A 144,179-nucleotide genomic window follows, 5' to 3' on the forward strand; every position below is an offset into this window, starting at 1 on the left:
GCACTTTCATAATGAGAATTATGTTCACTGGCTAGATTCCTTGATAACTAAAGACCTCTAGATACTCAGCTGCCTGTACTGCCTTGAGACCATACTTTAAATAAATCACAGTATAAGGGAGATAATTTAGAAAGCTGAACTGTATTATATAAACATGCCATATTTTTTCCACCACTGATGGTCAAAACACTAGTTAAGGAGGCCTATGGTTAAGCACCATGCCATATTTTTTCCACCACTGATGGTCAAAACACTAGTTAAGGAGGCCTATGGTTAAGCACCAAATTACTCTTCCCCCACTGCTGTCCTTCCTCAGAGACACCAAGATGTGTATCCATGTCCCTAGAAATCTGAAATGAGTCCACCCAAATGACAGATTTTACTCATGTGGTCCCACTCTCAAATTATAGAAAGCAGTTCCAGTATCCAAATTGTAGGAAGCAGTTAATGGTACTTCGAGAAAAACACAGTATTACAAATAATAATATGCATCTAAGAAACTTTTCCATTAATCTGTCCACTGTTTTCACAAGATTGATGTTAAAAAAAACACACCAAATACACATATGACCCTTAAACCCCAAACACACAAAAAATTGGTCTTTGTTCATTCTCTGATGACCAAATGCTCCAAGAGTGCCAAAGGTGGGAGCCAATGCCCCCATAGCCTTTTCTTCAACCATTCTTCAACTATCTTCCTTTTCGAAAACAGTAAGGCTGAAATCAGTCAGAAAGGCTTTCTGAGAACACTGGCTTGGATTTCTGGGTCTGTTCCAGTCGATTCAAGATGAATTGGCTTGTATCAATGAAGCGCTCAACGCAGTTCACAAAACAGGCCTCAGCCCGACTGTCCAACTTTGGCCCAGGCTTGTCCATGCATTTTTCCTGGTCAGGACAAGATTAAGAATCACAAAAGGGAATTTTGAAAAAAAAAAGGAAAGAGTAACTTGTTTAAAAGAAAAACTTCACCTAAAAACAGTATCTGATGCATTAATCATAGTTCACATTGGGTGGCATTAGGTGGCAGATTATTTTGTGGCAAGAAATTTTCCACAATCTTACATCAAATTCTCATAACCCTACAGAATAGGTAATGTTATTAATCTTCATTTTACAAAGGGAAACTGTGACATAGAGATACTTTGCTTAATGTCATAGGGACCAGAAAATTGTAGAGTTGACATATTATAAAACAAGGAAAATGACAAATTAACAAGTGAATTAACCCTTTGCTGAATTTGGTTACAATTCCACAATGCCAACTGTATGAAATGCATTTAAATTAACTACAGAATTAAAAGGGTGAAAGGATAAATCGTTGCAGCAAGACACCCAAAAATGTACCAAAGAAAAAAAGAAAATCTATGACCTGAGATTCTGTAACCTTATCTACTTAAGCCAGAGGTTATTGATTCCATCTTAAATAAGGTGAATGGGAAATTGTATAAATTTTCCTAAAGCTTACCAATTCTCAGAGGAGTCCTTAACCACATTCAATACTGGGCTGAATGTAATGAATCACAGATATTCTTTTTTAAAGAATGAAAGCTCTGTGGTCCAAGGCAGACAGGAGTTAAGTAACCATTTGTTAAAGGTCACAGTCCAGCAATACCATACATTTGTGGAAAAAAAAAACCTTCAGAAACTGATGACTGTATCTAGTTCAAGTTAAGCAATTCAAATGAATTTTGGTCATTATTCTCTGCTGTGTACATAAGCCTCAGACCCTCCTGTGCCAACGAAAATTACCCTTGGCCTCTGAACTCTGTGCATTTTGTATGACAGTGCAGAGCAGTTATGCTGTCGTTGGCAGCCAGAGAACACTTTGATTCCAAGGTCCAAATGCCTTCCACCCTTTTGCCAAAGTCCCCTCAGGGGGCATACTCAATTCCTTAACCTTCAGACCCAAAACAGCTTGATATTACAAAACAATCCATCAAAAAGGCAAGGAAGTGTGTACGTTGGGACAGATTATACCACTTTTATAGTTAGTAGGCTAGAGGCACTCATTTGTCACAGGTGACGTTAGAGAAACTGGGTAGTCAAAGCAAACCCCAAAGAGCCTGGGAACAGGAGTTTCGCTGACTTCCTGGGACTCGGAGTTCCAAAAATTATATTCCAGTATTGGGGACTCTTTCACCAGTCTTGCTGATCAGCACTAGGCAGCTTCAACCTCAGTCGCCTAAAGTGCTGGCTGGGATAGCAGCATAAGTCTTCTATGATCCTCAGTCCTCTGTACCAACACAGTCTAGGTCTGGAATGACAATCCCCTGAGAAACGGAGTCACCTTTTCTCCCACCCGGTTCTGCCTGAGAAATCTACTAAAACCAAGGGGTTCTGTTGGGCGCTCCCTCCTCCCCGAGTCCCGCGGGGAAAGGACAAGGGGAAAGTAGGTACGGTGGCCATGTCTCGGCCCCAGGCTCCTCACCCAACAAAGTTCGGTCATCTGGTGCACCAGCTGCTGGAAGCGCTGCTTCTGAGTCTCCACCTCAATGAAATGCTGCAATTGCGGGTCCACTGAGCCCAAACCCGCGGCGGAAGATGACGAAGAGGAATCCATCCCAGCAGAGCCACGCGTGCTGAAATGAACTCCGTAGCAACTCACCGACCTTCACGTGTCTCCGAGAGACGGAACCGGAACCAGAATCCGGTGCCTTGGGGACCGCCCCCCCCCCCTCCCCAGCACATTGCGCCTGCGGGAGACTTCGCGTGGGCCCCACTTGCTTCACAACGCTCCTCCCAGCAGCCCTAGCGTTCCACCCTGGTCAGAACCTCCTGGACCTACCTTCTGCCCCTAGCTGGCGCACTCCACTCAGGTCCGCTATGCTCGCTCCTGCTTGTGCTCCCAACACAGCTCTCTGCCCTCCACTGTTGCTGGGCGCTCCTAATAGCTGTCTGTGGCCCCTCCTCCCTCCCCTCCCCGACTAAGAGCTGTTCTTGGCCACCTGTGTGCCCTTCTCCTGTGGGCATCCCCACCTTGCCTGCGCACTGAGGTTTCAGGACTTGTATCCCAGAGGCCCATCGTTGTACGGACCTTATTCGGAAAAGAGTTTTTTTGTTTTTTTTTTAAAATCAAGTAAAAAAGGAAGTTACTGCAGACCACATGGGCGATTCCTGGCCAGCTCAACAGTTCCACCCTTGTCTACTGCTTTGCCAGGTTCTCCACTCCATGCTTTGCCAGGTGCCTTGTTCCTGGCCCGACTGATCTGTCCTTCTCTTAGCAGTCCCGGGTTTTCCCCTCCTGACTTTGGGAAAGAGGCTCCAGCTGAACTCATCTGAGAGCAGAAAATTCAGAGGCAGAATTTTCTCAGAGCCAGAGGGGATAAATGCCGAGGATCCTGTTGATTTCTCAAGACAAGAATATGCCAAACTAATACCACAAAACAATTTTATAGAACACTGAGATGGGGCATTTCAGGGAGGCTGCATAAATAAACGAGATGGCAAGAAACCTTTATGATTTCCAGTAATTTTATTTTATCAAAACACCCTCCCCTCCCATTTCTGTGACACCGTTTTATTTTTGCCAAATTCGATCTCCCTTCCCATAAGCTCTAATGCCTATCCAAAAGAGCTGTTGGACCCCTTGTGAGGCTATTTACATCGCCCCCCTCCCGCCAAAATGTTTCATCCCAAATTTAGTCTCTTGATACTCAGGAAATTTATTCTCTGGGGCACAATACCAGGCACAATAATTCCATGGCCTTTGCTCACAAGGTATTATCCCAGGGAAGCAAAAAAGAAAGGCATCCCTAGATATAGGGAGGGGTCTTTTTGTATTCAGTGAGAGTACAAAGGCTTCAGGGCCTGTAGACTGGGTTTGTTCCAGAGAAAGTGAAACTGGGTTTTGTGGAGGAGAGTAGAACCAGAAAGCTTATTGGTGAGTTTAGGATTCTTCATCCATGACATCGAGGATGTTACTCAGAAGAACTCTGAAAGTGGGACGTTCATCTGCTTTCTAAAACCAAAGAAAAAGCACAATGTTATAGTGGGCAAAAATCTAGAATTCAAAGGAAATACAATGAGAGAGCAGCAAAAGTTTATTAAGTATATACTATCTGCCCAGTAACATACCCTGTTGATTACAAAAAAAGGAAAGAAATAGTAGCACTCTGTAAAATACTTGTGCACTTTTCATCTTTAGTAACTCAGATTATTAACATGATTAGGACAATTTGCAAATTAAACTGATGATCATTAATTAAAATAGGGTAAGTTCATTATGTAATTGTACACCAGTGCCTTCTTATTTTGTACCTTCAACTGAAAAATGGCTACCAAGCAAGAGGTTGACAGAACTGAAATCCTATAAGCTTTGATAATTTTTAGCTTGGTTTCAAACACTGTTTCTATCATCCCGTCATCAAAATTAACAAAGGAATGAACATCTCAAGACCATAGGCTGCATGCATCATTGGGCAGGGATCCTGAACACCTGGAACATACTGTATGGTTTGCAGACAAAGGCCTTTTGTGACAGCCATGGTCCATAAGCTTCTGAGGTATTTAGTGATTCAAGGTATAGTCATGCCAGAAAGATCTCAATTTATCAGAACCAAAAAGCCATCAATTTTTGTTCCTTTGAATCAGTGGCTCTCAAACCTAGATGAGTATCTGAATTTCTGGGCCCTTGGCCAGGTAGCTCAGTTGGTAGGAGTGTTGTCCGGATAACACCAAGGTTACAGGTTCAATCTCCAGTCAGGGAACAGACAAGAATCAACCAATGAATGCATGAATAAATGGAACAACAAGTCTCTCTCTCTCTCTCTCTCTCTCTCTCTCTCTCTCCATCCCTTTATCTTTCTCTCTCTGAAATCAATAAATTAAAAAGATATTTCTGGGTTCTACTCCAAACATACCTCATCAGAATCTCTGAGATAGGGCCCAGTCATCTATAGTTTTAGGCACCCCAAGGATTCTGATGTACATCCACTTTGGAGATTACCACTTTAAACAGGCTGTGAGGAAAGTGCCTCTCTGAAACAGTTAACTAACAGAACAAGGATATCCTAATTGGGAGGGAGCATAGCCATTCAACCTTAATCCTGAATGGCACAGGAGAGAGAAGAGAAATGGCTCCAAGGGGTTCTCCATACTATCCTCGTGACCCCAGTCATTTTTTGAAGGAAAAGATGCCATGCTCTTATCCAGATCCCCATTTTTTTTTACCCCACCAAAAGGGCTCCAGATTCACATATGCGCTTGTTGGACATTGTCTTCCTGTTTCTAGTGGAGCAGAAGTAAAAGCTGAGCCTTTATTTTACTAAATATTGAAGTTGCCAAATTAGGGTTGCCAAGGATCTACTGAAGAGTGGAGAAGACAACTCTGGAAGAACCAAAGGTGATAGCAGCAAAGCATTTCAGTAATAGTAGGACGGGTTCTTTGTTTTCAAAATACAACATTCCCCCTAATGTGCCATTTTTTTAAAAGAGCACTACCTATTTTCATTCCCTGTCAGGTCATAGCACCTTTATTTTTAAAATCTCACCTAGAGGCACAGCCAGGAAAGGTTGGCAATAAAGTAGAAGAAAGGACCAATGACTCTCAAAAGAATGAACACACATTTTAATGACTTTTCATTTTTAATGCCATACATTTGTCTGAGTGCTTTTGGCGGCCTGTGTATAATAGGTGACATGGCTTCACATCACTACCTCTCCCTAAAGCTGAATTGTTATTGGAGTCTGATAATAATACTTTAGTGAGAATTGGAGTGGGCCCCCAAAAGTTTATGGCCATAGAAGGATTAGGGTGCAGGCTAGGGTCTTAAAATGTTTGCAGTTCCATGCAGTCAGGGAGAGTGGGGACTGGGTGCCTGGCTGGCTAAATGAGAAACTAGGTACAAGAAAATAATTTAACAGGTCCCAATAAAACACTTACCTCATGCCAGCAGCTGTACATGATGGTATATACCCGCTCAGAAGCTAGATGAGGCCTGTAGAGACGCAGGCCTTGGGCAATGTGTTCAGCGGTTTCACTGTTAGTAAATCTCTCATATGGCATCTTCCCCAGAGAGTAAATTTCCCACATCAAAACCCCTAGGAAATGAAAAAAATGTAGTAAGTCAGTTTTCAGTCTTTTCAGGTATCAGGGTTCCCAGTCTTTCTAAAACAACCTCGAAAAGTAGATTCAGCCGAACTGCCCCTCTGTGATTTTTGCATTTTGTCCAAACTTCCACTATAGTACTGACCACACTGGAGGCTAATCAGGGTTGCACTGGACCATTAGCTCCTCCAAGAGAGAGGTAGCATCATATTTGTCTCTGTGGTTATAAGGTCTGGCAGAGTGCTGGTACATAATCAGTATTCAGAAGCCATCAAATACCTAATAAATTGTTTGTTGCCCTCATTGTAATATATTATAAATTCTAAGAAGGCAGGGATTGTGTACAATTTACTGGTTTTATTCACAGAAATCCTGGGGTGCCTGACATAGTAAGCACTCCCTAAGGATTAGAGGAATGAAAGCAAGAACAAATTACCTCTCTGTGCAGGATGCAAAGTATCAATTTTCCTATTGCATTCCTCTGCCTTCGAGTCTTTCCCCTACTGCATAATCTTATCCACTCACCAAAAGCCCAAATGTCAGATTTACTGCTGAACTTGCTGTACATAAGCACTTCTGGTGGAGACCACCGGACTGGAAATTTGGAGCCCACTGAGCTTGTGTATTCATCATCCAGAACATACCTGCAAAGGATTCAGGACTCCTTACTGTTGGGATTTGGGGAGCTTGATATGTGTCTAGGTTTTCTTGGCACAGTCACAAGAATTGCACAAATACATGCCTACAGGCCAGCCAGTGTGTTTTAAAAATGTTATTTTTAAACATATTCCTGTTCTTATATCTGATTTAGCTTCCCTGATGGACAATTGGTTACAGTGAAGGTGAAGTGAAATAAGACCTAATAGGTACTCCCTTCCTCCTCTCTATCCTTTTCTGTTCTCTATCCTACTCCTTCCCTCCCTTCTATTCTGTAGTGGCCAGTGAGACAAACTGATTAGGAAATAAGAAGGAATCAAATAAAGGCAACAGGATTAAGAGATCAAGATAGGCACTGGGAAAATTCACTTAAAAAGGGAAGGAGAAAGGAGGAGGAGGGAATATAACAATAAAACAAAAGGGTGAAAGATGCAACAAATCATTCAGAGAAGGAAGTTGAAAAAGACTAGAATGAGAAAAAAAGGGGGAAAGGATTGAACATTGTAATGTCTCCTTAAGTTTGTACTGTGCTATTTTTACTTTTGGAGTGAAAGAAGAAAAAGACACACTTACCTGGACAGGCCGAAGTCAGATACTTTTACAACTCCTTGATCATTTACCAAACAATTTCGAGCTGCCTGTAGTACAACAGATAGCAGTGAGACTCCAACCCTGGCACACAGGTTAAAGGCACAAAACTTCTGCCCACCAGGGGAGTGAAGCCAGGGTAGTCTCATCTCTTTCAACTAGAGACACCTTTCCACCTTATAGGAGTCAGCTGACACTGAGAAATGTTGATGTATTTCCACCACACGTAAAGCAACCTGATATGTGTAGTAATAACTGAGGACATGCAGAATCATTTCATTCACATTGGCAATTCCACAACACCCCATCCTGCACTGAGAGAATTTTGGGAGAACAGAAGGCAAGAGAGCTTAGATTTCTGCTTGTCTGCCAGTGGGACTAGGGCCCTCTGATCCTTGTCCAGGTTAAAATAAGCAGGGGCACAAAGTCATGCCTCTAGAGGCCAGGCAGGTAAAGTGAGAGAGTAAAGTGGGGTGGCTGGAAATTACAGAGAATTTGGCTTGTCTAAAGTAGGAGCTGCTACTCAACTCCAGCCCACTGTTAGCATGGCCTGTGAGACTGTGGATCTGGTGTTACAAGATTGTACAGACTTTCAAGAGAAGCCAGAAATTCATCTTTAAAAAAATGAAATGTTTCTTTTTAAGTGTTTGATAATATATAATATTAAAAAATAACATATACCCACAGGCTCCAGTTTGTGACTCATGTAACCAAATGATGGCCTTTGGCCAGGAGCAGCCCCTTTGGGAAGCAGCATTGGCCTTCTGCCCCTGAAAGACCCCACTATTTCTTTAGTGTAGTATGGGGCTAGAAGTGAGTGAGTGCTCTAGTTTCCACCATGGCAGGACTTGTGATGTTGAGGCTGGAGATCCTTGACTGACTGACCACTGGGCAGAGGCTCACCTATCTCTCAGTGTTTTGTAGATAAAACTGAAATGATAGGTTCAGCAACCCTCCTCATTCATGTATGATATGTTTTCCTCTGCTACTTCCACCCCCTCAGCCCTTGATTCCAGGCCAATACTTCTGAGATCCCACCAGGTCTCTGTGGAGGAACTGCTTTGACTCCAGGTATTCCATGGCTTCACAGACATCCTTGCACATCTCCAGCAGCTGCTGACTCTGGAAGTGGTGGCGCATCTCCCTCAGGTAGTTCAGTAGGCAGCCATTGGCCATGTACTCAGTGATGATGAAGATGGGGCGCTGTTTAGTGCAGACACCGTACAACTGTACCAGCTTCTCATGGGAAAGATTCCTACAGGAGAGGTAATGAATCAGTCCTGCCCTTCTGGCTCTGCATACCAGTCAGAAAAGGGCTGGGGTAGAAAGGGGTTGGTCTGGGATTAGAGTGTCAGATAAGGGACCACAATAGCAAGTTGATTGTCCTCCTTCCCACCCTAAGTTCCAACGGTGCCTAATATGTGACAGTGAGCATCAATAGAACAGGAAACAAATCAAGGGGTAAATGAGAATCAGTCTTCCTTTGGAAAGTCTCATTTTCCACAACCACTCTGAAATGCTACTGAGATGGTAAGCACCCATGATCAACACTCATCTCAACCAATGTCTAAGGCAGATAAATGATTACCTTAGAAATAAGGACTCCCACCAACAAAAGGTTGGCCTCAGGCTCTGGTTCCAAATCTCCTTCACTAAAAGTCATGTTAAACCAGAGTGGGTTGTCCTGGTAATACCTAGACTCCAGTAACTGGATTGAGAGTTTACTTTGGGCTATAACTCACATCATGACTTTTGCTTCTTCAATGAATTCATCTTCAGACATGGAGCCTTCTTTGATCATCTTGATGGCCACATCATACTGGCCTCTCCATTTTCCATACTTCACTACCCCAAATTGTCCAGTCCCCAGCTCCTTCAAGAAGGTCAGGTCCTTTGGATCAATTTCCCATGATCCTACAACAACAAAGCCTTAGTGTGAATCTTTGAGAGTCCTATATGTATAATTCCTACAATAGATAAGAATCTCTAGTGAAGGTAGAAATAGGCAAACAGTAAAAAGGAAATTCTCAGGAGTACTAATACATCTTTGCTCAGGTAAATCTCAGGGACAAGGGATTACTGGTTAGAGAAATCTGGGAATTTTAGGTGCAAGTCATCCATAAAGTCAACATCTTAAAATGCTTTATGATTATGTTTTTTTAAAAACCATAATTTAAAAAGTAATCCCTTTAAGAGTTTATGTTTTTGCAGTCCCAGTAGGAGCCACCAGAGGGATAAAATAATAATTAAATAACTTTTGTTTGGCTCTGTCTTAACTTTCCTTGAGACAGCTGGTGCAGAACAATGTGTTGCAAGGACACTTGCCAGGCAAGGTCTAATTGGGTGAAAGCCAGTCTTTGTACCCGGACAGTCCACCCTACCCTAGAGAAATAAGCAGTTACCGTAGCCCAGGCCTGCAGTAGAAGGTGCATTCTTGTTTTGTTGAGACACTGGATATTTGAGCCTAGATATGAGTCCTGAAACATACAGAGGGGGTCATGTTCCTCATGCAGCATAGGGGGTGGGATACCGCATACACCCTCGTTTAAAACCCCACACTTCTGATGTTCACTTTTCTAGTACATTTTGAATCCCAGAAGATGCTCACAAACCTAAATTTTTCTGGAAGTTTTTCCTTTCATAAAAGAATTTCCGGAAACAAAAAAGAAAATATTCATTGAAATACACTCCCCAACTAAACATATCCCCACCTCCCAGTCTAGGCTTAACTCACGTTACTACCTTCTCTATGAAGCTTTTTCTTTTACCAGTCTCTCAGTCTTTAGAATATTTACACTACAGCAGGTCCTTGAATAGTGTCATTTTTTTATAATGTTGGTGTGCTGCCATAGAAACTTAACACTTCTTTATATCAATTAGTCTATGGTAAGTTGGTTTTGTTACACATTGTTTTGCTTAAAGTTTCAGAATCTATCAGTGGCATTAAATGAGGACTTACTATACTTACAAGCTGTTTTATAACCCCATTTAATTTGAGGGCAAGGACCTTGATTAATAATTTTCCTGCATTCTTCTCTAGTACTGAGGAAATTGCTGAGTACACAGTAGTAACTCAATGAATACTTGCTGATTCATTAATCACCACTCTCATCTATGTCCTTCCTTAGCACTGAGCATGAATCTTCAAATGAGAAATCAGTCCCTATGGGTACAAGTTCTTTTATTGACCTCCACCAAGCATCATAGGGACTGGCTTTGACAGCTAATTTGTATTGACTGCCTTGTTAGGCTTATTCTTCCCTTCATCACCTTGTTCTGAATTGCTTCTTCTGGCACTTGTCACACCCTTCTTCTGTGGCCCCGATACTCACCTGCAGAGTTATGCTGATGGTAGTTAATGAGCTCAGGGATGGTGCTGAAAAGGTGCTTCTCAGCCAGGTAATACTGGCTCTGAGGTGTGGAACACACAACATAATGGCGTATCACCCCTTGAGGGTCCCTGAAGAAGTGGATTCTAAGTCAGCAACTTGGGGTCAAGGGTTACCCAAGGCACAAGAAGTTAAGTGAAATGAGTTTTGAGTTTCCGGGACAGAGGAAGTACGAGGGGCACACCATTAAAGAGCAGTTGTGAGTGCTCCCCTGTGTTTTGTCCCTGTGGCCTTGGAACAGTAGCACTCACCCTGTAGATTTAGCATACACAGACACAGTATATTTTCCAGCTTTGCTGGAGTCTCTGACAATGAAACCTCCTTCCTTTCCCTGAAACAACAAAAAAGAAGCTGACTGTAAGGAGGAAGTGGTGCTCACATCTGCACCCCACCAGCCCAAACCTGGAATAAAATAGAACAACTCCTGATTTCACTGCCAACTTCCATGATTCAGCTGCAAATGCATTGCTTTTGATACTGAAAAGTTTAATTGGGACCTCATAAAATGATGACCCTGACATTTCCTTGCCTGGAAGTGGTGGGCAGCAGCAAGTCCTCAATTCAGTGTCCTCATTTTTTTGTTCAAGAGAATGCCATTTGCTTGTGGTGGCTCACTTACCTCTTGCTTTAGCAGTTCTTCAGCTTGACTCCGAGTCATGTGTTTGGAATACCACCTGTAAAGGGAGAGTACTTGAGTAGCTCCTAGGTCATGGTGTAATTGATTACGGGATTAGAGTGCCCTCCAAGTCTTGTTCATCCTAGTGATTCAGTCAATTCACTCAACCCCTATTTATTGAGTGCTTACCATGTGTAAAGCACAACTGCATCCCTTTCTCAAAGCCCAGCTGGTACTGAAATTTCATGGAAGTAGAGGGCAAAAACAGGTGGCAAAGGGTTTCAGGGAATGGACCAGGAATAGGGCACTTAAGGAAAACCCACTTCTATGATTAAGAAAAAAAGACAATGGCAGAAGTTTGACATTTTCACCCATTCAAAATGTTTCCTAGAAGGCTGTCCAACTCTATCTTTGAGTGTAGTCCTTCTGGATTTCAAGGGTGTGGTGATGTCTTTAGGTCTCATAAGCAAAGGGTGTTTATGTTAAGACATGGGTCCTAACTTGGGGTGGTGGCATCATTGACTTAGTTGGCAATGATTTTAATAAGTACTTGAAATAAAAATTTTTTATAAGAAAATTTATTTTATTTAAAGATTTTATTTTTTTTTACTTTCAGAGAGTGGAAAGAAGGTAGAAAGAGAGGGAGAGAAACATCAGTGTGCAAGAGTTGGTTGCCTCTCACATGCCCCCAACTGGGGACCTGGCCCACAATCCAGGCATGTAACCTGACAAGGAATTGAACCAGCAACCTTTTGGTTCACAGGTTGGTGCTCCATCCACTGAGCCACACCAGCTAGGGCCAAAATTTTGTTGAAACTGCAAAAAAAAGTGTATACTATATTTTATTTCTCTCGGAAGATTGTACACTGGAAACATAAGCATACTCACTCATACATTTCTATGGAGTCTTCTGCTTCAGTGACATAGTTACTAGGGATGTAGCCTTCCTCCCTGTAGAGAAGACATTGTGGTAGGTCATCCAGCACTCCCCATCTTGGGGGACAGACTGATTCATATGCCCATATCCCCGAGCTTAGAACAAATCTCAAATGGAGGTACACAAACGATGTCCTTCCCTAAAGAGGACCGTGTTGCAGATGCATGGCTAGTGAAATGTGTAGCTTCTGCACATGTGGCATTGGTGATTTGTGCATGACAATATGTGGGCCAGACTCTACAGTCTCAGAGAGATGGCCACATGTAGAGCTACACTCTGGGAAGCACTTGGAGGGACAGTCTATTCATCCTGGTGTGGAAAGAACAATTTCTGATTGGAATACCAAGCAGGGCAATTACGCTGCAGGACTTTACATGTCTGTGGTTGGACAGCCTAAACAAGGCTCAGGATTGGCTGTCATAGGCTCACCCATTTTTATCTCGTGCTCGCCACCAGGGTAAGTTGCTCTCCTCCAGGATAAAATATTCATCACCTTTCCGCAGCTGTAGATCATTTGCATTCATTGGCATGTAATCATAAAGGGCTACAACCTTTTTAAGTTCACTTGTGGAGACTGGTGCTGCAGTTGGTTCAGGAGGCAGTGGCTTTTTCAAGATCTGTGTAAATATGAGAACAAAAAAAGTAGGATGGTTTGGCTAGACATCAAATACTCTCTTCTCTGCCAATTCTCTGTCTTACTAGACACACCATTATAACCCAAATCAGGCATAATAAAACATTTATTCAGCATCCATTTTTAAGCACTTACGCAGGGGTTCTCAGTCTGTGGTGCGCATCAGAATCATGTAGGGAACATTTGTTTAACAATCCTGATACCCAAGCAGTTTCCCAGACCAATTACATCTAAATCTCTGAAGATGGAACCCAGACATCAGTATTTTGTTTTTTCCTCACCCTAGCACACTTTTCCATTGCTTTTAGAAAGAGAGGAAGGGAGAGAGAGAAAAACACTGATGTGAGAGGGAAGTATTGATTGGTTGCCCCCTGTGTGCTCCTGGACCAGGGATTGTATGCACCTGGATCAGGGACCAAATCCACACACTACATATGTGCCTTGACTGGGAATCAAACCCACAACCTTTCGGTTATGGGATGGCACTCCAACCAACTGAGCCACACCAGACAGAGCCAGACATCAGTATTTTTAAAGCTTCCAGAGAAAAACACAGTCAGAAAAACTACTTGGCACTAAACTGGCTCATGGGTCTACTAAGTGGCTTTGAATCTCAGTTTCATTGTTTGTAAAATGAGCATAATGATTTCTGCTTTCCTTTATTGTGCTTCACAGATGTTCTTTTTTTTTTTTTTTTTACAAATTGAAGGCAAGACCCTCCACTAGCAAAATATTATGACTCGTTTTATTTTGGTGGTCTGGAACCAGACTCAAAATAGCTCCAAGGTCTGCCTATATATGAGGAAGGGCTTTCTAGACTTCAAAATGTAAACAAGAAAAGCAAGTTTGAGGTAATATCTTAGTGGTAGGATGAAGGTATTATGTATATGGGTGCTCCCTATTAAATTATTTCAACTTAATGTTTGAAAATATCTTTCATTTTAAAAAATAGAGATTCATTTTGTTTCAAACAGGTGATTGGATTAAATGGTTGTCAAGAGCTTTCAAATAGCCCTCTATCTTTCCAATGAAAGTGGAAGTCCTAATTAGGACAAATTCCACATTTGAGAAAGACTATCAATTAATAGTACTGAGTCTCAGGGAAATTCTAAGACTTCAGTGTGTTTACCGAGGTGACCGTAATTTTCTATCTGAGCTGTAAGCAGCACCCAATTCCCCTGTGTACCTGGTCCTCCTCAGGTGTTGGGGGAAGAGGCTTTTTTGTCTTCCGGTGAGAACTCCCAGGTTTCAAACCTACAAAATAAGATACCAGAGATGATACAGAATGCATATTAGGAAAAGGCCTGGAGGCAGGTTTGTCTGAGGCTTTGCAAGATAGGAAAAGTCTGTGTGGGTACAGCCCTGTGGCAGGTTATACAGATTGAAGAACAGAACACCAGCTGAATTTCAGCCCCTCCTCTGGCCCCTTTTTGCCATGGGCAAAATGTACAAACCTGGGTTTGATAGACCTTTGAGAGAGAGAGGGTGATAGAGTAAAAGGAGGGAGAAATAATACTGATCAGATCTCTTACTTCCATTCCTGTTCTCCAAAATTTGGCAGCCCATAGCATTTTTGGCTGTCTGAGAGCAGCAGAGATACTGCCCATCAATCCAGAAGCAAGGGTGGTATTTCTGTACCAGATCACTGTTATACCGAATTACTGAAACAGAAGAGAAGAGAAAAGAGAGATCAAACAACTGCCCCTTCATCAGCCACCTGAAGGGAAGCAGACAACAGGGTCAGTTGGCTTCCATGCCTGGCCCTAGAGATTTTCCGTGCAGTTATTTTCAGTGGTCAATCAGGATGACTATCTCTTGGCCCATATGATAAGAGTATCTGAAGTCTCCAGAGCCCCAAACCAAAAATATATTATCTACATTTTCCCATGTAGCCATTACAGTCTTCTTGCAAGGAAGCTATTGATTATGATATACTTTTCCAGAAAGGGACGCAATTCAGCGAAGCCAAACTCTTACTCCAGCTTTCAATATACCAATGTCTCAGCTCCCTAAGTGATCTTTTAGAGATATTTGACTTAGTAAGAACTTCTGCATCATGCTTTCTGTGTTCATAGACTAGTCAATGGAGTGAGCTCAGGGGCAAATGAAGGTTACTTTCCCTCTCGATTCTGTCTAGAATAAACATGGTTTCAATCTACCTAGGGCCACCAAGGTGGGTTTAACTCATTGTGGGAGATAAACTCAGTAGCTCCATTTCTGTTCCAGATTTGTGAGACTCAGAAGATCTCCCAGAAGCCAAAATACTTTGTAAAGAATAAAGTGGTCTGTAGATAGGAGGAATTGGTATTACGGTTTGGCCATTACTCATACCTTGATTATAGTATAATACTGTCGCATCTCAAGGACCTTAACATGAAGTTAATTAGGCAAGTCATCCTGGGATCATGTTAGATAACAGAGAAGCAAAGACAACTGAAATAATTGACAATAGCTAGCATTGGGGCAAAGACCTAGGCTAGTCTAAGAATATACGCATTTGAGGACGTACACGTTTCGGCCTTTACTGATAAGAAGAATCCCTATATAACTTTTTAAAAAAGATAACAAAACAAAACCTTTCTCACTAAAGACCAAATCCAGTCCTTAAGAGCTTGTGAGTCATATTCTACCCACTTAAGGCTTTCAAGGAGGCCTAGAAGCTTCTGGTGGCCAGGTGTAAAGGATTAAATGTGCTGTCTTAAAAGGAAAGTGGTGCCCTGGCTAGGTAGCTCATTTGGTTAGTGTCATCTTGATATGCCAAGGTTTCGGGTTCAATTATCCCCCACAAGGGCATATACAAGAATCAACTGATAAATGCATAAATAAGTGGAAAAACAAATTGATGTTTTTCTTTCTCTTTCTCTCTCTCTCAAATCAATAAATAAAATAAAACTAAGTGCTATCTTGATGTTTTTGTAAATATGAATTTGAAAATTTCTAATCACTCTACTTTGCCCACCCTGCCTCCTCACTTTTTCAGCACTCCCCTTCACTACTGCATGGTAGTGAGAGCTATTCAGATGGGGTGCAAGCTATAAGGGACTGCATCGTCCATAGAGAGTTTTTAAAATAATAGTAAAACCAACCAAACATCTATCTGACTTTTATTATTACCAGGTACCGGCAATTCTAAACAACATTCCATATACTCATCTCATCAAGAACTAATTGATTCAATCACCTCTCCCTTCTCCCCTCATGCCACTACCTTTCACCCAGGGGTTTGAATGCCCTTGGGTGCAGGTCTGGACACCGGTAGATATGCCAAGAATTCTTAACAACTAGTTACTCTGATAAACTAAGCTATGGTAATATGCTAATGAGGGAACATAAGGCTTCTTGCCCCTGCCTCCAGCACACACATTAAGAACCCACCCTGCATTACCAAATAATGTCTGCCTTTTAAGAGGTCATTCTAAGATGATGCCACTTTTTTGTTGGCTAATCCAGAGCTGGTATTTCCAGCAACTTAGGAGAGAATTGCAAAAGCAGAGTATCTGTTGTGGACTGAATGTTTGAGTCCTCCAAACTTCATATTATGAAGCCTCCCAGTGGAATGGTATTGGGAGAGGAGGCCTTTGAGGGGGAATTAGGTCATGAGAGTGGAATCCTCATGATGGGATTAATGCCATTGTAAGAAGCAACTCAAGAGAGAGATTCTCTGTCTCTGTGCCATGTGAGAATGTAGTGAGAAACTGGCCAGTCAGCAGGCCAGGCCAGCATATTCACCAGGAACCAAATCATAGGCACCTTGACTTTGAACACCCCAGCTTCCAAAACTGTGAGAAATAAATTTTTGTTGTTTGAACCACTTGGTCTATGTAATTTTGTTACGACAGCTAAGACAGTGTTCAAGTAGGAAGGCTAGGAGAGACAGTTTACTTCACCAATGCGTAATGAAGCACTAATGGTTGGTGCACATTCTTTAAGTACTAGATGAATTGGTGTTTCATGTCCATGTTTATCAGGACAATATCTAAAATTCTGTTCCAGGAATGAATGAATTTTTCCCCTATACTAGTTGTTGGAGTTTTGCCAAGGCCACTCTTATTCATTTTGGCAAGGTAATATAATTTGCTTATTTTTAAAATTGCAATTAGGATAGGCTCTATTGAGATTGAATAAACAAAGATTCTAGAGCGAATATAGCCAAATATGTGTGGTGCTGTAACATAGAAGTGTCCACTGCCATGTTCAAAGAAGTGGAAGAAGAGAGCTTAAGGCTGAGTCCTCAAGCATACAATCTTTGCATGGAAGGTACCACTGAAGAAGATGGCAGCTGGATATGAGGTACCTGAGGCTCTACTTTTTTAAACTGAGATGTAACTTACATATCCTAAAGTACACAAATCTAAGGTATACAGCTAACCACATTTGTCTACCACTTGTTTACCATTTGTTTAACCACCACTCAGATCTAGCACCTCAGAAGGGTCCCTCATGCCTCTTCACAGAGAGACAGCCAAGGTTCTGATGAAGTCGCATTCTCATGTTAATGATTTTTAATTGGTGCATTTTACCCTAAAGTGGGATAATATCATTAGAGTGGGATTTTATGGCTCCTAGACTATCACCCTATTGGCATTACTAGCACCTAGGTCTGCCCTGGGGTTGTTAGAACTTGCATCTAAATCTCTCAGCAACTATGGTTTTGGTTGTAAGGCACCTACTTTTTGGCTCAGGTTGTCAGCCCAAGTAGGTTCAGCAAGACATACACCCGGGTTTAGAACAAATGGAAAAAAATGCCTTCAGTAAAACATAAGAAGGGAAGGGAAGGTAGAATTGTACCTACCCATAGAAATGATCAAACTGAAGTGGTTATGTTTTCTGTTTGTTTGTTTGTTTTGGCTTTATTTTTACAGTAATTTTACTTACTTAATGACCTTTAATAGAAGTGCATAATCAACATAGTAAGGGTAACATCTGTGTCAATAAGACAAATTTACAATTGGTTATTCTTATTCTTGGCCATTACTTGCACCTTGAATATAGTAGGCACTCAATTAATTTTTGTTGGGCTAACCTACAATTGATTTTGAAATTAGTATTTGAAGTGTAAAGGAGTTAGTAACTTGCATATGCTCATTTTTCTCTTTTGTTTCTCCTTCAGCTAATATATCCACCCTCCGCTATTCCCAAACTAAATCTTAGCTTTCCATCAATGTGGAGCACTTTTTAGTGGTGGTTGTGTACTCCTACAGAAAAATCAATTAACACAACTATTCGTTGGTCTCTTTCTTTGTACAAGGCACTATGTGAGGCACTGTGGAGAGAAACAAATAAATATAAATATATATACCCTCTGGAGCTCTTATCTAAGCCCCTGTAAATATTTCCCTGGCTTGGAAATAGCCTGTTCATTCAGAGCATGGAGTTCAAAGCCTGACCCTGACACTTATTAACTGAGTGCCTTTGTGCAAATTATTTAATCTCTCTATACTTCAGTTTTCTCATTTATAAATGAGGATGATAAAGATAACTGCCTCATGTGGTTAATATGAAGAAGAAATGAATTAATACTGGTAAAGAACTTAGAGGCTCCTGGATCATACTAAGCACTACTGAAGCATTTGATTGTTTTGCACTTCCAGAGCTAAAGCAAGCCTCTTATCTCAAAACATACCAAGAACTAAACTGTGTGATACAAGATATCACCTGCTTGTAATACTCAGCATAGCCTCACTCTAGAATACAATCATGTACTGCCTAATGACAGGGATAGGTTCTGAGAAATGTGTCATCAGGCAATTCCATCATTGTGTGAATATGATGGAGTGTACTTATACAAACCTAAATGATATAGCCTACTACACACCTAGGCTTATGTTATAGCCTATTACTCATAGACTACAAGCCTATATAGCATGCTACTTGTACAAAACTACACAAGATTAAATCAATCACAAGAGAAAATTATGTAATACAGAGATGTGGTAAACACTAGATGTATGAAGCTGCTGCTAATGTAAAAATGGCATACTGTTTTACAGCAAACATTTTTTATAAGTAGAAAAAGTATACTCTAAAATAACCATAAAAGTGTAATACAGTAAATACACAAACCAGTACTGTTGTTGTTTATTATTATTATCGAGTGTTATGTAATATACATAATTGTATTTCTGCACTTTTGCATGAGTAGTAGTAGCTCAGTAGGCGTGTGTATACCAGCATCACCACAAGTACGTGAGTAATGGGTTGCACTGTGATGTTACTGATCATAAGAATTCTTCAGCTCCATTATAATCTTATGCAACCACTGTCATATATGTAGTCTGTTATGAAATAGTCTGTTGTTGACCAAAATGTCCTGAGACAGTACATGACTGTATCTTGCACCCAACTGCAGGTGCAGTTTCTGGGCTAGAGAACCAAGCAGCACAAAACTGTATTATGAGCTTAGTCTGTGGAGTCATATAGACCTAGGGATGTGGTAACAATCCAGGTTTCCCCACTCACTAGCTGTGTGCTGTTGAGCAAATTACTTAACCTCTTTGAGTGTCAGTCCCTTCTCTGTAAATAGGTGAATAATACACGTCATGAGTTTGTTTTGAGGGTTTGATGAGCTAGTACATTAGAACTACTTGGCCCATAGTAAGTGCTCATTAAGAATTAGTTATTATTGTTGTTTTGCCCAAGGTTGCTATAAAAATTAAATGAGAAAATAAATATAAATTATTTAGCTTGGTGTCTGGCACATAGCAACAATCCAATAAATGACCTTTCTCTTCTTTACTCCTCTTTTAGCTTGAAATTTTTGATAATTTTTATTTTGAACAATTGACTTGCATTCAAGGGAGTGGACAGAGCTGGTATAACCAGCTACTGAGTATCAGAATCTAAATGTTATTAAGACAAAGGGCTGTCATGCAATAACTCAACCATGCCGTTATCAGTCTGCCATCCTTCCTGTTTCTCTAGGCAGGCTTTCCTGATGCCAAGTCAACCAGTTAATCTCTCAGTCACTTGACATGTAGCTATATATACACGCAAATATGTGTGCATGCATCCTGTGCTACAGCATTTATGGTCAAGTTTATCTGAGCACACTGTATGGCTTATATGAAATGCTGAAACTATGTTCAAGTTTAGATCCTCATAAAGCTAGGAATATGAAATAATTCCTTGGAAACTATTTATCTGCAATAAAGATATGTACCCTGCTTTACAGTTTTTCATGTGCTTTCACATATATCTCATCATTTGACCCTTAAGACAAACTTGGAGGTAGATATAGCAGGCATTATTATTATTCCTAATTCAGAAAAAGAAAGCAAGCCTCAAAGAAACTTGTTGGCCTACTTGCCAGAGATACTTTGCTTATTAGTGGTAGAAGAGGGCAGGGAACCAGGTTTTGTACTCTGACTACAAGCACTCTCATAATCATCTTTTTTTTGAACTGAGTATTACATACTTAGTTTTCAAAAAATTGCAATAACCATGGAATGCCACACCATACTACCCTTATAATCAGTGTAAAGAATGGGACATTTTGCCCTGGCTGGTGTGACTCAGTGGATTGAGAGCTGGCCTGCAAATTGAAAGGTCACTGGTACGATTCCTAGCCAGGGCACATGCCAGGGTTGGGGGCCAGGTCTCCAGCTGGGTATATGCAAGAGGCAACCATGTATCTCTCACGCATTGATATTTCTCTCTCTCTCTTTCTCCCTCCCTTCCCCTCTCTTTAAAAAAGTAAACAAAAGTTTTTTTAAATGGGACTTTTTATAAATAGAGAAATGGAAATAACTACAATTACAACATTGCCCTACAGAGAGAAAGTGGTAGAATTGGGTTAGCCTAGTGTGTGGTACCCTTCTCTCCCTCTCCCCCTACCCCATCTCTCCTTTCTTTCCTCCATCTTTCCTTCTTTCTTTCTTTGGAAAGATGTTTATTTTCCAAGTAATTCTCACCATTTTTGAGTTGGTGAATCCAACGTTTCCTCAGTTCTTCTGTTGGGGAGAAGACATAGAGCGGCCCTTCATCATATACAACCTGGAACAATGAACGCACAGATTTTAGCAGTTAGGATTCAGAATAAAAGAAGAAAGACCTTGAAATAACTAATTTTAAGCTACAACTTTGCATATTTATAGTGGAAAACAAAGAAAGGTAGGATCTTCAGTCAGTGGCTGGGCCGGGATCATGTGAACTATCTGTACGATTCCTAAGCAATTCATATTCCGGGATATAGGATTCAAGAGATCTTAACTTTTAGCCCATTGAATACTAGGTTCTCCTGACTTATGTTTCAATTCATGTCTAAACTTAGTTCATAATATTTTCCTCAGTCTGTGGTGGAGATAGGATTTTTGTTTATCTGACGAAGGCTGTTTTATGATCCTACTAAACTTTGAGTTTGTGTAGAGGAGGATTGAAGTAATGATTTATATAACTTAAGTCTTGGTTAGTATATATGGATTATTCACTTGGATAATATGGAACCAAATTTTAACTCATGACTAATTTTCCCCTCACTTACTAGTGGCCTCTCCTTGCCAATATTAACCACTGTAAACCAAACATGGAACTACAAATCTACTTCAAAAAGAATAAAGTGTATATAAGCACTCTCATAAAATTGAAGAGTCAATATTTTTGAATACTTCACAAGTACAAAGCACTGTAATAGGTTTTGTAGAGGTGTATAAAATGTATTAGATGTTTCACAGACTTAATAGACTTCACATAGTGGATTCTAAAGTCAAATGTAAATTAATTTTGAATTATCTGCTGCTTAACTTTTTCCACTAGCCCAGCCAAACAACATAATCTTGTTAAAACATGATGGTAGCAAAACTATGTTTAAAAAACCCCTCCTTCGCAGGTTTTGTAAACTTTGATACAGTTAAGGACATTAACAAGATCCTTTTACATTTTTCTTTTCACTTGTTAGTCTTGCTCTGCTCACAAATCCATGACAGAAAGCCCCCTCCCCTGAGACTTTCCACTTCCTTTTCTGGCTTTCACTGTTGCAGAGGCTGCTATATTTGTGACAAGTAGCCTAGAGAGTTCTCGAGACTTAAGCAAGCCAAATTGAAGATTGAATCTCTTGTTCTCCTTTATGGCTTACAATGCATCTACCAAACATATGTTTATGAGGCCAGAATATAATTTAGGTTTATATGTAAGTCTAATAATCCTTCCCCATATCAAACTTTGTAATACTCCTCCCCTCCCCTTTTCTGACTTTTCAACCCACATGACCACCATTAGACAGATAGGCAGAACCAGAAGGAAGTGAAATGCTCACTCAACAGAGCATCTTTCTCAATGCAGTTATCATATATCAGATACACTATAACAGAATTAAAGCCATTACGCAGTCTGTTTGAAGTGCAAAGACTAAAAGAAACTATGTTAGATGTGGAAACTAAAAAAGCAAATGTTCTTAGATCATTCCAGTCTCACTTCTCAATCCAGTATCCTTGCCCACCTCAACTTTTGTTTCCCTTCTCTTTGCTCCTCATCCTACCCCTAATGATTACATTACAGGTCCCTTTGAGAGCTGGTAGGAGAACATACTTCACCTGGAAGGGATAAGGAAACCTTTCAATGATTGAGATCTGCTCCATTTCACCAGACTCTTCACCCCTTCTCTGTAATGAAAAAGGAACCATGATTATTGGTTCATCCATTGTTCTTTCCTGGATTTTCTTTGGTGCCATGAGTTCTTTGAAGTAACTCCAGAAAGCTCTTTCACAGACAATGCAGATTCTCGGTGACTGCTTCCTATAACCCAGTAAAGACATATATTCAAAGGATCCAGAATACACCGATTAAAAAAACCTCAGACATTTTAAATCATTGTGGGAAGGGAGTTTACTCAGTAAATGGTACTGGGACATTTAACCACTAATATTAGTGCTAGGGGGAGGAGTTAAGTAGATAGTTTATACCATACACTAAAGTAAATTCTCAGTGTATTCAAGAGCTTAACATAAAAAAAAAACCTGACTGAGGAAAAAACAACTGACTATATAATCTTGTGGGGCAAAGCCTTTCTAATATAATGGTAAAAGTTAGAATGATGAACTAAAATGTGAACTAATTTGATGATATAGATTTTAAAACCCAGTATTGTAAAAATACCATAAACAAAATATACAGATAAATGAAAATCAGGAAAAATAATTTCAACATATATTACAGTTAAGTGATTAATATGCTTAATATATCAAGATCTCTAAGAAAGTACTAGGAATAAGGTATATATTTTCATAGAAAATGGGCAAAAATTAATAGGCAATTCACAAATGGAAAATACAAGTTAGCTGTAGATGTATAATTCTTTAACCTTATTAGTAAAAAAAAATGTAAAATAAGGCAGCAATGAAGTACCATTTTTCTTGGTTGCCAAATTAGCAAACATTTAAAATATCTGGTATTGAAACAAATGTGGGCAAATAGATATTCTCGTACATAGTTTGTAGGAGTATATGAAATTCAAATTTCACTTCTAGAAAACAAAAATAGAATAAAAATATTTAAAAACTCAAAGTGCGCAGATTTCATAAAAAGAAGACAAAATTTTACGTCTAGGAATTTATTATAAGGAAAACATATAAGGATGTTCCTCCAACATGGTTTAAATATCAAGTAATTGGAAGCAACTTAAATGTGGGGCTTGGTTAAACAAATTATAATATAGTACATCCATGATAAAGAATACTAGGCAATTATGAAACTCATGACATTAAACAGTATTTATTGTCATGAGAAAAGTTTTCATATATTATTAAATTTAAAATGTAGGTTGCAAAACAAGATATATAGTATAATTTTGCGTTTTAAATATATCACATATTTTAGTGCGGAAGTATGTGTTGCTAGTGGAGAAAAACATGCACCAATATGTAGTTGTTTTCACTGGTTGATGGAATTATGTATGATTTTATCTTCTTTTTTGTGCCTTTTAAAAGTTCCATAATAAATATTCACTACTCTTGTAATCCAGAGAAAGATAAATAATGTTTGAAAATTAATTCAGTAGGTGGTATGTCCAAGAGAGGCTGTGGGAAGTGAGAGGAGAATAAATGAGCTATTTTTTAAATCTCACATGTTTCAGGACCTCAGGATCTAGCTTTCAGACTAACTCAAGCTTGTAAATCTGATCCTGGTAACTGAGGGAGTAAAACCAACCATCTCTGATCAGTTTGAAAACTTTGTTTGATGCCATCTTGAAATCTGTGTTACAAATATTCCAGGATAAGTGAGTTGTTCTACATCAGAAGGAAAGATGTTGAGACTCCATATAATCAGTACATGGCAGAGTGAATAATTTTATAAAGAAGCTTTTTTGTGTGTGTTCCAGATTGCACAGCATCACCAGCATATTTACAGAGAACTGAAGCGTTCCAAGTGTCTTAACCACTCCTCTACCAACACCCTGCTTTGTCAATGTCTCTTCTTACCAGAATCTGTCTTTCAGGGGGAGGATTTTTTTCAGGAACCACTGTTTCAACGCAGGTGATCTTCTCAACATCTATTGAACCCTTCTTACTGCCTCTTCTCTGAGAAAGAGAATGAGGAAGAAAATGGAGAAAGATTAAGAGTGATTAGGCAATCAGATGATTAGATTTTGTTATCTAATCATTCAACATAGTGAGGTGACACCCACACTCTATTATCAGGACCTACCATTTTGAAAAAAAAATTTCAGATCTATTAATCTTACTCTTTTTTGACTACCAGATGGAGGGCAAATACTATGAAAAAGTTCATGACTGTGTGTTTTCATCATAAAAAAATAAAGCAATTTTCAAGTCTTGGATTTCATTTTCAAAAATCATTTAATTATTCCTCACCAATGGCCAGATCCCATGGTAAGTTTTCCCCCACAGCTACGTAGTAACTTTGAATTTTTCCTCCCACATAGCTGTAGCTAATTCTAGGCTAGAAAACATTTTGCCAAATTTGAAATACACTGAAGTCCCTTCCACCATTCTCCAACCAAAAGGCCTCTGCTTCCTTCCCAAGGAATATCTAAGGCCAAATCCTTGATACTCAAGTTTCAATGCAGAGAAACTTACTCCACGTTCAAAATCATACTCATAGTAGGAAAGTTTGTGCATGGTCAGGAGAAAGAGACGCTTCTTGAAGTTTAAAGGTGATGTTTTCTTTTTCTGCTGGGATCGCTTCAGGAAGATGCTCTCCAGTATCACTGTAGCCATAGCTTCGTCTTTGTGGAGCTCACTTGTGTGCTGTTGATAATGAAAGTTCTTGACATTAAACCTCATCCCTCCTGGTTCCCTTCAGCCTAGGCACATGGCTTCAAAATGAAACAGAAATGTGCAAAGCTAACAAAGGACCTTCTTCCTACTTTGCGGTCCTCCTTCCACATTCCCCATCTTTGTCTGTTTTCAGGTATAACGGATGTGCATTGGATTGAGAAAATTGGTTCAACATTGTAAGCTCACATAAACTGAGTTTTCATATAAGGCAATGGAATGCTCTAGATTTCAAATGAGATATACCTGTGTGCTTGGTAATATTTAGAGACAAATTTATACTAACCACCCTTTTATGATAAGTGCGGAATCTGTCGACAGCAAAAGTCTCTGTGTAGCCGTTGACTCTGATATCCCCAAAAGAGATAATGTAGGTGCCAGAACTGCACTGAAGCAGATTATTGGATTTTCAGTTCCTAGTTTCCTAGATGGTGAATGTAATTTTTCAAACATTGTCCTACTAAGGTCTGTAACTAAGGAGTTTAATAAGGATAAGGAGGTAGCACCTGCAGTTATGGATGAATACTAATGGCCACCCAACTGATTTTGCCAATCACCCACTAGGTCAGCTACAAATAATAGAAGCCGTGTTCTAAAATTTAAAAAAACAACAATTTGGGGGGAGGGAGTTGTTTTTGTTTTTTGACTTTTTCCCACCTTTTTGCTTTGATTAGTTCTTAAGCAGCATCATGAAAATGATGCAATAATCTTACTCTCAGGAATGCCATCTCTGGTCTTTATAAAAAGTAACTTGTTTAGCCTCTCCAAACTTATAGTACCCCAGAAAGATTTAGTTTAGGTAACTGAAATACAGAAAAGCAAAGGAAGTTATAAAAAGTCACCATTGTTTTCTTTTTATTCACACAAAACAACCGACACTTTATATCAAGATCTTATATTACTAATTTCAAACCTTCATTAGAAAGGTAAAATGAAAATATAAATACTGTCACAAATACAGAGCACTAAATAAATACTGAAAAAATCACCATTCCCCCACACATTTTGTTTGTGGTGAGCTTTTTTTCCTGGGGTGGAATTAGTTTTTAAACTAAACTCCTTACACTTTTGGTGGCACCAAGGAAGCAGAATAAATAAAATCAGCAAGGTTTTTTTTTTTTCTACTTATGAAGCATAGACTATTGGTCACACCAGGAAAGTTAAGGGAGTGGTTTTTATTGAAGCCCGAGGCTATCTGTGCCCTTATATTGCTCTTATCTTTGGTGTAGAAGGGCTTATTTTCATTCTGGGGAGACAAAAATGGGTTAATGGAAAACCAGAGATGTTCAGAATGATCCACAATATGGATGCCATTGTCTTCTGTGGGGGGTGAATTAGTTCATGGTTTGTAAGTGATCTTTCAGGAAAAAAATGGTCAAAGGAGCAAACCTTTCCCTGCACCCTGCCACACAGCTCTCTTCCCTGACTCCCTGGTTTAAATGGTCTCTTACAGAAATTACAAACTTATAAGGGTTTACAAGCAATGAGAATTCTTTTTAACATTCACATTCAACTCAAACTCCAAAGAGTTTTCTTTTGACGTTAAAAATATTCATTTACAGAGGAGTAGTGGTAACCAACTGATAATACTCTATTCTCTGGAACTGCCAACTCATCGAGACCTCTGTAATAATATCACATTTATTCCCATGGTGAATTCCAATTAAGTACCTCTTTAAAAGCAAAGGTTGAAATTACAGAAGACAAAATAAAATCCTAAAGAAACTGAGTAGCATAACCAGTAAATTGGCTCTGAAGCTTCCCAACAAAACATGTCCGGGTATGCTTTTATTTATTTTTATTTATTTATTTGTTTAGCTGAGTAAAGCACACCCAGCATTTTGCCTTCAGTTTTGTTGAAAACTCGTGGTGGATACACTCCCTCCTCAGGCTTAACGTCTGCTTCAGTCTTGATCTCTGTTCTTATTTCCTATAAGACAGGTTCTTCTAGAAGCTGCCTCTGCTCTTTTTCATTTTTAGAACAGATCAAGTTTGCACAAAAGGAAGGCTTCCTCTCTTTCAAGTGTCTTTGTTGGGGTAGGATTTAGTGTTGTTGGTCTAAGTATGAGGAAGTAAGCCTCTCATTAACCATCGCCCTTGTAAGCAAGGGATGAAATGGCCTCTACCCTCACTGATCTGAAGGATTACTAGGATTTCCGTGGCCTAGTCACCACTCCTTTGACAACTCTTTTCCTATTTCATTGTGATGCAGTCTGGAAACACCGCCTGAAATTGTAATGGTTTGTCCTTACTCACCACTGGTCCATTCAGCAACAATGTGAAAGGAGAGGTATCCATCTCTAATTCTTCCTGAAGAATGGTATGTAATAGACTCTGTGTGTTAGAGAGCACTTGCAGCTTCTTTGGGTATGCATTTTTGCAGGTATATTTTTTCTAACAAATTTAGAAGCCTACAACGTTGATTTGACCACAAAAGATGCACCATGAGGGCTGACCTTGCACCTCACTCAGGGGGTGGAACGGAAGTGGCATGAATGTCTCTCTCCCTCTCTCTCTCTCTCTCTCTCTCACACACACACACAGACACACACATAGAGTTGTTCTTACAGAGAAAAAAGAGGAGGAGGAAAAATAATAGAAAGAGAGAACTCTTCTTTTAGAATACAGAAATCCAGCATTATAACATTCTTTTTATTAAAGTACAAATGCAAGGATTTTCATGCAGCCACCTTTTTTCATTCTTCCAGCTCCACCCAGAGCAGCAGAATTCAGAAAGAGGATGCCATCTTATAGACTGCACTATGCCAAGCAATATATATGCACTATATATATTCGTACACACACACACACATATTCCTCGGCATATATATCAGTACAGAATCAGTAATATATCACTGCAGAATCAGAATATATATATGTGTGTATATATATATATATATGACATTCATGTCACTTCCATTATATAGATAGATAGATAGATATAGGTATAGATATAGGTACAGATATAGATATGGATATCAATATAGATATATAGATATATAGATATATCACCATGGAATCAATAAACTAAACCACCCTTGGCTTCCATTTTTACTCATACCAAGATAAAACACTATTAGGGACAACACCAGAGCAAAATTCAGAAAATGTCATAGCCTGCCTATTATTAGGAAGAGTCCAGGGGATGCTAGTTAGAAATAACCAGTTAATCATAGTTCAAATGACTACTTAGCCAGAATATCCAAGGAGCAGTGCTTTTCTTTATTTCTTCTTTAAAGCATTATTTAACTGTTCAGCAAAATTCTGGTTATTTCATTTTCTCCTCAGGGAAATGGAAGGAAACACCCGTTTCTCCCAGTGTAGTCTACCTGTCGGGCATTTTACACACATTATTTTATTTCTTTCTTACAACAAACAGACAAGGGAAATGAGGCTCATGGAGATTATATGATTGCCCAGTATCATTCATCGTGACTACAACCCTTGCTGTTTCTGTGGTACCTCATTGCTTCCCAGAGGGATTTCCCCCCACTTCATTCAGGTATGATGCCATCTATCTCAGCATCTCGTTATTGCCCATGGCTATCATCAAACAGTAGTTTGGACCAACCCCTCTTCATCTTCTAGAAACTTAACAATGGTAATTAAGGTTTTTTTGTTGCTATGGTTATGATATTTTAAAGAAAAGTTCTCTTCTGGTTCTAGGGCCAGAATGTTCTCAATCAAAATCTCAATCACAACCTGAGAGGTGCTTCTTGTGACTGAGAAGAGATTTTTTTGTAAGCCAAATTTAGTCCATTGATTATAGTCTAAATATGGTTGATAGATGATTATATCAGATTTCACAGTAAAACATTAGGAAGATAGGAATTAGGAGGGAACAAAGAGTAACACAAAGTGTGCGGTCCAACAAATAAGCCAGACTTGGGTTTGTCACTTTATCTGAATAAATGTGAATTTATTTTGAGAAAGGAAAACTATATCACATGTACAAGAATATTCATGGCACCACTATTTATAATTGAAAACAAATAATTTCCATACCTATTAAATAGGAAAGTGGGTAAACAAAGTGTGATGCAGTCATCCTATGTGTTTCAAAATGCAAAATACACATACTTCTGACTTGGTAAATGATGCTTATATAGAGATCCTAATATCATGGGAAAATAACCAGAAGTAATGTTAAACAAGGAGTTGAGATATTTTGGGGAAAAGGTATGTTGGATGGATGAATGGATGGATGGATATAATGTCAAGAAAAACAAGCAAACTACAAATAGTACGTGCAATATAATCTCAAATATAAGAATAATGCATGGAAAAAATGGAAGGTAATATGTCCAAATAATAATGTTTCTGGATAATGAGCTTATAATTAATGTTTTGTTTTTAATATTCCTATAGTTGAATCACTTTCTATAATGAATATATGTTATTTTGATATCAAAGAAAAAAAGAAATAAAAATGTTTAAAGCAGGGAAAACAAAAACTGGAAAAAAAAACCCAAAGGAGCACACAAGTTCAGAATGAAAGATGGGCACACCAGCAGTCACCCTCAATCTGATGCTGAATGTAAATTTGCAGATTGGCTCTCTTTTCGTCATTACTTGGCCGGAATCTACTCTCTAGTGCAGGGCAGAAGAGATTATGAATCCCAGAGATCCAGACATTTACAAAACCACAGAAGAAAATGTGAAATGTTGACATGAAATTCTGAAGAAGAACCAGAGCACCAGGACCTTTTGGAATGACTACAGCAGATGAGAATTTCTCTTGTTAGCAATTGGCCAGAAAACTGATTCTGGCTGGTAGTCCTCACCATATATTTGGTTGTCTGTAGCACTGACCCTGAAGCTTATCATCAGGTTTCACTAGGGCTTGAAAAGAGCTTTTTGGGGATCTTAACAAGAGTAATTAAGTGTCTTTGTTGCTTTCTTTCTTTGTTATGGTTATGATATTTAAATTTATTTTTATTTTTTTAAAAGACTTTATTTATTTTTAGAGAGGGATGGGAAAGAGAAAGAGGGAGAGAAACATCAGTGTGTGGTTGCCTTTTGCACATCCCCCACTGGGGACCTGGTCCAAAACCCAGGCATGTTCCCTGCCTGGGAATTGAACTGGCGACCCTTTTATTGGCAGGCCAGCACTCAATCCACTGAGTCACACCAGCCAGGTTATGATATTTTAAAGAAGAGTTCTCTTCTGGCTCTAGGGCCAAGAAATTCTCAATCAAAATCTCAGTCAGAACCTGAGAGATGCTTCTTACAACTGAGAAGAGATTTTCTTGTAGGCTACTAAGATAAATAAATCTTAAGACATTACAGTAAGAAAGCAAGTTGTTGAAGAATATGTACAATTTATATAGAACTGTAGAACATGCAAACTAATACTAAATATTTTATGCATACTTACATATATAGTAATAATATAAAACACACCTAGGAATGACAGATACTGAAGTCAAGATACTGCTAACTTTTAAGGATGAAGAGGACCTAATTATTTGATTGTGAAGGAATACACAAGAAGGTTTTTACTCTGTGGACAGTATATTATTTCTAAAAAACACCAGAATTATGGCACAATGTTAGGACTCTGTAGACCTAAGTGGAGAGTACATGAGTGTAATGATATTTTGTACTTTTGTCTATTTGCAATATTTCATAATATAAAAGAAAGTTCACTCAAAGTTTTACATCCACTGTAAGCAATAACAACCTAAGGGACAAAAAGTGGGCATTCCATCTACCCCCTGAGAGTTTGTCCTATCAATAATGAAAAATCCTAAAAAGGAAACAGTGAGTGACTATAGGAATCCACCAGTTAGGATCTCCTTGAGGTAGATTTAAAGAAAAATATGAGAAAACCTGGCAGAATTGACAAGAATCCTCATGTGGGAAAAAGTACAGTTAACCAGTAGTAAGGACAAATCATCTTTTCTAACATGGAGGAGTATAGCAGAGAAAAATGTTCCACAGTCCTCTGAACTTACCACCATTTCCTCTTTTGCCAAATGTTCCACTTTTTTTCTGTGCATTATTCTTACATTTGAGATTGTATTGCACATACTATTTGCAGTCTGCTTATTTTTCTTAACATTACCTATCTGTCCATTCACTCATCCATCCAATGAACTTTTCCCCCCCAAATCTCAAATTCTTGTTTAACATTACTCCTGATTGTTTTCCCATGATATTAGGATCTTTATATAAGCATCATTTACCAAGTCAAACTATGCATATTCGGCACTTTGAGACATATTGACAAAATAGTTTGCAGAAACAGTATGCCAATTTCCATTCTTTTTAGCAGTTTTTGAGAGCCTGATTTCCCTCTACTTTTACTTCTTTTGTGTTCCATTTCTAATCATTTTCTACTGTTTTTATTGCAGATTAGTCTGTTTTCTCACTGAACCAATGATCTTGAACATTATATTCTAAGCTTCAACTTGTCTAAAATTTAACTTCTTTTGACTCATGAGAATTTTCTTCTGGGGATGAACTAATATACTATAGTTCTTTTTTTTTTCAAGGAGGCAAGACAGTGAGATGAGCTAATCCTTGAGTTTCAGATAACGAACATTAACCATAAGGGCATTTGGTGATGGCTCTCAGAGGGTGAGATTGGAAGGCTGACATTAAGGCTTATGTTTCCAGTGCTCTCTGAGTACTTTTTCAGTCAGTGAGCATGAACCTTTATAGAAACTGAAAGTCACACGTGGCCCATTTGTTTCAGGGTTCTCTATCTCCCTCCCCTGATGGCTTCATTTGCATAAACCAAACAGCTTTGGAGTGAATTAGGTCAAGGTCTGTCTCTAGCTTCTTTTGGGGCACTGCCTCACTGAGAATTTTAGCTCTCCCTTATTCCCTGGAGGGTGAAAAGCAGCAGATATCTATGGACTCCGAAGAGAACACTGAAACTGGTTTTCAGAAGCCATATTTTCTCCTTATACCTAAGTCACTTCCTGGTATAGATCTAGTCCACTGAAAAGAAACTCTCTGTAGGAAATTTGCTCTAATGGAAATAGTAAATCATATTGATGATAATTTAAGATGGCGCCGAGACCCCAGAAGTGAATGGAAAGTTGTACTAGTTCTCACCAAAAGGAGTTTACAAAGGATTCTAAACAAACACATCACTACTCATAAGCAACAGGAATTTGGATTTTAACACAAGCAGATTACTTAAATCATCTGAATATAAAAGGGGTCAGAATAGAGCAGATAGGGCTAGCCCTGAGGGATACTGTTTTTGTAGAATGCTTTAAGTTCCATGAATATTTGCATTTTGTGGCTTATATGGAGGGTGACATTGTTTTATCAAATAACTGAGACTCTAAGAAGGCTGTAGCACCCTTGGTTCAGAGGTTTTGCATGCAAAATGAGGGAAGGAGCAGAACTAGCACAAAACTAACAGCATGGAAGATAGCCCCTGGGATAGTAGACCCCTGCCTCTGGAAATGCACAGCATATAATAAAGATTTAGAGCTTGGAGAGCTGGGTGGCATAGAAACTGGATCAGAATTCCTTTTGGAGGTCCAGGAACACATCCAAGGATGTCTTGGTCAGGGCTAGCCATCCCTTTTGTTGTAAATGCCACACCATTTGCTCTGGGCAGGCCCTCGGGGGACACTGGCAGATTTCAGGCACAATGAAAATAATAACCAACACTTAGCAATTACTGTTAGCACTTACTGTTGCCAAGCCCTGTCTTTAACTTCTTTACACATTCTAACACACTTACTGATCCCAACAATCTTATGAGGAAGATATTAGGAAAGTAAGGGAAAAGAGCAGGGAAAGGAAGGGGCAAGAAAAGCAATTTAACAATTATTAAGTGCTAACTCTGTTCCAGGAGATATGGTAATGAACAAAATAAAGAAGAGAATGAAGAAGAGGGGGTACATGTAGAGAAAGAAGGAGCAGAGGAGAAGGGGGATGGAGAGGAGAAGGGGAGAGGAAAGGAGAACAGAAATGATGAAGACAAGAGAAAAGAAAGCCATGCACATGGCAGGCAATGTTAACAGGGAAAACCTCAGGGGTTGGCCACACAGTCTGGGCTGAGACTGTAGTTGAAGCTAATGCTGAGGCTGCTTTCTTTTGGCCCAGTCCCTTAACCACTAATACCACGAGGCTGGTGCACACAGTCCTTCCAAAAGCCAGTTCTGGTCCTGGTAACATTGACCCAGTGCAACCTTAAGGCAAGTAGCCTAAACCCTGGTTTAGCTGGTGCCTTTCTCTAGCTTATAAAGGTCAACAGTCTATTGTGGCGTGTGAGCTTTTACTACTTTTCAGACAATCCGCATCTCAAAATTTTTTCTTCTAAGGGCCTCAGTGACAGAAGTACATATTTTGGGTCTCCAAACAATATTTGACCAAAGGGCTTATTTTTTTCCTACTGCCACCTACAGTGTTACTTTTCAGACAAGTTTTGCACAGGTGCCCCTTTATAACATTTGCTACCTGTTCAGATGGTTACCTCATGTCACTTTTTTCTCTTCCTGTTCCCCCCTAGACCTACTCAGAAAGGACTGTTACAACCTATTCCGATCATTAGAAGGCATCGTCAGGGCCTTGTGGTGATGACACTCCCACCCTCGGTCAGCCTGCTGCACCAGCCGACTATATGGCAGCAGCCATGCTTTCTCTCTGGCTTTCAGGGGTCCTACAAAAGGTACTTGCTGCTGCCACCCAGCCCCTGCCATGCCCCAAACCCACCTCAGTCCTGACTTAATGCAGGTAGCTTCCCAGATGCATTGAGTTGCCAGGACTTTGAAGGTGGGACTCGATCTCAGAAGACACTGGTCCTGGAGACATATTCTTACAGTCCAGAGAGGAAGGACAGTCTGAGCAAACCCCACCCTTTCGTAGCCACTCAGTTCCCTTTTTTTGTTTCCTGACTTAAACCAATGCCTTTTTTTTCTTCTTCTCAGCAACATGGTATCTGGTTCCCTGCCGCTGTCCCTATTCTACCCACCCCCCCACCTCAGCTGTCTCCACCCTTCATTTGCTTGGGACCTCTGACACTTCTCTCTCCAGTCCCCTATGAAAGAATCCTTCTCAATATTACTGGGGTTACTGAGACTCCAGATGGGGCTGGGTTGAGCAAACACGTTGTCAGGCCCACATCCTCAAGGTAAAGGGACAACATACCTAAAGAACTGTGGGGATGATCAGCAGAGGGAATGGACTTACAGGAAAGAGGAAAAATGCAGATCCACAGAGACAAAGCAAAGGGACTAAAGGGGAAGAGTGCCTTTAGTCTTATATCATCCAAGGCAGAGGAGACTTGGGTTACACTGTAAACTTCATAGTGAAGGATGGAGAGTACTCATGAAGGGACCCCAAAGTACAGAGCTTGACAGAAGGAGAGACAAGACTTCCCCTGCTGAGTCATTTTCTAAGAAAGCATTTTTCTACAGATAAAAATGTCTAAATGTAAGCCCACACGAAGATTTGTGACCTTCCCCATTTTCTGTGGATGTTAATTTTCCCCTTTAAAGAGTAAGTCTCAGGGATTAACTCCTAATTTACACTTTTCTCATTAATTCTATAAAGTGAGAAACTGAATTAGGTGTGTTACTTAAAGCCTGAATGTATCTTCAGTCACCTGCAGCAGCAGTTTTCTCCCAGGGGATGCTCCTAGGCAATTCAGCCAGTACTGGCTGCAGACTGGGATGGTGGTAGAGCCCTTGATGATTGATCTGCTTGCCTATCTTGACATATCTGGCAGTGCTGTGTTTACACGACCCAGATGCTATATAATAATGTAAAAACACATCATAGATCCCACTAGAGGTTTGTCAGAATTTTTAAGACAACAGGACTTCTTTTTAAAAAGCATTTGTAGGGCAGTGCAGTGGTTTATCCTCACATCTGGATAACATAGATGGGCGACAAGTGTTGTATAAGCTTCCTATTTAAAAAAATTTTTGAAGATTTTATTTATTTTTAGAGAGAGGGGAAGGGGGGAGAAAGAGAGGGAGAGAAGCATCAATCTATGGTTGCCTCTTGAGTGCCCCCAACTGGGGACCTGGCCGGCAACCAAGGTATATGCTCTGATTGGGGATTGAACCAGCGACCCTTTGCTTCACAGTCCAGCACTCAGTCCACTAAGCCACACCAGCCAGAGATGATCTTCCTATTTAATTGACAATTTTTATCCTTTCAACTAGTCACCCCTGAATGGCTGCTGCAGTTGCCTGCCTGAGAGTTGCTCAGAGACATTTGCTTTCCTCCCCCTTTCTTCAGTCACATTCTACTTGTTGTCACATGCCCTGTCCTTTCTCAAGGTGCATCTTGGGATGATGAATGGGGTTTGATAAGCATACAATGGGGGTGTGGGCAAGGAAGAGCAGGACAAGGGAAAGGGGAAAATAAACCTAGGTACTTCTTTGCCTTCTGCCCATTAACATTCCTCTAACACACTTGGCTAGAAGATTCACAATGTAAGATAAGGTTCTGTACTTGGTGCTATCATATTCAACATTTTTATTAATGAACTTTGTGGAATCTATAAAAAGAAGCCTAGTTAATCAGTGAATGGTGTAAGGCTTTTGTGAGCTAGATGGAATGACAAAACCAGAGCAGTTTTCCAAAACACCTTAATCACCTGATGTAATAAGGTGATTCAACAAAATGTATTTTACCAGGGCTAAGGGTTACATTCCATAATTGGGCACACACGTTGAACTTCAGATGACCCAGGTGAAATTTGGGCAGCGCTAAAACTTGTGGAAATGTTTCAGAGGTTTTCACTGATAGTAATAGACGGAAATGTCATGTCAGTAACATGGCTGCCAAAAATTACAAGGAGACAGTAGGCTTCCTTGCAGAAGTAACATATCTAGATAGAGGAACATAAAAAAGCCACTTGCTATGCACGGCCAGGCCATATCTAAAGTTCTGTGTCCAGTTTTAAGTGCCTTACCTTAGGGAAAATTAATAAGCAGGAGTATGTCCAGAATAGACACCAGGATTGGTGAAGATAATGGAAACCAAAAGCCACATCATACGAGATATAATAGAAAGAACTAACAGAAACCATGTTCCCTGTCTTCGCATTTTCATGTTATTATTATCTAAAACCTCTAGAAACTCCTCAAAGTCCAGTGAGACTGCCTAAGAGCCTAAAGAAAAGAAAATGTTGTGAGACTACAAGCTGGCTGTTTAGCAAAGAAACTTGTAAGAAATGTAGCAAGTAGTGGTAACATTTTTATTTTCTTATTCCCAGAGACCATCCAACAAAATGGGGATGGGATGATCAGAGAATCAGCTCAGGACCCATGGATGTTCCTCAAAGGTAATGCAAACAGAAGACCTTAGGTTCTCCTATTTTCTCAGACCCTAATCCACTGGCACCTCCTCCTGTGTTCCTGCCCAGTTCTTTCTCTTCATCCTCTTGTACCCTACAGATGCACCTGCTTCCCTTGTGTGATGCTGTGGTTAAGTGCAAGGCTATGGTAATAAACTACCTGGAAAAAATTCCACATCTACAGAATAATCATCTGTGTGGCTTTAGTTAAGCAAATTTAATGTCATGCTTGTTTCCTTACCTGTTAAATACTATAATAATGGAATAAATTGTGCCAGTTGTTAGGATTAGAAGTAGTATATAAGGTGGTTAGGAAAATGCCTGGCACATAATAAATGCTCAATAATTGTTAGCTGTTACAATTACCAGGCCACAATAGTCATATTGTATAATGAATGGTAAGGGAACCCAGGCCCTGGAGTCAGATCACCTATGCTTGTAACCTGGGTCCACTAAATATGTTAACAATTGGCAATTTTTAAAAACAGCCTATGGTCTCAATGTCCTCATCTGTAAGATGAGAATTATAGTATTGCTTACCTCCTAAAATTACTGTTAGAGTATTATGATAATCCATTTTAAATACCCCGAAGTCTTTCTCTACTAGAGTAACTCTTGAAACCTATCACATGCCTTCTGCCAGGTGTCAATGAAAGAATGTCCAAACCTATAGGAAAGTTTCATAAGAGTTTATCTGAGCCACAATTTTGAGGGCATGCTTGAAAGCAAGATGACAATGAATTGAGAAAATGCTCTGAAGAGTGGTAGTTTTGCATTTCCTTTTAAGCATTTACAATCAAAGTAGAAAACTTTAAGGACAGTCCATGAAATCCATTGGTGGTAAATTAAGGAGGCAAGAGAAAGGAAAAGGGGGAAATCTCTGGGACTGCATACAAAGCAAAATGGAGAAACACATACTTCTTTTACATTACTGGGTAGAGGATAGTTAATTAACATTAACTATTACTATAGTACATAGAGATGGTATGCGGGGTCTCTGGGATCTTGTGCTGTAGTGGTCTTGGTCTCTGGTACTTATTCTGGTGCCTTTGAGGAGCCTAGAAAAGAGAATTACTCTGACATTTCAGAGCTATGTTATTCTAGATGTATAAGAACAATGGGCAGCACTTGTTTAAGATAAAAATTGACTTGAAGAAGCGACAGGCCCGGGACATGACTACTTGCAATGACGTGCCCAGTTAGGAACTTTTTTTTCCAATGGCCAAACACCACACTGACCCTCTGTTTAAAAGATTTTATTTATTCACTTTTAGAGAGAGAGGAAAGGAGAGAGAAAGAGGGGGAGAAAAACATCAATGTGTGGTTGCCTCTTGCCTGCCCCCAACTGAGGACCCAGCCCAACAACCCAGGCATGTTCCCTGACTAGGAATTGAACTGGCAACCCCTTGATTTGCAGGCCAGCACTGAATCCACTGAACCACACCAGCCAGGGCCACTTTGACCCTTTTAATAAAAGATACCAATAGGCAAATGATCTAATAAATACATATATAACAAAAGTGGAAAAAGTAAAAGTAACTATGGTGAGATGATATTCCCCCAAACTCCGTCTTGTAAAACATCCTAGGAGTCTGAGTCAAAGAAACACTGCCATTTTGTTCATTCCTCCACCCACACAATTGTTACAGAACAGGGCCAAGGTGGGGTATAGCAAACCAAGGGAGGGTACGATATACTGTTAATGAAAGTACCCCCCACTAGGTTCGCTACGCCACTGCCAGAGGAAAGATGTCTCTCAGTGCCAGAGATTTGTGAAAAGGAAAGGAAATGTTTATTTAAAGCTATACAGACTTAAAGTAGTGACCTAATGTCTTCATTAAAATATTAAAGTCTTTTAAGATAACCACAGACGCACACAGTCCATCCTTCTCCCTCTGCCCTAACTTGGGGTACCGTATCATCAGGCTCCCAGCATCATCAGTTGTGTCGCCATCAGGATCTCCAATTAATCCAAAGTCACGAGGCACCTTCTCATGGCCCACCAACAAGAGTCCTTGTATCCTTTTTCTTACAGGCAAAGTCTCTCTTATTTCTTAAGCCATGTGGCCAAAAGGAGCACCCCAAAGCTGTGGGGTCCCTATTCTTGCCAAAGCCGCGAGGGGTCCCCACTCTGCCCAAGCCACATGGTGATTCCTGTCATGGCTGCTGCATCAGGGTTTTAAATCCCAGTGCCAACCTTCCTCTGGACTCCCATGTCAGACTCCTCCTACAGTCAGTTTCACCTGCCAGCATTCCTGTATTATTTCAGGTTCACTGGGCTGTCACCATGAGTCTGAACAGGTGGGGCCCCATGTCATGGAGCCAATCATCTTCAAGCTCTCACACAGGTGCTGTAACCAGGGGTAGCTGCCCCCTCAGTTACATCTTGGGTGGAAGTCCCTTCCATCCCCCTGGCTCAAGGCATAGCCACAACTATTTAACATATCTATGCAACCAGGTAAAGATTATAGATATGTTAAATGACCGTGCCAGAGGTTAGCTGCAAAGCTGTTGCTGTGCAAAACAGCTCTGCATGTTCCCGCTCCATGTGTCCCTTCCCCCAACTCGCACCTGTTGGGGGAAGGGGTGAGGACATCCTATGTATCTTTCTAATATCTCCTGGACACCTTGAGTTTTGGACCCCATTTCAAATCCCTATTTGGGGTACCCCTCTCGGCTGCACACTGTTTCACACTGACACTTTAGTGTGAATACCAACAGGTCTGGAAAGATACCTTGGAAAGCTTAATAGTGCCAGATAAAAGATAGATACAACTCACAAGACCTTATAAAAGAAAGTGTTACTAAAAACAAGCAGTAAAGAATTTTATTTCATGCCCTGACCAGTGTGGCTCCACTGGTTAGGCAACATTCCACAAAGTGAAGGATTGCTGGGTCAGTTTTAAGCAGTACACATGTCTGAGTTGCGGGTTTGGTCCCTGGTTGGGGTGCATGGGAGAGGCAACCAATTGATGTTTCTCTCCCTCTCTCTCTCCCTCCCTTCCTCTATCTCTAAAAATAAATCAAATATCTCTTTAAAAAGAGTTATTAAATGTTTAAGTTATTAAATGTTTATTATTTAAGTTATTAACTTAAAGTTATAGTTATGGTGCTAAATGTGAACATCTGCCCAATTCTTCTGTCCCTCTGTCTGATAAGGGGCAGAGAAGCTAAAAATGGGTAGCAATGTTTCCTGGCACCACTTAAAGGAATGCATTGAAAGGAGACCCTGCAAGCCCTTTAGGGAGTTTAGCAAAGACCCAAAATAGACTGCAGACATTCTCAGGAAATGTCATTCGAATTCAGCCAGATATAGCCCGTGGCATAGCATTTATCCAATCCTAAAATTAGAAACTGTTATTCATATAAATCTTACTACAGTCTGGTTACAGTTAACTCTACCTGAGACTAAAATAAAACCATGAATAGTGCTGCATGTACTGGTTTTTTTAAAAGAAGGGAGAGAGTCTAACACAGCCAGACCATTGAGATTTGGAGTAACACCATTGGTGATGGGCCACTGGGGAAGAAGAAAGTCTACAGAGAAACCAGGTAATGCTGCTTTGAACATTTTTCTCTAATTAGTTTAGTTAAGAATTTTAATGATTGGACCTTCCTGTGATTACTTTTTGTCATTGAGTTTGTTAGCCTTGCCATGCAGGCCTCCCCCTGAGCTTGTCAAGTTTAGTATGCGGCCCCTTTTTTGTTCATACAGGTATACAGGGAGAAGAGTTGCTGGATACTTTCTATCCCTTGACCTGATTATTGCTAATGCAGGAGCTGAACAATTTCATCCTCACTCTTCAGAGCCTAGGACAGCGAACTTGCTCGCTCAACGAAAATGAGCTGCTTTAATGTTGATCATTGTTCCTGGTTTGCAAGGTACTTTGTCAATAATTAAACGTTTACTAGCATGATTATTTGATTATTGTGCCCAACACATTTGTTGAATGGACGAACTGGCCATGTGACAGATGAACTAGAGCACTGGCTCCCTCCAGTGAGCCAAGCCTTCAGTGAGCCAGAGTTGGCTGTAAAAGATGGTCCCAGTGTCCTTGAGGTGGAACAGGAATGGAACGTGAGGTGAAAGGCCCTTCCACCTGACCCTAGTCCTGGCTTCCACCGCGAATAGGGAGACGGAAGCCAGAGTGGCTGAAAAAGCACTGCTTCCTTCATTTAATGCTGCACCAAATCAGCGTCTGCGGAAAGTGATGAAGTGAGGAAAAGTCTTGCTAGAGGGTGGGAGAAGTCCCAGGCAGAGCCCTTCCTTAAGCCCCCGTCCGCGGCACCAACTAGAGTCCTCTCAACCGCTAGAGGGTGCTGGGCATAGAGTCTTAGACTCTATGGTCTCTCCCATGAACTCCCATGAGGAAGTGCGACTAGGAACCGCCTATATACTTTCGTTTCCGGCCTAGGTTCTTCCTTTCCGTGCCATTAGCGCTCTCGCAAACATGGTAGGACTTTGGGTTGGGACACCTAGTATCCAGTGTAATCTTCCCTCCACTGTGGATGGTGCCATCCGGGATGGGTCCAGGCGCCTCCGTGGACTCGTTGTAGTAAAGAAACCCAGTGTTGCTGGGTTTGACCCAGAAGGAAACCTGGCTTCGGGGCTAGGAATTGAAGTGGTGGGATCTGGCGTAGACGTAACCGGGAGTGGAGCAAATACGCTCTGTTTCCACTTTGGGACTCGTCAGAGGCTTCAGTACGTGAAGCACATGGGGCTGGACCACCTTCGAGTTAGCGAGGAATTTGAGAGTCGAGCCCTTGTGGGCTGCCTTAGTGTGAACTGGGTCGGCGCTGTGTCATTGGCATCTGATAAACATTGCACTTTCTGAATGGTTTATTTACTAGGTGAACGTTCCTAAAACCCGCCGGACTTTCTGTAAGAAGTGTGGCAAGCATCAACCCCACAAAGTAACACAGTACAAGAAGGGCAAGGATTCTCTGTATGCACAGGGTGAGATGGTCTCTTGTATGGGATTTGGTTTGAAGTTGGCATTTGTGTTAATAGTAAAATACCCGAGCCCGGACCCCTGTCCTGCCCCCACCATCCTCTGGCTTGGGTATTAATAGCCATTTCTGCTGGAAACCCCAAGAGGAAAACTAAGACAGTTTTCCTGGGTGGTGGTTGTGGTTTATCATCCTTGGTGTACTGTAATAAATAACTTTACTTCTCCCAGGGAAGCGGCGTTATGACAGGAAGCAGAGTGGCTATGGTGGACAGACTAAGCCGATTTTCCGGAAAAAGGTGGGTAGTAATTAATACCTGACATGTGTCCCACTGACTAGTAAAGACCTTGCATTTGTTGTTAGCCCACACACCTGTACAGTATAGGAATGTTTTCATAGTTGGCAGCGAAGTTGTCTCAGTCATCTGCAGTGACATACCTAGTAGACAGCGGAGCTGGGAGTACAACCACCTAGGTCTGACTCTAGTCTACAATACTGCACCATTGCAATGTTTATATTTTTTTCTTTCCCTTTGTGAAAAGGCAAACATCAAGTTAAGGACTGTGTGCCCAGCCTTTCTAAGGATTGAAGTTTGAGTGCACAAGTATAGTCTTTGCCCTGTTTCTGTCATATCCTAGGGAATCCTCAGCTCTTCCTTGCAGTAAGAATTCTCTTAATTTTTGTGTCTCTGCTCAGAAGCTGGCAGTGAGTCTGCTACCTATCTCATGAAGTCATAAAGCTCTTTACCCAGCACCCTCCTGAATTCTGTCATTTTCAGACTGAATGTGTATTTGTTTCCATCCCAGGTGATTTGGCTACTCTTTAACGTACACAGTGCCTGCAACAGCAGTCCCATGAAAACTGTTCCTTGTGGCACTTTGCTCTTAATCTAGCTTGGTACCAGCAAGTCTTAATGAGTGGCTTGAGTGTTCATTTATCATTTCAGGTGCAATAAATGATTTAATCTCAAATTGCGAAAGGGATGCTTGCCTTAATCACATTCAGATAACTTGTTCAGAAAGTGGGGAGTTTCCAGCTAGGTTTTGGGTTTTTTGAGAACTGCAAACTAACAGCAGTAGAATTCTCATAAGAACAGTCTTCAAGTTGTATTCATGGGGAGTGTACCTTGAGTTAAAGCAGAGGTGTCAAACCTTTTGGCATCTCTGGGCCACACATTAAAGACACAAACATGAAAACTGATGAGCAAAAAAAAAATGGTTTGGGGTAAATTTACACTTTTGCATTGGGCCACATTCAGCCATCCTGGGCTGTGGGTTGGATACCCCAAAATAGACTTAAATACACAAACTCTAGATGTAATTGTAGGTAGATTCCAGAGAATTGATAGATCTCAAGTAACAGTTGTTAACCCTATTTAATGAATTGTGAAAGTTGTGTTTACTTCATAGTGCATGGACTGGATGACCCATTTTTGGTTGTGTGGAATACTTAACTACGTAAAGCTGTTAAACAGCCACAAGTTCAAGTGGTATGATGAGTACATGTCATAAGAAGCCCTCTACGATGTCTGGTGTGAATGGAGAACTTGATGGCAATTAGATAACCTGACACCTTTGCTGTTACTGGGTTGGCCCAAAAGTTTGTTTTTTCCCATAAAATATAGTACATGTTTTTTTATTTTCACTAATAACTATTATTGAGTATGTGGGCTATATCCCATGTGGTATGAAGTTGATTGTTCTGTGTCTCAATTTGATTGCTGTTAACTTCAGATGGTCTACCTGACCAAAGAGCATCATCAGTGAGAAATCTCCAGCACAAAACTTTGCAAACCACTTGATATGTTCAGTCACAGATGCTCAAATCTTTTTTTGCATTTCAATTGTGTTTTTACCTTTCTTGAAGTAATAAAGCTTAACATTCTAAAATGTGACCTCTTTTCTTGCATCTTCAATTTTAAAATGGCTACACAAAGATTCACTAATTTTGATTTTTTAAAATGCATGCTGATACAACAGCTGTCAAAATGCAATCAAGCAAAATTACTTCAAATGCAGTTAGAGACAACTAAGTTTCAGTAGAGCTATCTTATGGAAAACCAAATGAACTTTTTTGCCAACCCAATATATTCTCTTTAAAGCCACTGGTGTTTTCACATTTCTGTTTTCTCCCTATAGCTAATGACACATTGTCACAAGTCTATCATTTGCAACACTTTGCTTGAAGGTAGTACATGAGCCAATGTAGTCGTATTTTTGAAGAAAGATTTTCTGCAGTGATTTATGAAAGGTATCATTTTTTCCAGGCCAAAACTACAAAGAAGATTGTGCTGAGGCTTGAATGTGTTGAGCCCAACTGCAGATCTAAGAGAATGCTGGCTATTAAGAGATGCAAGCATTTTGAATTGGGAGGAGATAAGAAGAGAAAGGTATACAATTTAGGGTGGAAGGTTGAACATTTCTGCCCACTCATTTATTCTGGCATCAAGATCAGGACTAGTCCTTTTTTTTTTTTAAGATTTTATTTATTTACTTATCTTTAGAGGGGAAGGAGAGAGGGAGAGAAACATCAATGTATGATTGCCTTTCGTGTGTCCCCTGCTGGGAGTTGGCCTGCAGGGAACCGGCCTGCAACCCAGGCATGTGCCCTGACTGGGAATCGAACCTCGATCGTCTGGTTCGCAGGCCCGCGCTCAATCCACTGAGCTACACCAGCCAGGGCTGAGGACTAGTCCTTTTAAAGTACTTGATTCTTGACTGCTGTGGCTCCGTGGACTGAGTGCCAGCCTGCAAACTAAAGTACTTGATCCATAGCTGAGGTGCAAGGTTTTGGTGGTGTTTAGCATGAGTAGGAAAGGGAGAGTGAGACTTACCTTCATAAAGAATGGTGATCCCTGTAGGCATAGACACTGCTTGATGGAGTTAGAGGTTCTTTGCAAAGTAAAAAACCTGTTTTTTTCTTTTCTGTTACAGGGCCAAGTGATCCAGTTCTAAGCTTCATTTTTTGTTTTATTATGTGACAATAAAATCATGAGGATATGATATCTTTACTTCATGTGGTTGGCATTGGTGTATTTGGGTGGCAGATAAATTAGTGTCATACAAAGGGAAACTTATGCTTAATGGTTCTTCTTGGGTGCTTTACTCCTTTTGAATTGAATCTGATTGGACTCACATGTGATGGTTTAGTTTGGCACTTTAATCACTCAGGGCTTCCTGGGATACCTTTTTCTGTTAGGAAGTACTTGTTACTGCCTATCTAGGGATGTAAGTAGAGACCTGAAACTCTTACAGGGTGAGCTCAGTAACAATTACATCCATAGTGAATGTAAAATTGACAGAGTGAAATAATTTGTCTCACATACCTTTGCAACTTCAGTCATTTAATGAGGAATTTAGGCCCTGTTCTCTAGGCACTATTGTACTATATTACATGTCTTCAGACTTCTCATACCACCTGAACAGTTTGACCCACCCCCTCGAGTTTAGTAGATATAAATTTGTTTTATGAAAAGAATTTAATTTCTAGTGAATTAAAATCAATGGAATCTGGCAGTGTTAATATATTTGTTTAAAAGCCTAACAGTTTCAAATTCACATCCCTTTTGTCTTTGTATACTTTTTTTCTCAATTTAAAATTTCTTATTAGAGAGGGAGAGAAACATCAATATGTGGTTGCTTCTCATGCACCCCTTACCATGGAACCTGCCTGGCCCACAACCCAGGCATGTGCCCTCACTAGGAACCAAACCAGCAACCCTTTAGTTCACAGGCCACCAATCTATTGACCCAGACCAGTGAGGGCTTGTTTTTGTATACTATTAAATATATACTCAGCTCTTCTTACTTATGCAGCAAAACTGGATGGTGAAGCAGTTGCTACATTTGGTGAGTGAAAATGTCTCATGGAGAAGTCTGCTTCCAAATTTATGTGTCTGGGTGACTAAGTCTGGGTTTACCAATTTCGTTGCAATTTTCTTTAACTTTGTTTTTTAAAGATTTTATTTAGAGGGGAAGTGAAGGAGAGAAATATCAATGTATGGTTGCCTCTAGTGAGTCCCCTGCTGAGAACTGGCCTGCAACCCAGGCACGTGTCCTGACTGGGAATCGAACCAAGATCATGTGGGTCACAGGCCCACGCTCAGTCCACTGAGCTACACCAGCCAGGGCTCGTTGCAATTTTTTATCAAATGACAATAATTAGTCCACCAATTTTGTTGAAAATAACTGGTACGCACATGACAGGCAAAGGAATTATTAAAACATACTTTGTATTTTGAGTGGGCCTTTTGTGCCCTAATTTTTTTTTAGTGAAATTTTACATGAGGAAATGACAGCTGTAGTGGGGTAGTAACTTTGGCAAAATACACATTTTTTAAGGAAGCTTTTATTTTTTAAACCTCAATGGGGGGGGGGGCAATGTTTATTGATTTTTGAGGAAAAGAGATTGATCAATTGCTTGAGAGACATTGATCAATTGCTCCTTAAGTGCCCCAACTGGGGATTGAACCTGCAACCTGGGTATGTGCCTTGACCTGGGATTGAACCTGCAGCCCTTTGGTGTATGGGATGATGCTTGCTCCAACTGAATCACCCAACCAGGGCTAAGGAAGTTTTTTAAATGTCTGGCTTCTACTTAGCAGAAGCAAAACAGTACCTGTGGGATTTATTCGAGTTTTTAAACAAGAAGTCCATTCATAAAACCCAAGCTTTGTCTTCGTAGGGAGGAGCTCTGTGATAAAACAGGCAGGATTGCAGGCCACTCCTTGACCCAGGGATGCAATATTGACAGTATAAGAGCGAGGTCCACCAATCTCCTGCAGGTTCACCATAGCCACAGCCCAGGCTAAGCTAGAGAGAGGGCGTTCCCACACCTCAAAGTTGTCTTCCTGAAAGGTAAGTCAAGAAAATAGGTCATAGCTTGGTAATCAGCACTAAGCTGCCTTGTGGAATTTAGTCTTATTGTCAGAACTAACAAACCCTTACAGGAAAAATTAGTTATCCTGTAGCATGTTTGGGAAATAGTGATTCTAGCAAAAACCTTCATTACTGATTATATCAAACTTAAAAAGACATTCTCAAAAGACCAGTGCACATCTTCATATGTAACAGCTTTAGGCCTAAGACAGACTTGGAACTTGGGTGTAAAGCCATCCTAAACACCAAAATAAACATTTGGATGAATTGTAAATAGAAGGTAGGAGAACATGTTCCTGGCCAAGTCCACTTTTCACACATACAACATTATTTACTATACCTTTCTAAGTAGGTATCCCTGTTTGCCCAAGGGGTCCTGGTTGATGGCAATTACATCCTTATTCTGAAGGAGCATTTTGGCTTGAGGGCTGATGTGTCGGAGGTCATTGGACATGAGTAATGGAGCTGCCATGATAGCCCAGAGAGCCATCTGAGTTATTTGCTGATCCCAGCTGAGGCCAAAGTTGCCAATCACTAACTGGGACAAAGAATGACGACAATTCAAATGAGAAGACAGAAGCCACCTTCCAGGGCACCCTGACATGCCTGCTCAAAGGAACTGATATACCTTGAATGTCAAGTAGGAAACACCCACTTCAGGGATTTGAACACGGAGGGCTCAGATTCTTACCATATCTGGGTCATTCCAACCCCCTGGTCCTGCAGCACTAACAATTGTCTTTTGGTTAGAAGATGTCCACTCCAAAATACTCTTTACACTCTGCCAAGAATCATAAACGTCTCCAAAATTTCTCCAGTGATTACAGTACTGTCGGATTTCTGTATAATTGGGCTGGGAAAACAGAGTTCACTTCCATTTATTTTCTTTTAAGTCTTGCAAGAGGAACAGTCAAGTTTAAAGGAAGCACTTGTAACTTTCTCTTTAGTTTACAGCTTAAAGATCTCCAGGAAGAGAGCTAAATCCTTATTGGAATGGAATTTCATTGTAAGAAGTTTGCTTCAGAAGTAGGCAATGTAACTTAAAACCCCTACTTAAAATGGCTTAAACAATGTTTATGCTGGAAATTTGCCAAATGGTAACTAAGTACTGGGATTATGGAGTATTTAAGTTTTTTTCACAACTCACCGTATTTTCAAACTAAAATGAATTATCTATTGCTTTTATACTTAGGAAAAACAAATAATAAGTAAAAACAGCCGCAAAATTACATAGAACTCATCAAACATGATAAGGGCCACCAGGGAACATGTATAAAGGACACATGGACAAAGCCAAAGGGGGTGGGGGGAAGGTGGGGATGGGTGGGTGGGTGGGGGCGCCCATGATGGAGTGAAAATGGAGACAACTGTACTTGGAACAATTTCAAAAAGAAAGCAACACTAATATTCGCACTATTTTAAACTAATTGTGCATATTTGACAAGGACTCTTGGATTCCTGTCAGATACAAAAGTAGAGAAGTCAGTTTCCTCCAAACCTGTGGCAATCCACAATAAGGACTATCATGAATCACCATTTAAAAAGGCAATCTGAATCCTAGGCATATAATTTGTTAATGGAACAAATTAAAGTTTGTAAATAGGCACATAGGATATCCAAGGTTTAAGACGAGTATCAAACTCATTTTCAACGGGGGCCACATTAGCCTTATGGTTGCCTGTTAAGGGCTGAATGTAATTTCAGGACTGTATAAATGTAACCAGTCCTTAACTAGGGGCAAGGAGTTCAGTGCTGCTGCTGGGTGGAAACAGAGTGCGGGGCCGGATAAAACAAGATGGAGGGCCAGGTTCAGCCTGCGGAACTTGTGCTTGCCACCTGTGGTTTAAGATGTTGAGAAACAGGTGAAAAGTATATTACAGAGTTTATTATAGAAGGAAATAACAGGGATTCATTCTATAATTATTCAATACTTACCATATACTAGGGATATATTGATAAAGTCAGACAGTGTCCCTGCCCTCCTGGACCTTCCTTACATTCTAGTAGAGGAGACAAACCAGCCAGTCAACACATAATTCTATATAGTCCTAAGGGCTTAGTTGGAAACTGAACAGGTTAATGTAGTCGAGAATGAATGGATAGAGTACTACTTTAATAGAGTAGTTAGAGAACACCAGTCTAAGTATGAGGTACCTGGTCTGAGACCTCAATGTTAAGGAGCTGAGAAATTTGGGGGAAGACTGTACAGGCTGAAAACAAAGAGCAACAGGCCCTGAGGCAACAATAGGCTTGGAGTGTTGGAAGGACAAAAGAACAAGAGTGTGGTGAGGGCAAGTGACCAGAAATCAGGTTGGAGAGGTAGGCTGGGGTGAGAACAGAAGAGTTTGACTATATTCCAAGTGCAAGGGGAAGCCTGTTAAATGTTTTAAATAGGGGAGTGATATGATTCCAGCTACATTTTAACAAGAACACCTGGGTGCTGGTTGGGAATTGGATGGCGGCAGGGAGAGAATGGAAGTAGAGAGGTCAAGCTGTTGGGAGCAGTTTGGGTGTGAGATTATGGTAGCTAGAAAGACCAAGATGGATGCAGAGAGAAATGAGCTGATTCAGGATTTATTTTGTAGATAGTACCGATAGGATTGCTGATGGATACATTGTGAACCTTAAGACAAAGGGAAGAATCAAAGATGACTGACTTCCCAAGTGGTGATAGCAGTGGGGATGGTAAGAAGTGGTTGGATCCTGGGAGTGATGGTAGGATGAGACTGTTAAGTGGAGTGGGACTTTGAAGAAGACGACCTTTGTTCTCAAGTCCTAAAAATCTATCACCAAGGTTCTATCAGATTCTGGACTCACTACCTCACCTTCTGAAAGGGCCACATATAAAGGGGCCACTCACAGGAGTACACAATGCTTCTGCCAGTCTTGTTCAAGGCCAAGGACATGCGTTTATAACCTGTATAAGAAAACAATGAGTAAAATAAGGGGAGGAAGGGAATTTCCAGTGGTGGCTATATAGTTTAAAAAGAAGCTGCTTGGCCCTGGCTGGGTAGCTCAGTTGGTTAGAGCGTTGACCCCATATGTGAAGGTTATGAATTCGATCCCCATTCAGGGCACATTCAAGAATCAACCAATGAATACATAGTTAAGTGAAACAAGAAATTGATTTCTCTCTCCCCCATCCTGTCTCTTTAAAATCAATTACACAAAAGAGCCTATCTAGAAGGGCCATGTTTATATTTTAAACCAGCAGCAGAGACAGGTGGCTGCTCTATGCTGAAACTGTGTCTAACACGTCCTAGACTGCTGGGATTGTTCTGAGGATGAAGTACGGGATGATGCATATATTGAGAAAAGGCAGGCATGAAGACGCCCCTTTTCTGACAATACATGACATTCTGATGCTTTCCCAAATGATGTTATGGAGAGTTAGAATTCCTATTTGTAATGAATTCAGAGCCCTCGAATTAAAAGTGTACAATATTAGCCATAGTTAGGCAAGCATGGATTTTCCATTGCATGAATGAATGAATAAACTGAAAGAAGAAAAGAGGTAGGAGCTCTGGCACACTGAGAATAATTATTTCCAGTATTGTGACTGGGTACTTAAAATGGGAAGATTAGTTCTGTGGATGCTCAGTTACCTTGGCCTCAAAGTTCTTCTCTTTGCTCATGGCTAAATCTCTTGAATGAAACATACCATCTGCCAACTGTTCCACACTGTCACAGTAACAACCATCAAATTTTAGCAGATCTACTCCCCAGTCAGCAAAGGTCTCGGCATCCATGTCATAGTATCCAAAACTCCCAGGGAAGCCTGCACAGGTTTTTTTCCCAACATCTGCATAAATCCCTAGCTTCAGTCCTTTGCTATGAACCTGAGAAGAGAGGAAAGAGTTACCACAATAGAAAGGCAATCATGAAACAGAGAGAAGCACTCCAGTCTGTAAGAAGAGACACATACACTTCACCAGGTATCAGGGGCATTTTTTTTCACAAGCTCCCCAAATGATCCAGATGAGTTTGTTGGGAGACAGAGGAAATTCTCCAGTCCTCCTGAGTTCAAACTACACATACAAGCTATAGCACAGAACTGAAGAGAAAGCTATCAGCCACTCTAATCTTCCTCTGCTGGCTACCTAAAAGTTACCTTTCCAGGGCAACTATAGATTTATCTGGACACACTCTTCTTGACTAAACATTAGTTAGGCTCCTCTGAGTCGTCTTGTTAAGTAGGCCTCAACCTTGGCCTTCAGTGCCCACTTAGCAAGAATCCTACTGAGTCTTCCTCCCACTCTCTATACTTGATCAAATTCCTTATCTCCCACCTGTGATGTCTAAGTCCTTAGCCTATCTTTGGCAAGAATGCTTCTTCCCTTGATGTCTCTCCTTAGTAATTTTCCTCCTAATTTTCACTGACCCTCCCAATCTGCTTGTTCGCTATAAGTCCCCACTCTTTGTTATTTTCAGAATTGAGCTTGGTTCCTCTTACTGCAGCAATACTAAATAAAATGACTTCACTGCCTTTAACTAATGTTTGGCTGTATTACTTTTTAACAATCTCCAGCAAGAATCCCTCCTATCTTCTAAAATTCTAGTTTATAGTACAATTGCAATACTGTTCAAAGCTTATATGGGAACAAATGTACACATATGTCAAAAAACAAGCTCCTTTTTATTCCCAGAGAATTCAGTTGTTTCAGCAAAAGGAGAACTTATCTAAGATGGACCTCAAGAACTAATGCAAAACAGGTATCTGCTGATGGGATGAAAATTCCATCTGATAAGCCTTATAATTCAATATTGAGATAATGGCACCTATTTTACTTTCTAAGTGTTTTTGAGTAAGCTTCCATACAGAAGTGTTTAGTCTCCTGAATGAAAAGGAAAATTATCCATAAACTCACGTAATTAGCTAGGTGGTGGATCCCACTAGGAAAGCGTATAGGGTCTGCCTGAAGTCTGCCTTTTGAGTCTCTTTGGGCAGCCATCCAACAGTCATCAATGCAGAGGTACTCATACCCTACTTCCTTCCAGCCATCTGAGTCCATGAGATCTGCCATTTGCATGAAGAGCTTCTCACTGAAAGAGAAATCCCAAGAATCATTACAATTCATTAAACAAGTGACTGGGTATCTCCTATTTGTTAGGCATCTTGGGATTTTCCATTTCTTTCAACCCAGTAATAGTCAGGTAGTAATCACAACCAACGCGAGTTAAAATGGACTGGGCCCTTTTTGTTCTCCTTCCCCTCCAATCTTGATATTTCTACCCTAAGATGCCTGGACAATTATAATAGAAATGAGAAATGCATGAAATTGAAAAGGCTATTAGAACTATGAATAAAGTTCAGTTAAGTTAGAAACTACACAGTTAACATAATCAACACCTTCCTTAGTTTGTATCAACTTCCTTTCTCCTTAGGTTATATCAACAATAACCTGGTTGGAGAAAAAGATACCATTAACAAGAGCAACCAAAAAAAGCAACAGGAAAAACCTAAAATACCTAGAGATAAATTTAAGATGTTATTTTGCTCCTGGATAAGAAAACTCAATATTAAAAAGAAGTTAATTATCCCTACACACCTTCACGCATTTAATAAAACCATGAACAAATCCCAAAAGGACTTTTTAAGGAACTTGGCAACATGATCGGAAAGGTTCACCTAAAAGATTAAACATGTGATCATTCTCCAAAAGATAAATGAAGCTGCTCTAGTACCAGTAGCATTAGAATACATAGATCAATGGAATTCAAGAGAAAGTTCAGAAAGAGATCCTTCCAGCCATTTGGTACCATGGAATTTAGTTTATACTAAATGTGGCATTCTTTATAGGAGAATAATGGCCAGATGAATTAAATATTTAAACATATGGAACAGGCTGACAGGGTCCAGAGGGGAGAGGGGAGAGAATCATAGGGGAAAAGGGGATGGACTCACATGAACAAGTATAAAGGCCACATGGACAATAACTAAGGGTGGGGGGTGGAAAGGGGAGGGAGGTGGGGAGCATGGGGCGGGGGGCGGGCAGGGTTGGGAATATAAGACAGAAACCTGTACTTGAGCAAGAATTAAATAAAAATTATATTTAAAAAATATTTAAACATTTTAAAAACCCATAAACATACTAGTAGAATACATAGGTGACTATATTATCTTCAGGCAGGAAAGGACTTTTTCAGAAATAAAGGAAAAATGATATTTGATATATAAATATTAAAACCAACACATAGCAAGAACCACCATATTCACAACATACAGTAGACAAAAAAAAAAAAAAAAAAAAAAAAACCCCAAAACCAGGCAANAAAAAAAAAAAAAAACACCCCAGAACCAGGCAACCCTCCAAAACAAAAAAACATTCCAATTGAAAAATAGGGAAATAACACAAACAGGCAACCCATAAAAGAAATCATGCAAAGAGTCAATTTAACAAATGGAAATAAAAACACCTACCAGACTGGCAAAATTTTTTTATTGTTGTTCAAGTACAGTTGTTTCCATTTCCTCCCCACGCTCCCTACCACCCCAGCCACCCCCACAGACTGGCACAGTGTTGGCCAGGGTGTGGGGAAACAGGCATTCTCATATACTGTTGTTGGGAATGTGTATTTGTAAAACTTTTTGGGAGAACAGTTGAATATGTCACAAAATGAGCATACATTTGGACCTAGTAATTAGACTTTTTAGGAAAGAATCAGGTGATGTAGAGTGATGCATAGTTTTGTTCATAATAATGAAAAGTTGAAGAGCCTTAATAGCTAGCAACAGGAATTTGCTTTAAAAATTATGGTATATACATGCCCTGACTGGTGTAGCTCAGTGGATTGAGTGCGGGCCTGTGAAGGAGATCGTTGTGGTTCGATTCCCAGTCAGGGCACATGCCTGGGTTGCAGGTCAGTTCCCAGCAAGGGATGCACAAGAGGCAAACATACATTGATGTTTTTCTCCCTCTCTCCTTCCCTTACCCTCTAAAGATAAATAAAATAAAATCTAAAAAAAAATATTGTATATACATACAATTTGCATTTATGAAGCTCTTATTCTGTGCCAGGTACTCTGCTTACATTTAGGAAGGGTAATTAATTTGCCTAAGGTCACAAGGCTAAGTAACTATGAGCTACAATTTGAACACAGGCAGGCAAAGTTCAACTTTGTTAACAGTTCACAACATAAACATGATCTCATTTTCACTGAATAGAATGAAAGAAGAAATTTGTGTTATTTACTAGAAAACTATTCCAAGGCTGTATATTAACATTTTAACCATGATTATTTCTGAGTGGTAGAACAAGGGAAATCATTATTTTCATTATATTCTTCTTTACTATCTACATTTTTTGCACTGATCATGTATTAGTTTTAGAATCAGTTATAAAAATAAGACAGTTACCACTTAGAAATTAAAAGGCAAAAAAATATATATGTGATGGGCACAATTGCCACACAGTTTACCCCAGGTCACTATGGACTTATGCTGAAATTTAGAAGGGCAATTAATTCTGTGGTGTTTGATTAACATCTTGATTTTATCTGTAAAGCTGGAAAGACGTTCATAGGAATAACTATGGGCACTGGCATGTACCATAACCACTGCTTTTAGAGGGGCCTCTGTACCGTATGTGTCTTTATTATGTTTAAGAACTATTCTGTTATTAACCAGTGTCACATCAAGAAACAATAAAAAAATGAACTCAGTATGACAGACGGGTACTAGACTTATCAGAATGACCACTTTGTAAGTTATACAAATGTCTAATCACTATGTTTTACATAGTGAAGCTAATATAATATTGTATGTTAACTATAATTGAAAGTTTAAAAAATTAAAAAAAACAATCTTACATATCCTTTTGAGTCAATTCCCCGAGGTAAGAGCTGTTACTGCCAGCCCTGGCCAGGTAGCTCAGTTGGTTGGAGCATTTCCCCATATGCCAAGGTTGCAGGTTCAATTCCTGGTCAGGGCACGTACAGGAGTCAACCAATGAATGAATGAACAGGTAAAGCAGTGTATCAATGTTTCTCTCTCTCTCTCTTTATTTCTTTCTCTCTCTCTCTCTAAAAATCAAGAAATTAAACAGAATGTTATTCCCAATTTACAGACACAGAATATGTGGATCAGATATTCTGATAGGAAGCAAGGGCCCGCTGGATGGACTTCCATCCCAGAAGGTGTCATACAGAGAACATTTAGGGCTAGTCCCCATCCGGGACGGTATGCTGGGAATAAAAAAGCAGCAGCAGTAGGAAGATCTCCCTCAGGCTCAAATGTTCCCGCTGAGACCCTCTACCCCTCCAAACACAGGGAAAGGTGAGTGGAAGGGGTACCCAACGTCTCCGATACCTGATACAGGAATCCGGCTCTTCTTCGCAGTCAGTGTTGCACATGAAACGCTCCCAGTGAAGCCAGCCCATGGTAGGGGTCATTGCCAAGCCATTGTCCAGGGCCCAGACCCCAGGAATGTCCCAGAGAACCAGGGCCAGGAAACAAAGTGCCAGCACGCAACCTAGACGCTGGACTCTGCTTGTCAGCTTCATTGTCACAGTAACCATACATAACAAATTTCCCCGGTAAACTGGGTTTTTAAGTTTAACCTTAATTACTGGAGTTACGTAAAGACGTTCTTCCTCAGGCAACTGGGACGGTCATCCCCAGAGGCAGACCAATGATCAGTCACGTAAGACGCACCGCAACCAATCACACTCTTTCTTTCTTGACATTGGCCTGCCCTATTTTCATACCGGAAGGAAGTGTGATACTTCAGTGATCCAGAGTTTAAGCCAAAAGTTGTTCACGTGACTGACATCTCACATGACGTAGATGCTCACGTGATCACTCGCTTACGTGAGCAGAAGTAGTTCTGGTCGTCGTTTACCGTCTTGCTTTAGCCGTTTGAGGGAAGAAGGAGGGACATCATCCGGCACCGTTAGAGGTTGGTGTGTAGGTGGGAACTGGGGACCCAGGGGTGGTGATGATGAAGATGAAAGTGGGGTCCGTGGGCCGCTTTCGCTTTTCTCGCTCCTTGCTTTTTCCCCTTCCCCGCCCCCCCACTCCCCCATCTCAGTGCCGGGAAGTCGCGTTTGCTGCGCCTGGTGGGGAAATGGTGGACGTCCGTGACTGTGTATGGTTTTCGTGTATCTCTGTCTGGGTGGGTCTCAGGAGACCCTTAAGAGACACCCTAAGGCGAAAAACGTTTAAAAACCACGTCCGTGGATTAGGAAAAACATGTTGAGACCTGTGGTCTGAGTGCTGGTCCATCCTTTCGGGTACTGTCTCCACTGCCTGATTGTCTGCCTGTAGGGAGAGGCACCAAGTCAATTTTATATGTAAAATCACATCTAGGTAAATGTTACATGCCTGTCGGAGGTGCCCGATAAATATTTTTACTGAGATGAATATTTAAATAACATTTATTTTTCTACTTATAACAGCAGTTTACTGGTTCAATTTGGAACATTCGAAAATAACAGCATTCTATGTTTTAAAAATAGTCATAATTAATCACCCAGAGGTAACTACTCAGCATTATGGTATATAAAAAGTATCTATATAACACGCATATAAGTAGACGAATACTTAACACACAAATGGAATCCTGGTTCCTACTTCAGCCAGCAGAGAGAAGTGGCCTCAGGAGATACTGTAATGAAGCAGAACTTCCCTGCCACTACAGAGAGGATGTTAAGGCCCAGAGTGCTGCAGGGGCATTAAATGAAGTGGGTCATCCAAGAGCTAAGACAGGCAAAAAATTAGTCTGAAAATCTATTGCTCTGATCTGAAGATGGTTTATAGGAAGACTCTTATCACTACATATACAGTGTGAAAGGCACATAATTGGCTGTTACTGTTTGTTGAATTGAGTCCTCTGTCGTTTTGTGACAGTTAGTACACTTTGTGCTTTCTAAGAGGCCCAGTGTTCCTACACTATGTCAAATAAGCCACCCACCTACCAAATTAGAAACTTTTATAAAATTTGCTATAGCAAACCCTAAAAAAGCAAGCATTTTAATTTGTGTGTTATTTTTGCTGAAATAAAATTACTTTGTACAAAATTAAGAATGCACCAAAAAATCTTAAACAAAATTGAAAAAGCATAAACCTACCAGTGGGAAACCACTATTAACATTTGATACATTCCCCATGCATATATTTTTCCTAACATTGTATTTGAAATTCCAGTTGCAGTGATTTTTAAAAATTAAACCTATATAGTAGTATATAGGGTAAAAAGTGAAAATCTACTTCACTCTTTGGACTTTCCAGTTGTTTTCTCCAAAAAAAATTGTATTATATGCTTCCAGATCTTACTATATGCATTTGCAAACATATATATATATATATATGTATATATATATACACACACACACACATGGATGCTTGTGTATAAGTGGGATCATACTATACATATTTTTTCATTTAATATGTTATAGAAATCCTAGGTCAGTGTATATCTTTTATAAAAGCATTGTAGCTCTCCATTTTAAGGGTAAAGTATAATTCATTCAACTATCTCCCTATTGATGGATAGTTAAGTTTCTAGTTTTCTACAATTGCTGACAGTGCTGCAGTGAACATTTGTGAGTGTTTCAGTTGACCAGGTTTTGGAAGGAATTCCAGCAGGGTTAAAGAATATATGTTTTTTACATAGTTGAGATTATAAAGTAGCTGTGATCTTGGGTCACTTAAGATTATACGCATAAGTAATTTCTTTTTTTTAAGATTTTATTTATTTATCTTTAGAGGGGAAGGGAAGGAGAGAGGGAGAGAACCATCAGCGTATGGTTGCCTCTCATGCATCCCCCGCTGGGAACTGGCCTGCAACCCAGGCATGTGCCCTGACTGGGAATCGAACCGCAATCGTCTGGTTCACAGGCCCTCACTCAATCCACTGAGCTACACCAACTAGGGCAGGCATAAGTAATTTCTTATGTTATTAAACATTTTTATAATTTTTAAAAATTAAGTGTGTAATATTCTTTTTAATTTTTTTATCCCCACCCAAGGACATTTTTTCATTGCTTTTAGAGAGAGAGGAAGTGAGAGAGAGAGAGAGGGAGGGAGAGAGAGAGAGAGAAAGAGAAACATCGATGTGAGAGAGAAACATTGATTGGTTGCCTCCTGTATGGTCTGGGACCAGGGATCATACGAGCCTGGACCAGGGATTGAACCCTCAACCTAGGTGTGTGCACTGACCAGGAAGCAAACCTGCAACCTTTGGGTGTATGGGAGAATGCTCTAACTAACTGAGCTACACCGGCCAGGGTTTTGTCTTTCTTTAATAAAATACCTTTCAATGAGTATATAGCTCCATAAATCTTTGTCTGAATTTCATATCATTCCCTTAGGGCACATAAACTGAAGTTGATTTACTGTATTAAAAGGCATGAAACATATTTCCAAATTGCTTTCCAGAAATACTGTACCAACTTTCATTCTTCTGGGTTTGTATTAGTTTGTGAACCCTGAATATAAGCATTTATTTATCCTCACTGTTTAGGTTTCACTGTCTTGACGGGTGAAAAGTGGCAATTCTGGTTTTTACATGCATTTCTGGTGGTTGATGAGGTTTGAACGTTTCCCAGACTCCTCTCCTGTATCCTCATATATCTGTTCCCCCGTATGTTACTAAGTCCCACAGTCCACTGCTTAGAATGCCTAGATAAAATATTTCCTCCTTTTAAAAAACTGTTGTTGCCTTAGTTAAGGGGTGTCAGACTCATTTTACCAGGGGCCACATCAGCCTCGTGTTTGCCTTCAAAGGGCCGAATGTAATTTTAGGATTGTATAAATGTAAATACCCCTTCACAGTTCATTGAGAGCTCTGCAAAGCTGCAGGGTAGAAACAAAGTGCAGCCAGATGAAATGAGGTGGAGGCTCGGATTTGGCCTGCGGACCTTGTGTTTGCCACTTTTGCCTTAGGTGAATCCTTAACATATCTCTAGGAGATCAGGTTTCTAAGTGATCCTGCTAGTGTCATCTCAACCCCCTCTATTTGAGTGTTACACGGTTGCCAGGACGATGTATCTGAAAGGCTTCTGAAGATGTCAGTTTCCTCCCCTCACTCCAGGTAGCTCCCCTGTTAAAGGCCCTTAAGGTTTGTCTATCAGATCAGGCCTTTGGATCTGATCTTTATCTTGCTAGCCTTATTTCCTGCCTTGCCTCTTGCTATTTTATATTCCATAATACTTAAAAAATATTATGGACCCCTGAACCAGTTAGTCTGTTTCATTTAACCATTCCGTGCCAATTGATAGAATTGACCAGCCGTGCCCTGCTCTAATGCCACCCTTTCAGCCTACACAGAATTCTGTCATAGTAGAGACAATGTTTACTTGCCCTTTTGTTTTTAGTAAAGACATATAGTACTCCCATGGGACCATAAGTCCTTTGTGAGGTTATTGATCCTTATATGCCAGAGCCAAATACTGGACCTGGCAACTGAAAAATGTAAAATGAATGCATGAATTCCCCACAATGTCTTTTTCCACTTAATTCTTAGATCTTAATGTTCCCCTGATTTCATGAACTTATGTGAGTTCTTTATATAAGGGTATTAATGCATTTGTTACAGGTATCTTCTCAAGTGTATTATTTGTCTTCTGTTTAGTATTTTGATGTGATGGTGTTTTTATGTAATCATACATAGCCATTTTTAATTTTACCATCTTCCACTGATTGTGTTGATGTTAATTTTTACTGTTTTATCTTTTGACTATGGTGTTATAATAATATATGGTCAATGTAGAAATCTTAGAACATACTGAAATTTCCAAAGAAAAATTCCCTGAAACAAAAAGCTTCCATAATTCTACCACCCAGAAATAACCACCATTAATGGTATCCAACTCATAATAGGTACCGAGTAAATAATTGTTAATGAATTAGAAATTTTTGTAGTCTTTTTGTTTATATGAATGCCTTATCAAAAAAAGCTATTAGTGTATTTGAATTTTGTATTAATAGTTTTCTTTTTTCCTCTTACTATATTGTGAACGTTTTCCATGATAATAGTGTTCTCATTTTTTTCAGCTACACTGTATTTGCTTTGAGCTGAGCTTGCCATCAAGAGCCTACACTCACCATGATGCTGGGCACAGAAGGCAGGGAGGGTTTCGTGGTGAAGGTCAGGGGCCTACCCTGGTCCTGCTCTGCTGATGAAGTGATGCGCTTCTTCTCTGATTGCAAAATCCAAAATGGCACATCAGGTATCCGTTTCATCTATACCAGAGAAGGTAGACCAAGTGGTGAAGCATTTGTCGAACTTGAATCGGAAGATGAAGTGAAATTGGCTTTGAAGAAGGACAGAGAAACCATGGGACACAGATACGTTGAAGTATTCAAGTCCAATAGTGTTGAAATGGATTGGGTACTGAAGCATACAGGTCCGAATAGTCCTGATACTGCCAATGATGGCTTCGTCCGTCTTCGAGGACTCCCGTTTGGCTGTAGCAAGGAGGAGATTGTTCAGTTTTTTTCAGGGCTGGAAATTGTGCCAAATGGGATGACACTACCGGTGGACTTTCAGGGGCGGAGCACAGGGGAGGCCTTTGTGCAGTTTGCTTCACAGGAGATAGCTGAAAAGGCCTTAAAGAAACACAAGGAAAGAATAGGGCACAGGTACATTGAAATCTTTAAGAGTAGCCGAGCTGAAGTCCGAACCCACTATGACCCACCTCGAAAGCTCATGGCTATGCAACGACCAGGTCCCTATGATAGGCCAGGGGCTGGCAGAGGGTATAATAGTATTGGAAGAGGGACTGGGTTTGAAAGGATGAGGCGGGGTGCGTATGGTGGAGGGTATGGAGGATATGATGATTATGGTGGCTATAATGATGGCTATGGCTTTGGGTCTGATAGATTTGGAAGAGATCTCAATTACTGTTTTTCAGGAATGTCTGATCATAGATACGGAGATGGTGGGTCCAGTTTCCAAAGCACCACAGGGCACTGTGTACACATGAGGGGATTACCTTACAGAGCTACTGAAAATGATATTTACAATTTTTTCTCACCTCTTAATCCCATGAGAGTACATATTGAAATTGGACCTGATGGCAGAGTTACTGGTGAGGCAGATGTTGAATTTGCTACTCATGAAGATGCTGTGGCAGCTATGGCAAAAGATAAAGCTAATATGCAGCACAGATATGTGGAGCTCTTCTTAAATTCTACTGCAGGAACAAGTGGTGGGGCATATGATCACAGCTATGTAGAACTCTTTTTGAATTCTACAGCAGGAGCAAGTGGTGGTGCTTATGGTAGCCAAATGATGGGAGGGATGGGCTTATCCAACCAGTCTAGTTATGGGGGTCCTGCTAGCCAGCAGCTGAGTGGTGGTTATGGGGGTGGTTATGGTGGTCAAAGCAGTATGAGTGGATATGACCAAGTTCTTCAGGAAAACTCCAGTGACTATCAGTCAAACCTTGCATAGGTAGAGACGAAGCGCTAAACAGCTACTATATAAATAAAAGCTGTTCATTTATGAGAGTTGAGTAGAATGGGAGGGCTGTCTAGCATATCCAATATGACTGGTAAATGGGAAATACTGATTCTGATCACTCTTGGTCAGCTCTTTTTCTTTTCTTTCTTTCCTCTATTTTTTAAGAAAACAAACAATAACACTTGCATTACAGGCTTGTGACTTATGCTTACTGTAAAATGAAAGGCAAGGTTGTTTTCAAAATGGTAGGCTCAGTAATTGAACACTGAAACATTCATCTAGGATGTAATAACAGTTCAGTATTGACCATAACTGTTAAAACAATTTCCATCTTTCCTCAAGTTAGTTATGTTATAGGAGTGTACCTAAGCAGTAAGCATATTTAGGTTAAAGCAGTTTCACTTATGTTAAATGTTGTTACACCACAATACATTGAAAACTTGGATGCATGTTGAGAAACATGCTCTTCTGTAAAACTCAAATATAGGCACTCTGTCTACGATTCAAAGTGAAAACATTTGGCATGTTTGTTAATTCTAGTTTTTTTGTTTATTATCTTGTAGGGCACGTGAGTGTATACTTAACTTTTTTTTTTAAGATCTGGGGAAATTTTGAGATGTAACACCACACCAATCAGTACTTTAGGAGTTGGGTCATGTCATTTGTATAAAATTTTGAAGCTTTGATTTAAATCTTTTCTTGTATTGTGATTTCCATTAGATGTATTGTACTAAGTGAAACTTGTTAAATAAATCTTCCTTTTAAAAACTGGAAAAAATCTACAGCTTGATTTTTATTATGTTCTGTCATATGAGCCATTTTTCCCACAGTCCTCTGCTGTTGAAGTTTTAAATTGTTTTGAGTTTAATTATTATAAACATACATTAACATCGTAATTCTTGCATATATCAATTATTTTTTTAAAGATTTTATTTATTCATATTTAGAGAGGAAGAGAAGGAGAGAAATATCAATGTGTGGTTGCCTCTCGTGAGTCCCCTGCTGGGAACTGGCCTGCAACCCAGGCATGTGTCCTGACTGGGAATCGAACCACGATCGTGTGGTTCACAGGCCCGCACTCAATCCACTGAGCTACGCCAGCCAGGGCCATATATCAATTATTTTTAAGATATATTCCTAAAAGTGTGCTGAGTCAAAGGCACACATATTTTAGAAGATTTTGATTTGTATTACTGGGAAGATTACGGTACTTTGTGTTGCCCTCAGAAGTGTGCAATTTTTGCTCTGGCTGGTGTGGCTCAGTGGATTGAGCATTGGCCTGTGAACCACAGGGTTACCAATTTGGTTCCTGGTTGGGACACATGCCTGTGTTATGGGCCACATCTCCAGTGGGGGTGCAGGAGAGGTCACCACACATTGATATTTCTCTTCCTCTTTCCTTCCTTTCTCTCTAAAAATAAAATCTTTTAAAAAGTGTGTGTTTTTAACTTTTATCCCCATGGCCTTCTCAATCATGCACATTATTCTTGATCTTGGCCAACTTGTTAGTTGAAAAATGGTATCCCAGTGCTATTTTAATTTGTATTTCTTTGATGAATATTGAGGTGTAGCAACTCTGTTCCTAAACTTAACCACCATGTCTACAGGACTATTGGGCTACTCTGGAGACTACTTAATCAAGACAGTATCTTCCGAAATCCAAAGAGGCAAAAGCAAATAATGCTCTTCTGTTTGTTTAATCATAAATGAGAAGATTTAAGGCACCTTTATATGTTTTGAAAAAGTAGGCCTCTGTTATAGAAATAATTGTCTCTTCCATAAATTAATAGTCTGAACACCCTTTAAGGTTTTTCAGAGCATGTAAACCTTAAACCAGTGGTTCTCGAACTTAAGCATGTGCCGGAATCCCCTGGAGGACCTGTTAAATTGATTTCAGGGCCCCGTTTCTGGAGTTTCTGGAATTCTGTAGTTGTAATGCCTGAGATTTTGCTGATGATGCAGTTTTCACAACCATGTTTTGCAACCCATGATAGTTCTCTAAAAGGCTTATTTGAACCCTAATACAGCAACTTTAAGAAGCAGCTTCCTTCATGATTCCTGATTGCCTCCCCTTTCTGTTAAAGTATACTTTGCATATGTTTATTAACAGCACCTGTGATATCTGGGTTAATCTTGAATGTTTGCCCACATCATAATAGCCAGTAAGACTTACATCTTTTAAAAAAGATTTCATTTATTTTTAGAAAGAGGGAAAAGGAGAGGGAGAAAAACATTAATGTGTAGTTGCCTGTCACACTGTCCCAAATGGGCATGTGCCCTGATTGGGGATCAGGGCTAGTGCCCCCTTAGTGTGCAGGCCAGCACTCAATCCACTGAGCCACACCTGCCATCACTATATATACCTTTTGACGATCTTAAGGCCTGGATACTGTTGTGTCAGTACCTGTACCAGGTCAGTACCTGTACCATTAGCTATACCTGAACTTCTATGGATTTCTTTGTAGATCTGACCAGACTGGAAATGGGTGGTTATCCATGGTATATTTAGAGCTTGGGACTCAGAGAAAAACTTGAAGATGGGAAGCAAATACCAAGTTGGTATTATCTGATTCCATTTTATTCAAGGACTTTTTTTATTTAGCACCGTTTCTCGAAAATCGTTCACACTGAGGATACAAGCTGCAGGTGACTTAAGATCTTATGACTTCTTATTTCTGTCAACAGCTGCAAAAGAGTAAGAAATCCATTTTGACTCATACCATAATGAGCCAGTCATTACCTTCACCTTTCAAGCCTTTCAGGAAGCCTTTCTGAGACGGTTCACAAGTAGGTGTTTTTGCTTCCCAGGCTGCTCAGTTAAATTTCCAGAACTTTCTCTGTTCTCTGTGAGCAAAGATTCTTTAGTTGGACACTAGATGTCACCAAATCTCAGGATAGGATTGTCTGAGCCTGACAGTTTAGGTGTTTGAGTTTAGGTGTTTGCTTCCTCTCTAGGATAAGACAACTTAGAAGTGGCAGGACTGGGTGAAAAAAGTGAAGGGATGAAGCCACACAGACAAAACAACAAAACCCTCACAGACACAGATGACAGTGTCCTGATTACCAGAGGGAAAGGGGGGTGGGGAAGGTAGAAGAGGGTAAAAGCGGGGTACATAGTGATGATAAAGACTTGACTTGGGCTGGCGAACACACAACATAATACACAAATGTGTTGTAGACTTGCACATCTGAAACCAATATAATTTTGTGTTACAATATTACCCCAAGAGATTCAATTAAAAAGTAAAAAAAAAAACAAAAACCACCTTAAGGAGGTGGTCATAAAAGAGAGACCTTGGGGAGGATCAGCGGTCAGCACTAGAAGTGTGCAAAGGGACTGCGGTACCTGTCAGGATAGCAGCACAGAGGTTCATGTGTGTGCATCACAGACAATTCCCACACCATTGTCCCTGTCCATGGATCATGTATATATGTTCTTCGACTAAGTCCTTCACCTTCTTTCAACAAGTTTTAGAGAGCGAAGAAGGGCAAGAGAGAAACATTGATGCGAGAGAGAAGCATTGATCGGTTGCCTCCCCGTACCCTGGCTGAGGGATCCAGCACCCAGACAGGGGATCTTCACGGGGGATCTAACCCACAACCTAGGTATGTGCCCTGATGGGGAATCGAGCCTGCAACATTTTGGTTACAGAATGACTCTTCAACAAACTGAGCCACACCAGCCAGAGCCATAAGGTGTTTTCTTTTTTTAAAATAATGAAAGTGTCCTAAACTTAGGTTGTTGTGATGGTTTACACAAGTCTATCAATTTACTAAAGAACATTGAATTATGCAGTTAAAATGGGTGAACTTTATAAATATAAATTATATATTAAAGAGGCACTTACAAATGCCTATGGAGTAATAAATAAAGTATAATGGAAATATACAATATAATTTGTGGGGAGACTAGCCGGATAAGTATCCTAAGGAAATGATAAAAACTCTCTCCTTGACCAGACTTTAGACAGGTTCTTCTAAGACCCCTTTTCAATTAGGCCTCATCCTTAGGCCCTTTTGTCCATGTGCCCAGCCCAATTTTAGCAATAATTTTTCTGAGTCATCTCCTACACTCAATAATTGATCACCTTGGCCTGCCTTTACCAAGAATCCTGTTAAGCTGGTTTAGCAAGAATACCCCATCCTTGATGTGTCCTTTTAGTAATTTTCCTTCCACTGACCCCCTCACACTGTTCCTTGGTTATAAAACCTAACTTGTCTTTTTTGTACTTGAAGTTGAGCCCAGTTTTACGCTGAAGTATCTTTTTCCCTATTGTAATAGTACTGAATAACATGTCTTAACTGCTTTTAACTGTTGCCTGTCTCTATTTCTCCTTGACAGAAGGCACTTTCAGACAGTGCTTATGGTAGTTCACATTAGGCTGGCCTGCTAGGGGTGGCAATTCTTTTTTACAAGATCACTGAAAAGTGACTATTCATTCATTCATTCATTCATTCATTTACACAATGCTTATTTAGGGCCTATTTATTGCCAAGCACTGCCCTGGGTGCTGAGGAAATAGATGTGAGAAAAAAACCATCTATAAGGTCTCAATCTTCATGGAGCTCATACTCTAGTGGGGGAGACAAATAGCAAGCAAATAGTCATACAAGTGTGCACTTGCAATAAGGACAAGTACTAGGAAGAAGAGGTTCACAGTTCTATAAAAACCTATGAAATAGGGGGATTTGACTAGTCAAGGTGGTCAGGAATTCTGCCCTGAGAAGGTGATTATTAAGCTGAGAGGTAAGAAAAATTAAAGGCTTATTAGGTAGGAGATGTGGCCTTGGGGAAAAGGCTTAAGGCTGTGTGTTAAGAAATAGCATAGTGAGTAAAAAGGGCTGAGAGAATGCCAGTACTGCTGGAGTTCAAAAGGCAGTGAGAGAGCAATGTGGTGGGAGTTGAGGGTGTGCTGTTATATAGGGGCCAGGACATGTACACTGTCATGACAGTGACTGTCAACATAAGCCAGCTTAAGCTGTTTTGTCTATATTCTAAGAGCCACTGGCAGCCATGTGTGTATGTGTGGGTAGTGGTAGTGTTGGCAAGGGATTTGGTTTGTCTTTTGAAAATACCACCGTGGCTACAGTGTGGACGGAGAACTAGGAAGGGGTCAGACTGTATTGGGGAGTCCTATTATGAATCATTGCAACAACCTAGGGTAGAAGTGGTGGCAGATTGGACTAGGCTAGTGGTGGTTTAGATGGAGAGAATTGGTGTATTTTAGAGTTACATAGGAAGTAAAATCCACAAGAATTAGAAATGGATTGGAATTGGGAATGAGGAAGAATGAGTGTTCAAGGATGACTTCTTATTTTCTGGCTTTACAACTGGATGTTTGGGGGTGTCAGTCAGAGACACGGAATACCAAGTTTAAGGATAAAAATTGTGAGATGGTCTTAGACATGTTGTATTGGAGATGCCTTTGAGAACACCAAGAAAACCATATAGATAGTTCAATGGATGGATCTGTAGCTTGGAAGAGGATTCTAGCTTGGATATATGAATTGTTAGCTCTATGCCCATAGGTGGTCATTGAAGCCATGTATGGGGATGATGCTGTCCAGGTCAGAAAAGTAGCAGAGGGAGAATGTAGGAGAACACAGGGAGTAACCTTAAGAAACTCCAGGATTTAATGTGATGTAGAGGAGGATCAGCCTGAAAAGGAGATGGGAAGAGCAGCCTGGGAGGTTTAAAAGAATGTTAGAATGACTCATGTCATTGAAGGTAAAGGAAGAGATCGTTTCAAGAAGTAGAAAGTGGACTGTCAACAGTTTCCATTGGTATTGAGTGTCAAATAACTGTAGACTGGAAAAATGTAGGTGTGCTGCACCTACAAATATGGAGGTCGTTGGTGACCTTAGCTAGATCTATTTTCATGGAGTGACAGAGCCCAAATCTGGATTGCACTGGGGTTAGCTGGGAGGGGGGAAGTTAATGTGGTGGAAATAGAGTCTAGGCACCTATTTGAAGCAGTTTGGCTGAGAAGGGCACAAAAATGCCAGCATTATAGCAGGAATGTCATTAGTGGTCCAGACAGGCATTTATTTTTATTTTTTAATTATTAATTGAATTTATTGGGGGTAACATTGGTTAATTAAAATTACGTAGGTTTCAGGTGTACTGCTCTATAATACATCAACTTTATATTGTATTGTGTGTTTACTATCCCAAGTTAAGTCTCCTTCCATTACCATGTATTCCTCCTATACCTTCTTCTACCTCCACTCAGAGAGACATTTTAAAAAACATCCACCTGTGTAGCCAGATCAAGATATAGAGCATTTCTATCACCTCAAAACTTAACCTCAGGTCCCTTATCAGTTAATCCCCACCCCCAAGGTAACCACTAATCTGATTACTATAAATATGCATTAATTTGCATTTCCTAGATTATTATACAAATGAAGGAATATAGTATGTACTTTTTTTTCTGGTTTGGCTTCATTCAGTCAGCATAATTATTTTGCATCTTATTTTTTATTGCTAAATCATATTTCATTTTATGACATATCACAGTTTGCTTATCCACTCATTTGTTTATACACATTAATATTATCTACAATTTGGGGCAACTATGAATAGAGTTGGCATGAAGTCTTTGCACAAGACTTTGCACAAGTCTTGTGCACAAGTCTTTGTACACATATAGCCTTTCATTTCTCTTGGGTGTATACCTAAACATGGAATTGCTGGATCACAGAGTAAACACATATTTAACTATAATAGATTCAAAAGCACTGAATCTTAGCTCTCTGTCCTCTGCCTAGCCTGGCTTTTTATTAAGGGAAAGTAAATTATTTTCCTCCACAAAAATGAAAGTTACATATACTCTCTGTAGAAAACTGGAAAATACAGCAAAGCATAAAAAAGTGGTAATTATGCCAAGATGACCTCCATATTCCTAAGTGTAACCCAGTCTCAAATAAACTCTCTCCTTTCTGGAAATCATTGTTGTCTAGTGGCTGACTTAAGAATGCAGAATCACAGCTACAGAATTTCTGGAAAATTAACTGAGGAGACAGGAATAAAATCCATTTACAAGTCCTTGGAGATGCCCTCTATGAAAGATTCAGGGCTCAGTATACTGCAAGCCCATTTGGACAGAGCCTCCCTAGTCAGGCCCAGAAAGGCAAACAATTCCATAGTCTCTGCCAGCCTTCCTGAGCTTCTTACAAAATGGCACAGGGGGCAAAGGAATACACAGTTCACTTTCCTTATATCCTGGTAACTGAGCTTGTGTCTATAAGAAAAAAATTGGCTCTGACTGGTGTGGCTCAGTGGATTGGGTGCCAGCCTATGAACCAAACAAAGGGTCACTGGTTTGATTCCCAGTCAAGGCACATTCCTGGGTTGCAGGCCAAGTCTCAAGTAGGGGGTGCATGAGAGGCAAACACACATTGATGGGTCTCTCCCTCTCTTTCTCCCTCCCTTCCCCTCTGTCTAAAAATAAATATATAAAATCGTTAACAAATTGCTTAGTTGCATCTTGACATGTGCACACCTGTATAATACAGTGCACTATTAAATGTGTGTGTGTAGATCTATACGAGTAATGCTAAAGTGTGATCAGGACCTATTTTGGGGACATATCTCAGTGTAGTGGTTAAGATCGTGGGCCTTGAAGACAGAGTATCTGGGTTTGATACTTGATTCCAACCCTGGCTCTTTAACCTTAAACATGTGACATTGTTTTGCAGTCCCTCCATTTCATAATCTGTGAAAAGGGAGGCATATAGTACCTACCTTGTGGGGCTGCTTTGAGGATTAACTAATATAAAACACTGGAATACTTAGAAAAGTGCTTAGAAGTAAAACTTGGTTCACGATAAATTAACTATTAATAACCTCAAATGGCCCATCATTATTATTCCGTACTCATTCTATTTTTCTCTGGTCAACCTACTCACTCTTACAGCTAATTAAACCATCACCAGTATGTAAAGTTCATTGGTCTATACATTCCAGATCTGTGCACTTTACTGTGTAAATGTTGTACCTCAATTAAAAGGTTAAAAGAAGGTGCAACTACTTTGTCAGTCTCTTTTGTCCTTCCTTTCACCCTTTCCTATCTTTTCCCTTCTCCCCATCCCTCTCTCTCTCTCTTTTTAAAGATTTTATTTATTTATCTTTAGAGAGGAAGGGAAGGAGAGAATGAGAGAAATATCAATGTATGGTTGCCTCTCGTGCATCCCCTTGTGGGAACTGGCCTGAAACCCAGGCGTGTGCCCTGACTGGGAATCAAACTGTGATCAGCTGGTTCGAAGGCCCGTGCTCAATCCACTGAGCTACACCAGCCAGGATCCCATCCCTCTCTTTTTATTTCTTGTGTTCTTTTGGAGAGAGTTGATGGAATGTCCAGGCGCTGATGCTGACTCTATCCTAAATCTGTCCAATCAAATGTTCTCATTCCCCTAAAATGGAAAATGCAGAAGACGTTTTTTCAAGAAGTCAGTTGTTAAAGGATGGCTCTGAGGAGTAAACATTTCTTCCTTATCCCTTGCACTTGCCTTAGACATGTAATCCTTAGGACTTCACTTTTGTTGTAGGTATTTCTCTAGGAGCTGGTGTCTTTGGAGCAGACAGACTTGCCTTTGAATCCCTGCTATACCACTTACTAGCTGTTTGACCCTATGGAAGTGACTTAACTTCTGTAATCCTCAGTTTTCTTATTCAGAACAAGGGTGTATAAATCCCCTCTTCCTAGACTTGTTTTAAGAATTTAGTGAAAGAATACAGGTAAAGCACTTTGTCTTCCACAGAGAAACCACTTAATTTTGGATGGCTCTCTTATTTCCCTATAGGGTTGCAAACCTGAGACCTATGATTCTCAGGTGACATTCTGTCGATGCATGGGGCAGTAAATAACCCATCTTATTATTAGTACAACTAAAAGGAAGACTTACATTTGCGGTATCACTCAAACCCATCCTTGGCCTTATGGAGTCTCTTTATTACCAAATAATAATGGAGAGGGCTTTTTCATTGACTTTCACATCATTCCAAGCTGGTCTTTTTGAAACAGCTAGTTGTTACCCTCCTGTTACATAATTAAGACAGAAGAGGACTTCCGCCAAGATGGAGGCATAGGTGGAAACACTGTGCCTTCTCCCACAACCAAGTTTGAATAAAACAAAGGTTTGGAGAAACAAAGACACAACCAAAGGACAGAAAATTGAATTATACGGAAGTCTGACTACATCTAACCATTCAATGGGGACGGTAAGAGGGGCGGAGCCAGCAGCGAGCAGGGTCGGGCAGGACAGGGCCCCCGACCCAGGTGCGCGGGCAGACGAGAACCAGTTGGGGTGCGGGGCAGACCGCGGGCGCATATTCGCGCACAGTGAGACAGACCACGCAGGCCCCAGGGGGCGAGGGCTGACGGCGGTGGCACACTCGCGAGCAGTGGGACGAAACGCGTGGGCCAGGTGACGGCAGCAACTGCGGCACCAGTGAGGACCGTGGCGGCAGGCGGCGGACAGGACGCCATAGTCCCTCTTTGACCCCGTCCCCCACATACAGCGTCACAACCCAGCGACTTAGTTGCCCTGCAATACCAGTGAGAGCCATTGTCGCTCTTTGACCCCGCCCCCACATATAGCGTCACAACCCAGCAACTTAGTTGCCCTGTTCTAGTGAACATTTTAGGGCTCTGATCCTACTATGGAACAGGCACGAACAACCCGAAAGATGGCACAAGAAGAACTCAAAGTCCAAGAGCCAATAACTCTCAGCGACCAAGAAATTGCCAGCCTCTCAGAAGCACAATTCAGGACACTATTTATCAGGATGCTCACAGAACTGGTAGATTATAGTCACAAATTAGAGGAACAAAGTCACAAATTAGAGGAATATATGAAGGCTAAACTAATTGAAATGAAGGGAGATGCACAGGAAACCAATAGTGATGGAAAGGAAACGGGGACTCAAATCAATGGAATGGACCAGAAGGAAGAACAAAACATCCCACCAGAAAGGAATGAAGAAATGAGAATTCAAAAAAATGAGGAGAGGCTTAGGAACCTCCAGGACATCTTTAAACGTTCCAACATCCGAATTATAGGGGTACCAGAAGGGGGAAAGAAACAGCCACGAGTGGAAAACATATTTGAACAAATAATAAAGGAGAACTTCCCCAGTCTGGCAAAGGAAATAGACTTCCAGGAAATCCAGGAAGCTCAGAGAGTGCCAAAGAAGTTGGACCCAAGAAGGAACACACCAAGGCACATCATAATTACATTAGCCAAGACCAAAATGAAGGAGAGAATCCTAGAAGCATCAAGGGATAAGGGGACAGTCACCTACAAAGGAGTACCCATCAGACTGTCAGCGGATTTCTCAAAAGAGACCTTACAGGCAAGAAGGGGCTGGAAAGAAGTATTCCAAGTCATGAAATCCAAAGACCTACAGCCAAGATTGCTTTATCCAGCAAAACTTTCATTTAGAATGGAAGGACAGATAAAGTGCTTCTCAGATAAGGTCAAGTTCAAGGAGTTCATCATCACCAAGCCCTTATTATATGAAATGCTAAAGGGACTTATATAAGAAAAAGAAGATGAAAAATATGAACAGTGAAAGGACAGCAAACACACAGCTATTAACAACCACACCTAAAACAAAAGCAAACCAAGAGGACAGCTAGATCAGGAGTGGAACCATAGAAATGAAGAACACATGGAGGGTTAGAAACAGGAGGGTGGGAGGAGGAGAAGGGGGGAGAAGGCACAGAAAATAGCATAGACAGTAGGTAGAAAATAGATAGGGGGAGGGCGAGAATAGTGGGGGAAATATAGAATCCAAAGAACTTGAGACACGTGGTTATAAACTAAGGGGGGCAGAATGGTGGGGGAGGGAGGGTGCGGGTGGAAGGGATTGAAGGGGGGGAATAGAACAACTGTAATGGTATAATCAATAAAATATATTTTTTAAAAAAGTAATTATATAGAATAAAAAAAAAAGACAGAAGAGGCATCTTGACTTTGCCCAGATCCTATAGTGATAGGTTTAGCAGTGACAAATATTCTGTATCTTGCCTTTTGGAGGTGTAATAAGACATGGCAGATGCCTAAGCAAAAAAATAAGGTTATGGTTTTTCTTCCTACCCCAGATTCTGTCAGACAACTCATTCCTACAATGTGGAAGTGATCATGAAAGTCTACCACAACACACTTCTATTTATTTTCCTTTTTTGCTGATCCATTTTGGGGAGCATTTCTATGCCAGCTATACTTGTTAGTTGATCTCAGAGTTGCCTCTTTTAGGGAAGGTTCAATGGAGAGAGAGCGGATATTTGTGGAATGACTGCTCTGTGTCAAGCATGGGGCTTAGCTCTTTTACAGGGGGTCTAAACAATCCTTTGAGAGATTTTTGGAGATGAAGAAACTTGATTTTGGAAAAGAGAATTACTTTCTAGACAGTCATTCAGCTAATATGAGGCAGAGGTAGTATTCTTATCTCCATCCATTGATTTGATTTCTTTTTGCTTTATATTTGAATAAAGAGCATGTGACAAATAGACCAGCCTTTCTCCGTTTCAGCCCTATTGCAGTCACCAGCAACCAAAGTATCTGCATGAAACCAAAGCCATTTGGCTTAATCATAAAAGCAAATCAAACACTAATTGCCCACAATCTCCAGACAAAGCTTTGGCCACATATCCATCCATTTTTTCATTTATTAAACAAGTATTTATTGACCACTAATGACTTGCTGACCTCATGTGAGATGGAACTGTTAAAAACTGAATGGAACGATATATCTTCCACAGATGAAGTATGACCCTTGTATGGATCTGTATTATGAGTGAGCAGTTTTAAGGTTTGGGTAGAAGCGGAGAGAGTCTCAGAAGAAAAAAACAATTACTGAGTATGGATGTGTCAGATCCAAGAAATCCTGAGAAGTTTATTAAACCACAAGAGGATTCTTAGTTCTCAGCCCCAGACAGCAGAGTTTTGGAGGGCTGCCCTGGGGGGTGGGGATCTGAGAGGTCTGATGTCCAGAAATGCCCCCTTCAGTTTCCTCCTCTCCTACTCTCTGTCACTTAGGTCTGAAATGGTTATGCTTGTCTGTATATCCAAACCCTATTTTTAATTTTTTTATTTTTTAAAATTTATTTTTTTTCACATTTTTATTGTTGTTAAAATATAGTTGTCTCCATTTCCCCCCCAAACCACTCTATATCCCCTTGCCCATGCCATCACCACCTTCCACTCTTGATCCTATCCCACTTTGGTTTTGCCCATGTGTCCTTTATAGTTGTCCCTAAAAACACCATGCCCTTTCCCTCCATTTCACCCTCCCACCTCCCCTCTGGTTACTGTCAGTTTGTTTTTCATTTCAATGTCTCTGGTTATAATTTGCTTGCTTGTTTGTATTGTTGATTAGTTTCCACTTATAGGTGAGATCATATGGTATTTGTCTTTCACTGCCTGGCTTATTTCACTTAGCGTAGTACTCTCCAGGTCCACCCATGCTGTCACAAAAGGTAGGAATTCCTTCTTTCTCTCTGCTGCGTAGTATTCCATCATGTAAATGTACCATGGTTTTTTGGTCCATTCATCTACTGATGGGCACTTAGGTTGCTTCTAGCAGTTGGCTATGGTAAATTGTGCTGCTATGAACATTGGAGTGCATGGGTTCTTTTGGATTGGTGTTTCAGGGTTCTTTGGACACAATCCCAGCAGTGGAATTGCTGGATCGAAAGGCAGTTCCATTTTTCATTTTCTGAGGAAATTCCATGCTGTTTTCCACAGTGGCTGTACCAGTCTGCATTCCCACCAACAGTGCACTAAGGCTCCCTTTTCTCCACATCTACTCCAACACTTGATTTATTTGTGATAGCCATTCTGACTGGTGTGAAGTGGTATCTCATTGTGGTTTTAATTTGCATCTTTCTGAAGGCTAGTGATGCTGAGCATCCTTTCATATGTCTCTGGGACCTCTGTATGTCCTCCTTGGAGGAGTGTCTGTTCAAGTCCTTTGCCCAATTTTACTTGGGTTGTTTGTCTTCTTGGAATGGAGTCTTGTGAGTTCTTTATATATTTTGGAGAGCAAACCTTTGTCCGAGGTATGATTAACAAATATGTTTTCCCATACATTTGGTTCTCTTTTCATTTCAATGCTGTTTTCTTTAGCTGTGCAGAAGCTTTTTATTTTGATGAGATCCCATTTGTTTATTCTTTCCTAATGTCCTTTGGTCTAGGGGATGTATCAGTGAAAATATTGCTGCGTGGAATATGAAATTTTCTTGCCTATGTTCTCCTCTAGGACTTTTTTGGTGTGACAACTTATATTTCAATCATTGATCCATCTTGGACTTATATTTGTGTATGGTGTAAGTTAGTGATTGAGTTTCATTTTTTTGCATGTAACTGTCCAGATCTCCCAACACCACTTGTTGAAGAAGCTATTTTCACTCCATTTTATGCTTCTTCCACCTTTGTTTAATGTTAATTGACCATACAGACTTGGGATTATTTCTGGGCTCTCTGTTCTGTTCCCTTGGTCTATGAGTCAGTTCTTATGCTAGTACCAGGCTGTTTTGGTTACAGCAGCCTTGCAATACAAGTTGATATCAGGGATAGTGATCCCTCCTACTTTGTTCTTATATCTCCAAATGGCTGCATCTATTCATGATCATTTATGGTTCCACATACTTTTGAAGTGTTTTTTCTATATCTGTGAAATATGCCATTTATACTTCAATAAGGATTGCATTGAATCTATAAATTGTGTTAGGTAGTATAGAGATTTTGGTGATGGGCTTTTTTTTCCATCATTTTTGTACAAGTCAGTGAGCAACAATTAAAGTTGTGCTTAAAAATCAAGTAAATACTTAAAATAATTTTTAAAAATACTTTTCATTTTTATTGTTGTTCAAGTACAGTTTCTTGCCTTTTCCTCTGACCCCTGCTCACCGCCCCAGCCTTCCCCACCTCCCTCCCCTGTTTCCACTACCCCTTGTTATTGTCCATGTGTCCTTTATAGTTGTTCCTATAAACACTTTACCCCTTTCCCCCATTATCTTCTCACTTCTCCCTTCTGGATACTGTCAGCTTGTTCCCAATTTCAGTGTCTTTGGTTATATGTTGCTCCCTTGTTTGTTTTGTTGATTAAGCTTCAGTTAAAGGTGAGATCATATGGTATTTGTCTTTCACTGCCTGGCTTATTTCACTAAGTACCTGGCTTATTTCACTTATTTCATTAAGTACCTAACATAATACCCTCCAGTTCCATCCATCTGTTGCAAAGGGTCCTAGGTTCTTCTTTCTTTCTGCTGCATAGAATTCCATTGTGTAAATGTACCATAGTTTCTTGATCTGTTCATTTATTAATGGGCACTTAGGTTGCTTCCAGCACTTGGATATTGTAAATTGTGCTGCTATGAATATTGGAGAGCATAGGTTCTTTTGAATTGGTGTTTGGGGATTCTTAGGATATAATCCCAGCAGTGGAATTGCTGGGTCAAAAGGCAGTTCCATTTTTAGTTTTCTGAGGAAATTCCATACTGTTTTCCACAGTGGCTGCAGCAGTCTGCATTCCTGCCAACAGTGCAGTAGGGTTCCCTTTTATGAACAACCTTGCCAGAACTTGTTTGTTGCTTTGTTTATGATGGCCATTCTCAATGGTGTGAAGTAGTATCTCATTATGGTTTTAATTTGCATCTCTCTTATGGCTAGTGATGCTGAGCATCCTTTCATATGTCTCTGGGCCCTCTGTATGTTCTCCTTGGAGGTGTCTGTTCAGGTCTACTGCCCATTTTTTAATTGAGTTGCTGGTCTTCTTAGGTTGGAATCCTGTGAGTTCTCTATATGTTTTGGAGAGCAAACCTTTGCCTGAGGTATTATTGGCAAATGTGATTTCCCATACGGTGGGCTCTCTTTTCATTTTAATGCAGTTTTATTTAGCCATGAAGGTGCTGTTTATTTTTATGAGATCCCATTTGTTTATTCTTTCCTTTATGTCCCTTGCTCTAGGGGATGTATTAGTAAAAATATTGCTGTATGGAATATCTGAGATTTCCCTGCCTGTGTTCTCCTGAAGGACTGTTTTGGTGTCACGACTTATAATATTTAAGTCTTTTACCCACCTTGAATTTATTTATTTTTATTTTTTAAATATTTTATTTATTTATCTTTAGAGGGGAAGGGAAGGAGAGAGGAAGGAAACATCAATGTATGGTTGCTTCTCGTGCATCCCCTGCAGAGAACTGGCCCCTGCCGGAAACTGGCCTGCAACCCAAGCATGTGCCCTGACTGGGAATCGAACCGAGATAGTCTGGTTCGCAGGCCCACACTCAATCCACTGAGCTACACCAGCTAGGGCTTAATTTATTTTTGCGTACGGTGTAAGTCGGTTCTCAAGTTTCATTTTTTTGCATGTAGCTGTCCAGCTTTCCCAACACCATTCATTAAAAAGGCTATTTTTGCTCCATTTTATGCTGCTGCACCCTTTGTCAAATACTAATTGACCATAGAAACGTGGATTTATTTCTGAGCTCTCTATTCTCTTCCATTTGTCCATGTGTTTGTTCTTATGCCGGTACCAGGCTTTTTTGATTACTGTGGCCTTGTAATACAGTTTGATATCAGGTATTGTGATCCCTCCTACTTTGTTCCTCTTTCTCAAAATTGTTGCAGCTATTTGGAGTCCATTATGGTTACATATAAATTTTTGGAGTGGTCTATATCTGTGAAATTTGCCATTGGTACTTTAATAGGCATTGCATTGAACCTATAAATTACTTTGGTTAGTATGGACATTTTGATTATGTTAATTCTTCTAATCCATGAACATGATACATGGTTCCACTTGTTTGTGCCTCCCTTAATTTCTTTCTTCAGTGTTGTGTAGTTTTCTGAGTATAGGTCTTTTATCTCCTTGGTTAGGTTTATTGCTAGGTACTTAATTTTTCTTGTTGCTATATCAAATGGGATTTGTTTCCTGATTTCTTTTTCTGATATTTCATTGTTGATATATAAAAATGCCTTTGGTTTCTGAATACTGACTTCGAGCCCTGCTGTTTTGCCAAATTCACTTATTAGGTCAAGTAGTTTTTTGGTGGAGTCTATAGGATTTTCTATGTATATTATCATATCATCTGCAAACAGTGACAGTTTTTCTTCCTCCTTTCCAATTTGGATGCCTTTTATTTCTTTCTTGTCTGATTGATGTGGCTAGGACTTCCAATACTATATTGAATAGAAGTGATGAAGGTGGACATCTTTGTCTCATTCCTGGTCTTAGTGGGAAAGCTATTAGTTTTTGCCTGTTGAGTGTGATGTTTGCTGTAGGTTTCTCCCATATGGCTTTTATCATGTCCAGGAATGCTTCCTCTATTCCCACTTTGCTGAACGTTTTCTTAATTATTTATTTATTTATCTTTAGAAGAGAAAGAAAGGAGAGAGGAAGATAAATATCAATGTTTGGTTGTGTCTCGTGTGTCCCCCACTGGGAACTGGCCTGCAACCCAGGCATGTGCCCTGAACTGTGAATTGAACTGCGATTGTCTGCTTCACAGGCCTGCGCTCAATCCACTGAGCTACACCAGATAGGGCTAATGTTTTTTATCAGAAATGTGTTCTGTATCAAATCAACTGCTTTTTACACATCTATCAATGCGATAGTATATTGTTTGTCTTTTATTTTGTTTATGTGATGTATTATATTTATTGATTCGTGAATATTGTACTATCCTTGCATCCCTGGGATGAATCCCATTTGGTCATAGTATATGATTTTTTCAATGTATTGCTGGATGCAGTTTGCCAATATTTTGTTGAGGATTTTAGCATCTATTTTCATCATGGATATTGGCTTGTAGTTTTCTGTCTTTGTTGTGTCTTTATCTGGTTTTGGAATAAGGATGATGCTGGCTTCATAAAGAGTTTTGGAGTCTTCCCTCTGCTCTGAGTTTTTGGAATAGTCTGAGAAGAATAGGGGTTAGGTCTTCCTTAAAAGTTTTGTAAAATTCTCCTGTGAAACCATCTGGTCCAGGGCTTTTGTGTGCTGGGAGTTTTTTTTATTACTGTTTTGATATCATTAGGTGTTATTGGCATTTTCAGGCTTTCTGATTCATCTTCATTCAAGTTTGGAAGTTTATATTTTTCTAGATATTTGACCATTTCATTTTTGTTTTCAAATTTTTTGGCATATAGTTCTTTGTAGTAATTTCTTACAATTCACTGTATTTCTCTGATATCAGTTGTAATCTCTCCTTTTTAATCTGATTGTGTTTATTTTGGTCCTCTGTGTTTTCTTCTTGATGAATCTGCTGAAAGGCTTTTCAATTTTGTGTATCTTTTGAAAGAACTAGCTCCTGGATTTATCAATCCTTTGGATTTTTCTTTCAGCATCTATGTCATTTAATTCTGCTTTAAGCTTGTTTACTTATTTCCTTCTACTCAGTCTGGGCTTTGTTGTTGTTCCTCTAGTTCTTATAGGTGAAGGGTTAGGCTGATTATTTGAAATATTTCTATCTTTTTTTTTTTTAGGTAGGCATGTATCACAATGAACTTCCCTCTCAGTACTGTCTTTTCTGTGTCCCATAAGTTTTGGACTGCCGGGTGTTCTTTTTCATTTTTTTTCCAGAGACCTTTTGATTTCTTCCTTGATATCATTCTTAACCCATTCATTGTTTAATAGCATGCTATTCAATCTCTATGAATTTGAGTGATTTTGAGTTTTTTCTCAAGGTTGTTTTCTAGTTCTATTTCCTTGTGGTCCAAGAAAATTCTTGGTATGATTTCAATTTTCCTGAATTTATTGAGGCTTGTTTTGTGTCCTATTATGTGGTCTGTCTTTCAAAATGTTCCATGTGCATTTGAAAATAATGCATACTTTGCTTCTTTGGCATGAAAGTGTCTATATATCTATCTGTTAAGTCCATTGGATCTAGGGCATCATTCAATGCCACAATATCCTTGTTGATATTCTGTTTGGAAGATCTATCCATTTTTGACATTGAGGTGTTAAAATCCCCTAGTATAAGTGTTTTGTTCTCTATATCTTTCTAAAAGTCCTCCAAGATTTTCCTTATATATATGGGTGCTCCTATTTTTGGGAACTGCCCTGCCCAGTTTCAGGAGCTGTAACCACGCCCATGGCTAAGGTTGAGTGAGCAACCTTGGATCCATAAGCCACTAAGGAGACAAAGCTTATTTCCCTGGCAGGGGCATCACCGCTGCTCCTTTTACTTCACCCTGCCTGGCCCCCAATGCTTGATCGGTTAGCCAATGACAATGACGGGCAAGATTCCTCAAGGGAAGGATGACCTAAGACAGGCATGATCATGGGGGCCCCCCAGGGTGGGGGGCTATAGGAAAAGGGAGTGATGGACCCTCACCCCTCGGCTTTAATACACCCTGAGTTCTCATTCTGTCTGCAAGAAGTCTCCTAATCTCTTGGCTGCCTTACTTCCCATGCCTGACTTGAGCCTGAAACAATGCCTTAATCCTGAAACAATGCTGGAGGTGGGTGCTGCACTGTGCTGTAAAGGGGGGGTCTTTGCCTAGGGAATCGGGCCTAAGAAAAGAATGTATAAAATCTTATGAAACCAACTTTGCTAATATCCTCAATTTAAATAATAAGGGACCAAGCAGGAAGTGAGTTTGTTCCCCAAAGTTTTATGGCTCTTTAACTATCTGACCCTGATTCAGAATAAGCCCTCAGAGTTCTTTGAATGTTATTTATTGTTTAATCATTTCTGCCTGTCAATTATTGATGAGCTTTATGTATACACCCTATATTCCTGTACAAATGGAACCCAATGACAGTTTGTCAAGGCAAGGGTTGAGGTGCTCTCCTCTTGAGAAGGTGGCCGAGGCACTCTGAGGCTTTTTCTCCCCTTGAGAGAGAAGCCACACCATCCCTTTTATTCCACAGGACTCAGTATTCCATGTGAATTTGTCTCATATCTCATCCACAACGCTGCAGACTCCAGGAGCCAGGATTCATGTCACCTATTTTGGGTGCATAGATGCTTACAATGTTTATGTCTTCTTTAAAAAAAATATTTATTTATTTATCTTTAGAGGGGAAGGGAAGGAGAGAGAGAGGGAAATATCAAAGTATGGTTGCCTCTTGTGTGTCTCCTGCTAGAAACTGGCCTGCAACCCAGGCATGCACCCTGACTGGGAATCAGACTGTGTTTGTTTGATTTGCAGGTCCGTATTCAATCCACTGAGCCACACCAGCCAGGGCACGTTTATGTCTTCTTGATGGATTCTTCTCTCAAGTATTATGAAGTGTCCTTCAGTGTCTCTTTTTATGTCTTTTGTTTTGAAGTCTATCTTGTCAGATATAAGTAAGTATTGCTACCCCAGTTTTTTTTTTCCTGTCCATTTACTTGGAATAAATATTTCCAACCCATTGCTCTCAGTCTATGTAGGTCTTTTGTTCTGAGGTGGGTCTCTTGTAGGCAGCATATGTGCAGGTCATGTTTTCTTATCCATTCAGCTACCCTCTGTCTTTGGGGCATTTAATCCATTAACATTTAAGGTTATTATTGATAGGTATTTATTCATTTTTCTGCCCTTTTTACCTGTGACCCTCTCTTTCTCTCACTCTTTTCCTTTGTCTCCTTATAGCAGTCTCTTTAGCATATCTTGCAGTGCTGGTTTGGCGGAGGTGCATTCTTTCAGCCATCTTTTGTATGGGAAAAACCTAATTTCACCTTCCATTTTAATTGAGAGCCTTGCTGGGTAGAGTAGTATTGGTTGCAGGCCTTTGCTTTTCATTACTTGTAATATTTTTTGCCATTCTCTTCTGGCCTGAAGTGTGCCTGTTTAGTAATCAGCTGTTAGCCTTATTGGAGCTCCCTTGTATTTTACTTCTTATTTCTCCCTTGCTGCTTTTAAGATACTCTTTGTTTTTAAAACTTGGCATTTTAATTATGATGTGTCTCACAGTAGGCCTCTTTGGGTTCATCTTAATTGGGATCCTCTGTGCTTCCTTAACTTGGGTAGTTTTTACCCTCTCCAGGTTCAGGTTTTCTGTCGTTATTTTTTTCAAACAGGGTTTCTATCCCTTACTCATTTGCTTCTCCTTCTGGTATTCCTGTGATTCGAATGTTGTTACATTTCATGTTGTCTTGGAGTTCCCTTAAGTTGTCTTCATATTTTAAATTTTTTTCATTTTGTTTTTTTTTCTGTTTTTTTTTTGTATTTTCTTTTAAAAATATATTTTGTTGATTATGCTATTACAGTTGTCCCATTTTTTTCTCCCCTTTATTCCCCTCTGCCCTGTACCCTCCCTTCCACCATCATTGCCCCCACCTTAGTTCATGTTCCTGGGTCATACATATAAGTTCTTTTGCTTCTTGATTTCCCATACTATTTTTCCCCCATGAATCTTTTTCCATGCAGCTGCTCTACCTGAGTGTTTCTTTCTACCTTGTCTTCCACTTACTAATTTGCTCCTCTGCTTCATCCAGCCTGCTTATAATTCCTTCTAGCATGTTTTTCATTTCAGAAATTATATTTTTCATTTCTTCCATGTTCTTGTTTGTTGTTTCTGTTTCTTTTTTATACTGTTGTAGTTCTTGCTCAGTTCCTTATAGTTGTCTGTGAGTTCCTAGAGCATCCTTCTAAACATTCTTTTTAATTATATATCTGATAGTTTGCTTGCCTCCATTTCATTTAGCTCTTTTAGTGAGGAGTTTTCCATTTCTTTTGATTGCAGGTTATTCCTTTGTCTCCCCTTAGGTGGGTCTTTTTATTGTTGTTGTTGTTTTCTGCACTTCCTGATGCTCCGCTTTGCTAACTGTTTTTCTAGGGTAAACTTCTATGGTAGGAGTTCTATGGGAGTCAGTGGTGTGGTCCTTTGATTTCCTTGTCTGGGTGTTCTAGGGTTGTTCTTTGTCCTGTTTGTGTGGGCTCTCTTGTACTTGGGTTTTACCTGTTGGTGGTTCCTTTGTTGGTAGGTTCTCTCCTCCAGTGGATTTACTGGTGTTCACAACTACCACCTTATCTTGTATGTAATCAGTGGCAAGACAAAGGGAAAATGGATTAAGAAAGTGGGAGAGTATTCTATGGGATTTAAAGTACCAACAAGTATAGAATAGATAGGAGATCATTTGGAGAAGCACAGTGATAACTGTGATATTTCACCCAACTAGCCACTTTTTATAAAGGTGAAAAAGAGAAAAGACTCATATTAAAAGGGAGAAGAAATGTGAGCTGAATCTGGAAAACAGCACTGTGCAAGGTTACATGCTGAGATACAGTGAGAGTAAGGGATGAAACTAGGCATAGTGTGCAAGAGAATAGAGTTAACCACAACAATAGTAAAGCTCAGGAAAATAGTGAAATGGGCCAAGACCACAGACAGATGCTATGTAGGACTCACAATAATATAGAACAAGAAGTTTTTACAATAATACAGGAATAACAATAATATAACAAAATATATGATCTGAATAAAAAGAATTTAAAGTAAAAGACCAGGAGTAGTATGTTAATGGAATACAAGTGAAGTGAGAGAAGAGAAATTAAAATACAATGTGAAAGAGAGAACAAAGAAAACCATTCAAACAATGCAATGAAACAAACAAAACGAAGAAAACAAAACAGAAAAGAAATTAAAAATTATAATAAAATAAAAGGAATAAAAACATTGAAAAATAATAAAAACAATGAAATGCAAGTTCTATAGGATAGCAAAGTGAAATTCATTTCAGTTTTTCAGTTGTTGGCTTTAGACTTGTGATCCCTCTCTGGATCTGTCCTCTGTTCTTTCACAGCTCTAGGTCTTATTGTCTCACACTTGGGAGAAAAAACGAAAGCCTCCTGCTGACTTTAAACCCCAATAAGCGAGTTCTGCTGGTCTTCCTGGGTGTTGTAGGCAAAGGGGGATTGAACTTCCACTTTTTTCCTTTCCTGTGGTTTTGGGAGGATGGGGGCTAGGTCTGGGATACAATATTCACAGTTGCCCAGCCTCCAGCCCAAGCCTTCCAAGTGGTTCTGGGCCCCGATTGTCCATCTGCACCAGGTTAGCACCTTTAGTCCACTATGTTATGCCACCAGGAGGTGCCCTGATTAGGAGCCACTTGAACCCCACCTCCTCCCTCTTTGAAGGCCTGCATGCTGTGCACTCTCAAAGTCCGTTCAGGGAAGTTTTATTCTTCTATTAAATTAAGTCTCTGTGAGGACTGCTACCCCTCTGAGCCCCTGCTGCCCCACTTTGGTGAGTCCTTGAGGTGCCCTGATTAAGAGAAATTTGTGCCCCTCCTCCTCCCTCTTGCTAGCCCAGTGGCTATGTAAAGGTTCATTAAACAGTAGCTGAGAGCCTTTTTTTAAAGCAGAGTCCTCTTGTTTGCACCCATGGTTCCTAACAAGCACCAGGCTTCTCATAGCCCAACTCTCTGATAAGTCTGGAGAGTATCTGGGTCACGGTCCATCATGGCCCAAATCTTCTTCCTTCTCCATGTGTCACCTGGCTCTCCAATTTCTCTTGTAATGTCCTAGCCATTGACCACAGTCCCAGCTGGGGAACACTGCCTCTGTGCATCTCCCACTTCGTCTTTATTGCCCCCAGTGACTTCAAGCATCCAGGTCTTTCCTGGTGCGAGGCTGCCTTCTCTGTGCTTGTAGGGGAGGGAGCTGTGGAGTTACAGTTGCTGATCTGGCTCTCCTCTGAAGCTCCTGCAGCTGCCACCAATCTGGGTGCCAGGTGCCAGTCTGGGGACCATAGCAGCCTTGGTCCCTGTGCCGGTCCCAGAGCCTTTACCATCCCAAGGCAATCACCTTACTGTCTGTTTTTCAATGTTCTGTACAATTTTGGCTTCCAAAGTTCATGTAAGCTGGGACTCAATTGGTTGTCCACTCTATTCTTCTGAAGATTGGCTAGGGGTTCTAGTTCAGTGTACCGGCAAGTGGCTTCAACTCCTACCTACCTTGCTGCCATCTTCCAACTTCTTTTTAAAATATTCTTTTGTTGTTGTTGTTGTTATTGTTATTGTTGTTGTTCCTCTGCCTGGGTGTTTTTTCTACCTTGTCTTCCAAATTACTGATTTGATTCTCTGCTTCATCTAATTTAATGTTTATTCCTTCCAATGTATTATTTATTTTAGATATTGCATTCTTTATTTATGAATGGTCTCTTATGGTTTCTATGTCTTTTTTTTTCATGCTTTTGAGTATCCCTATAATCATTGTCTAAACTCTCTATCTGATGAATTACTTACCTCCATTTCATGTAAGTCTTCTGAAGAATTCTCTTGTTCTTTTATTTGGGGTCTATTTCTTTGTCTTCCCATTTTGGCTCCTACTTTGTATTTTTCTGTCTTGGTTTAAACTAATCAGTGATATAGCATTAATCAGCAGTATGGCTTAAGCACCAGTGTATTTAATATTAAGGCTCATTATAGTGTATGCATAATATTAAGGCTCAATAATACAGTGTACTTTTAATATAAAGGCTCATTCTGATAGTGATCAGGAGGGAGGTGGGAGGAGGATAGAGGGGCAAAGAAGGGGAAGCATCAAGTCGAGGAACAGATATAAAGGATCCATGGACAAGGACAATGGATGGGGGGAGGATTAAATATGGAAGAGTGTGGTGGGCAGGGAAGGGAAGAACAATAGGGGAAAATAGGAACAACTGTAACTGAACAATAATAAAAAATTACAAATTAAAGATAATGGGCTGTTCAAAGCAAAACCAAAACAAAACAGATTCAGTTCTGGCCAAGATGGAGGCGTAGATAGACACACTGTGCCTCCTCTCACAACCAGAAGAAGGACAACAAAAATTTAAAAATAAAAACGAGCAGAACTGGCAGAAAATCAAGCTGTATGGAAGTCTGACAACCAAGGAGTTAAAGAAGGCACACCCATCCAGACAGGTAGGAGGGGCGGAGACACGCAGCTGGGCAGAGAGGACTCACAGCAAGGTGGAGGCTGGAGGACCAGGGATCCCACATTTGCATGCAGATAAACCAGGAGAAACAACTGGGAAGCAGGGTTGACCACACAACCCAGGGTCCCAGTGTGGGGAAATAAAGCCTTAAACCACTGATTGAAAATACCTGTGAGAGTTGAGGTTCTGGGAGAAACTCCCAGCTTCATAGGAGAGTTTTTTGGAGAGACCCACAGGGTCCTAGAACATACACAAACCCACCAATCCAAGAATCAGCACCAGAAGGGCCCACTTTGCTTGTGGGAAGTCAGGGGAAGTGACTGAAAGGTGTCAGAGAGTGGAGCAAGCGCAATTGTTCCCTCTTGAACCCCTCTCCCACATACAGCATCACAGCCCAGCCACGTGGGTTGCCCCACCCTGGTGAACACCTAAGGCTCCACCCCTTACTACATAACAGGCACCTCAAGAAAAAACAATGGTCCAAATAAAAGAATAAATCAAAGCTCCAGAAAAAATACAACTAAGTGACAAAGAGATAGTGAAACAATCAGATACACATTTCAAAACACTGGTAATCAGGATGCTCATAGAATTGGTTGAATTTGGTCACAAATTAGATTTAAAAAATGAAGGCTATGCTAAGTGAAGTAAAGGAAAATGTACAGGGAACCAATAGTGATGGGAAGGAAACTGGGACTCAAACCAATGGTGTAGACCAGAAGGAAGAAAGAAATATCCAACCAGAAAAAAATGAAGAAACAAGAATTCAAAAAAATGAGAAGAGGCTTAGGAACATCTAGGACATCTTTAAATGTTCCAAAATCTGAATTATAGGGGTATCAGAAGAGGAAGAGCAACAAGTGGAAAAGTTATTTGAACAAATAATAAAGGAGAACTCCCCCAAGCTAGCAAAGGAAATAGACTTCCAGGAAATCCAGAAAGCTCAGAGAGTCCCAAAGAAGTTGGACTCAAGCAGGAACACACCAAGGCACACCATAATTACATTAGCCAAGATGAAAATGAAGGAGAGAGTCCTAGAAGCAGCAAGAGAAAACAAGGCAGTTATGTACAAAGGAGTGCCCATCGGACTATCAGCTGACTTCTCAAAAGAGACCTTACAGGCAAGAAAGGGCTGGAAAGAAGTATTCCAAGTCATGAAAGGCAGGGACCTACATCCAAGATTGCTCTATCCAGCAAAGCTTTCGTTTAGAATGGAAGGGCAGATCAAATGCTTCTCAGATAAGGTCAAGTTAAAGGAGTTCACCATCACGAAGCCCTTATTATATGAAATGTTAAAGAGATTTATCTAAAAAAAGAAGGTAAAAAATATGAATAGTAAAATGACAGCAAACTCACAATTATTAACAACCACACCTAAAACAAAAACAAAAGTTAACTAAGCAAACAACTAGAAAATGAACAGAACCACAAAAATGGAGATCAACAGGGGAGACAGGGGGAAAAGGTACAGAGAATAAGTAGCATAGATAGTAGGTAGAAAATGGATGGGGGATGGGTAACAGTAGTATAGGAAATGTAGAAGCCAAAGAACTTATATGTACAACCTGTGGGGGCAACTTTGCCAGCAAGTCCCCCCATCTACCATGGATGAAAGTAACACTACCAAGACATGATCTGCTTGGGGAAGAGAGGTGGCCAATCTCTCAGAGGAAAAAGGCCAGGAGACCCTTCCTCAATGGCTTTTATTGGGTTGTAATACACAGGAATACAGGGCAGCAAGGATCAAACAGTAGATAACATTTCAAAGAAATCTGAGGGCTTAGTCTGAGTCAGTGTCTGTCAGGAAAGAGGGTTGAATAAACTTTGGGAGACATACTCATTTCCTGCTCAGAACCTTCTCATATGAATGAAAGCACTCTTAGCAAAGCAGGCTTAACAGGACTTAGTAAGCAGAGACAAGCTTTGTCTCCTTGTGGCTCCCATTCTGGAGGTCGCTCACTCTTCCTTAGCCATGGAAGGCAGTTATCATTCTTGAAACCAGGCAGAGCGGCTCCCAACATGACCCATGGACATGAACTATAAAGGTGGGGGGGGAATGATGGTGGGAGGGGGGAATACAGGGAAGAGGAGAATAAAGGGGAGAAAAAATGGGACTACTGTAATGCCATAATCAATAAAATATATTAAAAAATAACAAAAACACTGTATAGATCTATTCTATCTTTGGAACTTGATCACACATAAAATTTCTTTTCCACAAAACTACAACTTATTTTTTTCATCTCCATTCAGTTTTTGTCCTACTCTTTTTTTCTCATTCTGCAACAACTAGCTAGTCTATTTCAGGACAAAATTACTCTCTTTTTCCTTTAACAAAAACACATCTTTTTAGTTTTCCTTATCATAAACATGTATTTTCCTTGCATATAGCATCTTTCACCCTATTATTCCTGGTAGTTTTGTTTATGTATATTATTTAGAACTTGTAGCCATTACTAACCTTTTATAGAGAAAACTAGTAAGTAATTGTGAATGGTGTGTATACTATAATTCTGTAGCAAATTTATGAACTTTGTTTCGTAATTTCCAGAGGAATGTGTCTTTTTTGACATAAACCAGTAACATAGTGTTTATTATCATGAAGTATTATGTACTGTACATAATTGTAAGTGCTATAGGTTTATACAACTGGCAGAGAGTAAGTTTTTTATAGGAACATCACCACAAACACATGAATAATGTATTGCACTATGATGTCATGAGGTGATAGGAGTTTTCAGCTCCATTATACTCTTATGGAACTACTGTCTTAATATGTAGTTTGTTGACTGAAACATTATACAGTACACGAATGTAACCAAAATACAGCAGTGCATTTCTTTGATTTTTGTACTTAAATGCCAATGTATCACTAGGGGAAAGTGTTGACTTTTTTATTGACATTTAAAACTTTCTAGACATCATTTATGATTTTATTTTGAAGGTCAGTTGGTAGATGGAATTTTTATTCTTGAACATATTTGTCCTTTATCCAGACTTGCCTATGTTGATTCAGTGGTAAAGAACTGTTAATGAGTCATGGCATTGTCACTTAACAAGTGACTAAGAAAACAACCAAAATATTACAGATTTTTTATTGGGCTGAGAATAGAGGTCACTTGTTCATCTAGTAAAACATTCTGTAACTTCATCTCTGGCTGGTGTGGCTCAGTGGTTGAGTGCCAGCCTGTGAACCAAAGGGTTGCTTGATCGATTCCCAGTCAGGGTATACACCTGGGTTGCAGTCCAGATCCCCAGTAGGGGGTGCACAGGGGGCAATCACACATTGATATTTCTCTCCCTCTCTTTCTCTCTCACTTCCCCTCTCTAAAAAATAAATAAAATCTTAAAAAACCATTCTGCAACTTCAGAACTCCAGTGTATTTTATTTCTCATATAATTGAACACTGCCTAGAGACATACATCTTTTTCATAGTGCAATTTCTCATCTTTATTAATAGATTCAAATATATTTAACTTCTCTACTTAATCTTTCATTTAACTATAAAAGGTTTTGTTCAGACTCTCAGTAACCAATCTAATTAAAAGCTGAAATGGGTACACAATAAAATATAGAGTTGATGTATCATAGAATTGAACAGTTTATTAACCAGTGTCACCTTAATAAATTTAATTTTTTAAGCAACATTTTGGTGAGGAAAACCCCACTTTTTTCCTTTCTGTGGGTTATCTCAACCCTTAACTTCCTGGGGGGATTTTCTGAGAATTGTTCAAATAAAGTCATGGGCCTGCTACTTAAAGCAAGGAGGCCCGTCATTCTGAGAGAAACTCATCCAAGTTCACTTGATGCAAAGTAGGGAACCATGAGGTACAATGGGCCCTTGCTTGTACCTGGCATGGGGTCTGGGTTAGCAGGCTAGTCCTCTGTAGGCTTCTTTGAATCTTTCTGACTACACCAATTAAATGTCAATGTAAGATATATCCAAACCTTAGGGAGTTTTTATGCATTTGTTTGAGCCAAACAATTGATGTGCCAGGAAGCAAGATCTCAAATGTTCCCTAATTTATTTTTATTTTACATTTTGTTCTTACATTGGGTTTATAGTTTTATAATTTTAAACATCCAGTAGAGATAACTAACATAAGCTTGCTTGATAAGCAAACCTAGGTAAACATGTTTTTAATGTCTGCAACACATTTAAAGCTGGTGACTCTGAAAACATGCTCGTTTTTATTTTACCAAAAAATTTTAAACTAGCTTTATTCACCAAAGACTTTCCCAGACTATGAATGTAAAAATACATTTGGATTAGTTTCTGTATGTCTGAGAGGTTTAGGAATACTTAATTTATATACATCCTCATTTGTCTAAGCCAGTTTGAATAAAATTTCTTTAAGGAATTTTACAAATTAATTTGGTAATGCCATCTGGAGGTAGAAAAATATCACTTATACATAACATATGCATATGTGCATAAATATACAGAGAGCTTGTATCTTTCATTCCGAAATTTTTGCCATGTGTCAGTAAAACATAGTAATAAAAACTCACTGGTTTATATACTTGCCTCTCTTGTTTTCTTCACTTTATTTTCCATCCAAATTGTTTTTTGATAAATGAGACAGGTTAAACTTACCTGTTTCACAATATTTTGAAGAAGAGTTTTAAGGTTTTGTTTTGCCCTGGTATGTTAAATGACTGACTGAGAAGACATATAGCAGCTATCTGGATGTCTCTAGCCACCTCGGTAGACAAACATCTTGTTCTGTTTCCAAATAGCTCTTTTTTCCCTTTCAGCCTTAGATGGTTGCTTGTGGGGGTCCTTGAGTCTCTTGAGAACCCTCAATACAAGGTAGGGTGCTTAAAATTTAAGTGACTGTGGGGAGCTGAGTGGATTAAGTGGGAAGAATAAGGTTTGACAGAGTGGACAGAGGGATGGAGGAAGTAGGTGTTTGAAGGGAGAAATAGCAAAGGAGTAGAGAACTAGTGAGAAGACAGAAAGTGATGAAAGGATGAAGGAGGAGCACAGGTGATGGGAAGGGAAAGGTTTTAGAGGAAACAGTTTGGGGAAATCTTAAGTTCCTGGAAAAAAAGCCTTTAAATTCCAAATTATCCTTAGCAAATCATGCCAACAAGAAAGGAAACAGATGGAGTTGGTGGGGTATATGGTTAGCAGGGTTTCAAAAGGGGTTTTTCAGTCAACTGAGAAGCTACTATGTTCCTGACTAGTAGTACCTCACCAACAAAAGAGGCTGGGATTCTAACCCTGCCTCTCCATATAGTTTGGGACTCTAACCCAGCTTCTACAACATTATCAGATTCTTAAGAATAAAACTCTGTCCTTACTGTGCTTTATTGAATCAAACACACCCAATGAGTTTTTGCAGCACTGCATCAGGAGTCAGATTCACCAATGAATCCCCAATCACTCAGGAGTAAAGACAAAGGCTTCAAAGATGTGTACTTAGGTTACTTGGTGAGAGGTCTGGTGACACTTTTAAAGAAGACTTTGTTCAAGACCATTGCAACAGAGTCTGTTGCAATAGAGGAGAGAGACTGAACTCAACTTTGAGTATGGCAAAAATAGTTGGGGATTTACAGCCAAGAAGCAGATCAAGGGAGGTCAGTGGATAAAAAATTACAAAGAAACATTGAAGGTGGGGATATTCTTGCTAAACTCTCTTAATGATGTTCTTTGCTGAGGGCAGGCCAAAGTGGAGGCCTCATCAATAATGAGGCTCAGAGAAGCCTAAGTAAATTTTGATCAAGGAAGTAGTCTTTGTCTGAAGCTATTTTAATTTTAACATTCATGTGAATTTAATATTATTGAATTATAGTAAGGATGAGAGCACCTCAATCTTTGTAATTCTTAGGGCTTCTGGTTCTAGAAGTGTGAAAAAATTTGGAGAGGGTCAAAACATATTAATTGGAAGATTTTATGGCTGATTAGGGATAAAGGAGAGGGATAAATCAAGAGTTACTCCAGTTTTTTAGTTACTGTAACTGATTGGATGGTAGTACCCATAAGATAGGTAACATTGGAAGAGGAGCACACTTGGAGAAAACATGAAGACTCTAGCATCAAACGTGTTGAATTCGAAGTACCCAAAGAGCATCAAGTGCATATGTCCAGTAGGCAGTCAGGTATATGAATTTAAGGGTCAGCAGAGAGGACTGGCTGGAGTCCTGAGGAACCTCAACATATGAAAAAATTCAGCAAAGGAGATGAGAAGAAGTGGTTAGTGTGGTAAGAGGAAAATTACTAGACAGTGATGTCCCAGGGTTCAAGAGAGGTGACTGTTTCAGAAAAGGATTTATCAACTGTTAGAACATCTACTAAGATGACAACAGAGACATGTCCACTAGATTTGATAACATGGAGTTCTTCAGTGGCTGTGGTAAGAATAGTTTCAGTGGCATGATAGAGATGGAAGCCTTTTCAGAATGCACTGAAAAGTGAATGGGAGATTAGGAAGAGGAGTCAATGAAAATAGATAACCCTTTAGGAAAATTTTACTCTCAAGGGCTTTTGAGAAATTGAGTGGTAGGTAGATGAGAGTATGGATCAAGGGAGGGATTTCTAAAGATGAGTCATTCTGGATCATGCTTCGATGCTACTATGATCTATTAGAATAATCTAATAGATAGTGAGAAATTAAAGGAGGCAAAGTGTCTGAAGATACTGTACAGGAATGGATACAGTGTACAGGTGGGCACTGACATTAAGCAGACACTCTTAATGTGTAAACTCACTCCCAGGCACAAGTCTTGAAGATAGAATATCTCACAATCTGGATAGGTGGAACACCAGGACACTGAAATGTTACATTTGGACTCTTCTCATGTTTTCTGAACCAGTATCTCCAGTCTCTCCATTAATAAAACATTTATGTCACCTTCAAAACAGGGAACTCCTCAAAACAATAAGGGGATTATTTGTTTCTCATTTTAACAACCATTTTTGAGGACTAACATTGTGCCATATGATATACTAAATGCTGGAAATAAAATAGTTAACAAGTCATACCTGATTCTTTCTTTTATAGAGCTTAGAGTCTAATGGAAGAAAAGTATATTCAACAAATAATTATAATTCAGTGTTATAAGGACTATTCCCAGAGAGGTACTCTGTCAACCCATAGGAATGACACTTCATCTTATCTTGGAGTAGGTAAGTCAAGTCAGAGAATATCTTGAGAGAGATATTAAGTTGATAACTGAAGGACAAATAAAAGTTACCCAGAGGAATGGATTCAAGAAGTAGGATGTGAGGAAGAGTTCCAGGCAGCAGTAAGCATACTACTTGCACATTGAAAAAGGGGAAGGATTTATAAGAACTAGTATAAAAGACACATGGACAAAAACTAAGGGGGGTGGAAATGGGAGGGAGGTGTGGAGCACTGGGAGGGTGGGCTCAGATGGGAGTAAAAGACAGAAAACTGTACTTGAAAAACAATTAAATAAATTAATTTTAAAAAAGAACTAGATGTGAAGAATGAGGAAGAAGTACATGTCAGTGACTCCTAGGTTTTTGGTTTGAGCAACTGGCTAGGTGGGATAATGGTAGCTTTTACTGAGATAGGGGAGAATGGAAAAAGAGGGGCCTGGGGGTGAAGGTAAAAACTGCAGATGATAAAAGATTTTTTTTCAAAGAAGAACTAACTCGTCATTATTCCATTATCAGGTGCATAGACTCCAACCAAATAAAACTCCAAGAATATATAAAAAGCTTTATTATTACTCTTACCTTCTTTTTTCAAAATATTTTATTTATTTATCTTTAGAGAGGAAGGGAAGGAGAGAAGGAGAGAAACATTAACGTATGGTTTCCTCTCGTGAGTTCCCTGCTGGGAACTGGCCTGCAACCCAGGCATGTGCCCTGACTGAGAATCGAACCGCGATCATGTGGTTTGCAGGCCCATGCTCAATCCACTGAGCTACACCAGCCAGGGCTACTCTTACCTTCTTAATATCTTGAGTGCCCATGGATGGTTGAAAGGTTTAGCTTACTTTTTGTGACTTCCTATTCTTGACCTTCATAATTCACTTACTTGTACTTTTTTTATGACCTCATTATTGCTTTTCCTGAACTATTCCCATCAAACTAGACAATGGTGCATTTATGTACATGATGAGTTTAACTCTTAATAGGGTAGGGATGTGAATTTATAGTAAGGATACTATAGATATATGCTTCTTTTTACTATGGACTTTTTCAAGTATACATAAATATACATACTTTTTCAAATATACATAGCTTCTACCTGAAAGTAGAAGTTAACAAATTACCATATTCATCAACAACCTCAACACTTATCAATTTATAGCCAATCTTATCTAATTCTAAATAGTATGAACTTTAAAGAAAAGCAATTTCAGCCCTGGCTGATGTGGTTTAGTGGACTGAGTGCCAGCCTATGAACCAAAGGGTCGCTGGTTTGATTCCCAGTTAGGGCACATGCCTGGGTTGTGGGTCAGGTCCTCAGTAGGGGTCATTCAAAAGGCAACCACACACTGATGTTTCTCTCCCTGTCTTTCTCCCTCCCTTCCCCTCTCTCTAAAAATAAATAAGCAAATATTTTAAAAAGAAACTTCAATACCACTATTATTCATAAAACAACCCTACAGAGGGGGACCCATAAAAAACTTTAATTATCTTCTGCGGGGCAGGGGCCTTGTAGTACAAGCTTTCCCTGCTAAGTGACTGTTTTAGGCACCCATCTGTATCAGTGTACCAACTGGCCTTGTGGGAAGCTGGGTTTTGTTTCAATGAATTTTTTTGAAGACTCAACGTGTGTGCCCATTTCATCATGGGTGATTTACAAGTACACCTGCCCACATCATGCTGATTGGTCAACAGTTTTACGAAAAATGGTATGACCCCAGTGTCCCACCCTCCCTATTCACCCTGATCTTTCTCTCTGGACAACTGTTTTTGTTGTCGTTTCCCCAAATGAAAAAAAAATCCTCAAGGGGAAATGTTTTGCTGATTTGGAAGAAGTAAAACAGAAAAACAGCAGAAGATCTAAAAGATATCAAAATTGACAAGTTCAAAAACTGTTTTGAGCAGTGGAAAAAACATCTCAATATGTATATTGCGTCAAACAGAGAGTACTTTGAACATGACTGACATTTAAATATGTAAGAATAAGTACACAAATTGTTAATAAATAAATTCCATTTTGGGGGGTCCCCATCATATTTTTAATATTATAAGATATCCCTAGAGCAAGGGACATAAAGGAAAGAATAAACAAATGGGATCTCATCAAAATTAAAAGCTTCTGCATGGCCAAGGAAAACAGTATCAAGATAAAAAGAGAAGCAACAGCTTGGGAAAACATATTTGCCAATGATACCTCAGACAAAGATTTAATCTCCAAAATATACAAAGAACTCACTCGACTCCACTCAAAGAAGACGAGCAACCCAATTAAAAAATGGGCAAAGGACTTGAGCAGACGCTTCGCCAAGGAGGACATACAGAGGATACAGAGACACATGAAAAGATGCTCGATATCACTAGCTATCAGAGAGATGCAAATCAAAACCACAATGACATACCACTTTACACCAGTCAGAATGGTCATCATAAACAAAGAAACAAACAGCAAGTGTTGGAGAGGTTGTGGGGAAAAGGGGATCCCAGTTCACTGTTGGTGGGATTGCAGATTGATACAACCACTATGGAAAGCAGTATGGAATTTTCTAAGAAAACTAAAAATGAACGTGCCTTTTGACCCAGCAATTCCACTCTTAGGAGTATATCCTAAGAACCCTGAAGCACCAATCCAAAAGAACCTATGCACCCCGATGTTCATAGCAGCACAATTTGCAATAGCCAAGAGTTGGAAGCAACCAAGGTGCCCATCGGTAAATGACTGGATCAAAAAGCTATGGTACATTTACACAATGGAATTCTATGCTGCAGAAAGGAAGAAGGAGCTCCTACCCTTTGCAACATCATGGATGGAACTGGAAAGCATTAAGCTGAGTGAAATAAGCCAGGTGGTGAAAGACAAATACCATATGATATCATGGTTAACAGGAATCTAAACACCAAAACAAACAAGCAAGCAAAATATGACCAATGACACTCAAATACGGAACAGGCTGACAGGGACCAGAGGGGAGAGGGGAGAGAATCATAGGGAAGAAGGGGATGAACTCACATGAACAAGTATAAAACACACATGGACAATAACTAAGGGTGGGGGGTGGAAAGGGGAGGGAGGCGGGGAGCATGGGGTGGGGGGCGGGCAGGGTTGGGATTATAAGACAGAAACCTGTACTTGAACAAGAATTAAATAAAAATTATATTAAAAAAATAAAATAAAATAAAGTACACAAGGACAATAACTAAGGTGGGGGGATGGAAATGGGAGGGAGGTGGGGAGCACTGGGTGGGAGCAGGGCTGGGAATATAAGACAGAAAACTGTACTTAAACAAGAATTAAATAAAAATAAAAATTAAAAATATAAATTAATTTAAAAAGATATCCATTTCATATTCCAATGTTCCTGATTGCTTAGCTTTTCTTTTACAGTTTGTTTGAAATGGCATTAAAATACTATCCATACATTGTATTTCACTGATGTCTCTTAAGTATCAATTCATTGATTCCCTATCCCTGTATTTTGTTTTAAAACTATTATTTTAATTAATTTGTTCAAGAAAACAATTTGTTTATCCTGTGAAGTTTCTCATATCCTGGATTTTGCTGGTCTAATGCTTGTATTGTCAGTAAATATATTCTTTTGTTCTCCCTATTTCCTGTAGACTGGTAGATCTAGGGCCTTGATCTGATTCAGGATTGATTTTTTGGTAGGAATATTTAATAAGTGTGGTGCATATTTCCATCAAGAGGTACAGAATATCTGGCTGAATCTCTTTTTTTGTTACATCAGTGTCCATTGATAGTCATTACTTCATTATTTTATCAGGGGTTTATAAGACGGTGATATTCTAATTATGTAATTCTTTCTTAATTTATTGGTTGTAATATTTCTATAAAGGGAAAATTTCTCTCAAAAACTATTTCATCACTCTGAGGGGCAATTTGGATTCCCTTAGAATCATCCTCCAAAGGTAACCAATGAAGTTTTTTGGTATCATTATGAACTCATAGATTTTTAACATATTTGATACATTTTAATTCATTAGTACATTTCAGTTATTATTTTAATGGTCTTCAAGTTGTTTTTGTTGACACTTTTCAAGTTGGTTACTGAATGTTTTGGGTACCATCCCAATGGTCTTTGATAAATTTCTTTCTTTCTGGTAAAATTAATAAAACAAGTAATAAATAATGAATAAGTAATTTGAAATATTTATGACATGTAAACTGTGTGATTGTGACTCTAAATTACCCTTTATTTGTGCTTCATATAATAGGATAGAAAAACTACCTTTGTCTCTTGTCTGTGGAAGGCTAAGATGATAATACAAGGCAGTAGTCAAAGCTTCCTTTAATTCATTGTTCCACTAATTTCTGGCTTTAGAGAAAAATAAACAGTCAACGTGATTTCACCCCCTAAACAAAGCATTTATACTTAAGATATTTTTAAAAACGTGTTTCTGAAACTACTAAAAATTTGTATTTTCTAAATATCTGATAAAACCATTCTTACTGTAGTAGAAGGAAAGTACTGGTTATGCTGATAATAACTATACTTATGCTGGTCAGACTTGACTTCTTTCTGTCCTGCTACATCAGAGGCATTGCTGTTTTTTTGTTTTTGTTTTTTTTTTTGTCTCTCCTCTCCTACAGTCTTTAGTATCTTGGTTAGCCACTCCAGTGGATTTCCTTTTTGTCCCTCCTTTTCCTCATGTTTGCACAATTTTCCTGAAAGTTTATCCTTTCTTGTAGTCTTTTTGTTTGTTTGTTTAGTTTCACCTTTTGTAGAAATAAGTTTGGCTACAATTTGTGAATCTCCTCTTAGGTTCTTTCTTTACTGCCTCTTCAGCTGAATTGACACTCTTCTTAAAATCCTTACTAGTGGCTTCGGTGGAGAAGGTAGATGGCTGGGTTACATGTGGGTCTCCACAAAGTTGGGCTGACTACTGCTGATCCCAGAGCCTGAACTTCTGGGGTCCGAGTTGGGAGTAATGAAAACACTAGATGAAAGTGGATAGGGAGTCTGCCCATTATTTTGATTTAATATAAGGAATCTGTCTATATCTGTCTATCATCTACATACTAATCTGTCCCTATCTCCCTTTTTAGATAAATGATAGTATATTATACATACTTTCCTCCACCTTGCTTTTTTCATCTTAACAATATATCAGAACACTCCAAAGTAATAATATAGAGTATATATTCCTCATTATTATTATAGCTGCATAATATTACATTATAGTGAATGTATTGAAGTTGATTCAACCAGTTCTTTAGTGATGGACATGTGGACTTTTTGTTAACCTTCTGCTATTATATATAGAACTGCAATGATTACTCTAGTGTATGCATCTTATTGTATTTTTGCCAGTGTATTCTTGGGATAGATTTCTAGAAGTGAGATTACTGAGTCAAAGAGTAAATACTTACGTAATTTTGCCAGATTTGACCATTTCAATTCCATTGGGGTGATACTATTTCCACCATCAAATCATGATAGTGCCTATTTACAGCCTCACCAAAAGACTATGTGGTTAAACCTTTGAATTTTTGCAAATGATAAGTAAGAAATTGTATCTTATTTTAGTTTTAATTTATATTACTCATATTATGAGCAAGGCTGAATATTTTTTCATATAATGAAGAGTCATTTGTATGTCTTTTACTGAGAACTGTCTTGACAATTTTTTTAAAACTCAAAATGGAATAGGGCAGAGGTCCCCAACCTTTTTGGTACCAGGGACCTGTTTCATGGAAGACAATTTTTCCACAAACTGGGGTGGGGCTGATGGTTTCAGGATGATTCAAAGGCATTACCCTCAAACTTACATCCTGCTGTGTGGCCCAGTTCTTAACACACCCAGACTCATACTGATCTGCAACCTGGAGATAGGGGACCTCTGGAATAGAGACCTAAATGTTAGAGTTGAAACCATAAAAATCCTGAAAGAAAACATAGGCAGTAAAATCTCAGCCATTTCTTGTATTAACATTTTATCTGGTATATCTCCTCAGGTGAGGGAGACAAAAGAAAAAATAAACAAATGGGTTTACATCAAACTGAAAAGTTTTTGCACAACAACAAATAAACAGACAACACATGGAATGGGAGAACATATTTGCTGATACATCTGATGAGGAGTTAATGTATAAAAATTATAAAGTACTTATAAAATTCTTCATTCACTCATTCATTCATTCCCCTGTACTAACTGGTTGGTACATTACAGACAATGTTTCAGGCAATAGGGCAAAGTTTGCATTAACCCTGAGGCTCAGGTTTATTGCTACTTTCCCTGACCAATGTCCTGACTGAACATTGGTAAACCTCTACCATAACAATCAGGCAGGAGTGATTCCTCTTACATGTCAAAATTGAGCTGAACTAATAGGACAAAATAAGCTCCTGGGATAAATGGAAATGGTGAAGGTATTTCTTTCTTCAGGACTCATCAATGCAATAAAGACACAGCACCAAAGTTTCATAGATTAGGCAAATATATGTATATTTTATTTCTTGCTTACATTTACAGGTGCTGTGTATGATAGCTATGTTTCATGTAGTTTATGTCATAGCCATCACTTTTATGTGAGAGATAAATCAAGGTAGGTCAGGACTAACATTTGTTGAATTTTTATTGTGTGCCAGGCATTTTTAAATAGATTCTCACAATATTTTCTATTATAGTCACCTAGAGGATAAAATAAGGACAAGAAAGTGCATTTGTAAAATACTTTATTTTTAGAGCAGTTTTAGCATATTACTAAAAAAAGGAAATGGCATAAGGATTTTCTATTCTTTTCCCAGCTCCAGGAAATGATTCATCTTGCTACACAGAGCTATTAAGAGATACCACTTGTGAAAAAAAAATCCCATTTATTCCTTACACTATTGTGGGATAGTGGGGGAATTTGCCATATCCACTGAACAGACTGAGGATCAGAGAAGTGATAAAATACACAAGTCCATCAATTATTTCTGGATTAGAGCAGAAGGTTTCAAACTTTACCCTGTATCATCTGTAAGGCATGTAAACACTAATTGCTTGGCTGCATTTGGGTGAGGCCCAGGGATATGCACTTCTAACAAGTTCCCAGGCAATGCTGATGCTGTTGGTTCAGGGACCACAGTTTGAGAACTACTGATGTCGATAATAAAAACAAACAAAGGCAGCATTTATATTTTACAGAATACCTAGTGAATCAAACTGTACTGAGAGGGCTAGTGGATGTACATGACCTGGGGTCAACACAAAGGGGACACGGTGAACATTATATCCAGGTCCATGATCTGGCCCATAGACTCAGGCAGTGAGTGACATATGTCACTCCTCTAAAATGTGAGGGGACCACTCACTGGTCCATGTGGCATTGTGATTTTTTCATGTCTCCCACCATGGGAAGCCCTATGAATGAGGAATTAAGCACCAGACTACCAAGATCTCTCTTGATCTTAACAGCTATTCAACTTACTTATTAAATTGTTAATTCAGACCAGGCTATAGGAAGTTTGGAGATGATTAAGTAAATCAGGAAATAACTGCTCTGCAGTGAAACCTGGGATTACTCTACAGCTTTACCATTGTGTCCTGAAGCCACCAGGGCTCTGAATGCTCTAATCTTCTTGGGCAATTGATGCAATTGACCAAGGTATTGTTTTTCTAGTGGTGAGTTGTATTACTTTTAAATTATAATATTACTGAAAAACTTAAAATGCTGCAAGGCCAAAAAAAACCATAAGCAAATCTTGTCTAAAATGGCAAGAGTAAATACTTACAAATTATCTGACGCTAAGTCTCATGATATATGAAAACATTCCCAGAAAGCAATAAAGAGAGCCGGCCAAATGATGCTGTGATAGGGAGTCTCGAAAATGGCCCCAAGGAGCCATGCTTCCTGGTGTTCTTGCACTTAGGAACATAATGGTAATTCAAAAACATAAGTAGTGAAAGCTGTTATTACCCTAAAGCTTTGATCTTTGAGTTCTGAAGCCTTCAGGGCTTTGAGTGCTCTAATCTCCTTGGGGGCTGGCACTTGATGCTCCTCAGGGTACTGTTCACTCTCTATTACAATGGGTCTCTCTCTCTCAACCTTTCAGTCTCCTTCTCTTCCTCCCCTTTTTTTGTTTCTAAAATATATATGACATAACATTGATCATTTAAATCTTTTAAAAGTGTGTAATTTAGTGGTGTTAAGTACTTTCTTTTTTTATATTTTATTTATTTATCTTTAGAAGGGAAGGGAAGGAGAGAAGAAGAGAAATATCAATGTATGGTTGCCTCTGGTGTGTCCCCTGCCAGGAACTGGCCTGCAACCCAGGCACATGCCCTGACTGGGAATCGAACCATGACCCTCTGGTCCGCCCTCAATCCACTGAGCCATACCAGCCAGGGCAGTACTTTCATATTATTATACAACCATCTCCAGAACTCTTTTCATAGTGCTCCTTACCCATTAAACAATTATTTCCTGTTCCACCCTCCTCCCAGCCCCTGGCAGCCACTATTCTACCTTCTGTCTCTATGAATTTCATTACTTGAGGTACCTCGTATAAGTGAAATCATTCAGTATTTGTCCCTTTTTGTCTGGCTTTCTTCACTTGGCATAATGTTTTGAAGGTTCATCCTATTGTAGCATGTATCAGAACTTCATTTCTTTTTAAGTCTGAATAATATCCTGTTGTATAAATATTTCATATTTTGCTTACCCATTCATCTATTGATGGGCATTTGGGTTGTTTCAATCTTTTGGCTTTGTTTAAAAATAGTGCTATAGAGTTGTTTAAGTATTAAAAACATATTGGGGGTGGGTAGGCAGGGCAGAGGAAAGCAATGGAGGAAAACTGGGATAACTGTAATAGACCAAGATTTAAAAAACACATTTTATTCAGAATCTGTTGTGATAGGAGAAGAGACCTTGGTATAGAATTGGACTCAGTTATGAACTCAACCATAAATTCTCCTTGGGGATTTATAGCCAAGGCACAGGGTGGGGGACAGTGGATGAAAAATGGGGAAAAGAAACATCAGAGGTAATGGAGGGGGCATTCTGGTTAGACTATGCAGACTAGGATCCTTGCTAAAGGCAGGCTGGGTTGATCAGACAGACATTGAGGTGGGGATTTTTGCTAAATTGACTTAGCAAAAGTCATTTTTTTCTAAAACTGCTCTATACAAAGATGAACACAATAGTCCAAAGTTCAGGGCCTAGTTGAGAAGGGGGTTTAGAGGTGCCTGAATAAAGTTTGGTCAAGGAGGAGACAGGTACAAGATGGTGGTGTGGTAGGTGGGAGTGGAGCCCACTTCCCCCTGCACACAGGTGGAACACAGAGCTGATCTTCTCAGAAATAGAGTGAACAGACAACAGAACCCCAGCTTATATGAAGGTTGGAGGTCAAAACTGTAAAGGACATTGAAAAACAGACGGTAAGGAGGTTGCATTGGGACAGTAAGGTCCCTGGGACCAGCACGGGGACCAGGGCTGCTGCAGCTCTTGGTCTGGTGCCTGCCACAGGGTCCATGGATAAGAGCCAAATCAACACCTTCCTTCCCTGTCAAACAGGGAGGACAGAGAGGCACCAGGATGGACCTGGATGCTTGATGCTGCTGGGAGGAATAAAGACGAAGTGGGAGATGCACAGGGGCAGTGTTCAGCCACTGGGTCTGTTGATGCCAACTGGGTCATTACCAGAGAAATTAGGGAGCTGGGTGATGCCTGGAGGAGAGAGAAGAGTTGGGCCATGATGGACCCTGACCTGAATACACACTGGTCTGGTTGAAAAGTTTTGCTGTGTGAGAAGCCAGAAGATTGTTAAGAGTGGCAGGCTTAAACAGGAGAAATTAATTTTTTTTAAAAAGGCTCTCAGTCACTATTTAAGGAACTCTGACACAGCGGCCACCACCCACTACAATGGCTCAGCTGGCATGCTAAGAAGAAGGAGGAGGTGCCCCACAGAGGAGAGCAACAGGGCTCAGGGAGTTAGCATCTCCCAGAAATATTTAACTCAGTGGGGGAGCTGAACTACCCTTATGAGAATTTCAGAGTGCCCAGCACCTAGGACAGCAAAAAGGGAGAAGGTGGTGTGTGAGTTGCCCCTAATTAGTGCAGCTTATGGATCGCACAACTGGTAGATTAAAGATACTGGCTGGTGCAGATGGACAGTGAGGCCCTGGCAGCACACAGAGGGCCTTGGCTGGAGGCTGGGCAACTGTGAAGATAGTGGCCCAGACTTGGCCCCATCCTTGAAAAACCATAGAAAGGGAGAGAAGTGAAGCCCAAACCCCCTCAGCCTGGTGCATACAAGAAGATCAACAGAACTCACTTGGTGGGTTTAAAATCAGCAGGCGGCTATTCCCCACATATTTTTCCTCCCCTAAGTGAGACAATAAGATCTGGATCTGTGAAAAGTCCAGAGACAGACCCAAAGAGGGAACACAAGGCTAACCTCTACAACTGAGAAACTGAGACAAATTTCGCTTTGCTGTTCCAGAGAACTTGCATATTATTGTTTATTTGTATTATTATTATTTGTCATTATTTTACTTCTTTTATTTTATTAGTTTTTTATTTCTCTTTTTTCTTTTTGTTTTTCTTTATTTGCTTAATTGCATTGTTTGACTTGTTTTCCTTGTTCTCTGTTTCACAGCGTACTTTAAGTTTCCTTCTTTCACTCCACTTCTCTTCCAATAGCACACTACTCTAGGTTGTGTACTTCCTATTCTTATTCAGATCATATAGTTCTTGTCATATTATTGTTGCTCCAGTATTATTGTAAATAATTATTGCTCCATATAATTGTATATACTACACAGCACTCCTCCTGAATCTTAGCCCATTTCACCATCTTCCAGAGCTTTATTACTATTGTGGTTAACTTTATTCTCTCAGACACTATGTCTATTTTCTATCCTTTACTCTCACTATATTTCATAATCTGACCTCCCACAAGCACTCTGTTTTCCAGATTCAGCTCATAATGCTTTCCCCCTCTAATAAGACTCTTATCTCTTTTCCGCCTTTTTAAAAAAGTGGCTAGGTAGGTGAACTATCACAGTTAACACTCTACTTAGCCAAAGATTCCCCTATCTCTTCTCTACATGTTGGTACTTTAAGTCTTATAGAATACTCTCCTACTGTCTTAGTCCATTTTGCTTTCCTCCTGCAGCTGATCACATACAAGTGTAGGTGGGAGCTGTTAACACCAATGTACCTGCTGGAAGACAGAACCCACCAAAAAAGGAACCACCAACATATAATAAAAGAAGCTGGTGAAGGAGTGAGTGGAAGCCACACTAACCTCCTCCCAGGACCAATCTGTAATTACAACTAAACTGTGGTGATATTGCCCAGAGCAAACAACTGAACAATAATGAGAGAGGGAAGCCTTATAACTTCAGACACACAAAAGAACCAGTTTTGGCACAACCTGTCTGTACCTAGACAAGAGCATAGAAGATGTGGTGAGTGGAGTTACCCTCAGTCAACCAGCTGGAGAGAAGGACCCACCACAGAAAGACCCAACAACAATAAAAATCAAAGACACCCAGAGTGCCAACATAAATGGCATCCCAAAAGCACCAAGGTCAAGATATCAAGGAGACTGCAACACTGAATCTCACAGGTCTCCTACCATAGAAGTTCACACCACAAACTCAAAGAGTCAGAACAGATGAATTTAAAAAGTAGAAGCTAACAAGAAGAGTCTCAAAAACAATGTGAAGACAAAGAAACAAACTCTGAACAAAAGGAAAGGGACAAGCCTCAGAAAGAATGCTAAATAAAATAGAGGCAAGTCTACTATCAGATACTGAGTTCAAAACAATGGTTATCAGGAAGCTCAGTGAGCTCACGAAGAATTACCAAAAACTACATGGAAACTACGATGAACTCACTGAAAACTATATCAACAAGAAAAAGAAAATAAAACTATCAACAAGAACCAAGAGGAAATGAAGAATGCAATTTCTGACTAAAGAACACAATAGAAGGCATCAAAAACAGGCTAGATGAAGCAGAGGATTGAAACAGCCAGCTGGATGACAAGGTAGGAAAAAACTCCAAGAAAGAACAAAAAAAGGAAAAAAAGACTCAGAAAGAATCAATAGATGTTAAGGAGATTGCAAGACAACATGAAACACAATAACATTCATATAATAGATATAACAGAAGGAGAAGAAAAAGGAATAGAAACTTTGTTTTAAACAGTAATGATGAAAAACTTCCCTAATTTGATAACAGAAAAAGTCATGAAATCCAACAAACACAGAGAGTCCCAATCAAGAGGAACCCAAAGAGGCCTGCTGCCAGCACATCATAATTAAAATGGCAAAATTCCAAGACAAATAGAGAATCTTAAAGGCAGCAACAAAGAAACAGGGAGTAACATACAAGCCAGCCCTGATAAGGCTGGCAGCCAACTTTTCAATGGAAACACTAGAAGACAGAAGGGATCGGCAAGGACTATTCCAAATAATGAAAACCAAAGGCCTACAACCAAGACTACTCTGTCCAGCAGGGCTCTCATTTCAAATTTTAGGCCAAATAAGGAGCTTCCTAGACAAAAGAAACCTCAAAGAATACACCTCCACCAAACCAACTCTGTAAGATATGCTAAAGGGAGTGTTTTAAGAAAAGGAAGAAAAAGAGTGTGAGAGAGAGGAACACAGATATGAAGGAAGTGAAATGGCAATGAACAAGTACCTATCAATAATAACCTTAAACATAAATGGGTTAAATGCTCCAATCAAAAGACATAGAATAGCTGAATGAATAGAAATCATGACCCACACATATACTGTGCATAAGAGACACACCTAAGCACAAAAAACCCTACACAGACTGAACGCGAAGGGTTGGAAAAAATATTCCAAACAAATGGACAGGAAAAAAGCCGAGGTAGCAATACTCATATCAGACAAAATAGACTTTAAAACAAGTCTCATAAAAAGAGACCCAGAAGGACACATAAACAGGAGAGAGTGTTAAGATGGCGACAGAGTAGCACAGAGGTAACCCAGCTCCCCTGCATCTGGTAGAAAATCCGGGTGGATCTACCAAAGAACAGCTTAATCAAACAACAATTCCCCAACATTTATGAAAATAAGAGACGACAGAGTGTGACAGAGGAACCAGACTGGACTCCAGAAGGCGAGTGAGGACAAAAGCGGCTGTGCGCCCCTGGCCTCCTAGGCTGCAGGCTGTGCCTGGGCATGTCCAAGGTGGGCGACCTCTGGCGGAGCTTGAGTACGGTCGAGAATTGGCACACAATTAGGGCCAGCACCATCAGTGGAAAACAGAAGCCTTGTCTGAATCCAGGGCCGGGGCGCCTGTGACAGAGGAAACTCCAGAGGCCCGGCACCCGGTGGGCAGGCAACAGACTCCATGGGAGAGAACTGATGCCCCTTCTCCCCATCTAGGCACGCAGGTTAATACTGGGCAGAGACCTGTGGGCTTAAGTTAACGTAAAAGGTGGCAAGTGCGGACTCTGTGGTCGCCAACCCGCCAGCCCACCAGCCTGCCAGCCCCGGGGGATTTGAGAAGGACACTGTCATTGCCGGTCTTTTGGGATTGGGCTGGGCTGAGAGGCAGGCTTTGTGGAGAAGTTTCTATGGGAAAGTGAACTGGGGTGTGCTTCGACAGCAGCTTGCCTCGTGGCCCAACCACCCAGCAGCCATCCAGGGGAGGGGTGGGAACACCTGGCTCCCGCCACGGGACTGAGAAGGACAGTGCCAGATACCAAAGGCAACAGGCAGCCTTCCAGGGGTGTGGGAGCCCACATCCCAATCAAGCACCCTGCTTGAGCGTGCCTGCATACCTGCCCTCAGAGAAGCCGCTACAAGAAAAAACGGTTTGGACAGTTTGAAACCAACAAAGGAAGGGTGCTTTTTTGTTTGTTTGTTTAAATGTGTGTGCGTGTGGGTTTTTTTCCCCTTCCCCTTTTTTTCCCTCTCTCAAATTCTTTTGTAAATAATCTTATATCTTTTAAACTGTATTGTTGCTCTATCTTTCAATACTCTGTCCCTCATTTCTTTTTCTTTTTGTCCAGTTTTAGTCCTTCTGTTCTTCCCAAATTTTCCACTTATTCCTCTTTTCTCCTGACTTGTGTGTGTGTGTGTGTGTGTGTGTCTTTGTGTGATGGATTGTTTGTCTGTTGCTTAGTTTTCTTTTAGGTGTATTATTTTTTTTGCATTGTTTTTACTTCTTTTTTTTATTTTAAGAATATCTTTGTATCCCTCCTCTTTCTGTACAGGTTCTTAGTCCTGGCTGGTTATATTGTACTACCTCACAGGTCCCCACTGCTCTTTGCTCTACAGTGTATTGCTAATTATCTATACTTCACTTGCTTTCCTTTGCCATACTACCCAAGCTGTTCTGTACAATGGTAATACTTCATAACACATCTCTCGGACCTTAGACCACCTTACAGGTTCCTGAATTCTATTACTCTATTTACTAACACTCTACACCCAGTTACTAACCTGTACTCTCACCTTACCTCAAATCTGACCACCCGCAATCACACTGCTTTCTAGATACAACTCACAAGTCCCCCCCTTCCCCAAAAGAGACATAACTTATGTCCATCCTTTCCTAAAAGTGGCAAACTCTGTCGAAGAACACGGTTAACTCTTTCCATAGCCTAAAGATTGTCTGTTTCTTCTCTGCCGACTGTGTCTGTAAATAACATAAAATAATCTTCTGCTATCATAAATCATTTTGCCTCCCCCCCAACTGATCACACACTCTCAAAAAAGAAAGGAGTAGGTGGAAGCAGAGAACACCAGGATACCTGCAGGAGACTGCACCACTGAATTTCACAAGTATTCTACCACAGAGGTTCACACCATAAACCCAGGGAACCAGAACAGATCAATATAAGAACCTGAGGCCAACAAAAATAGTATCACAAACAATGGGAGGACAAAGAAACAATGCCCAAATGAAAGAAAAGGAGGAAGTCTCAGAAAGAATGTTAGATGAAAGAGAGGCAAGCCAACTATCAGATATTGAATTCAAAGCACTGGTTATCAAGAAATTTAAAGAGCTTACAATGAACTACCAGAAACTGCAGGGGAGCTACAATGAACTCTCTGAAAACTATACCAACATGAAAAAGGAAATAGAAGCCATCAGTAAAGGCCAGGAGGAAATGAAGAATACAATTTCTGAACTGAAGAACACAGTAGAAGGTATGAAGATTAAAATCGATATGGCGGAAGATCGCATAAGTGAGATCGAAGACAGGATAGAAAAAATCTCCCAGATGGACCAAGTAAGGGAAAAGAGAATCAGAAAAAAGGAGGAGAATTTAAGACAAATGCAAGACAACATGAAACGTAATAATATCTGAATAATAGGAATACCGGAAAGAGAAGAAGAAGAACAAGGAATAGAAAACCTACTTGAAAGAGTAATAAAAGAACATTTTCCTAAGTTGAAGAGAGATAAAGTCACACGGATCCAGGAATCGCAGAGAGTCCCAAGCAGGTGGAACCCAAAGAGGCCTACTGCAAGACACATCATCATTAAAATGGCAAAACTCCAAGACAAAGAGAAAATCCTAAAGGCAGCAAGGGAGAAAAAGGAAGTGACATACAAGGGGGTCCCAATAAGGTTGGCTACTGACTTCTTAATGGAAACGTTCCAAGCAAGAAGAGAATGGCAAGAAATATTCCAAGTAATGAGAAACAGAGGCCTACAACCAAGGCTACTGTACCCAGCAAGGCTCTCAATCAAGAGAGAAGGCCAAATAAAGAGCTTCCAAGACAAAAGAAGTCTAAATGAATACGCCTCCACAAAATCAGCTCTACAAGAATTTCTAAAAGGACTGCTTTAAGGAAAGGAAGGAAAAGAGTTGCATAGAGAGGAACACAGGTACCCAAATGGCAATGAATAAGTATCTTTCACTAATAACCTTAAACGTAAATGGATTAAATGCACCAATTAAAAGACACAGAATAGCTGAATGGATAAGAAAGCATGACCCACACATATACTGCCTACAAGAGACCCACCTCAGGTCAAAAGACCAGCACAGACTAAAAGTGAAAGGCTGGAAACAAATTTTCCAAGCAAATGGTCAAGAAAAAAAAGCCAGGGTAGCAATTCTCATATTAGACAAAATAGGCTTCAAAAACAGGGCCATAAAGAGAGACCGAGAAGATCATTTCATATTACTCAAGGGAAGAATCCACCAAGAAGACATCAACATCGTAAATACATCTGCACCCAACTCAGTAGCACCCAAATATATAAAGAAAATCCTAGAGGAACTCAAAAGATATTGACAACAACACAATTATAGTAGGGGATTTTAACACCCCACTGTCAAAAATGGACAAATCTTCCAAACAAAATATCAACAAAGATATTGCAGCATTAAATACAACTCTAGATGAAATGGACATAATTGATATATATAGAGCCCTTCATCCCAAAGAAGCTAAATACACATTCTTTTCAAATGCACGGAAAATTTTCTGACATAGACCACATGATATGACACAAAACAAGACTCAAAAAATTTAGGAAAATAGAAATCATACCAAGCATTTTTCATGATCACAATGAACAGAAATTGGAAAATAACCCCACAGGAAAAAAAACAAAAACACCCAAAATCATGGAGACTGAATGGTATGCTACTAAACAATGAATGGGTCAAGATAGAAATTAAGGAAGAAATAAAAAAGTTTCTGGAAACAAATGAAAATGAACTCACAACAACCCAAAACTTATGGGACATAATGAAGGCAGTCCTGAGAGGGAAGTTCATAGCAATACAGGCTTACCTAAAGAAAATAGAAACATTTCAAACAAACAATCTAACCCAACGCCGCCAAGGACTCGAGGAACAACAACAAAGACAGCCCAGAGCAAGTACAAGGAAGGAAATAACCAAGATCAGAGCAGAATTAAATGACATAGAGACTAAAAGCACAATTCTAAGGATCAATGAATCCAGGAGTTGGTTTGTTGAAAAGATAAACAAAATGGATAAACCTTTAAGTAGGCTCATCAAGAAAAAAAGAGAGAGGACCCAAATAAATACAACCAGAAATGAAAGAGGAGAGATTAAAACTGATACCACAGAAATAGAAGGGATTGTAAGGAATTACTATGCAGAGCTGTATGCCAAGAAATTTGAAAACCTAGGTGAAATGGACAAATTTCTAGAAAAATATAATCTTCCAAAACTCCATGAAAAAGAAGAAGAAAACCTGAGCAGGCCAATAACAGCAGATGAAATTGAAGAAGTAATTAAAAAAACTCCCATCACACAAAAGCCCTGGACCAGATGGTTTCACAGGAGAATTCTACAAAGCATTTAAGGAAGAACTAACTCTGATTCTTAACAGACTATTTCATAAAATCCAAAAGTAGGGAAAACTACCCAACCCTTTTTATGAAGCCAGCATAATCCTAATTCCAAGACCAGATAGAGACACAACAAAGAAAGAAAACTTCAGGCCAATATTGCTGATGAACATAGATGCTAAAATCCTCAATAAAATATTAGCAAATCGCATCCAACAATACATCAAAAAGATCATACACCACGACCAAGTCGGATTCATCCCTGGGATGCAAGGATGGTTCAATATTTGTAAATCAGTAAATGTAATACACCACATAAACAAAAGCAAAGGCAAAAACCACATGATCATATCAATAGATGTGGAAAAAGCTTTTGATAATGTACAACACCCATTTATGATAAAGGTACTCAGCAAAGTGGGAATAGAGGGAGACAAATGGATTCTCAATATGATAAAGGCCATATATGAAAGACCTACAGCCAACATCATACTCAATGGGCAAAAACTAAAAGCTTTTCCACTAAGATCAGGCACAAGACAAGGTTGTTCACATTCACCACTTCTATTCAATATAGTATTGGAAGTTCTAGCCACAGCAATCAGACAGGAAAAGGAAATAAAAGGCATCCAAATCAGAAACGAGGAAACAAAACTGTCATTGTTTGCAGATGACATGATAGTATACAAGGAAAATCCTATAGCCTCTACCAAAAAACTGCTCGAACTACTGGATGAATTTGGCAAAACAGCGGGATACAAAGTCAATATCCAGAAATCAAAGGCATTTTTGTATACCAACAATGAAACACCAGAAGCATAAATCAAGAAAAAAATCCCATTCGATATAGGAAAAACAAAAATAAAATGTCTGGGAATAAAGCTTACCCAGGAGGTAAAAGACCTGTATGCAGAAAACTACACAACACTGAAGACAGAAATCAAGGAAGACACAAACAAATGGAAACATATATCGTGTTCATGGATTGGAAGAATTAACATCATCAAAATGTCCATACTACCCAAAGAAATTGACAGATTCAATGCAATACCTGTTAAAGTACCAATGGCATATTTCACAGACATAGAACAAACACTTCAAAAATTTATATGGAACCATAAAAGACCCGGAATACCAGCTGCAATTTTGAGAAAGAAGAACAAAGTAGGAGGGATCACAATACCTGATATCAAACTGTATTACAAGGCCACTGTAATCAAAACAGCCTGGTACTGGCATAAAAACAGGCACATAGACCAATGGAATAGAACAGAGAGCCCAGAAATAAACCCAAACCTCTACAGTCAATTAATATTCAACAAAGGGGGCAGTAACAGAAAATGGAGTAAAGAGAGCCTCTTCAACAAATGGTGTTGGGAGAACTGGACAGCTACATGCAAGAAAATGAAACTCGAGCACCAACTTACACCATACACCAAAATAAATTCAAGATGGATAAAAGACTTAAATATAAACCGTGACACCATTAAAGCCCTAGAGAAGAATATTGGCAAGAAAATCTCAGATATTCCACGCAGCAATATTTTTACTGATATGTCCCCTAGAGCAAGGGACATAAAGGAAAGAATAAAAAAATAGGACCTCATTAAACTTAAAAGTTTCTGCATGGCCAAGGAAAACGGTATCAAGATAAAAAGAGAAGCAACAGTTTAGGAAAACATATTCGCCAATGACACCGCAGACATACGTTTAATCTCCAAAGTATACAAAGAACTCACACAACTCAACTCAAAGAAGAAGAGCAACCCAATTAAAAAATGGGCAAAGGACTTGAACAGACATTTCTCCAAGGAGGACATACAGAGGATACAGAGACACATGAAAAGATGCTCGATATCACTAGCTATCAGAGAGATGCAAATCAAAACCACAATGACATACCACTTAACACCAGTCAGAATGGCTACCATAAACAAAGAAACAAACAACAAGTGTTGGAGAGGTTGTGGGGAAAATGGGATCCCAGTTCACTGTTGGTGGGATTGCAGATTGGTACAACCACTATGGAAAGCAGTATGGAATTTTCTAAGAAAACTAAAAATGAACGTGCCTTTTGACCCAGCAATTCCACTCTTAGGAGTATATCCTAAGAACCCTGAAACACCAATCCAAAAGAACCTATGCACCTCTATGTTCATAGCAGCACAATTTGCAATAGCCAAGAGTTGGAAGCAACCAAGGTGCCCATCGGTAAATGACTGGATCAAAAAGCTATGGTACATTTACACAATGGAATTCTATGCTGCAGAAAGGAAGAAGAAACTACTACCCTTTGCAACATCATGGATGGAACTGGAAAGCATTAAGCTGAGTGAAATAAGCCAGGCGGTGAAACACAAATACCATATGATCTCACCTTTAACAGGAAGCTAAACAACAAAACAAGCAAGCAAGCAAAATGTAACCAAAGACACTCTAATACAGAAGGTGCTGACAGGGTCCACAGGCGAGAGTGAAGAGAATCACAGGGGAAAAGGGGAAGGGCTCACATGAACAAGTATAAAGGACACATGGACAATAACCAAGGTGGGGAGCGGAGATGGGAGGGAGGTGGCAAGCACTGGGGGGGGGGGCAGGGCTGGGAATACAAGGAAAAAACTGTACTTGAACAAGAGTTAAATAAAAAAAAGAACACATAAACATTATAAATATGTATTCACCCAACATAGTAGCACTGAAATAGATAAGAAAAATCTTGGAGTACTTGAAGGAAGATATTGACAGCAACACAATTGTAGTAGAGGATTTTAACAGCCTACTGTCAAAAATGGACAGATCTTCCAACAAAATATCAACAAAAATATTGTGGCATTGAACAATGTCCTAGATCAAATGGACCTAAGTGACATATAGAACCTTTCATTCCTCCAGAACAAAATACACATTTTTCTCAAGTGCTCATGGAACATTTTCAAAGATAAACCACATGATAGGACACAAAACAAGCCTCAACAAATTAAAAAAATTGGAATAATATCAAACATTTTTTCTGACCACAGGGAACTGAAACTAGAAACTGCCCTCAAGGAAAAACTGCAAAACACTCAAAATCATGGAGATTGAATAGCATGTTGTTGAACAACGAATGAGTGAAATATGATATCAAGGAATAAATCAAAAAGTTTCTGGAAACAAGTGAAAATGAACTCTCAACAATCCAAAACTTATAGGACACAGAGAAGGTAGTACTGAGATGGAGGTTCGATATTGCAATACAGGCTTTCCAAAAAATGATAGAAACATTTCAAATAAACAATGTTACCCTACACGTACAGGAACTTGAGGAATACGAACAACAAAGCCCAGATTGAGTAGAAAGAAATATCAGAGCAGAATTGACACAGAGACTAAAAGAAAAATCCAAAGCATTGGTAAATCCAGGAGATGGTTCTTCAAAAAAGTAAACAAAATTGAGAGGCCTTTAAGTAGACTTGTCAAGAAAAAAAAACAGAGAGGACCCAAATAAACACAACCAGAAATGAAAGAGGAGAGACTACAATTGATACCACAGAAATGCAAAAGAATGTAAGAAATCACTATAAAAAACTATATGCCAAGCCCTGGCTGGTGTAGCTCAGTGGATTGAGCGTGGACCTGCAAGCCAGATGATCGCGGTTCGATTCCCAGTCAGGGCACATGCCTGGGTTGCAGGCCAGTTCCCTGCAGGCCAACTCCCAGCAGGGGACGCACAAAAGGCAACCATACATTGATGTTTCTCTCCCTCTCTCCTTCCCTTCCCCTCGAAAGATAAATAAACAAAATATTTTAAAAAAAAAACTATATGCCAAGAATTATAAAACCTAGGTGAAATGGACAAGTTTCAAGAAAAATATGACTTTCCAAAACTGAATGAAGAAGAAGAAAGCCTGAACAGACCAATAACAGCAGATGAAGTTGAAGCAGTTAAAAAAATAAATAAACTCTGATCACACAAAGCCCCAAACTAAATGGTTTCACAGGAGAATTTTACAAAACATTTAAGGAAGAGCTAACCCCTATCCTTCACAGACTGTTTCAAAAACTCCAAGAAGATGAAGGACTCCCAAACTCTTTTTTATGAAGCCAGCATCATACTAATCCCAAAACCAGATAAAGACATAACAAAGAAAGAAAACTTCAGGCCAATATTGCTCATGAACATAGGCGCTAAAACCCTCAACAAAGTATTGGCAAACCACATCAAGCAATACATTCAAAACATCACACACCATGACCAAGTAGGATTCATCCCAGAGATGCAAGGATGGTATAATATTCACAAATCAATAAATGTAATACATCACATAAACTAATGAAAAGACAAAAATCACATGATCAGATGGGGAAAAAGCACTTGATAGGGTAAAGCACCCATTAATGATAAAAACACTCAGCAAAGTGGGAATAGAGGTAGCATTCCTCAACATAATAAAGGCCATATATAAGAGACTTATAGCCAATATCATACTCAATGGGCAAAAACTAAAACTATCAGGAACAAGATAAGGATGTCCACTTTCACCAGTTATGTTCAACGCAGTTTTGGAAGTTCTAGCCAGAGCAATCAGACAAGAAAAAGAAATAGGAGGCATCCACATGGGAAAAGAGGAAGCAAAACTGTCATTGTTTGCAGATGACATGGTAGTCTACATACAAAACCCTATAGACTCCACCAAAAAATCTTCTCAATCTAATAAGTGAATTTGGCAAAACAGCAGGATACAAAGTCAGTATTCAGAAATCAAACGCATTTTTGTGCACCAACAATAAAATATCAAAAACAGAAATCAGGGGGAAAATCCCATCTTTTGTAGCAACAAGAAAATAACATCCTAGCAAGAAACCTAATCAAGGAAATAAAATACCTGTACTAGAAAACTATACAACACTGAAGAAAGAAATTAAGGAAGACACAAACAAGTGAAAGCATGTATCATGCCGATGGATTGGAATAATTAATATCATCAAAGTGTCCATACTACCCAAAGCAATTTATACATTCAATGCAACCCCTGTTAAAGTACCAATGACATATTTCACAGATATAGAACACACATTTCAAAAATTTATATGGAACCATATACAACCCTGAATAGCTGCAGCAATTTTGAGAAATAAGAACAAAATAGGAGTGATCACAATACCTGATATCAATGTATTAATAAACCAATGTAATAAAAATAGCCTGGTGGTGGCATAAGAAGAGACACAGAAACCAATGGATCACAATAGAGAACTCAGAAATAAACCCAAGTGTCTATGGTCAATTACTATGCATCAAAGGGGCAGAAGCATAAAATAGAGTAAAAATAGCCTCTTTAACACATGGTGTTGGGAGATCTGGACAGCTATATGCAAAAAAAAAAAAGAAAAAGAAACTTGAGCACCAACTTACAGCATACACAAAAATAAATTCAAGGTGGATAAAAGAGTTAAATATAAGCCATTACACCATAAAATCATAGAGGAGAACATAGGCAGGAAAATATCAGATATTCCATGCAGCAATATTTTTACCAATATGTCCACTAGACCAAGAAGCATAAAGGAAAGGATAAACAAATGGGGTCTCATCAAAATAAATAGCACCTGCATGGCTAAAGAAAACTGCATTAAAATGAAAAAAGAACCAAATGTATGAGAAAACATATTTGTCAATGATAACTCTTACAAGGGTTTGATCTCCAAAATATATAATGAATTCACATGACTCCACTCCAGGAAGAGAAACAAGCCAATTTAAAAAATGGGCAAAGGAGTTGAAGAGACACTTCTTCAAGGAGGACATACAGAGAGCCTAGAGACATATGAAAGCTGCTCAGCATTGCTAGCCATCAGAGAGATGCAAATTAAAACCCAAATCTCTACAGTCAATTAATATTCAACAAAGGGGGCAGTAACAGAAAATGGAGTAAAGAGAGCCTCTTCAACAAATGGTGTTGGGAGAACTGGACAGCTAAGTGCAAAAAAATGAAACCAGAGCACCAACTTACACCATACACCAAAATAAATTCAAGGTAGATAAAGGACTTAAATATAAGCTGTGAAACCATTAAAGTCTTAGAGGAGAACATTGGCAGGAAAATCTCAGACATTCCACGCAGCAATATTTTTACTGATGTGTCCCCCAGAGCAAGGGACATAAAGGAAAGAATAAACAAATGGGATCTCATCAAAATTAAAAGCTTCTGCATGGCCAAGGAAAACAGTATCAAGATAAAAAGAGAAGCAACAGCTTGGGAAAACATATTTGCCAATGATACCTCAGACGAAGGTTTAATCTCCAAAATATACAAAGAACTCACTCAACTCCTCTCAAAGAAGATGAGCAACCCAATTAAAAAATGGGCAAAGGACTTGAACAGACACTTCTCCAAGGAGAACATACAGAGGATACAGAGACACAAGAAAAGACGCTAGATATCGCTAGTTATCAGAGAGATGCAAATTAAAACCTCAATGAGATACCACTTTACACCAGTCAGAATGGCCATCATAAACAAAGCAACAAACCACAAGTGCTGGAGAGGTTGTGGGGAAAGGGGGACCCTAGTTCACTGTTGGTGGGATTGCAGATTGGTACAACCACTATGGAAAGCAGTATGGAATTTTCTAAGAAAACTAAAAATGAACGTGCCTTTTGACCCAGCAATTCCACTCTTAGGAGTATATCCTAAGAACCCCGAAACACTTGAAACACCTGAAACACCAATCCAAAAGAACCTATTCCCCCAGATGTTCATAGAAGCACAATTTACAATAGCCAAGAGTTGGAAGCAACCTAGATGCCCATCAGTAAATGACTGGCTCAAAAAGCTATGGTACATTCACACATTGGAATTCTATGCAGCAGAAAGAAAGAAGGAGCTCCTACCCTTTGCAACATCATGGATGGTATTGGAAAGCATTATGCTGAGTGAAATAAGCCAGGTGGTGAAAGACAAATACCATATGATCTCACCTTTAACAGGAAGCTAAACAACAAAACAAACAAGCAAGCAACGTATTACCAAAGACACTGAAATACAGAGCGGCTGACAGGGACCAGAGGGGAGAGTGAAGAGAATCACAGGGGAAAAGGGGAAGGATTCACATGAACAAGTATAAAGGACACATGGACAATAACTAAGGTGGGGGGCGGAAATGGGAGGGAGGTGGGGAGCACTGGTGGGGCAGGGTTGGGAATATAAGACAGAAAACTGTACTTGAACAAGAATTAAATTTAAAAAAAATAAAAAAAAACCTCAGTGAAATACAACTTCACACTGGTCAGAATGGCCATCATAGGCAAATCAACAAACAACAAGTGTTGAAGAATTTGCAGAGAAAAAAGAACACTAGTGCACTCTTGGTGGGATTGCAGACTGGTAAAACCACTATGGAAACAGTATGGAATTTTCTCAGAAAACTGAAAATGGATCTGCCTTTTGACCCAGCAATTCCACTTCTAGGATTATACCCTACAAACCCTGAAACACCAATCCAAAAGAACTCATGCATTCGAATGTTCATAGCAGTACAATTTGCAATACCCAAGTGCTGGAAGCAAGCTAAGTGTCCATCAGTAAATGAATGGATCAAGAAACTATGGTACATTTACACAATGGAGTACTACACAGCAGAAAGAAAGAAGTACTTCTACCTTTTGGGACATGGGTGGAACTGGAGAACATTATACTAAGTGAAATAAGCCAGGTGCTGAAAGACAAATACCGTATCATCTCACCTATATGCGGAACCTAATCAACACAACAAACAAAAAAAATATAACCAGAGTCATTGAAATTAAGAGCAAACTGAGAATAATCAGAGAGAAGATGGGACAGGATAATGGAGAGAAAAGGGGGAAGGTTTTTTCAGGAACGACTGTAAAGGACAGATGGACAAAACCAAGGGGGGTGAGGGATCAAGTGAGGTGGATGCAGCTGTCTGGGGCAGGGGGGAAATAGAGGCAACCATACTTGAACAACAATAAAGCTTTAAAAAAGTTTGGTCAGGGAGAGAGAGTCTTGTTTATGTACATAACACTGCTATGAACTTTGCTGCACAAATATCTGAGTCCTTGCTGTTCTTCTTTTGGCTATATACTTAAAAGTGGGATTGCTGAATCATATGGTAATTATGTTTGATTTTGAAGATCCTCTCTACTATTTTCTACAATGTGTGCAACATTTTACAGTTCCATCAGCAAATGCACATGGTTCCAATTTCTCCACGTCCTCAGCAGCACTTGATATTTCTTGCTAGTCTTTAAAATAACAATGGGTGTGATTATTATTTATTTTAATACAAACTTTGTTACCTGACTTAATATTTGCAAGACTGTATACTTTTTATTACTACTACTAAAATTTAAAACTCTGTGTATGGCAGGAAAAAAGATGAACTCTATAAGGTTCATATTTGTGATATGTTCGACAATAGATGGGTTGATAATGTCAACAGAAAAATCACTTAATGAGCAATATTTGTGCCCAATAAACATTAGCTAATCAATTGCTAGTGGAAACCAGATATATCATATTAAGTGAAATAGGCAAGTTGCAGAAGAATATGCATAACGTGATTAGAATTTTGAAGGACATGTGTACTTTATTATATTTTATGTATTTTGTTTGTATGTAACTATACATTAATAAATTACAGAGAGAGAAGCATACCTGGAGAACAAGCATCTATCTATTTCCAGTGACTATCTTTGGGTCAGGGGGTGAAGGCCAGGCAGATGGGATATACAGAATAATTTCACTTTACACTTACACATTTTTGTCTTGCTTGAAATTTTATAATTGGAATATTCACTAAGAAAAAGCTCATAAAGAGAGAAATGTAACCCAAGTGACAAAATTATGTACACACTTATTATTTTTTATAAATGTGTTCATAGTATAATAGTTCCTTGGGAAAAGAGTAGATTAAAGCAACTAATTTGACAGTGTATTTGTATGTGTGTGTTCTTATGTCTCAAACTTCTTCACTCCAAAGAATCACACACTTATATATGCAGCTCTCTCCTCAGCTCAGGCAGAAAGCTGAGTTTTAGAGTTTAGGGACCACGGAAGGTCCTACATTCAGAACGATTGCTGCTAGTTGGTGGCAAATTCTAGAAAGACAAGGCTGCAGTCAAATCTAAGTCCCTGCCTCCTTTCCTCTTCCCCTCCAAAAAGCCTCTTATCCTGAGACTTTCAGTACTGCAACTCTGATTTTGACCACCAGAGGCATCTGTCTCCATTTTCTTCTCTTTAATAAAAGATACTGTATTTTTTAGAAGAAACAAACATTATTTTTCAATTTTCTTATTGAATAGTATATATAGGATGATAAAAATGTGCTTTAAATGCTTTTATATTAAAGATTAGAAGGATATTAATTCAGTTCTACATACACTTTATTTTCCTCTCCCTCTCTCTTCACCAAGGTCTGCTGACATGTTTACACTGTAGAGAGTGCCTCCTAGGGAGAGATCTGGCAGTTTAAGCCCCCAAGTACCATTTCCCTGTAATAGATTCTAAAATCTTCTACCTGCTTCTCTCCAGGCCACTTTATTCAAAAACTTCATAGAGCAGTTTCCCTGGAAGCTGGCTCTGACATCACCATAGGAACAAGCACCCTTAGGGGCAACCCACTCCTTACCAAGAGAACTGCAGACTCCTTTCCCCAGGTTGCAATCCCCATCTATGGATCCAGACTACATTTCCAGCCCTACTCTGTGTTCTGGGTAGCCTGCACCATGGGCTTATCCCTTAAGGTACTCTTGTACTCCCTGTGTGCCGCTTTAATTGGGTGGGAATTAATTTGTACAAAGCTCAGAACTTGCAGATACATGGTGTCATTACATACTTAGATCAACTCTTTAAGGGAGAATAGTTATCTTCATTTTAAACATGTGGAAACTGAATCTCATGGAGTGAGAATCACCCTTGTGTTTGGGAAGGATACTGGGGTTATAAGTTAAGAGACCCAGTGATATCTTGGCAATGACAACTGTAATATTTTGTTGCATAACAGAGGAATATTGCTCATCACTATTAAGTGTCTGCTATAGGTAACATTAATTTTATTTTTCCTGTAATTTAAATGATACATGTTCTTTGCAGAACATTTGTAAAATACGTTAAAACAGAAAGAATGTGAATAATTACCCACATTTTCACAACCTGAACAGCTCATCCCTATCTAGGATTTGCTGACATCTAGTGGTAGATCCAAGAATATCAAATTATACCTATGGTAATGAAGATAGGTCAAGAGAAGGTAAAAATGTTTGAGTTTCTTCCAGCCTTGATTCTTTTTTTCCTTTACATAAGGGTGTGCGCTTTTATTTATTTTTATTTTTTATTTTATTTTGGTTGCTGTTCAAGTACAGTTTTCTTTTTCTTCCATCACATCCCAGCCACCCATCCCTCCCCATCTCCCTCCCATTTCCACCCCCTCCCCCCCAGTTTTTGTCCATGTGTCCTTTATATTTGTTCCTGTAAGCCCTACCTCCTTTCCCCTGAAATTCCGCTAAAATTTCCTCCCCTCTCCCCTCTGGTCACTGTAAGCCTGTTCTCACTTTTAGTGTCTTTGGTTATATTTTGCTTGTTCATTTTGTTGTTTAGGTTTCTGTTAATGGTGAGATCATATGGTATTTGTCTTTCACCACCTGGGTTATTTCACTTAGCATAATGCTTTCCAGTTCCATCCATGCTGTTCCAGCCTTGATTCTTACCCTGGCTTTGATATGCATAACTTCCCAATTTTACCACATTGCTTCCTCTTTTACGTGATGGGCTTTTAGTAGTTAGGATCTTACTGCGTTACATTTGCTTGGAATGGTGCACGCATATTCAGAAATGACTGATACACACACATATACATGCTAGTTCATCAACGTGCCTGTATGAAGTGAGGAAAGAGAGATAAAAACCCTTTCCTGTGCTAAAGAGCTGAGGTACAGGACTGATGTAACTAAGTTTTCAAGGCAATGTTGTGTAGAAGAAATCACAAGCTTTGGAATTAGACGGGAGTGGGCAACATGGGCAAGGGATCTAATATTTATTTAGGAGCACTCTATGTTGGCTAGGGTGGTAAAATTATTTATATTAAAGTATACTTTAATAATGTCTAGGATGTATTTTATAACCTCAAAAATAACCACCATAAGAGTAGTAATAGAATTGTCCTGGCTGGTGTGTCACAGTGGATTGAATTCCAGCCTGCGAACCAAAGGATCACTGGTTTGATTCCCAGTCAGGGAACATGCCTGGGTTGTAGACCAGGTCCCCAATAGGGAGCACACAAGAGGCAGCCACACATTGATGTTTCTCTCCCCCCTTTCTCCCACTCTTTCTCTAATAAATAAATAAATAAAATCCTGAAAAATGAATAGAACATATTTTTAAAAAGAAAGTAATAGAATATATAATTAATAAGATAAAAGAGAGGAAAATGGATTTCTAAAAATAAAATTATACAGCAACCCCAAAAAGGCAAGAGAAGGGAGAAAAACGCAATACAGAATAAGCAGAACAAGTAGAAAGCAAATAGTAAGATGATTGATTTAAACCCAAATATGCTAGTGATTACATTATAGATAAACACTCCAGTTAAAAGGCAGAAACTTGTCAGTCTGGATTAAATAACTATATGCTGCTTACAAGAGATCCACCTTCAATAAAAGGCCACACAAGGCTGAAAATAAAAGAATGGAAAAGAGATACTATGAAAATATTAATGAAAGAAATCTGATATAGCTATAGCAATATCAAATAAAATAGATTATAAAGCAAGGTGCATTAGCAAAGAAAAAAGGGACATTATTGTGTAATGATAAAAGGGTCAATTCACCAGGAAGATACTAATAATTCCAACTTTGTATGCATCTAGTAATACATTTTCAAAATATAACATGAAAAATTTGACAACAGAGAAATAAAAAAGTCCACTGTCATAGCGGAAGAGTTTTAACAACTATTTTTACTATATAAACTTACACAAAATAAAATTGGAAAATAAAAGGGAGTAGGAAGAAACACCATGCAGTTTAAATCCCTACTACTCAGAGAGTGCCACTGTTGATATTTTATTATATACTTATCCATTTAGAGTTTCTCCTGATATATTTGTATATAGGAGGTCTGTCCAGAAAATATCCAGCCATGCCCTATGAAAAATAGAGGCATTTATTGAAAAAAATACAGGAAACATTGTACATAGGACAATGGCATTACAGAAGTCCCCTTCACAGTAGACAACTTGGGGCCTCACATAGTTCTCCCAATTGCTATCAGCTGCCCAGTAGTATTTTCCTGAATCTCATTGACTGCTTGAAATCTCTTACCTTTCAAAGGTGATTTTAGTTTTGGTAAAAGAAGTTGCAGGGCATGAAATCTGGGTTGTAGGGGAACTGAGTCACCTGGATGATTTGATGTTTCACCAAAAAACTCTGCATAAGATGTAATCCATGAATGGGCTCATTGTCATGATGAAGCTGCCAATCACCAGTTGTCCATAGCTGAGGCCTTCTGAATTATCCAAATAGTTTCTGTGGAGGAATGTTCAAGCTTAATGCAAAATTGGATGCAGATTCGTTGCTCTACTCACTCAAACCTATTGAATGTGACAGACACACAGTACACATGCTCACTCAATGGTGTCTACCATGCCCCATTAACTAGTACAATGAAGTAATCATTGTTCATACATGCACATTCCAGTCCACTCTCCTAGGCTGCCAGGTTACACTGATGTCGTGCAAACTGTTCTTTCTATATTAACAAAAGCTGGACTTTTTCTGGACAGGCCTTGTATGTCTATATGTATTTGAATAAAAAATAAAGAATAATATACATATAGCCTTGTTACCTATTTTTTAAATGTATAGCATATGTATTACTCATGTAAAACATTTGGTTCTGTTATAGTTTTTAAAGGCTGCAACGTAGCCTATTATATAAAAGTATCAAGATTTCTTTAACTCGTTCCTTATTGAATATTTAAATAGTTTAGAATCAAATAATTAAAAACCACATTGCAATGAGAATACTTGTAGATACATTTTTTGCATTTCTCTTATTGTTTCTTTATGATGCTATCCCTGAAATTAAACTTGTGTTCAAAGGCATACACATTTTTAAAACTTTTCAATACATGCCTTTATACTGTGGTTCAAAAAGTTGTATTAGTTTACACACCTAACAATCATTCAAAGGACTATCCATTTTCTACCTCTAAACAAATAAGGAGAATTATAATTCTGGTGAGAAAATACAATATTTCACTGTCATTTGAATTTGCAGATTCTTGGTCACTAGTGATGTTGACTTTTTAAAAGTAATGAGCCTTTGGATATGTGACAGAAAGTTGCAAAAACTATAAATATGCATCTTGATAACTTTTCACAGAATGAATATAATTTGTGTGACCAGAACCCAGATCAGGAAAGAGAACATTATCAACACTCCACAAGCCCCACTTGTGTCCCCACCTTCCCAGTCACTAAACCCTCTTTCTCTACCAAGAGTAACCATTATTTGGACTTCTAAAAACATAGTTTTGCCTGCTTTTGAACTTTATCTCAATGGAATTATCTACTATGTGATATTTTGTGTCTGCCTCCTTTCACTCAATATTACGTTTGTGAGATTCAACCATGTGGTTGCAGTTTGTTCATTATCATTGCTATATAGCAATTTATTGTATAATAAGAACTATTACAGGAGGTTCCAAGATGGTGACGGAGTTGGACGGAGCAGATTCCACTTCCTTGTACACATGGGAGAAAATCCTGGCCGATCTACGGAGGAATAGCGCAAACAGCCATCAGTTCCCCACCATATATGAAAATAAGGGACCAGAAATTGTGATGGTCACAGAAAATCCAGATGGTAGGCAGACGGCTGCAGTACAGTAGAGTGTCAGGTACCAGAGCAAAGACAGGAGCAGCTGGGGCTTCTGCCGGTGCACAGCCCAGAGCCCAGTGCCTGGTGCCCAATGCCCGCTGTGCATTGGTAGGCACCCAGCGTGCCTTGGTCAGCGTCCAGCACTCAGACCCTGGCGTGTCTTCTCCTGGTGTGTCTCCCGGGGACTCTTTGAGAGCCCCAGGCCTGCTGAAGGGTCCTTAGGAGAGAGCTGGGTTATCAGCTCCCTCCCTCCCCGGCCAGGCAAGGTTGGGTTCCTGGAGAGACTTGTTTGCTAGAGTTCACAGAGAGGGTGCTGAGGACAAAGGGCCGAGATCAACCATGAACTCTGTGGTCGCCAGCCCAGGAGAACTGAGAGGCACAGTGTGGGGCTCTGACTCTGATAGTCACAGGTCTGCCTCGGGGAATGGGCTGTTCTGAGAGGCAGGTTTTCTAAAGGAAAAAGTTTTTGTAATGTGAACTGAAGGTTCCTTCTACTACAGCTGCCCAGTCTACTCCCCAGCCAGCCTGGCAGCGAACCTGAGGTTGGGTGGAGGGCCTGGAGTTCCCCCACAGAACTGGGACGGGTCTGTGCCCAAACCCACGGGAACCAGGCAGCCTGGCCGGGGTGCTCGAGCGCATGTGCACCCCACAACCCAGTCCACAGTGATAACCCCCCTCCCTCAGGAAAAGAACTCTATGAGGAAGCCCTAGGGCCCCTTCATGGGGCACTGGGGAGAGGCTCCAGGTTGGCTCTTGGGAGAGCTCTTGCAGAAAGACCACACTAATTACCAGTCAGCCTGCTGCAGCCAGAAAAACTGGTTTGAACAGTTTGAAACCAACAAGAGATTTTTCAAGTAATCTTTTATCTTTTTAATTTTATTGTTGTTTTCTCTTACTTTCATTTGTTCGTTTATTTATTTATTTATCTATTCAAATACAGTTTTCTGTCCCCCACTCCCATCCCAGCCCCCCCTCCCTGTGCACCCCAACTCCCTCCCCTTTCCACCCCCCTTAGTTTTTGTCCATGTGTCCTTTATATTACTTTCTGTGAATCTTTCCCCTTTTCCCCTGAAATTCTCTCCCCTCTCCCCTTTGGTCCCTGTTAGCCTGTTCTGAATTTCAGTGTCTTTGGTCATATTTTGCTTGGTTGTTTGTTTTGTTGTTTAGGTTCCTGTTAAAGGTGAGATCATATGGAATTTGTCTTTCACCGCCTGCCTTATTTCACTCAGCATAATGCCTTCCAGTTCCATCCATGATGTTGCAAAGGATAGGAATTCCTTCTTTCTTTCTGCTGCATGCTATTCCATTGTGTAAATGTACCATAGTTTTTTGATCCAGTCATTTACTGATGGGCATCTAGGATGCTTCCAACTCTCGGCTATTGGAAATTGTGTTGCTATAAACATTGGGGTGCATAGGATCCTTTGGATTGGTGTTTTAGGGTTCTTAGGATATAATCCCAGCAGTGGAATTGCTGGGTCAAAAGGCAGGTCCATTTTTAGTTTTCTTAGAAAGTTCCATACTGTTTTCCATAGTGGTTGTACCAGTCTGCAATCCCACCAACAGTGAACTAGGGTCCCCTTTTCCCCACAACCTCTCCAGCAGTTGTTGTTTGTTGCTTTGTTTATGATGGTCATTCTTTTAATACTTTTTCCTCTCTTTTCTTCTTTTCTGTTTTATTCCTTCTTTCTTTCTTTCCAAACTTATCGCTTTTTCCTCCCTTCTTCTGCCTTTCTTTTCTTTTACCCACAAACAACACAAACAATTGGGAACTGTGAAAAGACCAGAGTTGGACCCAAAGAAGAGGCATCCCACCAGTAGAGACAGAGAGACAAATTTCACTTTGCTATAGCAGAGAAGCCACAAGTTGCTGCATATCTGTCTTATTATTAATTTTTCACTATTCTCACTTCGTTTGTATTTTAGTAGTATCTTTGTACTCCTCCTCTTTTTGTATAGGCTTCTTTGCCTTGGCTGGTTATATTGTATCATTTAACAGGTTTCCCCTTTTCTCTCTTCCACAGTGTATTGCCAATTTTCTACACTTCACACCACTTGTTTTCATTTAGCACACCACCCAAAGTTCTATATCTCCTATTCATGTTATCCACACCACATAGAATCTGTCATATGATTGTTGCTCTAACACTGTTGTAAATAATACCTATTCTATACAACTTTAAATACTTCACAACACGTTGCCTGGAACTTAGTCCACTTTACAGTATCCTAAATTCTATTACCAGAGTAATTAACTCTATTTGCTCATACACTACACCTATTAACTATCCTTTAATCTCACCATACACCAGAATCTGATAGACTTCAATCTCACTGCTTTCTAGATCCAACTCACTAGCCTTCTCTCTCAAACAAGATACTTATCTTTTACCCATTCTCTCTTAAAAGTGGCAAGTTGGTTGAAGATTTTGGTTAACACTGTATATAGCCTGAAGATCTTCTATTTATTGTCTACCAGCTATGACTGTAAGTATTATAAAATACTCTCTTGCTGTCATAAATAATTTTGCCTCCCCCTCCAACTGATCACAAAAAAAAGAGCAGGTGAAAGTGGAGAACACAAGGATAATGGAAGAAGTCTGCACCACTGAATTTCACAAGCATTCCACCACAGAAGTTCACATTATAAACCCAAAGAGTCAAAACAGATCAATTTAAGAAGCTGAGGCTAACAAGAAGTCTCACAAACAATGGGAAGACAAAGAAACAATCCCCAAATGAGAGGAAAGGAGGAAGCCTCAGAAAGAATGTTAGATGAAATAGATGTAAGCCAACTATCAGATATTGAATTCAAAGCACTGGTTATCAGGAATTTCAAAGAGCTCACAATGAGCTACCAGAAGCTACAGGGAAGCTACAATGAACTCACCGCAAACTGTATCAACAGGAAAAAGGAATTAGAAACTATCAGCAAGGGGCAAGAGGAAATGAAGAATAAAATTTCTGAATTGAAGACCACAACAGTAGAAAGTATCAAAAGTAGAATCAATGAAGCAGAAGATCAGATCAGTGAGTTGGAAGACAAAGTAGAAAGAATCTCCCAGAAAGAGCAAGAAAAGGAAAAGAGGCTCATAAAGAATGAGGCGGGATTAAGAGAAAAGCAAGACAATATGAAACGTAATAAAATCTGAATAATAGGAATACCAGAAGGAGAAGAAGAACAAGGGATAGAAAACCTACTTCAAAGACTAATGATGGAGAATTTCCCTAATTTGACGAGAAAAAAGTCACACAAATCCAGGAATCACAGAGAGTCCCATTCAAGAGGAACCCAAAGAGGCCCACTTCAAGACATATCATCCTTAAAATGGCAAAATTCCTTGACAAAGAGACAATCTTAAAGGCAGCAAGGGAGAAAAAGGAAGTAACATACAAGGGAGGCCCAATAAGGTTAGCTACAGACTTCTCAATAGAAACACTCCAAGGAAGAAGACAATGGCAAAAAGTATTCCAAGTAATGAGAACCAGAGACCTGCAACCAAGGCTACTTTACCCAGCAAGGCTCTCAATCAAGATAGAAGGCCAAATAAAGAGCTTCCAAGACAAAAAGAAGTCTAAAAGAATATGCCTCCACCAAACCGGTTGTGCAAGAAATTCTAAAAGAACTGCTCGAAGGAAAGGAAGGAAAAGAAAGAGACAGAGAGGAACTGTGGTACAAAACTGGCAATGAATAATACCTATCAATAATAACCTTAAATGTAAAAGGATTAAATGCTTCGATCAATAGACATAGAATAGCTGAATGGATAAGAAAGCATGACCCACACATATGCTGCCTACAAGAGACCCACCTCACAACAAAAGGCCTACACAGACTAAAAGTGAAAGGCTGGAAGCAAATTTACCAAGGATATGAACAAGAAAAAAAAAGCCAGGATAACAGTACTCGTATCAGACCAAATAGACTTCCAAAAAATGTCCCTAAAGAGAGACCCAGGAGGTCACTTCATAATATTCAAGAGAAGAATCAACCAAGAACACATTAGCATTGTAAATATATATGCATCCAACATAGAAGCACCCAAATATATAAAGAAAATCTTCAAGGATTTCAAGAAAGATATTGAAAGCAACACAATTATAGTAGAGGGTTTTAATACCCTACTGTCAAAAATAGATAGATCTTCCAAACAAAATATTAACAAAGATATTGTGGCATTGAACAATGTCCTAGATGAAATAGACTTAACTGATATATATATAGCCATTCATCCCAAAGAGGCTGAATACACATTCTTTTCAAATGCACACAGAACATTTTCAAAGATAGACCACATGATAGGACACAAAAAGAGCCTCAATAAATTCAAGAAAATTGAAATCTTACCAAGCATTTTCTCCAACCACAAGGGACTGAAACTGGAAACTAACCCCAAAGAAAAAAACCCCAAACACATAAAATCTTGGAGATTGAATGGCATGCTATTAAACAGTGAATGGGTCAAGAATAAAATTAGGGAAGAAATAAAAAAAATTGTAAACAAATGCAAATGAACTCATTAATACCCCAAACTTATGGGACACAGCGAAGGCAGTCCTGAGAGGGAAGTTCATAGCAATACAGGCTTACCTAAAGAAGATAAAAACATTTCAAACAAACAACGTAACCCTACACCTGCAAGAAATTGAGGAACAGCAACAAAGCCCAGAGCAAATAGAAGGAGGAAATAACCAAGATCAGAGCAGAATTAAATGACAGTGACTAAAAGCACAATTCTAAGGATCAATGTATCCAGGAGCTGGTTTTTAGATAAGATAAACAAAATAGACAAGCCTTTAAGTCGGCTCATTAAGAAAGAAGAGAGAAGACCTAAATAAACACAATCAGAAGTGAAACAGGAGAGATTACAACTGATACCACAGAAATGGAACAGATTGTAAGAAATTACTATGCAGAGCTGTATGCCAAGGAATTTGAAAACCTAGGTGAAATGGACAAATTTCTAGAAAAACATAATCTTCCAAAACTCAATGAAGAAGAAGCAGAAAGCCTCAACAGACCAGTAACAGCAGATGAAATTGAAGCAGTAAAAAAAAAAAAATCCCATCACACAAAATCCCTGGACCATATGGTTTCACAGGAGAATTCTATAAAGCTTTTAAGGAAGAGTTAGCCCCTATTCTTCACAGACTATTCCAAAAAATCCAAAATGAATTTTGGATTTTTGGGAAACTCCCAAACTCTTTTTGTGAAGCCAGCATCATCCTAATTCCAAAACCAGATAGAAACACAACAAAGAAAGAAAACTACAGGCCAATATCACTGATGAACATAGATGCTAAAATCCTCAACAAAATATTGGCAAATCGCATCCAACAATACATCAAAAAGATAATACACCATGACCAAGTGGGATTCATCCCACGGATGCAAGGGTGGTTCAATATCCACAAATCAGTAAATATAGTACACCACATAAACAAAAGCAAAGACAAAAACCACATGATCATATCAATAGACGAAGAAAAAGCTTTTGATAAGGTACAATAACCATTTGTGATAAAGACACTCAGCAAAGTGGGAATAGAGGGAGCATTCCTCAATATACTAAAGGCCATATATGAAAGACCTACAGCCAACATCATACTCAATGGGCAAAAACTAAAAGCTTTTTCACTAAGATTAGGAATAAGACAAGGTTATCCACTTTCACCACTTCTGTTCAATATAGTATTGGAAGTTTTAGCCACAACGATCAGAAAAGAAAAGGAAATAAATGGCATCCAAATAGGAAAGGAGGAAACATAACTGTCATTGTTTGCAGATGACATGATAGTGTACATGGAAAATTCTATAGACTCTACCGAAAAACTGCTGGACATAATAAATGAATTTGGCAAAACCGTGGGTTACAAAGTCAATATCCAGAAATCAAAGGCATTTTTGTATACTAACAATGAACCACCAGAAGCAGAAATAAAGATAAAAATTCCATTCCATATAGCAAAAACAAAAGTAAAATGTCTGGGAATAAATCTAACCAAGGAGGTAAAAGACCTGTATGCAGAAAACTGCACAACACTGAAGAAAGAAATCAAGGAAGACACAAACAAATGGAAACATATACTCTGTTCATGGATTGGCAGAATTAACATATTCAAAATGTCCATAATACTCAAAGCAATTTACAGATTCGATGCAATAGCTATTAACGTACCAATGGTATATTTCACAGACATGGAACAGACACTTCAAAAATTTGTATGGAACTGTAAAGGACCCCAAATAGCAGCTGCAATTTTGAGAAAGAAGAACAAAGTCAGAAGGATTTCAATACCTGATATCAAACTGTATTACAGGGTGTCTGTAATCAAAACATCCTGATACTGGCATAAAAACAGGCACATAGACCAGTGGAACAGAACAGAGAGCCCAGAAATAAACCCAACTCTCTACAGTCAATTAATATTTGACAAAGGGGGCAGTAACATAAAATGGTGTAAAAGTAACCTCTTCAACAAATGGTGTTGGGAGAACTGGACAGCTACATGCAAAAAAATGAAACTCGAGCACCAACTTACACCACACACCAAAATAAATTCAAGGTGGATAAAAGACTTAAATATAAGCCATGACACCATTAAAGTCCCAGAGGATAACATAGGCAGGAAAGTCTCAGATGTTTTACACAGGCATGTTTTTACTGATATGTCCCCTAGAGCAAGGGACATAAAGGAAAGAATAAACAAATGGGATCTCATCAAAATAAAAAGCTTCTGCATTTCTAAAGGAAACAGCATTAAAATAAAAAGACAACCAATGTATGGAAATACATATTTTCCAATGATACCTCAGACAAAGGTTTAATCTCCAAAATATACAAAGAACTTACACAACTTCACTCTAAGAAGGCAACCAGACCAATTAAAAATGGGAATAGGACTTGAACAGACACTTCTCCAAGGAGGACATACAGAGGATCCAGAGACACATGAAAAGATCCTCAATATTTCTAGCTATCACAGAGATGCAAATTAAAACCACAATGAGATACCACTTTACCCCTGTCATAATGGGAATCATAAACAAAGCAACGAACAACAAGTGTTGGAGAGGTTTTGGGGAAAAGGGGACTCTAGTCCATTGTTGGTGGGATTGCAGACTGGTACAACCATTATGGAAAACAATATGGATTTTTTTCAAAAAACCAGAAATGGACCTGTTTTTTGACCCAGCAATTCCACTGCTGAGATTATATCCTAAGAACCCTAAAACACCAATCCAAAAGAACCTATGCACTCCAATGTTCATAGCAGCACAATTTACAATAGCCAACAGCTGGAAGCAACCTAGGTGCCCATCAGTAAATGAATGGATCAAAAAATTGTGGTACATTTGCACAATGGAATTCCATGCTGCAGAAAGGAAGAAGGAGCTCCTACCCTTTGTGACAGCATGGATGGAACTGGAGGGCGTTATGGTCAGTGAAATAAGCCAGGTGTTGAAAGACAAGTACCATATGATCTCAGTTTTAACATGAAGCTAAACAACAAAAACAAACAAGGAATCAAAATAATAACAATGACACTGAAATAGAGAACATGGGGTCAGTGACCAGAGGGGAGAGGGGAGGTAACTTCAGGGGAAAAGCAGGAAGGATTTACAGGAAGTAATATAAAGGACACATGGACAACAACTAAGGGGGTTGGAAATGGGAGGGAGGTGGGGAGCATGGGGGGATTGGCTGAGATGGGAGTAAAAGATAGAAAACTGTACTTGAGCAATAATTAAATTTAAAAAATCTTAAGAAGAATAAAGGATTCTGAAACACCAATTCAAAAAAACCTATGCATCCAAATATTCTTAGCAGCACAATTTGCAATAGCCATATGCTAGAAGCAACCTAAGTGCCCATTAGTAAATGAATGGATCAAAAAACCATGGTACAGCCCTGGCTGGCGTAGCTCAGTGGATTGAGCGCGGGCCTGCGAACCAGAAGATCGAGATTCGATTCCTAGTCAGGGCACATGCCTGGGTTGCAGGCCGGTTCCTTGCAGGCTAACTACCAGCAGGGGACGCACAAAAGGCAACCATACATTGATGTTTCTCTCCCTCTCTCCTTCCCCTCTAAAGATAAATAAATAAATAAAATCTTTAAAAAACAACAACAAAAAAAAAACATGGTACATTTACACAATGGAATACTATGTGGCAGAAAGAAAGAAGGATCTCCTGCCCTTTGCAACAGCATGGATGGAAATGGAAAACATTATGCTGAGTGAAATAAGCCAGGCATTGAAAGGCAAATACAATGTGATCTCACCTATAAGTGGAATTTAATGAACAAAATAAACAAGGAAGCAAAATCTGACCAAAGACTTTGAAATTAAGATCAATCTTACAGTAATCAGAGGGGGATGAAAGAGATAATTGGAGGAAAGTGTGAAGAGTTTTCAGGAATAACTATAAAGGACACATGGGCAAAACAGAGGGGAGAGTGGAATTAGGAGATGGAGATTGGGATGGCTGGGGTTGGTGGGGAGACGTGAGGAGAAAAGGAAGACAACTGTACTTGAAAAACAAAAATATTAAAAAATAAAAAAAAAGATTTGATAAGAAAGATGTTGGCTCTCAAGTTAAATTGCATATTCATTTCACTTGTTAACATTAAATATCAATCATTTTGTTCTGCAAGTTTTTCTAATTGGAAGTTGAGACACTTTCACATTGTACTTTATACATTTCTGCATTGTTTTCATATTTAATTTTTTTTTTAAGCAGTGGAGGACGGTAGAGAGAAGAGAGAGAGAGATTTGAGAGATTTCTATTGAGGGATATATCTTTTTTTTCCCCCTAGTGTAGTAGTTCTTAATTGTCTTTTTTTTTAAGATTTTATTCATTTATTTATCTTTAGAGGGGAAGGAGAGAGGGAGAGAAACATCAATGTATGGTTGCCTTTCGTGCGTCCCCTGCTGGGAGTTGGCCTGCAAGGAACCAGCCTGCAACCCAGGCATGTGCCCTGACTGGGAATCGAACCGCAATCGTCTGGTTTGCAGGCCCGCGCTCAATCCACTGAGCTACGCCAGCCAGGGCGTTAATTGTCTTTTTAAGTTGTAGATGCCTGTGAGAATCTGATGAGACCTCCAACCCTTCATTCTACTAAAATGAACATATATACTTGCGTAACATTGCTACAGAGATGGCCAGCTGAGAATGCATACTCTAGGTTTATCAGTATAGTGAAGAAGACAGTTGTTTGGGTCTGGACATACTTTGGGCTGAGGGGGCACCAAGTTGGACATGGGATGTAGGTCATGACCATACAACAAGGCTGGGTTCTTCCTTAGTGCTCTGCAGTGAGGAGGCCAGAGTTGTGAGGCCCGCCAGGCTGCACCTCTCAGACCAGGTGTTAGTTAGCAGCAGACAGTGTTAGCAGCAACGTTCACTCTGGCACCATAAATCAGGGAAGAGTAGGCAGACTTGGGTTCTTCCCCAAACAACCACTTCTCCAGGCTTCATGGAAACCCACAGGCTTCACGGAAACCCACAGAAACCCACAGGGGTAAGCAGGAACAACAATCCCTTCTGTGTCCCTGAGTTACCTCTGTGGGGATTTAGGGGAGAGAGAGAGGGAAGAAGCCAAAAGCAGTTACTCGGTTGGTCACCTGAATAAAGGTGTCATTTACCACTTTGGTCACCTGTCTGACAGAGTAAGATGCCTGACTGCAGGGGATGAGGGGTTCTGGAATATGAGAGGGGATCAGGAGATAGCTCTTTTCTCCCTCACCTCTTGACAAAGCGGGGAGGAAGAGACCATTTCTGCATTCCTCGCACTTTCACCTGCCTCTGCCTTAGTAAACTTGAATCTAGTCCAGGGACAGGTGTTCATAACAGCCATCAAATCATAAGAAGTTCAGATTCAGAAAATGGTGGCCAAGTGATGCAGACACCGACCTGCAGTCTCCATGTCATTATAGATGAAATGAGACATTCACACAGACTTTGGAGTCCGGTGGAGGAAAAGGGACAGCATGGCTTTTCTCTCAAGGGGAGAAAAAGCCATGGCCCTTATTGTGATAGGCTCTACTGGGTTTCTCTGCACATTACCTGATGGTCCTGTCCTCATTTAGTATGCACAGGTTGTTTTAGGTGGTTACCTTTTACAGAAAACAAAGGAGCCAATGCCGCTAATCACATCACAAGAGAAGAATATTTGCAAATGAAAAGAGAAAAGTGGTTGAACCAGTTACACTTGTCCTTGGAAGGTTTAGCATGGATTTTAGGAACTTACTTTGCAGTAAATGTTTGCCACAAATCCAGATGAGGGAGTTTTTAGCAAAAAGCAAGACTCAAAGTAGCCTAGGCACATTGCAGGCCTGATTCCTCATGGGAGAACCTATCTGCGGGCGTGGGTCCTATGCATCTCCCAGTGGGAGCTGGGCCCACACCACACAGAATGGTCTCCTACAGCCAAGTAGGTGGAAGCTGAGCCCACTGGCCTGTGACCCCTGCTCGGGTTTTTGGCTGATATTCTGACAAGTGACCTGAACAATCAACAGAATCTCAGCTGATATGAATTTTTGAGGCCAAGGAATACAGAGGATGCTTTACACCATCTGATAAGAGATTTTATAAATTGAAGAGAAAATGCCCTGTGCAAGGCACCTGCAGCAGAAGAGCATTCAGACAGAAAATGCAGGTTAGTGGCTCCCTTTCCTCCTGGAGTGGAGTCCTGGTCCCACAAAGAGAAACCACCAATCCTAATCAGGAGAGACTTGAAAGAATATACAAAGTCTGGGAGACTTAGGCTACTCATACAGGGAGCAGCATGTTCATAGCTGCAGCACCAACCAGGAGAGTTCCAGAGAGAAACTTTATCTCCTAAAACTGTCAGAGGAATGGACAGGCTGTGGACAGCCCTGGCTGAGAGAGAATTTGTGCTTTGGGGGGAGGTAAGGCGCTCAGAGAACTGACCCAGGGCTTGGTTCTGCAGTGTGGAGGCCACACAGAGACTCTTTTAAAAGCAGAGCTGAGGAGAGACTGGGCAGGGAACTTGTGCTCACATGCATCTGCAGTGGCCCTGCCAACAAAGAAATCAGTGTGAAAGTGCAGTTTGGTCCCACTGAGTCCAGCTTCACAAGAACAGAAAGTGGTACATGTGAGAGGATTGTGGGACCTGGTCCCCAGCATAGCTGGCAAGCAGGGGGTTTCACAGAGTGAAGAGTTGGGGCCCGCGTCTTCTGCAAGTGTGGCAGGCTGGGGAGTAGATGGCCAGTGGTGGACACCTTAGATTCATTGTAGCCTGGCAGGTTTCCTCACAGGTGGTGTGCCCGACACCCACCTGAAGAACTGTAGGCTCTGCAGATCTGTAAGGCCAGGCTCAGGAGCCCCCTGCTTGGTGCATATCAACAGGGGAAAGAAGGAGAAGCTCTAAAAGGGCTCTTTGTGAACTTCTATCAGACACTATGAACTATGCTGGTTCCTTAGGCCCTGATCCACTGAAACAGCAGAGCAGAGAGATTAGGCAGGCACACCAAGGGGTATTCAGGGCCTCACCAACCCTTACACAGAGAAGCCATCAGTGCCAAGCAGGGAAGAGCTGCCCCTTTCACACAGATTGGTCCTTCTCGGGAAATGGACAGCTAATTCATCAGAAACTATACATTATTGGAAATAATCTGGGACCAAGACATGTGTCAGGGGAGCAGGATAACAGTCCCATCATCTTCCCTGAAGATGGAACAACACCTCCTGGGGATGACTCAGGGATCCAACCCTCCCAGTTGCACCAGAGGTCCCCTCTGGAGGCAGGTGGAGATGGTACTATCAGTGCTCTCAGACTTTAGATGAACCATCCCTGGGCCTTGTGCTGATGGAAAGCTGGAAGGGCAGAACAGTGGGAGCCAGCCAAGCCTGAAGGAGGCATCCACAGACTGTGGATCACTTGTAGTCTTGAACAGGCTGCCTAGGACTAGACTAGGACACCATCTGACATCACCAAGGGTGGGTCCAGAAAGAGAAAACAGTGGCAAACACTAGACTCTTCTGAGATAAATTCCACCATGATCTTCATTGTTTCACCTAATTTTTTTCCTCCAGTATAGCTTTTTAACATTTTGTCTTTTTCTTCAAGTTTGTTCCTATTATTTTACTATTTTTAAATTTTAAATATCATATTTTATTCCTCTTTCACTTACTCCATTTTGATTTCTTTCTTCCTCTTATTTTTTAGTTAAATTTTATTTTTTTCCTTTCTACACCTTATTTCTATTTCATACTCTTATAGTTTCTCCTCCCTCCAGCCTCTCAAAACCATTTTTCTTGCCATTAGTCATCTCACATTCTTTTTCCCTTTCTTATAATATCCTTATTCTCTCTCCACATTTATTAATATTTACTCATTGATTGTTGATATTTACTCATTGGTTGTTGCATGCTGCATTTCTCTAATTTTATTCCTAGAGTTACACTATTTTTGTTTTTCAAATCTCAAAATTTACTGCCCCTCTCCTACTCCATTTTTCCTTCTCCTGCCCTTTCTTTTTTCATTTTATATTTTATTTATTCCCTCTCTTAGCCTGGTTTTCATTCCTCACCCTTATTATTTACTCTTCCTCTATCCTCTCAAAAACATTTTTCCCTTTAGATATCTCATGACCTTTTTTCTTTTGTCCTTCTTATTCCATTTACATCTTTATTAATGATTGCTCATTTGTCATTCATATTGCTGAGATGGATGTTTTTCTTCAATTTTGTTCCTATTTTTTCACTTTTTTAAATGTCATAATATACTCTTCCCTTTTGTTACTCCATTTGCCTTCTCCCATTCCTTTTTAACTTATGATTTTCTTTCTTTCTTCACCTTGTTTCTATTCCCTACTCTTATTATTTTTCGTTTTTCTATCCTCTCAAAATCATGTTTCCTTCTGTTAGTCATCTTATATTTGTTTTTCTTTCTTACAATAGCCTTAATCTCTTTCCACCTTTGTTAATACTAGCTCATTTGTTGTTGATACTGTGGTTTTGGTTGGGGGTTATTTTTATGGGTGTCAGTTTTGTTTCCTGGGTTGTTTTATTTTGTTTTGGTAGTACTTGTACAACATCATACAAGACCATCATACTCATCACGGTGAGTAGTGTGACTTTCAGTCAGTCTACTGGAAGGAAGAACCCACCAAAGAATGATCCATAACAACCAAAATTCAATTACAACAAGGGAACCCAATGAAGGGCATAGATGGCATCCTAAGAGCATTAAGTTCAGGAGATCAAGGAGACTGCACCACTGAGTCCCACAGGTCTCCTAACACAGAAGGTCATGCCACAAAGACAGGCAATCAAAGCAGATCAATATAATCTGCAGAAAAAAAAAACAAAAAAGAATCACCTAAAATGGGGAGACAAAGAAACAACCCTCAATAAAAAGGAAAGGAGGATTCCCCCCAAAAGTGCTAAATTAATTTGAGGCAAGCAATCTATCATAGAGTTCAAAATGATGGTTATATGGATATTTAAGGAGCTCAGTGAGAACTACAAGAAACTCTATGGGAGCTACAAGGAACTTAGTGGGAACTACATCAGCATAAAAAGGACATAGAAACTGTGAATAAGAGTCAGGAAGAAATGAAGACTACAATGTCTAAACTGAGGAATACACTAGAAGGAATTAAAACAGGGTAGATGAAGCAGAGGATTGAATCAGTAAGTTGGAGGAGGAGGTAGAAAAAAAACATGGGACAGAGCAACAAAAAGAATGAAGACAGTTTGCAACATAAAACATGAACCATAACAATATTTGCATTATAGGGAACCAGAAGGAGATGGAAAGGAGCAAGGGATAGAAAACCTGTTTCAAAAAGTAATGACAGAAAACTTCTCTAACTTGGTGAAGAAAAAAGTCACACAAGTCCAGGAAGCACAGAAGGTCCGATTCAAGATGAACCTAAAAAGGGCCACTCCAAGACATATTATAACTAAAATTGCAAAACTGGAAGACAAAGAGAGAATCTTAAAGGCAGCCAGGAAGAAAGCTAGTAATATAGAGGGCCACTCTGATAAGGCTAATTTCTGGAGAGAAACACTACAAGCCAGAAGCGAATGGCAAGACATATTATAAGCAATGAAAAGCAAATTCCTGCCACAAAGACTACTCTAGCCAGCAAGGCATTCCTTAGAAATGGAAGGGTGAAATCATATGCTAGTTGTCTTTCACTGTCTGGTTTATTTCACTTAGCATTATGAATTATGATTTAACTCAGAATTATTCTCTTCAGTTCCATCCATGCTGTTGCAAAGGGTAAGAGCCCCTTCTTTCTTTTTTCTGTGTAGTATTCCATGGTGTAAAAGAACCAGTTTTTTGATGCACTCATTTACTGATGGGCACTTAGGCTGTTTCCAGTACTTGGCTACTATAAATTATACTGCTATGAACATTGGGGTGCATAGGTTCTTTTGAATTGGTGTTTCAGGATCCTTAGGGTATAATCCCAGCAGTGAGATATTTGGGTCAAAAGGAATTTACATCTTTAGTTTTTCGAGGAAGTTCCATGTTTTACATAGTGGCTGCACCAGTCTGCATTCTCATTAACAGTGCACTAGGGATTCCCTTTTCTCCACAACCTCTCCAATACTTGTTGTTTGTTGATTTGTTAATGATGGCCATTCCGATCTGTGTGAAATGGTTTTAATTTGCATCTCTCTGATGGTGGTTAAATACAAATACTATATAATCTCACATATAAGTGGAATCTATTCAACCAAACAAACAAATGAGCAAAATAGAACCATAAACATGGAAACAAAAAGCAAACTGACAATGATCAGAGGTGAAGGGGGGAGGGGGATAATGGGGGAAAGAAGGGGAAGAGATAAGTCAAGGAAGATGAATAAAGGACTCATGGACATGGACAGTGAGGTGGGGATTAACTGTGGGAGTGGGGGATAGGGGTAGGGCAGGAGACAGCAATAGGAAAAAAGTTGGGACAACTAAACTATAACTGAACTACAATAATGTGTATAATGGAAGGAGAAATAAGGACTTTCCCAGGCAAGAAAAGGTTAAAAGAGTATATCTGCACCAAACCAACATTGCAATAAATGCTAAAGGGAATGCTATAAGAAGATGAAGAAAAAGAGAATGAGAGGCACAAAGGAAAAAATAGCATATGAAAAGTACCTATCAATAATAAATTTAAGTAAATGAATTACATGTTCCAATCAAAAGACATAGGGTGGCTGAATGAATAAGAAAACATGACTCGCATATATACTGTCTATAAGAGACCCACCTCAGAACAAAAGATCTACACACACTGCAAGTGAAGGGATGGAAAAAAATTCCAAGAAAACAGATGTGGGGGGAAAGAGCTGGAGTAGCAATACTTATTGAAAGGTTTTACTTAGGCTCCTCTGAAAAAGAAATGCCAATCAACCACAAAGTTAGGCAGTATAGAGCTTTATTGAGGTTTATGCACCCGGGCAAGGTTCTCCGGTCTACAGAGTGGGGCCAGGGAAGTAGCACCCAAGCAGGGAATATGGTGCGGTTTTATTTGGGTTGGCTCTCTTCGTGGGAGCTGGGAATTGATCCCCTTTGAACAAAGCAGCAGTATATCATTGGTGGCTTTCCTTGGTTCAGGTTGCTATGCAGATATCCGTTTTGGCAAAGCCCACCCTTTCAGCTCTCTGGTTTTACGTCAGCTGTCTTTTCCAAGTTGTAGTTCGGCCGCCATTTTGGATTGTAGTTTAGCTGCCATTTTGTCCTACCCCACCCATCCTGACACTTATATTGGACAAAGTAGACTTCAAGGCAAAGTCGATAAGAAAAGAAGAAGGTCAATACATAACACTTAAAGGAGTAGTCCAACTAATGGACATAACCCTTGTAAACACATATGCACCAAACATAAGAGCACCTAAATTTATAAGAAAAGTCTTGGAGGACTTTGAGAAATATATTGACAGCAACACACTCATTGTAGGGAATTTTAACACCCTACTGTCAACAATGGATAGATATTCCAAAAAATAATCAATAAGGATACTGGGCCATTGAATGAACTATAGTTAAATAGACTTATTTGACATATACAGAACATTTCACCCCAAAGAAGCAAAATATACATTCTTCAAAAGCACATGAGCTATTTTTGAAGATAGATGGTATGGTAGAACATAAAACAAGCATCAACAAATTCAAGAAAATTGAAATCATATCAAGCATCTTCTATAATCACAATGGCTTGAAACAAGAAACTAACTTCAAGGAAATAACTCAAAAACATTTAAATTTATGGAAACTGCATAAAAGGTAATTAAATAATAAGTGGGTTAACAATGAGCAGAAAGGAAGAAGGAACTACTACCCTTTGCAACATCATGGATGGAACTGGAAAGCATTATGCTGAGCGAAATAAGCCAGGCGGTGAAAGACAAATATCATATGATCTCACCATTAACAGGAATCTAAACAAACCAAACAAGCAAGCAAAATACAACCAATGACACTCAAATATGGAACAGGCTGTCAGGGCCCAGAGGGGAGAGGGGAGAGAATCATAGGGGAAAAGGGAATGGACTCACATGAACAAGTATAAAAGACACATGGACAATAACTAAGGGTGAGGGGTGGAAAGGGGAGGGCGGCGGGGAGCATGGGGTGGGGGGCGGGCAGGGTTGGGATTATAAGACAGAAACCTGTACTTGAACAAGAATTAAATAAAAATTATATTTAAAAAAAAACTTTCTGAAAACAAATGAAAATAACCCCCCAAAGAAACCAAACCTATGGGACACAGAGAAGGCAGTCCTCAGAGGGAAGTTCATAGAGATATAGGCCTACCTAAAAAAGACAGAAACATTTCAAATAAACAACTTAACCCTAAATCTACAAGAACTGGAGGAACAACAACATACAAAGCCCAAAGCTAGTTGAAGGAAGGACATGATCAAGATCAGAGCAGAATTAAATGACATAGAGACTAAAAAGTCGATTCAAAGGATCAATGAATCCAGGAGATTGTTCTTTGAAAAGATAAACAAAATTGCCAGACACTAAAGAGACTCATCAAGAAAAAAAGAGAGAGGACCCAAATAAGTAAAATCTGAAACAGAAAAAAGTTACAACCTATATCACCAAAACACAAAAGATTGTAAGAAATTACCACGAACAACTATATGCCAAGAAATTGGGCAACCTGGGCAAAATGGATAAATTTTTAGAAATATACAGTCTTCAAAAACTGAACCAAGAAGAAGAAAGCCTGAATAGACTGATAACAACTAGTGAAACATAAGCAATACCCAAAACCTCAAGGCACACAAAAGACCTAGACAGGATGGCTTCACACACAAATACTACTGTTTAAAGAGTAATTAATTCCTATCCTTCTCAAACATTCCAAAATATTGAAGGAGAGGGAAAACTTCAAGGTCTTTTATATTTAAATTTTTAATTTATTTTTAGACAGAGGGGAAGGAATGAGAAAGAGAGGTAGAGAAACATCAATGTGTGCTTGCTTGTCACATGTCCCTTACTGGGAACCTGGCACAAAACCCAGGTGTGTGCCCTTACTGGGAATTGAACTGGTGACCTTTGGTTCACAGGCTGGTGCTCAAACACCTGAGCCACACCAGCCAGGGCTCAAGATCTTTTTTACAAGGCCAGTGTTATTCTAATTCCAAAACCAGGTAAAGACACAACAGAGAAAGAAATTACAGGTCAATATCACTGAAGAAATAGATTCTAAAATCTTCAACAAAATACTGGCAGTCTGGATCCAGCAGCATGTTAAAAAAAATCATACACCATGATCAAGTGGGATTCAGTCCAGGGATGCAAGGATAGTACAATATTTGCAAATCAATAAATGCAATGTACCACATAAACAAAATGAAAGACAAAGTCACATGATCTTATCAATAGATGCAGAAAAAGCATTTGATGAGTTCAGGCACCAATTTATTATAAAAAACACTCATCAAAGTGGGAATAGAGGGAGCACACCTCAACACAGTAAGGGCCACATATGAGACACCTACAGGCAACATCGTACTCAGTGGGCAAAATTTAAAAGATTTCCCCTTAAGATCAGGAACAAGACAAGGGTGACTGTTTTCACCACTCGTATTCAACATAGCATTGGAAATTCTAGCCACAATGATCAGATAATAAAAAGAAAAAAAGGCATCCAAAGAGGAAAAGAGGAAGTAAAACTGTCAATATTTGCAGATGACATGATAGTGTGCATAAAAATTCTTATAGCCTCCACCAAAAAACACTGGACCTAATAAGTGAATTTGGCAAAAATAGAGGGATAAAAATTCAATATTCAGAAATCAATGGCATTTTGTACACCAAGAATGAACTATCAAAAAAATAGAAAGAATCTAGAAAAAAATTCCATTTACTCTAGCAACAAGAAGAATAAAGTACCTAAGAATAATTTTCAAAAAAATAACTTCTTTTTTTAAAGAGTTTATTTATTTATCTTTAGAGGGGAAGGGAAGGAGAGAGGGAGACAAATATCAATATATGGTTGCCTCTTGTGCATCCCCACTGGGAACTGGCTTGCAACCCAGGCATGTGCCCTGATTGGGAATCGAACTGCCATCCTTTGGTTTGCAGGCCTATGCTCAATTCACTGAGCTACACCATCCAGGGCCCTATGAATAAATTTAACAAGGGAGGTGAGAGACCTGAACTTGGAAAACTATAGAACACTGAAGAAAGAAATTGAGGAAGATACAAAGAAATGGAAGAATATATCATGTTCATGGATTCGAACAACTAACATCATTAAAATGTTCATACTATCTAGAGCAATCTATAGATTCAATGCAATTCCTATTAAAATGCCAATGGCATTATTTCTCTGATAGAAAAAAAAACTCCAAAAATTTACATGGAACCAAAAATACCCTGAATAGCCTCAGCAATCTTGAGAAAGAATAATAAAATTTGAGGGATCATAGTATCTGATACCAAATTCTACCTCAAGGCCACTGTAATCAAAACAGTCTGGCACTGGCATAAGAGCAGACATATAGATCAATGGAACAGAATAGAGAGCCTATAAATAAACCCATGTCTCTATGGTCAATTAATATTTGGCAAATGAGGCATGAGCATACAATACAATAAAAATAGCATCTTCAATAAATGTGTTGGGAGAAATGGACTGGTATATGCAAAAAAAAAAAGAAAAATGAAACTATACCATCAACTTACATCACACATCAGAATAAATTCAAAATGGATAAAAGATTTAAATATAAGTTGTCACGCCATAACAGTCATAGAAGAAAACATTGGCAGTAAAATTTCAGATATCTCACATAGCAATATTTTTACCAATGTATCTCCTAGGGCAAGGGAAATAAAAAAACATAAACAAATGAGACTACATCAAATTAAAAGTCTTCTGCATGGCTAAAGAATACATCAATATGAAAAGGGAACTAACTATATGGGAGAACATATTTGCCAATGACACATCAGACAAGGATTTAATTTCCACATATAAAGAACTCATAGGGCTCAATTCCAGGAAGACAAAAAATGCAATTGAAAAATGAGCAAAGGACCTGAACAGACACTTCTTCAAGGAGGACATACAAAAGGCCCATAGGCATATGAAAAGATGCTCAACATCACTAGCCATCAGAGAGCTGCAAATTAAAACCACAATGAGATGCCACTTCACACCTGTCAGAATGGCCATCAATAACAAATGAACAAACAAGAAGTACTGCGAGGGTGTGGAGAAAGGGGATCCCTAAATGCACTGTTGGTAGGAATGCAAACTGGTACAGCCACTGTGAAAAACATTATGAAATTTCCTCAAAAAAATAAAAATGGAATTACCTTTTGACTCAGCAATACCACTAGGAATATACCCTAAGAAACCCAAATCACCAATTTCAAAGCACTTAAGCATGCAGTGCTATTTCCAATAGCCAAGGGCTGGAAACAGGCTAAGTGCTCATCAGTAAATGAATAGGTCAAAAACAATGTTACATTTATGCATGGAATACTACACAACAGAAAGAAAGAAGAAAGTCCTACTTTTTGTGACAACATGGATGGAACTGGAGAATATAGTAAGTGAAATAAGTAAGTGAATGGAGAATATAGTAAGTGAATTATAGTAAGTGAAATAAGCCAGTAGGTGAAAGACAAATACCATATGATCTCACCTATCAGAGGAATCTAATGAACAAAATAAATTAATGAGCGAAAGTAGAATTGGAGGCATGGAAACATGGTACAGACTGAAATCGACCAGAGTTGGGTAGGAGGGCGATTATGGTGGAAAGAAGAGGAAGGGACTAGTCAAAGAACATGTATGAATGACTCATGGACATGAACAATGGTGTGGAGTTTCACTGTGGGAGTGGGAGGTGGGGTTGGACAGAAAAGGGCAAAGGGGGAAAAGTGTGACAACTGTAATAGAATAATAATACAAATTTTTAAAAATTTAAAAAATCACAAGAGGTTCACACAACAGTCATCTAAGAGTTTGGGGCATTAAATGCTGTCTTCTTTTTATTTAAAAAGACAGAATTGTGTTTCTTTTGTTATATCAGGTTGCAAATTAATCCAAAAGTAGAAAAAGAAATAGAGCATTTGCATAAAATGCCCAGGATTACGGGACTAGTCTCCTCTTTGTGGACTAATTCATATATAATGTGAAAATTCCAGTTACAAATTTTACAACAGGTTAATGTTTCAGAAGTTCCTGTTTTGGTATAGCCAATAGAAAACATCCTTTGTGTTATAAATAAATATAATGGAATTATGAGACCTTTCTTTTTCTCTCCCACTTAAATCCTCTATTCAAGTGAAAATAACATCATTTTACTTTCTCATAAAAAGTAATGCATCACTGATTTTTTTAAAAAAATGAACAGAAAAGTTTAAGGAAGTAAAACACTCCACTACCTATATATCCTTTTCTGAGATCTTTCTTCTGTTTCCCATAGGGGTGCAGGAGAAATGTTGGACCTTCATGGCTGGCAGTTGCACAGGGATAAGGGAAAAAAATTATTCCTCAAAGTGAAAGGAAAGACCAATGAGCATGGGAACAGATGCAGTCTCTTCCTGTTAACTAAAGAAAGGGAGATTTCATCCACAAGGCAAAGATATCCCAGGTTTCTGCCACTGATGGAAGAAAATGAGTGGCAGGACCTGACGTGGCCAGGGAAGAAAAGGGGTGGGCCAGCTCCAGCCGCACTGCTGGCATGAATGGTAATTAGGGTCTTGAGCTCACAGGTGACGTGGCCCTCACGTGGGTAAATGCCGACGTGTGCAGATATCCTTCTAATCTGAGTCGTCTTTTGGTCTGGTTGTCATCTGCCTATTGTCCCAAAGGTGGGCGGGTCTGTGGACTAGGAATGAGGAGGAGGTAACTGCTCCGATCCCAGCAGGTCTGTGTGGATAGGCGCTGCTTGGGAGCTCCCTGTTGTACGGGTTGAGG

At 39.5% G+C, this 144,179-nt stretch overlaps 5 protein-coding genes across 6 annotated transcripts; 2 read left to right on the forward strand and 3 right to left on the reverse strand.

Annotated features, from left to right (window-relative positions):
* Positions 1-360: 360 nt before the first annotated feature.
* On the reverse strand, positions 361-2,731 carry TIMM8A (translocase of inner mitochondrial membrane 8A). Its single transcript, XM_037060192.1, has 2 exons — positions 2,429-2,731; positions 361-885 (listed from the first exon to the last, which is right to left on the reverse strand). Exons 1-2 carry the CDS (start codon positions 2,558-2,560, stop codon positions 724-726), a joined length of 294 nt encoding a protein of 97 aa, XP_036916087.1. The 5' UTR covers positions 2,561-2,731; the 3' UTR covers positions 361-723.
* Positions 2,732-3,520: 789 nt separating this feature from the next.
* On the reverse strand, positions 3,521-33,917 carry BTK (Bruton tyrosine kinase). Its single transcript, XM_037060194.1, has 19 exons — positions 33,777-33,917; positions 24,897-25,067; positions 24,279-24,377; positions 22,395-22,463; positions 20,778-20,859; positions 14,400-14,528; positions 14,054-14,121; positions 12,663-12,850; positions 12,185-12,247; positions 11,300-11,354; positions 10,932-11,011; positions 10,624-10,751; positions 9,694-9,768; positions 9,034-9,205; positions 8,330-8,546; positions 7,277-7,341; positions 6,572-6,690; positions 5,882-6,039; positions 3,521-3,958 (listed from the first exon to the last, which is right to left on the reverse strand). Exons 2-19 carry the CDS (start codon positions 25,035-25,037, stop codon positions 3,887-3,889), a joined length of 1,980 nt encoding a protein of 659 aa, XP_036916089.1. The 5' UTR covers positions 25,038-25,067; positions 33,777-33,917; the 3' UTR covers positions 3,521-3,886.
* Positions 33,918-40,700: 6,783 nt separating this feature from the next.
* RPL36A (ribosomal protein L36a) lies at positions 40,701-44,330 on the forward strand. The gene is given in 5 exon segments (XM_037060195.1): positions 40,701-40,826; positions 41,224-41,329; positions 41,553-41,620; positions 43,589-43,711; positions 44,256-44,330. Coding segments are annotated over 5 exon segments (429 nt in total). The 5' UTR covers positions 40,701-40,715; the 3' UTR covers positions 44,277-44,330.
* Positions 44,331-45,536: 1,206 nt separating this feature from the next.
* On the reverse strand, positions 45,537-54,839 carry GLA (galactosidase alpha). Of its 2 annotated transcripts, XM_037060196.1 has the most exons (8): positions 54,509-54,839; positions 51,068-51,242; positions 49,861-50,038; positions 49,025-49,116; positions 46,891-47,052; positions 46,540-46,737; positions 45,830-46,171; positions 45,537-45,792 (listed from the first exon to the last, which is right to left on the reverse strand). In XM_037060196.1, exons 1-7 carry the CDS (start codon positions 54,715-54,717, stop codon positions 45,887-45,889), a joined length of 1,299 nt encoding a protein of 432 aa, XP_036916091.1. In that variant the 5' UTR covers positions 54,718-54,839; the 3' UTR covers positions 45,537-45,792; positions 45,830-45,886. The 2 variants fall into 2 exon arrangements, with proteins under 2 accessions (XP_036916091.1, XP_036916092.1); XM_037060197.1 differs by lacking the exons at positions 45,537-45,792; positions 49,025-49,116 and having other exon boundaries at positions 45,855-46,171; positions 49,805-50,038.
* Positions 54,840-54,972: 133 nt separating this feature from the next.
* HNRNPH2 (heterogeneous nuclear ribonucleoprotein H2) lies at positions 54,973-61,375 on the forward strand. Its single transcript, XM_037060198.1, has 2 exons — positions 54,973-55,097; positions 59,195-61,375. Exon 2 carries the CDS (start codon positions 59,247-59,249, stop codon positions 60,594-60,596), a length of 1,350 nt encoding a protein of 449 aa, XP_036916093.1. The 5' UTR covers positions 54,973-55,097; positions 59,195-59,246; the 3' UTR covers positions 60,597-61,375.
* Positions 61,376-144,179: the final 82,804 nt, after the last annotated feature.

Source organism: Sturnira hondurensis, unplaced genomic scaffold (genome assembly GCF_014824575.4).
Source record: "Sturnira hondurensis isolate 20B ecotype Veracruz unplaced genomic scaffold, ASM1482457v3 Scaffold0011472, whole genome shotgun sequence".
NCBI classification, from domain to species: domain Eukaryota; kingdom Metazoa; phylum Chordata; class Mammalia; order Chiroptera; family Phyllostomidae; genus Sturnira; species Sturnira hondurensis.

Coding starts and splice junctions, on each gene's coding strand:
- TIMM8A (XM_037060192.1), bottom strand. CDS start 2,560: ATGGATTCCTCTTCGTCATCTTCCGCCGCGGGTTTGGGCTCAGTGGAC. Junction 886..2,428: donor AGATGACCGAACTTTGTTGG/GTGAGGAGCCTG, acceptor TGTCCTGACCAG/GAAAAATGCATGGACAAGCC.
- BTK (XM_037060194.1), bottom strand. CDS start 25,037: ATGGCTACAGTGATACTGGAGAGCATCTTCCTGAAGCGATCCCAGCAG. Junction 12,851..14,053: donor CAACACCTGAGGAGGACCAG/GTACACAGGGGA, acceptor ATATTTACACAG/ATCTTGAAAAAGCCACTGCC. Junction 9,769..10,623: donor CCATCAGCATAACTCTGCAG/GTGAGTATCGGG, acceptor TGTATGTTTCAG/GACTCATATCTAGGCTCAAA.
- HNRNPH2 (XM_037060198.1), top strand. CDS start 59,247: ATGATGCTGGGCACAGAAGGCAGGGAGGGTTTCGTGGTGAAGGTCAGG.
- GLA (XM_037060196.1), bottom strand. CDS start 54,717: ATGGTTACTGTGACAATGAAGCTGACAAGCAGAGTCCAGCGTCTAGGT. Junction 47,053..49,024: donor ATATGTGGCCCTTTCAGAAG/GTGAGGTAGTGA, acceptor CTGTTTTCCCAG/CCCAATTATACAGAAATCCG. Junction 46,172..46,539: donor AGGGATACCTACTTAGAAAG/GTATAGTAAATA, acceptor CTTACCTTTCAG/GAAGACAACTTTGAGGTGTG.